At 38.1% G+C, this 127,248-nt stretch overlaps 4 protein-coding genes, 1 long non-coding RNA gene and 5 other non-coding genes across 11 annotated transcripts; 3 read left to right on the forward strand and 7 right to left on the reverse strand.

The window, feature by feature from the left end:
• The first annotated feature begins 12,689 nt into the window (after nt 1–12,689).
• On the forward strand, nt 12,690–32,349 carry KLHL20 (kelch like family member 20). Of its 2 annotated transcripts, none has more exons than XM_070940917.1 (13): nt 12,690–12,837; nt 13,765–13,867; nt 14,249–14,307; nt 16,297–16,870; nt 19,641–19,799; nt 20,091–20,185; nt 20,478–20,593; nt 22,113–22,296; nt 25,180–25,323; nt 25,391–25,551; nt 27,223–27,431; nt 28,838–28,944; nt 30,581–32,349. In XM_070940917.1, exons 3-13 carry the CDS (start codon nt 14,285–14,287, stop codon nt 30,663–30,665), a joined length of 1,857 nt encoding a protein of 618 aa, XP_070797018.1. In that variant the 5' UTR covers nt 12,690–12,837; nt 13,765–13,867; nt 14,249–14,284; the 3' UTR covers nt 30,666–32,349. The 2 variants fall into 2 exon arrangements, with proteins under 2 accessions (XP_070797018.1, XP_070797019.1); XM_070940918.1 differs by having other exon boundaries at nt 25,418–25,551.
• Nucleotides 32,350–38,267: 5,918 nt separating this feature from the next.
• Nucleotides 38,268–46,581, reverse strand: CENPL (centromere protein L). The gene is made up of 5 exons (XM_070939219.1): nt 46,503–46,581; nt 44,716–44,892; nt 42,493–42,741; nt 39,852–40,400; nt 38,268–38,339 (listed from the first exon to the last, which is right to left on the reverse strand). Exons 1-5 carry the CDS (start codon nt 46,542–46,544, stop codon nt 38,268–38,270), a joined length of 1,089 nt encoding a protein of 362 aa, XP_070795320.1. The 5' UTR covers nt 46,545–46,581.
• Nucleotides 46,582–46,805: 224 nt separating this feature from the next.
• Nucleotides 46,806–79,364, forward strand: DARS2 (aspartyl-tRNA synthetase 2, mitochondrial). The gene is made up of 17 exons (XM_070939218.1): nt 46,806–47,047; nt 47,904–48,003; nt 48,524–48,590; nt 52,273–52,374; nt 53,415–53,510; nt 62,769–62,892; nt 62,981–63,027; nt 65,162–65,268; nt 66,812–66,881; nt 67,997–68,176; nt 70,564–70,671; nt 72,683–72,745; nt 73,738–73,890; nt 74,583–74,801; nt 75,157–75,267; nt 76,077–76,152; nt 77,337–79,364. Exons 1-17 carry the CDS (start codon nt 46,924–46,926, stop codon nt 77,522–77,524), a joined length of 1,935 nt encoding a protein of 644 aa, XP_070795319.1. The 5' UTR covers nt 46,806–46,923; the 3' UTR covers nt 77,525–79,364.
• A 4,524-nt stretch (nt 79,365–83,888) lies between these two features.
• LOC139314920 (uncharacterized) lies at nt 83,889–95,008 on the reverse strand. Its single transcript, XR_011600229.1, has 11 exons — nt 94,939–95,008; nt 93,066–93,098; nt 92,798–92,836; nt 92,319–92,407; nt 91,337–91,379; nt 89,579–89,625; nt 88,646–88,670; nt 88,144–88,176; nt 87,430–87,488; nt 86,456–86,486; nt 83,889–86,265 (listed from the first exon to the last, which is right to left on the reverse strand). It is a non-coding gene; the product is annotated as an uncharacterized lncRNA (long non-coding RNA).
• Nucleotides 87,249–87,327, reverse strand: LOC139316069 (small nucleolar RNA SNORD79). Its single transcript, XR_011600322.1, has one exon. It is a non-coding gene; the product is annotated as a small nucleolar RNA SNORD79 (small nucleolar RNA).
• Nucleotides 88,505–88,582, reverse strand: LOC139316077 (small nucleolar RNA SNORD47). Its single transcript, XR_011600329.1, has one exon. It is a non-coding gene; the product is annotated as a small nucleolar RNA SNORD47 (small nucleolar RNA).
• LOC139316080 (small nucleolar RNA SNORD44) lies at nt 89,699–89,763 on the reverse strand. The gene has a single exon (XR_011600331.1). It is a non-coding gene; the product is annotated as a small nucleolar RNA SNORD44 (small nucleolar RNA).
• On the reverse strand, nt 92,671–92,750 carry LOC139316081 (small nucleolar RNA snR60/Z15/Z230/Z193/J17). Its single transcript, XR_011600332.1, has one exon. It is a non-coding gene; the product is annotated as a small nucleolar RNA snR60/Z15/Z230/Z193/J17 (small nucleolar RNA).
• LOC139316078 (small nucleolar RNA SNORD74) lies at nt 94,238–94,318 on the reverse strand. The gene has a single exon (XR_011600330.1). It is a non-coding gene; the product is annotated as a small nucleolar RNA SNORD74 (small nucleolar RNA).
• A 4,096-nt stretch (nt 95,009–99,104) lies between the features above and the next one.
• Nucleotides 99,105–108,037, forward strand: ZBTB37 (zinc finger and BTB domain containing 37). Its single transcript, XM_070939220.1, has 3 exons — nt 99,105–100,043; nt 102,071–102,170; nt 107,415–108,037. The coding sequence occupies exons 1-3, from the start codon at nt 99,121–99,123 to the stop codon at nt 107,901–107,903; spliced, it is 1,512 nt and encodes a 503-aa protein (XP_070795321.1). The 5' UTR covers nt 99,105–99,120; the 3' UTR covers nt 107,904–108,037.
• The last annotated feature ends 19,211 nt before the right edge of the window (nt 108,038–127,248 follow it).

Genomic DNA, 127,248 nt, shown 5'->3' on the forward strand with positions numbered 1-127,248 from the left:
TCACTTTTTTCAGTGCCGTTGTAACTTTGAATGGTCACTAAACAAAGGGTTGTAAGTCCAGGACTACCTGTAGTGAAAGATAGCATAGGGATTCTTTTTGCTAAGAGGTTTTACTTTATTTCTTTGACTTTATTTTGCATGTATTGTAAAGGATGTTTCAGTTCCTGCTTTTTTCTTTCTATCTCCTGTGAAATTTGAATAGCTATACTCAGCTCTATGTGGTCTAGCAAACTACCGGCATATGGGTCTTCCTTTGTAGAATACAGCTAGGTGAGGTATTTAGCCTTTCTACCTAAATGCAATATCCTAAAACACTTTTTCTGTTTTTTAAAACAGCCTCATGTGAATTGACCTATCATTAATATCTTGCAGCACAAATTAACTATTTTGGGAAATTGTCTTTTTAAAAACAATATACTAGCTAAAAAATAGCTTCTCCATAAAGTGCTCCATGAAAATAACTTTTTGTTATTATATACCGGTATATGGGCCAAAGGGGGGGGGGTTTCCCCTCGTAGAGATGTGCCCGCCAGATTTCCGCGCATTTCATCAACCAAGGGCCCAGGGTAGGGGTGGGGGAGTGGCGGTCGTTATAAAGGAAAGTCTTGATCCAAGGGAGGCCACTGTACCTCAGATAGCCGGATGTGAGTCTCTTCTGGTGAAGTGGAGCCATGGGATGCAGGTGGGCCTGCTGATCACATACCTGGCTCCCTGCCATGTGACAGCGGCCCTGCCTGAGCTCCTCGTTATTGCCAGGGTGGCGGTTGATACCCCCAGGCTTTTGGTCATGGGGGATTTTAACCTGCCGTCTGCCGGTGAGGCGTCTGGGTTGGCTCGGGAGTTTATGGCTTCCATGACAGCCATGGACCTGACACAACTAATTCTTGGCCCTACTCACGCGGGAGGACACACTCTAGACTTGGTTTTTGTCTCTGGTCAGTGGTTGAATGGCCTGGATGTTGGGGATATAGTTATCGAACCCCTATCATGGTCGGACCATTCTCTCCTGAGACTAGACTTTCTGACCGCCGAACCCCACTGCAGGGAGACGGAACCGATGAGGTAGTTCCGCCCCAGGCGCCTGATGGATCCTGATAACTCTGGCTCACGACTCGGCTGAAGACCTGGTGGCCGCCTGGGATAGGACGGCCGCCGGTGCTCTGGATCGAGTCGTGCCTTTGCGGCCTCTGACCCGGCGCCAAACCTGCCCAGCTCCTTGGTTCTCTGAGGAGCTGAGGGAGATGAAGCGCCGGAAAAGACGCCTAGAGAGTGGTTGGAGGGCTAGTCAATCTGAATCCGACCGACACTAGTTAGGTCTCATGTTAGGACCTATTTAATGGCGATAAAAGCGGCAAAGTGTAATTACTTTTCTGCTCTTATTGCATCGGCAGATAACCGCCCAGCCGCCTTGTGTAGAGTGACCTGCTTCCTCCTACATCAGGGAGCACGGGAGGACCCCTTGCAAGGGCAGGCTGAGGATTTTGCACAGCATCTGCATGATAAAATCGCTCAGATTCAGGAAGGCTTGGACTCTGATTGGGTAGATTCCGGCGAGGTGACTGAGAATGTTATCTGGGATGAGTTTGATCTTGTGACTTCTGAGGATGTGGACAGGATTCTGGGGAGGTTAAATGCAACCACGTGTTTATTGGACCCGTGTCCTTCCTGGCTGGTACTGGCCACCCGAGAGGTGACGCGAGGCTGCCTCCAGAGGATTATAAATGCTTCTCTGACTGAGGGTTTCTTGCCTGCCACCTTGAAAGAGGCGGTGGTGAGGCCCCTCCTTAAGAAGCCTTCTCTGGACCCGGCTGTTTTGGCAAATTACCGTCCGGTCTCCAACCTTCGCTTCACTGCGAAGGTTGTTGAGAGTGTGGTTGCGCGACAGCTCCCGCAGTACCTGGATGAAACCGTCTATCTAGATCCGTGCCAGTCCGGCTTCAGACCTGGGTACAGCACGGAGACGGCATTGGTCACATTGGTGGATGATCTCTGGAGGGCTCGAGACAGGGGTTGCTCCTCTGTCCTGGTCCTGTTAGATCTCTCAGCGGCTTTTGATACCATCAACCATGGTATCATGCTGCGTCGGCTGGAGGACTTGGGGGTGGGAGGCACCGTCCTGCGGTGGTTCTCCTCCTATCTCTCCGACCGGTCGCAGTCTGTGTTGGCAGGGGGGCAGAGGTCAACCTCGAGGTGCCTCGTTTGCGGGGTGCTGCAAGGGTCGGTCCTCTCGCCGCTCTTGTTCAACATTTATGTGAAGCCGCAGGGTGAGATCATCCATGGTTTTGGGGTGCGTTGCCAACTGTACGCTGATGATACTCAGCTGTACATCTCCACCCCTGACCACCCCAATGATGCCCTCGAAATGATGTCCCAGTGTCTTGAAGCTGTGCGGGTCTGGATGGGGAGGAACAGGCTTCGACTCAACCCCTCCAAGACCGAGTGGCTGTGGATGCCGGCATCCCGGTATAGCCAGCTGGTGCCATCGCTGGCTATTGGGGGTGAGTTACTGACCCCCACAGAGGGGACGCCCAACTTGGGTGTTCTCCTGGACTCACGGCTGTCTTTGGAAGGGCATATGACGGCCGTGGCCAGGGGGGCCTTCTATCAGGTTTGCCTGAAACGCCAGTTGCGCCCCTTTCTGGATCAGGACTCCTTATGCACAGTCACCCATGTCCTCGTCACGTCTCGCCTGGACTACTGTAACGCTCTCTATATGGGGCTCCCCTTGAGGTGCACCCGGAGGCTCCAACTGGTCCAGAATGCAGCTGCGCGGGTGATTATGGGAGCAACAGGGCGCTCCCACGTAACACCTCTCCTGCGCGAGTTGCACTGGCTCCCAGTGGTCTTCCGAGTGCGCTTCAAGGTGTTGGTTCTCACCTTTAAAGCACTCCATGGCATAGTGCCAGGATACTTGCTAGACTGCCTGCTGCTACCGATAACCTCCCACCGGCCAATACGCTCGCACAGAGAGGGCCTCCTCAGGGTGCCGTCGGCCAAGCAATGTCGGCTGGCGACCCCCAGGGGGAGAGCCTTCTCTGTGGGGGCACCCGCCCCGTGGAATGAGCTAACTCCTGAAATACGACTGATCCTGGACCTCCGCACTTTCCACAAGGCCCTGAAGACTTATTTATTCTAACAAGCCGGCCTAGTTTAAAAGGTTTTAATGGGGATTTTTAATCTTTTAATTTTATTGGTTTTTTGGGTTTTAAATTGGGAATTTTTTGATTTTGTAGATTTGGGGAGAAGGGTGGTATATAAGTTAAATAAATAAATAAATAAATAAATAAATAAATAAATAAATAAATAAATAAATACAACTATTTGCCATTTGTACTTGTACAGAATTCAGATGATTTGAGTACTGTAAAGCTAAATCCACATCTCAAAGAAGCTTAACAATTATTAATATTACCTGCCCAATCCAAGAATTCAGCACACTCTGTTTGCTTATATCGATTTGCAATTTCTCTAGCATTTTCACCCCGGAATGTAGTTGCATAAATATCAGCTTCCAACTCTATCAGACTTTTCAGTGTGTTTAGCTGACCCCAGGCTGCAGCACAATGAAGAAGTGTATAACCTGAGAGAACAAACCAAATCAATGTACATAACTCTGCGCATAATATCTGTATGAAATACTTTTTACATAATGTATTCCTTTATGTACAAGAAAACTCAACTGCCCGTTAGCAAACCATCAGATTAATGCTGGATGGTCAATCAAACAATTTTCAGAATGCCATTCTGACTCAATGCTTAAATACATGTAGAACATACATGCAAAGCACAGAAAAGGAATAAGAAATAATAAGCTAAATGAGGTACAAAGGTACCTTCATATGTATAGTATCAAACAAACATATATTGAGTATCTTCACAAACATTCCTTTTACATTTACTATTAACACATAAACAAAAAAGCTGCCTTCATACATCTTACTCTCTGTTCCCTGTTAAACCATTTAATAAGCATTCCTTTTATTCTCATGCATGCTTAACTGTCATATTACTGAATTTTACAATGAACCTTCAACTCAGTATTTCTGTAAAATATTCTCTAATCAAGATTATCATAAGCTTTTACCTAATATGTATCTCAACAAGAATTGCCAACTATTTTCTGTAAAAACTCCTATATCTATTAATTCAGACTTTTCCCCCCAAGTTTTTTATTTTAAAAAAACATATCAATGTGTGAACAGTGTGGCACCTGAGTGTCATATATTTTGGTACAACTAGAACAATTTTGATCGCATTTATCACATTTAGCAAGCTTATATAATTCTGATAATAATACACATTTTTATGTTAAATTATAGTCTTTCATTATTTAGTTATTCAAAATTTCAATATGTTATTTTTATGCCAATCACCATATTCTGAATGTCATACCTTTTAATACAAATAAAGCAGTGGTGGGATTCAATTTTTTTTACTACCGGTTCTGTGGGCGTGGCTTGGTGGGCATGGTAGGGGAAGGATACTGTAAAATCTCCATTCCCACCCCACTCCAGGGGAAGGATACTGTAAAATCTCCATTCCCTCCCCACTCCAGCAGGTTACTGCAAAATCCCCATTTCCTCCTGATCATCTGGGACTTGGGAGGCAGAGAATAGATGGGGCGGGGCCAGTCAGAGATGATATTTACCGGTTCTCCAAACTACTCAAAATTTCCGCTACTGGTTCTCCAGAACTGGTCAGAACCTGCTGAATACCACCTCTGAAATAAAGTATTGATCATATTTATTACAATTAGCAAGCTTATATAATTCTAATAATAGTACACATATTTAAGTTACATTATAGTCTTCCATTATTTAGTTATTCAAATTATAATCCTTCATTATTTAGTTATTCAATATTGCAATGTTACTTTTATGCCAATCACCATATCCTCCATGTCCTACATTTTAATGCTGATAATATATTAGCAGATAAAATAGTATTAATCATATTTGTTTAATAGTTAACACTCTTATATAATTCTAATAATAATACACATATTTATGTTATAGTCTTTCATTTCAATGTATTATTTTTATGCCACTCAATTCTAATAATAAAATTAATACTAATAAATAATAACAAAGAATGTTCTTTCTGCGCCAACTCAGAAAGCTCAAACTGGCCAAAGAGCTGCTGATCCAGTTCTACAGAGGGATTATTGAGTCTGTCATCTGCACCTCCATAACTGTCTGGTTTGGCTCTGCCAAATTAGAACTGCAGAAAAAACAATTGCTACCAACCTGCCTTCCATTGAGGATCTGTATACTGCACGAGTCAAAAAGAGGGCTGTGAAAATATCTACAGGCCCCTCACATCCTGGACATAAATTGTTTCAACTTCTACCCTCAAAACAACACTTTAGAGCACTGCATACCAGAACACAAGGACAGTTTTTCCCCGAATGCCATCACTCTGCTTAACAACTAATTCCCACAACACTGTCAAATAATTTACTAAAACTGTATTACTATTCTTCTTCTCTTCCTTACTAGTATCTATCTCTTCCCACTTATTACTATAACCATGTTGCTTGTATCTTTCAATTTATATTGTTTTTATTTGTTTCCTAGTATGATTTGATAGCTTATTAGTAACCTTGACTGACTAAGTGTTGTATCTTTTTATTCTTGATGAATGTATTTTATTCTCCTTACGTACACCGAAAGCATGTAGGCCAAAGAAATTCCTTGTGTGTCCAATCACACTTGGCCAATAAAGAATTCTATTCTATTCTATTCTATTCTATTCTATTCTATTCTATTCTATTCTATTCTATTCTATTCTATTCAGCATTTATGTTAAATTATAATCTTCCATTATTTGCTTATTCAATTTATAATCCTTCCATTATTTGCTTATTCAATATTTCAATATGTTATTTTCAATAATTCAATGTTCAATATGTCACTCACCATATTCTACGTGTCATACATTTTAATACAAATAAAATATTATAATCATATTTGTTACATTTGGCAAGCATGCACATATTCATGTTGGATTATAATCTTTCATTATTTGGTTATTCAATAGTTCAATATATTATTTTTATGTCAGTCACCATATTATTTTAACATACTTGATAAAACCATCATTCAAATTCTATAAAAATGTCTATTTTATTAATCCCCTTCCCTCTAGTTTCCATCCCTATTCTAACTTTTGGTTATGCCACTACTATATTTAAACATATTCCTTTTCTAGCCATCGTCTCTTATCCGCTTCAAAGCTTTAATTGTTCTTTTCTTAGCTTGCCTCCCATATTCCTCTCTTGGATCTTTATTTATATGTACTTCCACAACTTGACTACTCATTTTAAACATTTCTCCCTTCTATGCCCTTTTCCATAGTCTCGCTTTCAAAATATCTCCTCTTGCCCCTCTCTCTCTTCCAGAAAAATCTTCTTGGTTCTCCGATTCCTTTTTTAATTCCCTTAGAAAACTCTTCCCTTGGCTTATTTCATCAATCTTTATTATTTTTGTTATCTCCTTTGTATCATCTTGTTTCATTTATTTTGTCTGTTCCATTTTTTCATCTACTCTTTCATTTGGCTCCTCCTCTTCCTGGACATCTTGATCACTCATTGTCCTTTGTATTATATACTGCTCAAAAAATAAAGGGAACACAAGCAGAAGACATCCGAGATCTGAATGAATGAAATAGCCTTATTAAATACTTTGTTCTTTACATACAGTAGTTTATACACTGCTCAAACAACTAAAGGGAACACAAAACTACTGTATGTAACGAACAAAGTATTTAATAAGGCTATTTCATTCATTCAGATCTCGGATGTCTTCTGCTTGTGTTCCCTTTATTTTCTGAGCAGTGTATTTCCCAGTGTTTCATCTATACTCTCGATTCTGTTCATCAGTATCTCCCTCGTACTTTGAATAAACGAGTAATCTCTTCCCAAATTCCACTCATTTCTTCTTGATGAAGCATCTTGTTAAATTTTATTGCGTTTCTCTTTTGTCCAATAATCCAAAAATCATATATTCAAACCTAAAGTTACTTCTCAAAAAGTTCAATATTCATGAATCTTTATATCCCAAAGCTGATCAACCTGTTCCTCTGGATAGTCCCATAGGTTTTCCAGAACCTCCTTAAATCCCTCTATAGATTCCGTTTTGTGTTGTAATCTTCAGGGGTCATTTTAATGATAGTGTCTTTCTTATTCTCACATTTAAGTCTCCAGTAATAAAATATTTCCAAGATTTTGGGAATGTGTTATATACTTCCTTTCGTCAGCAGGTGGCACTCTTAGATTAGATTTCAATGTTAACCAATTTTTTCCAGTTTTCCATAATGTGAAAAATAATGTTAATTTTTTAAATAGCTAATTCCAGCATTTCAAGATGCCTATCCAAAACAACGCCAGTCCAATTTTCTGTATTTTTAACAATTTTTTCCCCTTTTTCCTTTTAATTCTTTTTTCTTCAGTTTTGAAATTTTCCTCGCTGCTTCTTTTAAAAATAGTTATGAGCCTCTCTTTTCCTGGAAATTTCTTTTGGGGTTAAAATTTGAATAAAAAGATTCTTCTCACCCAGTTCCAGAAACTGTTCACCAACTCCGCTCCAGCACAATTCTTAGATATTCCTTGGCTGCCCCAGCTTCTCTTCTCCTCGCCATGGCATAGAGGGAAAAAAGCTCTGGGGTTCAGCAGGAGAGTTGTGATCTCTTCTGCGACCTCTCACAGAGCCCCTCCTTAGCTGCTGCCCCTTCAAGGTGGCTTTGGCTCCTTTCGGAGCCCACAAACAGGGAGAAGCCAGCACAGGAACAGAGAACTCCATTTCTTGTGACTGGTAGTACTGCTACCTCAGCTGGAAGTCTCTAATTCAGTCTTGAGAATCAAAAGATTAATACATTACCTCTTTAAGCTAATGTTTCTCAACCTTGATATTGTCCATCAAGCTGGCTGGGGAATTCTGGGAATTAAAATTCAGGCATATTAAAGTTGTCAAGATGGAGAAACATTGCTTTAAGCAATGTAAAAAAAAATTTTATACAGTAAATTTTTTCAGAATAGTACATATACTTTAATAAAGTGAAGAAACAAGTATTTAAGACCAAAAAATTGGGTTTAAAAAGTTGCTCAGTGGAAACATTATAGGGGAGCTAATGACATTAATGGACTGCGGAGGTAAAGAAGCCAAGCAAATGCTGGCTGGGAATTCTGGAACTTTCTATCTAGGAGGATCATGAAGCTATAGAAACAGTATAGTCAGACTTCCAGTGAAGATGGTTGACTGACCAGTCTGGAATGCTCTTTCTGGACTAAAGCTTTTTCAATTTACAAACAAGGGAACTGAGTTGTAAACAAGTTCCCTAAGTTTATATGATTCTTCTGAGTTAGAGAAAATCCAAGAATCACCCCATACATCCTCCATACAGCAGCAGTTTGAAAAGAAACTGGAGCAGCACTCCAAGGTAGCCAAGTGAGAAAACCATAAGCTAAAAGATGGGTCAAAATCACTTCGTTGATGAAAAAACAGCTGCTTTGGTATTTGGTTTTAAACAGACAAGGAATCATGCCTTTCATTTCTTAAATTATTATTAAGATGATCTTTATTATTACTAAAATAAAAGAGGATCTTTTCAGAAACAGTCTGTTACTCCTTTTTGAAGATCTAGCCATTTTGGGGGACATAATTATTGTTGAATGACAAGGAGGAGGGTTGCCAGAGATGAACTAAAATAAGGACGTACTTTTTTTTTGGAGAAACATAAGGCTTTAAAAATGTGTGATCTTATTTCATCATTTTCATGAATTTTCCACCTTTATTTGACATTGGGAGTTATAATTTGCATTTCTGGACTGCTTGTTGGAGAGGCTGAAATCTTCCAATCTTAATTAGTTGGCCGAGAGATACCAGTTAATCAACAAAAAGTTTCTTTTTTAAAAAATATTCTTTGATCACAAAAGGAAGGTAAAGAACAGAATATGATGAAGCAACATAGGAGGCAATTATGCCAGACAGAGACTACAAGCCGTCTCGCTCATATCCACTCCACAAAAGCACAGGTGAAATCCAGCTGGTTCTCATCGGTTCGCCCGAACCATTAGAAAATTGCTTAGGCAGTTCGGAGAACCAGTTAAAAATAAAGTGCAAGAGAGGTTATTTCTCTCTCTCTCTCCCTTCAGTTAATAGCTCCAGTTGCAGCTGGAATGCAGCCGATACTGTCTGAATCAACTCAATAAACAACAGAACAACAGAAACTGACAAGATTAGGGCAGGGAAACCCATCTATCACCCCTCTAGGGATGGGATTAATCTCTTCCCTTCAGGAAGAAGGACAAGATTACAAACATTTTCATTATAAATGTTATAAAGAGTATTAAGTAACACTTCTGTGATCAGCTGATGCTCCCTGGAGTTTCCCAAGACCTTTTATACCTGCCGCAGTGTTGGCTACTTCTTGTTTCTTCCTGGGGAAAAAGATACAGGAGGGGACAATGATGCAGCTTGATCATACAGGCCGTGAATTTAATGCAGGTGTGGTCCAGCCAGCTGTATTGCTTCTGCTGTGAAGCAATTTAGAACATAGAGAACATAGTATAATAGAGTCGAAAGGGTTAATGGCTTTTGGCAGCATGCCCAGGCTTTCAATTAGCCAAAGCAGCTGCTCTTAGTTTCCCTCTCAGCTGCTGGGTTTGTTTTGGGTTGACTTTTTTTAAAAAGGGGAATGGCTGTTTTAAGTTTTCTGCATTGTTTTAGTGGTTCCTGATACTGTCCTTTTGGGGTGTACTTCCCTCACTCTTTTTAAAAGCCTCTAGTGATGGAGCACGCACAACTTCTGAAGGCAAGCTATTCCATTGGTTAATTGGTCTCACCCTTAGGAAATTTCTCCTTAGTCCTAGGTTGCTTCTCTCTTTGATTAGTTCCCATCCATTGTTTCTTGTTGTGCCTTTTGGTGCTTTGGAAAATAGACTCCCTCATTTTTGTAGGAACCCCTCAAATTTCCTGAAAGAAAAATTAATCAGTGGAACAACTTGCCTCCAGAAGTTGTAAATGCTCCAACACTGGAAGTTTTTAAGAAGAGATTGGATAATCATTTGTCTGAAGTGGTGTAGGGTTTCCTGCCTAAGCAGGGGGTTGGACTAGAAGACCTCCAAGGTCCTTTCCAACTCTGTTATTCTATTCTATTCTAAATATTGGTACAGTGCTATTTTATTGTGAGTTAGACTAAGGAGAAATTTCCTAAGGGTGAGACCAATCAAGTTGGCCACGTCCACTCAGTCACATGACCCACTTCCCATAGAAAATACTGGGAGCCACAAAACCTGGGTACATGTGGTGGTGGGGGGGTCATGTGACTGGGTGGGAGTGACATTGAGTTGGCCACGCCCAGCCACTCACATGACAACCCAGCCACACCCACAGAACCGGTTGTAAAAAAAAATTAATTTCACCATTGCACAAAAGTACATAAAAATTGTTTTTAGTTATGAATATGAATATATCTAATAATATAACTAAATATTTATAACTAAATAGAAATATAAGATATTTAAAGAAATATTTATAGTCTTAAATGAATAAAAAGGATTTTCTCTTTAAGGTTAAAGACTTTGAAGGATTTATAAATATTTAAAGAATATTTTAGACACACACACACACTTTCCACAAGAGAGGGAAAAAGAAAAAAAATGGATTTGGTTAAGATGGCAAGATAAAGTCTTTCTAACAAGGATTTTATTTAGTCTTGTTTCTATTGGGATATGGCTTCTGGTTTTAAGGCTTGAAACAGAAAAAAAATGAAATATAGAAATTATTTGAAGATTTAATAAATGTGTAGTTATAGAACTGGCTTGTATAGATAAAATGTTGATGTCATAATTGTATTAGTATTTTACTGTGTTGGAAAAAATCAAAAGTCAACTACTTCTTTACTCTTTTCCATCCTGCACTCCCCATCTTTAATCTTTATTTCCATTGTATTTTATGCTATAATAAACCTTAATAAAACTTTATATATACAAAAAAAGAGAATTGGTAGATTCACAGCGAAGGAAAGAATAAGAGAGTTAGCATTTTCCAAACCAGGACTTAAAGGAGACTATATGCAAATTCTGTGGTGAAGGTATGAGAATCTATGTGGGGGGGAAAAAGGTACAACACAAGTGAAAATTGTGGTTAGGCTGGAATTAGATAAAAATAGAGAACGAAAGAGAGCCAATCTGGTTTAATGGTTAAAGTATAAGGTTAGAAACTGGGAAACTGTAAGTTCTAGTCCCACTTTAGGCACAAAGCCAGTTGGGTGAATTGTGCTATAGGTAGTCCTTGACTTACAACCATAATTGGAACTAGAATGTACAAAATCATAAATATGTGCCAGCTGTCAAGGACCTGAATTTTGAACACATGACCATGGGGATAGTCATAAGTCACTTTTGCCAGCACCATCCTAATTTTGAAGAGTTGCCAAGAATTATGTGTAGTCAGTTTCTCTCAGTCCCAGGAAGAAGGCAATAGCAAAACAATTTCTAAAAAAAAGTTGCCAACAAAACTGCAGGGACTGCTCCAGGCAGTCCCCTAGAATTAGACATGATTGAATGAAAGAAAAAAAAAAGAGGAAAGAAAAATGAGTTGAAGGACTAATAAAGGCTTACTTCAGAAAGCTCTAACTTCTGTTAGTTGAAAAGATAACTATGAGCACCAATCAATTATAGCATTCTTGTGTCAGTTTTCAAATTCAAAATATAAACTGACATAATTCTTAAAGGGACCTTTTTCTAGACTCTTAAGTGATGCTTAATTCAAAATATCTAGACCATTATGTACCTCTGACTGTCTTATCCTTCAGGTCAACTCCATATTTTGCCAGGGATTGGATAACGTCATTCTGACCAACCATACAAGTTGTAAATAGTAGGTTTCTCCCTAGAATATCCTTTTCCATTAAAAACTTATTGGCTTTTTCATGATCAGGATCCTCGGAGTCCTCAAAAATCTGTTGTACTTCTTCCATATCACCCCTTAAAGCAGCCCTCAGGAGAGGATTAAAATGTTCTGGTTCCTCTTGAGGTCCCAAATCCTCATGCTCATTTGTTGTTGAAGCCGCTGTTTCTTCAAAGGGTTCCATTTTCACAAGATTAGCTTAATTTAAAAAAATAAAATATTTTAAAGAACAGATTGGGATATGGTTTGTGCAGATTCAAAGCATCATCATTTCTATCTACAAAACTTCATCTTTTTATCCAAAACGTATTCTTTTTCCAGAAAAAGAAAAATTCGTTAGATCACGATACTCTTCAACAGATTATTTCTATTTTTTCTAGTCAACATTGTTTTCAACCGTGTTTTTGAAATTACAGAGTGCAGAATCATTATATTATACAGTACACTAATCAGTAAAAAAAAACTTGATCAAAACGATGGCATGAATGGGCATGATCTTTACCAGCATTAGAATCCTGACCCCACTCAAAAGCAACCTCGCTGTGGGTCCCGAGTCCCCCGATATTTCCTGGCTGCTGGGAGGGAAAAAAAACCCAGTAACCCCGTCGCCATAGAAACCCCTCAGCTTGGTTGTGGCCGGAACGCTTGAAACGACACCTGAAGTTCTTGCACGGAAAACTAAGGCCGAAGGATTACTTCCGGCGGGTGAAATCTGGTGGGGTGGAGTGCTGCCTACTGGCAGTTTCCGGCACCAGTGGGAACTGTGGGAATGATTGCGGCTGTGGCAGTCGGGAAGGTCCTGCGTTCCTCCCACCCTCTACAAGATACTGTGCAGAGCCCATGCCGATAGATGGCATTTCCTTGCAACGGCTTCTGGGCTCGCCGCCGCTGAAATTCAGAATAAGCTCCATTATCTTCCACCCGGGAGGTCAGTTTCCAGGGTTGGCAATGCTTGTGGTCGCGGACAGTTGGGTCAGGGGAGGCTGTAAAAGAATCCGTGGGGAGAAAAGGGCATGGAAAAGGTCTTTTGGGGGCGAGACCTTGGGCTGAAGGGCATGCTGAAGTGTACCACTAGAAACACCCAGGAAAAATAAATCAGATCCACCTAATCTGCAGTTCCTCCCCCCTCGCCCCCAATACGTACCGGGCAGCTGCCTTGTTTTCAAGGTACCTCAAGCAGGATCGGGAGATCTCCGAAATGAAGTGGTGTTTAAATTTCCTAAATAAATCGTGTCGTTGGTCATCTTCCGGGGAAACAGCATTGGTTACATACCACTTTGAAAAGAAAATCTCTGCTTAGTTCCTGTAACCTATTAGCTATCATCAGTAGAGCTCCATGTTTATGCCTTCACCAACCATGTGAAGATAATGGCCACACCCCATATCTTGTTAAAGGTCTTTTTGAGGGGATGGAAAAAGTAAAAGTGAATGAACTTCTAATGAAGTTTAGAGGGTTCATACAAGGAGGAATACTGGACAGGTGCCTAAATTGCTGGTGAGGGATTGTGGGGGAGGGAATGAATGTTATTGCATGATCAATATCTGGCAGAGAGACTCCAACTGTCATCACAGATCTTTTGGATCAAAAGCAGGCTTTGAGACTCATTCATTTTGAGTTGGTAAATACATCTACCTTCTTTATCAACTGTCCAGTCTGTTATGTTCATTGATTTAGATAGCCCTTGTATGTGCTTTACTCTCTGAAACTAAGGAGAATATTCAGTGTCATCTTTTGAAAGTGTTCTGTGGTATCAAACTATTCTAGGTTAACAAAGATTTATTTCAATGCAGACAACAAGAACAATGATGGGGTTTTTAGAGGAACCATTTCACTTTCTTTGCATTTTATTTTTAGGCATCTGGATGTCATCAACCTTGCTGTTCTCAGTGGATAAAATGAGTTGAAGGCAAGGATTATCGATTATTAAGCTTCTATTGTACCTCTATTTTATCACAGGGTGAGTGACTAATCTTGCTTTTTTAATTTCAAATGTATTCATATAATGACAACTGAACAAATGTTTGTTTTGTATGCAGGAATAAGCATACATTTTTATTTTAGAAGACAGTGCTGAAGTCTGGCCAGTTGTTTATACGCAGTCCAGTGTATGTTCATCAGATTTATCTTATATAAAATAAAGCTAGAATTAAACATAGATTTAGTATGGTTATAGTAATGGCAGAATCAGTTTGGAAAAGGATATGAATAGGTAGAAATTGTTAATAATCCTTATCTTAGAATTTATTTTGTGGCGCATAATCTGATCATTTCTTAAATACGTAACAAACTATTTTAGTTGCCTTTTTGTTAAATAGTTTTGTTTTTATTCTTTGTCCAGGATCAGCAATAATTTAAAGACTTCTCTTTGCAGTGCATGGACACAAAACCAATGCGCAGGTAATTAAAATACTTAAGTAAGTAGATTGAATTGTGACATGATCATACTAAATTATGATTTATAATCAATGTATAGAATCTAGATAAGGGTTGGACTAGATGACCTACAAGGTCCCTTCCAACTTTGTTAATCTGTATCTATCTATTGGACAACAGTTCTTTAAAACTTTCCATTTGTCCTCTTTTATTATTATTATTATTATTTTCCTCTGAGAACAGTGGTCTACTACAGTTGCCACTGTATTTTGGAAAGACAGATTGATGCAGAAGTGAGTGATCCACAACCTCTCATGACTTTTGAATCACAACTGTCAGTATCTCTCACAGTTGGTCATGCCTTTTGAGACTGCTGAAGCATTATTAAGTTGCCTATCCCCATTTAAATGCTTCAGTGCATCTCTATAAATTTAAATTTTGTGTCTGTGTTATTTTAAGAGTTGGCAGCATTTGGTCAATCTTGTTTGATTTTAGAACCTAATAAATTAAGCCTGGTTAGTACTCGGAAAGGAGATCATCTGGGAATTCCTGGACCATAAACTAGACTGGGAACTAAAATGCTGGAATAATACAATGGTAAATTATTCTTATACTGGGAAATATCCATGAAGGTTTGCTTTAAGGGTTGGTCTGTACTAATTCCTACCTATCTATCTGCATCATAATAATATTAATTAGTTTAACTTACAGCTATTTACTTGCCTTTCATGTACAATAATAATCACCATCATTTAATTAGTAATCTGATCTAAGTAGTTACTGAGATTAAAACTTGCAACAGCTATCTAAAATAGGATAATGGATAAGATATAGAAAACATATTTAAATAAAGCTTTCCTGCTTTACCTTCTGGATGGCTGATTCAACAAGATTTACTTTGACTTCTGGTATCAGAAAAACCAAGTGTCAGGGTCACACATTGAAAAAAGCTGCAATATATTTAGCTTTGGGATGCATGTAAACATTGCCACTGTATACTGTTCAATAAACCATGGATACATCTTGACTTTTATCCCCTTATCCATATCTTTTTGTACTATGATATACATAGGATGTTCAGGAAAAAATTACTTCGCTTTTTACAGAAAATTTAGAGAGAGCACTAAAACTGTGGCATCTTTAGTTTCTTTTTTTTGACCATTTTACTTTGGATTTATATTTTTTCTTACTTTTTTTCTAAGTTTAGATGTCATAAATAGATTTTTTAAAATCAAATTCTACTTTTTCAAATTATAAACATACAAATCGGAAAACAAATATTTTAACTGAAATCTAAGCAGCGTCCCCAAACAGCAGTTTATCATCTGCTCAATTTAATGATGACAACTCAAGCACTTTCTGACATGTTATTAGATATAGTACATAATGTTGAACAAATTGTCTATATGTCCTGTAGATAAGGTATCAATGTATCTTATTTTCAAGTAATTCTACAAGTATTGAAAATAATGTGAAATAATTATAAAACAGTCCCCTGATTCTCTCCCATTGTGTTGGATTCTATGTTAAAAAAGGAAATTGAATAATTAAAATATACATCTCATCCCTAATTATAAATATATTTCGGGGATTTTGAATATCTTGAAAAAAACTAGCAGTTTTTAAAAAAGAATTCTTATAACCCAAATTGTTCATAGTTTCTGTTTGGCTTTTTAATGTTTTCACATAGCTTTTGCTATTTGGATTCTGCAAGAAAATCTGATATTACATCCATTTTATTTTGAATATTTTCTTAGAAATTTGTTCAGTCCAAATCTTATATTTCCTTATTAAAGTATTTCCAGCTATAATAGGTACACTTTCCCTTTTAATAAAGAGCTACATTACTGTTTTTTCCATTGTTGAATGACTTCTATCAAAAACCTGTCAAGATGAAGTTTCTTATGACGCTTTTATTTCCTTCCCTTTATAGTTTAATAAATGCTTGTCCACTTCATGTTTTTGGTGTAATGTTTTCCATCCAATGGTCTCACTGCTTTGTTACTTTATTAGGTGTACTAGTAATCGAGCAGCTGAAACCGGAATGGATGTAACAAGCCGTTGCACTCTTGGAGATCCCAACAAACTACCAGAAGGAGTGCCACAACCTGCTCGCATGCCTTACATCTCAGACAAGCACCCTCGCCAAACATTGGAGGTTATCAATTTGTTGCGTAAGCACCGGGAGCTGTGTGATGTGGTCCTGGTTGTGGGGGCCAAAAAGATCTATGCCCATCGAGTCATCTTATCAGCCTGCAGTCCCTACTTCCGAGCTATGTTCACAGGAGAACTTGCAGAGAGCCGGCAGACTGAGGTGGTGATCAGAGACATTGATGAAAGGGCCATGGAACTGCTTATTGACTTTGCATATACTTCCCAAATTACGGTAGAAGAGGGCAATGTTCAGACCTTACTGCCAGCTGCTTGCCTTCTCCAACTAGCTGAGATCCAAGAAGCCTGCTGTGAGTTTCTGAAAAGACAGTTGGATCCTTCCAACTGCCTTGGCATTCGAGCGTTTGCTGATACTCATTCTTGCCGTGAACTTCTTAGAATTGCTGATAAATTCACTCAGCATAACTTTCAAGAGGTGAGTAACCCTATAATTAAAATCTGGTCAATATAAGCAAGTAGCAACATGAACTGTACCAAAGTAGATGAAGATTCATTGTTTTTGAACAGTCCTCAGCATTAAACAAAACAAAACAAAACCAACTTCCGTTCAATTACAAGTTTCATCCAGCAAAAATAGATATGAGCTAAAATCCTTATTCCACATACTGTTAGCAAGAGTTTTTCATGTAGAGATTCTATGGGTTCCTTTATTTTTCCTTATTTTCTTTATTTTTAGCTACTTAATCTGTAATACAATTATATTACTTTATTATGGGTGAATACTGAAATTTGCTTCATATATTTTAAAACATTCGGCTGTATCTTATTTGTTGAATCTGATTAATGTTTGAACTTTTTTACTTTAATTGAAAGGAAATGTGATAATTGCTCAAAATGAGTATGACATAATAGTACTGGATGTCTTTGCATCACAATTTTTTTTTATCTAAGTTGTACTGTATTCTGCCTAAACCAAACCTTAAAACTACATGCATCTTGCAAGTCTAAATTTTTAAACATTCTCATATTATGATAAACCTGTTTTTCTTTTTGATATTCCTCACTATAAATGTCATAAATGTTTTGGAGCAGAACAAATGTATTTTGACTGAGAACAATTATAGATTTTTAGTTTGGGGGAGTTCCTCAATTTTTATTAACTTGAGAATGAGAGTTATGTAGAATTACAGTTAATAGAGTACTACACTGAGAATACAGAAGAGAATACTTGCTAAAATACTATATTTTGATAGAATCTAATAGTACTGTACTACCAAGTGAAAGTATTATTCTTAGAATGATAATTTTACAATCATAAGGAAACATTGCTCTGGGCCATATGTAGCTGAATTTCAGCATTGGTAGTTGTTATCTTATGACTTTTTGTATTATTTCATAATCCTAACAGTATTATTTCTGTTAATTAATTATTAATAATCATTTGTTATTATTAATAAATTGAAATGGATTACTTTTCACAGTGCGTTTCTTATACATAGTTAATGCAGCATGCTGTGTGGTGATCTATGAAGTGAATAATGGAAATAATGGAAATATTCATAATCTTTATAAAATAATTTATCTTCATGTTTAGATTAGCTCATTGGGAAAAGATTATATCCATGTATAAAATACAGGTATAACTGGGACCCAGTCAGCCAAATGAAATTGTGATCCTGCAAATTCTGAATTGGCAGGGACACTACTTTTACAAGTCATATGGTGTTCACATGAAAAATTATTTTTGTTTCAACTCTTCGATGTATTATATGAGAAAAAGAGATACTTGAATAAAATGTTAACAGAATTCTTAGAATAAACTGATTTGAAATCTATAATTTGCTCAGTAAACAATAGAACTTTATAAAAGGAATTGAATCACGGAATGTAAAGGAAGGGATCTTGGAGATAATCTTGTCCAGTACAGGAATTTGCGATCCTGGCATTCCCAACAAATGATCATCCAGCCTGTATTGAAACAACTCAGATGAAAGATACTTTGCTGCCACAGCTGCAGAAAAAGCTATCTACTTGAATGTTTTATTATTTATTTAAGATGTTTACATATACCCTTCACCAAGAAATCCTAAAATGTTCACAATTACTAATTAGAATACAATGTTTTATTTTTTAAAAATTTAATCCCATGGAATTTCTGTGTTACAAGATCAGCTGGATCTTTAAAAAGATAAAAGTAAGGATTTCCCCATTTGCTAAATGCATTCGGCTTTTGGAAGAGGAGCAAGGCAATCTCAATCCTCTCAGTAAAACTCCAAATATGGTTTTATTATTAAAACTATTATATGTCTTATGTTAAGTGATTTTATCCTACTTGCCTGGGAACCTAGGGTTTAGAGTGTGTGAAGGTCTGTACAATTGTTATATTTTGTACTGTTGCTTCTCAAAAGCAGTCCAAAAAAGAGATTTCAGAAAGTTCCTTCAATTGACCTGATTCCAATGGGGCAAGATAATATCTTTTTTCTTAGTTATGTATGTTATAGCAATGTTATGGATTCTCTTCTATCTTTGGAAAAAGTTGTTTTCCACTGAGGGCCTAGAGGGAATGCATATGTACGTGTTTGCAACTTGTCAGGAGCTTGTATTTCGCACTTTAGTGCTTGGCAGCTTTTGCAGTCTGAGTCCCTCTGAGGTGCACAGCCCCTGTGTGTATATTTAGAGAAAGCAAATGAAAAGGAGGTGGGATAAAGTGAGTCCATCTTGTAACCCTGGGGCACTCTGTCTTTGACAGAAACTAAGATCAAAAGGTTTTTAATATTTGCCTACAATGCATTGAGTAATTTTGCTTGAGGCTCTCTGTACTTTTTTTTGTCCATATTACAAATGTAATTTCTTTATTGAAATGATTTATTCTCTCAATAGCATTTTGGGTTGTCATTATTTCCTGATTACAAATGGAGAAACAGAGACCTATGGGGACAACTCTATAAAGGCCACTTTTAAGCCATAAATGGCAAACATCTTAATTAATGCTTCTGGAATCAAAGCAAATGATTCTGTTTAATGACCCATACTGATTTTGAACTTAGATAATTTATATTGATGGCTTAATGTAAATAACATATTTCTTATATAAAATTTATTGTATGTAAAAATGGTGCTTTAGATATATTATAAAATGCCTAAGCTGAAATATGCAAAAGCTAAAGTTGCCGAAATACTTTCTTCAACAGAACTTCTGAATTTCCAAATGGCTCTGCTTACTTTAAAATCTTATCTTATTATAGGTGATGGAAAGTGAAGAATTCATGCTGCTTCCAGCCAATCAGCTTATTGACATCATTTCCAGTGATGAACTCAATGTCCGGAGTGAAGAACAAGTGTTTAATGCAGTAATGGCTTGGGTCAAATACAGCATTCAAGAAAGGCGCCCGCAGCTTCCTCAGGTACACTCCAAATATATTTCTTACATGATTGCACATATCCAAATATGCTATTTTGCAGGATATTCATTTCTTTGTTACTTATTTGCAGTGCTGTTGTTTGTTAAGATGAACAAAACAAGAGTTGGTTGTTTGAAAATGTATCAGAATGTGAAATAGCAGTTCATTCAGCCCTACTCTCTATGAGGTGATACTCAAAGCTCTGAGGCCACATTTAATTTGATCATTGGAACTTGCTAGATCTCCCGGAATAGTAGAACATCTGATTTTTGATCCTTTGTTCTTGATTGACAGGTTTTGCAACATGTCCGCTTGCCACTGCTTAGTCCAAAGTTCTTGGTGGGCACAGTTGGCTCTGATCCCCTCATTAAAAGTGATGAAGAATGTAGGTAAGTCTTTACTAATGAGAAATATCCTACAGTTATTAATATAAAATTGTGAAGTTGCTCAGTTAAAAATTACTATGCCAGTCTATAGCACTTTTTAATATGTTTCTTTCTTAAGACTTGCTTATTAGAAAAATGTTTATCTTTGACATCTTTTCTATCAACAAATACATATGTAGACCAAAATATGCATTTCATGATTCATCTTTCAATATAAATACCATCAATATTAAAAATTATATTTCAGATTAGCAGTACTTATTTTTCCTTGGGCTGTATTTTAATTTATTTGTAGGGATTTAGTAGATGAAGCTAAGAACTACTTGCTGTTGCCCCAAGAACGACCATTGATGCAGGGTCCTAGAACCCGACCACGCAAACCCATCCGTTGTGGAGAGGTGCTCTTTGCAGGTATGCATGCATGTCCATAAGTCTTACCATTTTTGTCAGTTGTGAAGAGCCTTTGCTTTTTTCTTAGATCCCAAGAAATCTTTGTGTTTTTTTTACTTGGGAAAAAATATAAAACTATGGTGAGATGAAAAATTCACAATGTGTCTTACAAAATGCAGGTTCCTCAGACAGAAATTTGAAAGTAGGATAAAAAAGAGGAAAAGCATAGCCAAAGAAGTTGTAGCAACAAAAGTAAAGGTGATCTGGCTGTGTTACCTTGAAATCCTACGATAAGAAAACATAAAAGGCAGAACAGTAGATAGAACTGATACATTTTGGAGTACACATTATTTGCTGCATATGGTTTCCTGCACTGTGGTTGATGTACCTTTTTAATTTTCTCACTTATACTCATGCACATAACTTGTTACAGCCCTACAGAGAGACGAGAATCTTCTTCTTGTCTTTCATAATGCAGAGGTCACAGGGGAATTCCCCTACTTCTACAAGTGAGGGTGGCTGGGAGGGACAGCCACCTGGTCCTGGTATACAGGCGGGAATTTATTAGTGGACAGAAACATACCAGTCAACGAGGTTGAGACATACAGTAGGTAAAAATTACCACCCTTTTGTCCCCCTGGTCACTTTTGCACTTTAAGTATGTTGGCTCCCAAGTCCTCACTGCCCTTTACTTGTTCCTGTATAGTCAGATGGAGAAAATCCACAACCACCATTCAGAATTATAACTTACTTAGATTTGTACCCACGGAATCCTGGACTTGCTCCTGCTGAGTCTTCAAGAGGTTTGTCCTATTGAAACTCCAAAGAAATATGTCCAAACAGGTTTAGAATTGGTGAAGATAAAGGGCAAAGGCAGACACCATAAGTCTATAAAAATGTCAGGGGTATGCCAAATGCAGGCTTCTCTACCTTCCTGACCTTCCGATCCTGTCAACTATGCCAGGCTGTTGTGGGAAAAATGCTCACTTAAGTAAGGAATCAAAGCATTTGCAGATAGATGCAACCAAATATTTCTTTATCTATATCCATCTTTATTTTTACAAATAACATAAAGGTAGTGAACATATCTGACACATCTTCCCCCTCCTTTCCCTACAACTCTGAGGTGAATTGGATTGAGAGAGTGACTGACCCAAAGTCACCTATGCGGCTTTCATGGCTAAGGCAGGATTTGAACTCGTGGTCTCTTACTTTCTCTATATTTTGTTTTTCTAAAGAGCCTTCATGCCTGCCTTTTCATCTGATACTTTACTAGCACCTTCAAATTGTACCCATATATTGCACATCAAGGGAAAGATAACAATCTTGTTTCTGTTACCTGTTTTTCTCTCCTCCAGGGTCATCAGACAGCTGCAGTTTGTCTGCTGGGTGTAATATGCACTTTAGAGGCATGTGCGTGTGCATTTGTGTGTGTTTATGTGTATGTATATGTATATATATAAAATATTATCTGACCCCCACACTCCATATGTCTAATTATATCCTTCTATTCTACTGTCTCCCAATTTGATTTTCTCAGTGGGTGGCTGGTGTAGTGGAGATGCAATTTCCAGTGTTGAGCGCTATGATCCTCAAACAAATGAGTGGCGGATGGTAGCTTCCATGAGCAAAAGACGTTGTGGTGTTGGAGTTAGTGTCTTGGATGATCTTCTTTATGCAGTAGGAGGACATGATGGTTCTTCCTACCTAAATAGTGTAGAAAGGTAAGTTCTTATCAAACAAAACATAAGCTCTTCAATGTGTGCTTGCTAACATTATAGCAATGATTTATTTATTTAAGGGATAAATAAATTATTTATTTAATGGAAAAGCAAGATATATATAGGAAAACCTGGCTAGAAGAAAAACATATATATATATATATATATATATATATATATATATATATATATATATATATATATATATATATATATATATATATATATATATATCTCATAGTATGAGACTTGGGAAAAACAAGCTGCACTGGTTTTCCTAGATGCCCCAAAAGCATTTGATAATTTAAATTGGAAATTCATTATCACACAATTAAAAAATATGAAATTTGGAAGAAAATTTGTAAAGATGGTGGAAAAAATTTATTCAATACAAAGAGCAAAAGTGATAATGAACAGTGACACCACAGAAAAATTTGACATAACAAAAGGGGTAAAACAAGGATGCTCGCTTTCTCCACTTCTTTTTATTCTAACTTTAGAGACACTTTTAATAAAAATTAGAAAGGATCAAGATATAAGAGGCTTAAAAATTTAAAAAGAAGAATATAAAGTCCAAGCATTTGCGGATGATTTAGTATTTATTTTAGAAGAACCATTAGAAGTGGGACCCAAATTAATTCAAAAAGTAGAAGAATTTGGCGAGGTAGCAGGGCTTAAAATTAATAAAAGTAAAACAAAAATAATAACAAAAAATCTTACAAAAAACAAGATAGGGAATTGGAAGAAAAAACAGGTATGCAAAGAGCTAAGAAAGTAAAATATTTAGGGATTTGGCTAACGGCTAAATGTTCCTCAATTAAGGAAGATAATTATGATAAGCTACTACAACAAATAAAAAAAGACTTAGAAAATTGGAAAAATCTTCCACTGGAAGGATTGCATCTATTAAAATGAACATACTACCAAGAGTACTATTTCTATTCCAAGTGACACCAATAAAACCAGGGAAAACTTGAAGATTTAAACAAATTAACATTTGGCAAGGAAAAAAAATCAAGGATTAAGTTGAAAACTATTACAGGATAGCGAAGAGAAAGGAGGCTTCACACTTCCAGATTGGGAATTGTATTATCAGGCAAGAGCGTTAACATGAGTCAAAGATTGGATTGAACTAAAAAATAAGAGGATCTTAACACTAGAATGGCATGACCTACAACTAGGGTGGCATGCATTTTTATGGGATGGGAAGAAAAGCTATTTTCAAAGACACCTCATTAGGAATGCCTTATTACAGGTCTGGCAAAAAATAAAAAAAACCCACTATACCAAAATACAAACTGGTTATCCACAATGGAAGTGCTGAAATGCCCAAAACTAACAGATATAGACAAATTAATAAGGTACAAGGATCTAATAAATGAACAAGGGTATTTGAAAACTAGACAAGAATTAAAAGATCAGGGTATAGATACAAATTGGTGGACATATACGCAAATCCAGTCCAAGCTCCTGTTTTGTGCGGGTCCTCAGGACTCGAATCTCTCATCTTTTCTATTTAACCTCTTTATGAGGCTATTGGGTGAATTTATCTAGTGGCATGGGATTGGCTGTCACCATTATGTGGATAATACCAGTTGTGTATCACAACTCCAGGCCAAACAAGTGATGTCTATGTCCTGGCATCTGGACTGTTAAAGTCTGGATAAAAGTTTCAGTTTCAGCCATAGGAAGACTTTTTAAGATCATTATGCTAATTACTAATTATATTCCAATACATTACTTAATAGATGCAGTGTAGACATTATCTTCATGTGGCTTTTGTATTATTATTAAAATGGCTCAGAATTTTTCTTCCCTTTCAAAAAAATTATATAGTCAACATATGACCAAAATTGAGCCCAAAATTTCTTTTGCTAAGTAAGACAGTTGTTAAGTGAATTTTGCTCCATTTTAGGACATTTTTGCCACAATTGTTAAGTGAATCATTGCAGTTAAGTTATTAACATGGTTGTTAAGTGAATCTGGCTTCCCCATTGATTTGGCTTGTCAGAAGGTCGCAAAAGATGATCACATCTGCAACCATCATAAATAAGAAACAATTGCTAAGCATCTGAATTTCGATCATGTGACCATGGGGATGCTGCAATGGTCAGAAGTATGAAAAATGGTCATAAATCACCTTTTTCAGTGCCATTGTAAATGAACTGTTGTAAATTAAGAACTATCTGTATAGGGATTTTTGATTTCTTTGAAGGTAGTAATAGGCAGTCTTTGCACCGTAGAATACCTTCAGGCTGTGCAGTTTCATCTTATGTTGACAAAGGGAACTGTACAAAACCCTTCATGTAATCCCAAAATTTTGCTTTGTAAAACAGTAGAGAACAAGCCAAAAAAACAAATTCAGATCTCACCATGAAAAAGTAAAATCAGAAAATTGTAACTTGGATCATCATATACACATATAAATACAGCTTGGTTAACAGATTTCTCCACCTCTGTGGTTGCATTGATACAATATTCAGTTAAAAAATATAAGCAACCTTAGGATCAACTACAAATTAGCATTAAAAGTAGCAGTTTAAATTCAACACATAAGGCGGACCATATCTTAAAAATCATGAGCAATCCAGCGAGAATTAAGCATGTATCAGGTAATGAAGGTTTTCAAAAGAAACGAAAACAAGAATTTCACCTCCTTCCTCTCTTCTCCCTCTTCTGGAGTGAATCAGTTATTTATTCTGAACAGAAATGCTACTCTGAACATAGTTTTGTTTTTACTCCAGTATTTAATCTCAATCCAGGTGAACTCTGTTAACAATATAGATGGAAAATAGAAGTTTCAAAAGAAGAAAATTCAGAACTCATAAGAAAAAGAGCGAGAACTTACAAGATGATTACCATGAAGAATATATCTTTCTTTTCCAGATATGATCCAAAAACCAATCAGTGGAGCAGCGATGTGGCACCTACCAGCACTTGCAGAACCAGTGTTGGAGTGGCTGTACTTGGTGGATATCTGTATGCTGTAGGTGGTCAGGATGGTGTTTCCTGTCTCAACATCGTTGAAAGGTATTTTAAAAATCATCTTGGAAAAAGAGTTGCTTCAGGAAGATAGCAGAATTATTTTTACTGGCAGTGAGATGTTTCCTTCTTTTTGTTTCAGATACGATCCAAAAGAAAACAAATGGACTCGTGTCGCTTCCATGAGTACTAGGCGACTTGGAGTGGCTGTGGCTGTGTTAGGGGGTTTCCTGTATGCTGTTGGAGGTTCTGATGGGACATCACCTCTGAACACAGGTATTTCCCATAGACGCTTCATTTACTTTCATACCTTCGTTGCTCAGGGACATTGAACAATGAAAAAATTGTTATTGGTGTTATTGAGAAAAAAATGAGCATGTAACACAGCAGAAAATATTTTTTTTTTACCAAGTAGTTATACCTCATTAATTCTTCATTAAGTAGATCAGTTGTCTCTGATAGACGGATTTCCCAGATAAATCAATTGAGAGTTTTGATTAAAAGTGATTAACAGTTCCTCAGGATTAAAAAGTTTATGTAGGATACAATTAAATAGAACCAGTATTTTAGTTAGTATATCTCCAGATTTGAGAAATAATATGTACAAACTGCTACTTTTTAAATACACTTCTGTGTTGCTTGAAACATCTGATGGGCTACCAATATACAGTAAACTGAATACTGAATTAGATTACCGTATTTATCAGCGTATAACGCGCACTGGCGTATAACACGCACCTTAATTTTAAGAGGGAAGTTTCAGGAAAAAAAGTAAATTTTAAATAAAGAACTTTGAAGCATAACAAATGTAAAAGCAGCTGTGCTAGACCCAAAATGGCCCCTGCAACAAGCAGGAACCTCACAGCCACAAAAAGCCCCAAAAACCAACTTTCACACTTTACACACACAAAATTCCACATACAGCTTTGTGAGATTTTGTGTGTTTGTGTAGTTAGAGTGAAACACTACAGAAACACTCTAAATCTCAGAAAGCTGCACAAATATTATTTTATTTTATTTTTATTTTTATATAAAAGCAGCTAAATTTAAAACTTCCTAAACTTTAAATGGCTGTCTAAAAAAAGAATAACTAAAAAAACCCCCAATTAACTATTTTTTTTAAAGCTCCCAAAGGGGAAAAAAACTTACCCAACAGAACAGGGGTCTCCAATCTTGGCAACTTTAAGACTTGTGGACTTCAACTCCCAGAATTCCTAAGTCAAGGCAGGCAGGCAGAAAGAGCTGCTCACCGATGAGCTTGATTGCAGGCAGGGATATTCAGTTGATTGCTGATGCATGGATTGCTATCGTCATGCAATCAGCAACTAAGATAAGGAAGCCAAAGGCTGGGCGAGGGGGGGGGGGGAGAAAAAAAGAAACTTTTTTCCTTTTACATGGCTCTGGCGATCCTGATCCTGAGTTGCCTGATTAGCAGGCAATTCAGCTGGGATGTCAGAGCTTGGCTGCTCAGAGCCATTTAAAAGGGAAAAAAGCCTCTGATGATCGCGGGGCTCAGCTGGGCATGGGGGGCGGGGGCAGGGATTTTTGCTACCGGTTTTCCAAACTGCCCGCCGCCATCACTACCTACTCGCCCGAGCCGGTCCGAACTGGGAGCATTTCACCCCTGCCCAAGACCCCAACATACCCCAGGCTATCTCCGACAGTGTCTCAGGTGCTGTAAACTCGCCATTCGTTCTTTTTACAGTATTTTTTAATACATATCGGCGTATAACGCGCACATGCGATTTCCACATTATTTTCAAGATGAAAAAGTGCGCGTTATACGCCGATAAATATGGTAGTTTATAGTTTGATAATTACCAATATCTCATGTTCTGATTATTCTTTTGTTACAGCTGTTGATACGGGGGAGGGGGGATTTAGACTGTGTTTTGCTATTGTTAGATGCCTTTATTGTTTGACCAGTATCATAAAAACCATCCACAGTGGAACGCTACAATCCCCAGGAGAATCGCTGGCATACAATTGCACCTATGGGCACTCGACGTAAGCACCTAGGCTGTGCCGTGTATCAAGATATGATCTACGCTGTGGGAGGCAGAGATGATACTACTGAACTTAGCAGTGCTGAGCGATATAATCCCAGAACTAACCAGTGGTCTCCTGTAGTAGCTATGACATCACGCCGTAGTGGGGTAAGGTCTTTGATTGGTTGACTACTATTTCTCCATATGTTCCATGATTAGACTGCTGAGTATTAAGAGACCAATTTAATAGGAGTACAAAAGTTGCAATTAAAAACTTAGAATTTGGAAAAGGAAAAGGTAGCACGGTATTGGTAGTCTTCTTTGTGGAAATGTGTTTGTTTTGTGCATAGACATTACAGCTGAATGAACTTAGAACCCTGGCTCCATGTTGATACATACTATAATGATTATTTATAAAGTATCAGATTACACAATATAAGATCATTTTTAATGGAAGATCTTTAGATACTGTATGTATTTAAATGAAACTTAGGCACATAAAATGATCTGTGCAAAGTTACTATTCCAAGTGTTTTACGTGTGCATAAAAATAATTACAGGTGGTCCTTGACCTATGACCATTGGTTCAGTGACCATTCAAAGTTACAATATTACTGAATGAATGGTGGTTATAACCACTTCATGGAAATCCGACCATCCTAGCACCTCTGCAATCATGTGAATGGAGTCTAGATACTTGACAACTTTTGTACTTTTGAGTGGTTGTCAGGTACCCTGCAATCAGGCATTACTGTTTGCAATCTTCCCTGCCATCTTCTCTAAAAAGTCAATTAGAAAGCCAGCAGGAAAGGTTGCAAGTCACTGGGCTAAGTCTCCCCCACCTGTCTCTCTGCATTTGTGCCATGCCAACCATTTGGGCACCCTTGTGGACCCTCCCCAATGCTTGCTGGACCTCCTCACACTATTGCACACCCAACCTGCACCTCCTATTTTCTGACTTCCTTGCACACCTCCCCAATCCATGCTGTCTCATGTACTCTTTCACCTTTTCCAACCATGACTCTCACACATACCTTTGCACCCTCCCCAATCAGTGCCTACTGTGCTCAAGTGCGCACCTCTTGCACATCCCCTTATGCAGCCTGCTTGACCTGCACCATGTCCTTCATGCATCCTAATACCCTGTCAGTTCCTCTCCCACACAGGAGCAACCACTTATCTCCTAGTCTGCCAACCTGGAACTTGCAACTTCCTGCCTCCTTTTCCATTGACTTTGGTTGTGGGAAGCCAGCAAGTTTGCCTTATCTAATGACCGTAGGATTCAGTTAATATTGGCAATGGGACTGCAGGAATTGCCGTCACTACAGTTGCAGTTTAGAACACTGAACATCAAAAAATTGTACTGCAGCATTCTTGCTTATGTAATTAACAGAAATATTTTATTTACCTACATCCTACTTTTATTATTTTAATAACTCAAGGTAGCAAACATTATTAATATTTCTTCTTCCTCCCATTTCCCCCATAACTCCATGAAGTGAGTTAGACTGAGAGTGACTGACCTAACCATTAGACCAGACTTAACCACTAGACTAGACTTAATTATCTCATAGGTTGGACTTGCTGTAGTGAACGGACAACTAATGGCCGTGGGAGGCTTTGATGGCACAACATACTTGAAGACTATTGAGGTATTTGATCCTGATGCCAACACATGGAGGTAAACTACAAAAGTTATAAGTGATAAAGGCATAAATCACACTGTATTTATTTCAACATGTTATCCCTCTGATTATATAATCAGCCCTTGAAAATAATGGGTTAGTTCACAAACAAGTTATAATCTATGGCAGGGATCTCCAACTGTTCTTTGCGGATCAGTGGGGGAGAGGAGATGGTTCCGCACAAGCACTGGGCGTGTGTAGCTCCATTTACCTGAGCAGCAGGTACACGCACCCACTGCTCGCACAAAAGGAGTTTCGCACGTGAGTGCCTGCCACTCATGCAAATGGAGCTTCCTATACAAGCACACTTGCCCAACACTTGTGTAGCCCAGTTCTGAACAGGCTGCAGCCCAATACCTGGCCGTGGCCCATGGGTTGAGGACTCCTGATCTACCATATGAAGTACAAGATATAATAAGTGATTTCACACATTATACTAAACCATAGTATAATTCAATTCTAAACATGATGGTGTGGCATAATGTCTGTACAAAGCACCCACTGTGGGTATAAGGGCAGGAGCAATACACATACACTCTCAGAATTCATGATCTGTGATTTCTGAAATGGAAGTGAGTTTGATTAAAGTAGTGTAAATGTGCACAGTTAATACCAGAGGAACTCCACAAAGGTATCTATTATCTTCCAAAATTATTTATTCTTACGTGGAATAAATTATAGAATTATATCAGTTGTGAAATTCAGCTTTACTTAATGCCCAAACTGAGCTATTCTGGGAATTCTAATTTCTTTAAAGGTTTAGTCATTTGTCTTATTGCAGATAGGACATTTGCAGATATTGAAGATTTTACCTTAAATAAAATGTGTAGAAAGATCTGACACAGATTACCTTTAACTTGGTATATGCAAGGTACATTCATTCTAAGTTTAAAAATATTCTGCTAATCAAATTATATGAGGAAAAACTGAGAACATGCAAGAGATGTTAGTAGCTTACTAATTGCATTTTAGCACATATGAGCATGAATGTTACTTTTTTCTTAGCTTATTCCCAATTTGTTTTTACCTTTTCCCAAGCTTAACTAATTCAGAGGTGCAAGAAAATAACTTCTTAAAAAAGGAATGCAAACCTTCAATTTATCAAACATATTGACAATTTAGTTTGTTCAACAAACCTTGATTAGTCATGGCTTAACATGTGTTGCAATCACAATGTATAGAAAAAAAATCATGTATGTTTTGATGAATTAATAAGGTTTAATCAATAATGGATCTTCTAAAATAATAGTTTAAAAATTGGAAAAATGAAAGCTTATGCTAAAAATTTTCTTATTCACCATTGCATTTCATATTTTATGGTTTTAATACATTTTTATTATTGCAGTGTTTCATTCAGATTTTAATCATTTAATTCATCATAGTGAATAATTCATAAGTGAATAAAATTAGAATTAAAAGCATAACGTTTGTGACAATATGATGAAAAACCTTCTCATGAACTTCTTACACAAGCTTGTTGACTTATAAGCATTATGTAAATTTGCATGCATTGAATATAAATGACTGAGTGTCTCATTTTCTAAATCAATTGTATCAGTTTTAGACTTTTCAGCAGTCTTATCTCTGATTCTTATACGTTTTGTTATAAGAAGCATACCATTTCTTCTGCAGGCTGTATGGAGGAATGAACTATCGTCGACTTGGAGGAGGTGTGGGGGTTATCAAAATGACACACTGTGAATCCCATATATGGTAAAAAGCCAAAGGGAAAAATTTGCTTGTTTCCTCATTCCAACTGAAACATTAGTGTTAGGTAACTTAAGAGACTTTCAAGACTCTAGTAAAATGAGATCACTTATGTTCTTGCTGTGCCTCTTCCTTTGGAACTGTAGTGGATATTCAAACGTTTGCTCTCTTCTCTGCTACAATTAAGGAAGAACATGCTACCCAACTGCAGAAAACTCTCTGGAACAGTAATTTCCTTGTCTTTATCTTCCTACCCTAATATAATCTTTCTGCTGGAACTGGAATTCACTGTTACTCCAAGCATTGTCTAAGATCCCAGATATATGTGAGTTCTTTCAGAGAGGTGAACCTGTGTGAAGAAGTGATAAGCTGTAAGAGAGCAATGTTTCTATAAACATCATTTTCCTTATTTAGAAAGTATAATAAAGCCAGATGCTTCTCTGCATCTGCCTTGTTGTAAAGAAAATGGCATTCAACCTACTCATTTCAGCAGGATGAGTGATACATTTTGCTTAAAACATATTGTACTGAGAGTATTGGACAGTTTTCTTAAAACTGAGACTTACTCCATTTTATTCATTACACACACACACACACAAAGCACAGAGCTATTAAATAAGGACATCAGTGTTACTCAGTAACAAGAACAAAGTATTGCAAATTGATGATCTAGTAATTTGAACAAGAAATAGAAATACGGAAGTTTTAGCACAATTTATTAGATGGTTTCCACGAAACTAAACAGAAGCAATTCAGAAACCCAGATCTACTTTTATTTAGTGCTGTTAATTTTATTGAAATGAGTGCGAACCTTAGATGCATTTCACTGTTGGCATAGTGGGAACATTTCTCTAATACACAATCACAAATCTGGACAGTAATCTTGCAGTATAGGTTAAAGAAAGGGGAAAAAGTACCCACAATAATTTATAGGAAATAAAATAAATTTCCACTTTAGCCTCAGGTACTATCCTTACTCTGCTTTAAATGTCTGGATTCCAAAGTATAAGAAGGCCAGGCTTACTATGCTTCTGAAAGAAGTTATTAGAGCATTAGGACTTTCAGTTTAGCTTTTCATATTTATCCTTAAGATGTAGTTTTATTCTGTTGGGGGTGGGGGGGGGGGTTAGACCAGTTTATGAAAATTGGATTGTAAAAATACATTTATTATAACCATGTCAGCATTGCAGCTGAATCAGGTGCAGGATATCTATGTACAGCTTATATCTGAATTGAGTGATAACAATTCTTAATTTGATACATCCTGCGACACCTTACAATTTCTTACAATTCCAAAACCTTACAAGTTCTTATAATTCCAAAAGCTGCAAAAGAATGGATAAACTGCCTTGATCTTTGTGGATTATAACCATTGGGAAAAAAACAAGAGACTCTAAAGTGTCCTGTTTCACATTTATAAGAAACAATTTTGTTTATAAATTACAGCATCTTCAATGTCTATTATATCTATTCATTGATTCGGATGGGGTGAAGAATCACAAATCAAATTTGGGGAGACATTACTTGAGATGATAAAACCTTTTACCCTAAAGGTTGGCATTCTTGTGTTTACATATTGAACATTTGCACCTTTATGAAGAAAAAGTATTCTGTAAACAATTGTTTACATATAATTTATGCTTTTTCTAGCATGTTAACTTGTATAGTGTTATTAAATAAAATCTGTGTGAGTATTCTATTCTCTCATGATTCCTGTATTTGCCAATTGATATTGTAATACTCAAAAAAAATTGTTTATTCTAGTTATGAATGCTTTTTTACATAGGTCAGTTGATATATGTACTCTCAATAAGCTTTTTGTTTATTTTCTTTTTTCATCATCTGTAGTTTATTGTAATAGACAAAAACTGCAGGAACCCTAAAAAGGATTGAAAGTTGTAAATTGTGCCCAGTTATTTAACAAAATTTATATGGTTGCCCAACTTACTCTGTTACTCCGGGCAATTTACAACAATAAAAAACATATAAAATCAATCACAACAGTACCCCTCCAGCCTCTCCCCCCCCCATGACAACAATCAAACAAGCCATTTGATGGGCTGTGGGGCCCATTGGCAAAACCAGGTCTTCAGAGCATTGCGAAAGAGTAATCAAAGCAGAGTTGAATCTTATATCTGTAGGGATGATGTTCTATAGGGAGTCAGTCACATGGAAAAATCCCTTGTTCTTGGTCCCACTAGATGGACCTCCTTAGGAAAAAAGACCTGTAGCATTCCCTGCCTCCCTGCTCTAGTGGGTCAGGTAGAAGTGATCAGGAAAAGATAGCCTTTGAAATAACCGGATCCAAAGGCTTGTAGAGCTCTGAAGGTAGACACCAGCACCTTGAATTGGATCAAGAAACAAAATGGCAGCCAATGCAGCTCCCACAGGAGCGATGATGTGCACATTTAAGCCTGCCCAAAATCATGTGGACCACTGCATTTTGAATCATTTGAACCTTTTGGATACTTTTCAAGGGCAGCCCCATATAGAGCATGTTGCAATAGTCAAAAGACTATGCTTTACAGTATTGGGAAAAAGTTATAGCAAGATTAATTATTAAAATTTGTAATCTCCTATATTCTTTTATTCAGTTTTTATGTCATCAGTCTAAAGACACTCAATAATTACAATGTAACAGTAAAAAGAATAGAATTAAACGTACAATAGAAATCAGGAACAAAAATCAAGAACAAGTGATGCAAATTGTGTAAATGAAAAGTATTTGAAAAAGCTATGAATGTTTTTCAGTTTGATCTCAGTAGAGAGCTCATTCCATAGCATTAGTGCCACAACAAAGAAGCAACACTTTTTACCTTCACCAGGAATGTGGAACAAGACAGGTGTACTTTTCTATATGATGTAACAGGTTGGGCCGAATCTGGTTGGAGGAAAGCAATCTTCTATATGCTCAAATGTCAAGCCACGAAAGACTACAGTACTTTAAATTGTAGTTAGACCTGAACTGGTAACAAAATGTTAATATGCCCCCAATGTAAGAAGCCAGTTAAGACTTAGCCACAAAGGGACTCCCGTGTAAAGCATACTGCATTCGTATATACAGTTCGTAATGAGAGCATGTAGGCTTGTCACCATTATATAACTGCAGTCGGTGCACCAGACAAAGTTGGGCAAAAGCCCACTAGCCACAACATTCACCTGTTGTTCAAGCAGGACACATGAATCTCAAAAGATTCCAAAACCACAAATCTGCTCCAGAAATATGTAACATCTGTTTATCCAAGGATAACAGCAACTCCACCTCAATTGGGTTCAGTCAATGTGTAACCTAGTTGGGCAACAATATTTACAGCAACTTGACTAGCCTTGTTGGGCATAGTAACCTGAATAGCCTTGTTGGACATAGCTTATTGTAGTAAGATAACTTTAGACAAGTATATGTACAAATATAAAGGAACTAATTACGTTAGTTGCATACTTGCTTTGCTTTTCATCCTAATAACACAAGAATAAAACAACTATTGAAAAATTCTTATTTTAAGTGGCTTGAATTCCATTTTATAACAAGATATTATTTCTGCTTGGATAATTTTAATTATGGTTCGTTGCAGTCAGCCAGATATTTAGACTGTATTTGGCATTTTATCCACTCATCAAATCCTTCCCAAGGACTTGTGGTTGCTGTAGTAAGCCGCTCCTTTTGCAATTTGACCAGAGTGATTTTGTCAATGACAATGATGTTCAAGTGATACTCCAGATGTTCTGGAATTGCACCCAAGACACTTATCAGTATTGGTACTATCTTTTCTTTCTTTTGCCACAGTTATTCTATTTTCAGGTCTTTATATTTTGTCATTTTCTCCATTTCTTTCTCTCCTATCCTGCTGTCTTCAGGTACAACTATGTTCACTATTCAGACTTTTTTGTCTTTCTTATTCACAATTGTTAAGTCTGGGGTGTTATATGGCAGATTCCTGTCTGTTTGAATACTTAATGTCTCAGAGTACTTTAGCTTCATTTTCTATTACTTCGTCTATTTTGTGATCTGACCAGTTCTTGCTTGGAGGTAAATGCTATTTGTTGCGGATCTGCCAATGTACTATTGTTGCTACTTTGTCATGCCATTGTTTATGCAGTCTTCTTGCAGCAGCTAAGTCCAGTTTCTTCAGCTTCTTTGAAGAGGTGGTATTTTGTGTCTGTTACTGTCTTCTCAATTCTGATTTTGTATGTATTTGTTTTTAAGGCTTGGTCTTATGCAGCCAGAATCAGCCCTTCTCTCATTTTCTTTAACTTTCCTGTCTTTAGCCATTGCCAGGTCTTTTATTGCATTATTATTATTTGAAGGACTTTTCTTCAAAAAAACAACAATAATATTCTTAGCTAGCTTTGCTATATGATATGTTGTATATAAGTGAACCATTCCTGCTTCAAATTATATATATATTTCTGCTGTCAATACTTACTAGTCATTCCATTTTTCTATTACTGCCCATTCTTCAGTTTAGTCTCCCAATTAGTCTCCCAATTGTGTATTAATTGCAAAATTTCTCTTTTCCAATGTTGTGCCAAATTGACTCTTTCTGCTATCACCGAGTCTTAATATTATGCTTTTCTTTATATTCTCTGGGATCATCTATATACTACTAAAACACTCATATCTGTTTGTATACTTCAATTGGCTAAAATGCTATATCTTAAGGCAACAATTATTGCATCAAAAGAGCTAACTTAAAGAATGCATCCAAAATTCAGAACTCATGACTCTTGTGGGACTGAAATGGGCAAAGCTGAGATCGCTTCAGTGTGGCTGTGCCACTGCATTGCCAGTTAGCTGCAGTCACATGATCATAATTTCCAATGCTCCCTGTCAGGATCCTACAAGGAAAGTCACTGGGGAAGCTTGCAGGAAGTGTAAACTCAATTAGGATTGCAATAACCCCTGCAAGCTTCCCAGAAGTAAAGTCTTTGCTGTGGGAAAGTGGCAGGGAGCGTCAGCAATGGGGAAGCCAGCAGGGAAGGTTGCAAGTTATTCAGATAAATCTCCCATTGGCTCAAACTCCCCAGTCCCTCTGTGCTCACATTGGCCCCTTGCACATTCCCATGCGTGCTTCCTTTCCCGTACAACACCCCTTGTATGCCTTTCTCAACTCATACCACCACCTCCCAAATTGCACAGCACTTCCTGTGCCACTCTGCACATCCTTCCCAATCTGTGCCATACTCACAATTTCCCCAATTCATGCAACACCTCTTACACCCATTCATAAGACCCAGAACTTGTTTGGCTGGGGTTGGGAAATGTCTGCGAGGAATTTACCTAAAAGATGACCTAATGGCCCAGATTTTCTAGTACCAAATAGCAATGTGTGGTCTTAATTCAACATTTTTTTCAAGGATTTTCTTTTTTTTTTTTTTAGTTTTCATGTATTTCATGTATTTCCTTCCAGTACTTTGAGAGTTTTTTAGATAACTACTGCAGATAATAAAAATCTTCTTTGTTAAAGATGTATGGGAAATGCCATAAGTATTCAAAATCCCAATATTTCTAGAAGTTTTTCCAAGAATGCTAAGAAAAACAAAAGAATTTGTATTTCTCACAAATGCACTGAAACTCATGCAAAGCAAATACAGGTAGAAAATTCCATTTACTCAGGAAGTCTTCTTAGAAATGAAAAAATGGCCATATTTCTTTCAACCCAATACTACTGGGATACAACTTGCACTGTCCCATTCGATTAGGTGTTTCATTCCTAAACAGCCAAAAGGTAACTTCCATGTCCAACTAGAGAATCAAGCAGCCATGTTGGCTAGCCATTCAACTGGGATATAAACATTCACTTTTACTTACAATAACTAAAAATCTTTAAAATCAAAATATCCAAACCCTCCCCTATCCAAGCAACCTCTCACGAATGACTGGGTGGCAATGCCATCCTTCTCATTTTGTGATATCATGTGTTGCGCTCCATCTCTGACAATTGTCCAGACAAGACCAATAAAAACAATACAGATGCTCTGAGCAATCGAGCTCCCAAATCTCTTGTCATTCATTCCACTGCTCAAGGAACATATCACCAAAAGCAAATGCTATAATTCAACAAACCAACATAGGCAGGGAATGTATCAAAGACCTTATCTGATGCCACCTTTTAAAAAAACATCCTTTTTTATTTCTTTCCACTCTTTGTATCTGTCCGTAAACTCTATTTATCTGACTTTTCACAGAAATGTTATTAACTAAATCTGAGCCAACCAATCAGTAATTTCCAATGCAGCTAGCTATAAAGGTATCTCAAAATTAAAAGTGTGTTTTTACCATACTATTCTGAATCCTTCCACATAATACTGTTTCAAATGAATCCACAAATTTCTGTCCCACTGTGATTGGTTAGGATAACTACAGCAATGCCTTTACTTAAGTGTCTATTTCAGATTCTGGACAGGCTTTGCTTTAAAAAAGCACACCAGGCATTTTCCACTTTGTAAAATTCCGTTAATTACTTAACGATTCACTTAAAAAGTTTCGAAAATTATCCTCTTAGATTCTTCCAATGTCTTTCCTCCTAAAAAAAAAAAATAGTTCAACTCCATGGCTAATGACTGCCCAGATTCTACTTAATATTTTCCACCCAAAGGAGATCCCATTTGAGGCAATCTACAGTATTGCATTGCCAAGCAGTTGTCCCTGTCAGGAAGTTTTTTCAAAGTTGCAAATGGTGTGCTCTACTTTGAAGCAATTCCCACCCCTTGCGTACATAGTAAAATAAAGATGGAGCTCATCATAGATCATTTCTCTTGCACACACCCCACCCCACCTGATCCTGCTCAGATGATTCATGGAGCTATGTCAAAAGTAAGTAATCTATTATGGATTCAGGTTTTGTATAAAACATGCCATCATAATCCCAATTTAATCCCTTATCTAGGGGCACATGTCATGCCAAGTTGAATGATGTAGTGCCACAGGATGTTACACAGGAAAATTAAAAGTTATTTTAAAGCTTTTAAATTGTATAATCTTCCCAAAACCTCAGTGAGGACTAAACAACACAGAATGCTGATCATTAAATAAAATGGAGAGAATGGGAATGGGAGTGAAATTATTTTGCACAAAGACCAAATGCCCAGAATCGTTAAGAATAAGAAGGTCCTGGTCTTTATGATTCATAATTATAGGCTTCACATACTGTAGATGAAATATGTCCCAGTTACACTTTCACTATTTTTCCTTGCTTTACTATATTAATTAGTATAGCAGTTCCATTGTCATTTAAATTTAGGGAAGAGCCAATGATATAGGTAAATTGGATACCATCTCCATGTTTTTTTTTCTGAAAAGCTCACCTGAAGTTAAAATCTAAAAATTCTAAAGTTTTCCCACTTTGTCGGTTAGATTTTTTGAGCAAAAGTTCAATATGTAGACAGTTGCAAACATTATACTGTACTTTTGAATAATATATTTCTTTTAATAATCCAATTAGATATATGAAAAGATGGAACTATATAGCTCTTAATACTATATACAACACATTTAACCTATCTTCTACTTAAATACAACAAGAGAAGAGTGGACAAAAACAATTCTACAATCTTCTATCCTAAATAATTTTCTGTAGTTAACTTTATGAGATATAACCCAGTAAATAATTTGTCACATTATCTTTGAAAGTGCCAGTTCTGTGAGCAGTGACAGAACTCCCATCAGATATTGGGCATGGTGAATCTGATAAAAAAAAAAGGGAGAGAGAAATACCATTAGATCCATGGAAACAACAAGCAAACAGAAAATTAACAAAAGTTCTCATTTTAGCCTTACTTTTAATCTAGCCTTCAATATCTCAAACTTTAAAGAAAGCTAACTTTATTTATTAAGCCAGTATGCCGCCCATCTCACCAAAGACAATTCTAGGTGGCTTACAGACATTGAATAAAATGCAGTTTTAAAACATTAAAACAATAAAGATCTTAAATTTAAAAATTCAATTAAAATAAAACTAAGCAGGATGGAGAGGAAGAGAGCAAAGTGCACATGAAGAAATAGGGGGTTCCCTATTCCATTTAGCCACCTCCAATGTGGCCCTGGATGAATTAGCACAGCGAAGGCCTTTCAAAAGGCCAAAAGGGTGGAAGCAGATCTGACTGTGGAACAAGGTATTCCAGAGGGCAGGAGCCATGACAGAAAAGGCTTCCTGGACCCAGCAGCCAAAATTCCTTGACTGATGGGGTCTGTAGCTTGCCTCTTCTGCCAGCCCTTTAAAAGCTTAAAACAAAATATTATGTACTTAATATCATGTTTTATTTTGTGTACTTTAATACCATGTTTTACTTTTACAGGTAGTCCTCAATTTATAACCATAAGTGAGCCCAAAATGTTGCTAAGTGAAACATTTGTTAAGTGAGTTTTTGCCCCATTTTCTTGCAGCAGTTGTTAAGTGAATCATTGCAATTGTTAAATTAGTGACATTGTTGTTAAATGAATCTGGCTTCCCCATTGACTTTGTCAGAAAATCACAAAAGGGAATCACATGACCCCAGGACACTGCAATGTCATAAATATGAGTCAATTGCCAAGCATTTGAATTTTGATCACGTGACCAAGGGGATGCTGCAATGGTTGTGTGAAAAACGATAATTAAGTCACTTTTTTCAGTGAGTAATGTAACTTTGAACGGTCACTAAACGAACTGGGGTAAGTCGAGAACTATCTGTATAAGACTAAGACAGCTGTAGCAGAAAGAAAAGTGCTCCACATTCTGGAGTAAGGTTAAAAAAATACAAAAATTTGAAGACATTTTTAAAAGCTTCAACTTTCTCTTTTTAGATACTGAGTGGGTGTTTTATTTTCAAAGACTACTATTGCAACCAACATATTTTGGTTTGTAAGTGAGATAAACCCTCCATGAGTCTTTCAGCCCAATCAAGGTTGCCACAGTTGCTTCCTAGCAGTTCATTCTGCAGGAACAAAGCAGCAGCAGAGGTCTTGCAGCTGCAGCAATCTTGGCTTGATTCTGAAGATAGAGCAAAAAGGAATAGTGCTTTTTAATAGCTCCATTTTTAGGTCATTCAAACATATATATCCATACTCTTCCTTAAAATATTTGCAGAGGATATTGCTGGGGGGAAAACTTTTGCATATGATCAGTGGTGCCTAATGCCATTACAGTATGCTTTCCAAATATTTCCTTTTAAAGCAAATTCACATCATTATTATTGATCAAAAAAGCAAGTTGCTTACCTTTATTTTTCCCAATGAATGAACAGAGGCTACAGATGTAGAAACTTTCACTAATTGTGCAGATGATAAATATATCTTGAAGTGCCTGTGAAAGTGCTTGTAAAGGGAGTTCATGAATAATTCCACTTCTTCCTGTTTAACTTCTCCCTGGATACTGTGTATTGAATCCCAGAGAGCTTTTGCATCTTCAGAATGGATAGCATAGGAAATATCCAAAGGATAAGGTAGACCTGGCACAGAGAAAGTCAGTTCCGTTGTGTGCGTGTGGTGGTCCATACTGCATCCAGACCATATTGCAGCCATCCATGCAAGATGGATAGGACTGATATGCAATGGGCTGAAATAACAATCAAAAGTTTGCTGAAGCCAGGTTTCAACAATATTTGAGAAACCCTGTGCACCATGTACAAGGAATAAAGGCAAACAAGTAAAATCCTCTGGGAGAGTCTCAACAAAATCACTTGTACAAGCGTAACAGAAACAACCAATCCATACCACCTTGTTTTCTTCTTCATCATCATCAACTACCATTCGAGGTCTTTGCATAATCTAAAGACAATTATAAACACATATATTCATGAATACATTTATTACAATTCTATAAAATTGAGATAATTTCTCAATTTATGATAAACACATTAATAAAAGTTATTCTTACTGAATTCCATATTGTACTGTATCATATGCTACAGATTCACAATCATCATCATCATCTTTCAACGACCCCATAATCCCTTGCAGTGTGGAGTCTGGCCAATTGAATGGAGCTAGCAAAGTGTTTACTGGCCAGATGCCCTTTCCTGTCATCAATGTGGAGTTTTGTTCAGCAGATATATTCTCATTGTGCCCAGAGAGAGAAATATGTGCCTAGGATTAAACTCACAGCCTCTTGATTGTGAGGCAAGAGCTCTACCTCTAGGCCACCGCACCACTCATGCTACAGATTCACAATGATCAGATTAATTTCTGAATATATGGATATTTTGCAGGAATTCTATCGGATTTATGTGAAAGTACAACCTTCAAAGCTACTCAGTATTACAGTCCTAAAGAACTATTTTTTCTTTCTTTTTTTCATGTTTTATTTATTTTATTTATATATAAAAATTCAATTTCCATCAACAGTGTGTGATCTGGATACAATTGTTTTTAATCAGTCATAATCCAAATGTTTGCAATAGTATTCATCACAATAATACTGTGTTTCCCCGAAAATAAGACCCTGTCTTATATTTTTTTGAACCCTGAAATAAGCGCTTGGCCTTATTCCCATGCGCTCAAAAGCCCGATTGGGCTTATCATCAGGGGATGTCTTATTTTGGGGAAAACAGGGTAATTAGCAATATAATAATAATATTTAACATTATACTTTAACAACTCTCCATTTCCGCATTTCCTCTTTTTATGTCTCTCCATTTCTGACTTCTGTTTCTATTGTCTAACCATTGATAAAATAAGTCCCATATCAAAAAATATTCAGTTTCTTCTTTATCCTTAATAGTAAGTGTTAGTCTATTCATTTCTGCACATTCTAATATTTTCTTAATTATACTTTCATCTGTCGGGATCTCATCATTCTTCCATTGTTGTGCAAATACAATTCTGGCTGCAGTTAATACATGTAAAACCAAATATATAGTCCTTTTATCATATTTTTCCGGTAAAATGCCCAATAAAAATATCTCTGGTTTCAAGTCTATGTGCTGTTTTATCATTTTTTCCAACCAAGTATGTATTTTCATCCAGTATTTTTTTAGCTTTGGGGCATGCCCACCACATATTTTACCAAGACTATTATATCTATTTCAAACAATCCCAATAAAACGGGGGCTAAATAACGATTTTCAAAACAAATAATTCGAAGATTTTTTTCCTCCTTTCAATAGTGTCCAATTGTGGGATACTGTCTGAATGAATTCCTGCAGTTCTCTTGGCAAAAATTTTTAGAAGTAGTTTGCCATTGCCTCCTTCCTAGGACTGAGAGAAAGTCACTAGCCCAAGGTCATCCAGCTGTCTTCTGCCTAAGGCAGAATTAGAATTCATAGTCTCTCAGGTTGTAGCCTGCTGCTTTAACCACACAATCAAGCTGGCTCTTTGCTAACTATAGCAACCTACAGATTCAAAAGCAGCACATTGCAAAATACATGGCAGGGCCAAATTGTTCCCCTTATGACTGTTCAGAGCTGCATAAGTATGGAGTAGAGTTTTTGGTCTGATTCTATTGGATTTGTTTCATGCTACCTTACCAACAGAAACCTGAATTTTGTAACCTTCCAACCCATAAAGCTTCATCAAAGGAGTTTTGCTGCTCTGTGTGTGTGTGTGTGTGTGTGTGTGTGTGTGTGTGTGTGTGTGTATGCAAATATATATTCTTTCTTTCATCTTCCTTAATGGATGCAGTAAACTTTCAAGAAAAAAATATTTGAGATTACCTGGGTTTGAATCATCTGGTGAAGAAACACCAGGAGTTAATTATAAAACTTTAGTACAGATAGTTATAGCTGCAGTGGATGGATAAACAAAATTATCTAGAACAAAGTTCTTTTATAGCCTGCCCACTGTAATATCTTTCAAAAGTATCAAGACAAAGCCATTGTTAGTAAAATATTGGATTAGTTACCTATTAGATAAGCCTACTTACCTCAATAAGAACTGCTGTTTGTTTTTTTCCTTTAGTTTTCAAAACAGAAAATGAAGAAAACTTCGCTTGAAACATTAAATCAGTTTCACCATCCAGTATGAATCTCTTTTCCTTTTGTGCAGTAATAACATTACTTAGTTGTTTAGAATATTCCCGCAATTGTCCATAAGAGAATTTATGCAGAGGAGTGACACTGTTTAAGGTCCACTGCTTAGTTACAATGAATCGTATCTGATAACCAGCTTCCTCCTGCAACAAAAAGAAATTTTATAAATGCAAAGAAAATGATGATTAAAATCTATATTTTCCTGTCATAGTTTACAAAGCAGAGAAAACATTATTACAAAGAATTTACATAATACTTCGTGTTATTTTTTGTACCTTTCTATCTTATTATGTTATCTAAAACCAGTATTTATCACTCAGAAGATAGCAAAAACTGATAAGAGAAAAATACAAAGCAAAAAAATACACCACTTTCCCTTTATTAACAGAATCAATAAAGGATTCTGTTTTATACAATATAATTGATTTAAAATAATATGAAAAGAAGGTAGTATATTTAATAAATAGTTTTTACATATATAGACCGGATTTACATAGCATTCTAAGTCATCATTTTTAAAATTTGTGCACTGTAAATTATGATTCACCATTCCTTTTCTAGAAAGCACTGTTAAAGAAAGCACTAAAAGAGCAAGAATTATTTAAACCAAAGAAGCTAAAGACCTGAGGAAAAAAAAAAAGGAGCAGTTAAAACTAGTTTATATCAATACTATATTTTTGCAGGCCTTTTTAGTCTTATAAACCATCCTTGCTTCCATGTCGTTCCATCACCTCATACATTGCCTGTTGTACTTCAAACTTCCAATATATTTTGAGGATTCATCAACTTAATCTAAGCACAATTTCCTCAAGCATTCTCTTCCTCCTCAGCCTATTCTCCCACTTTCTTCAGTTGTTCTTCATTTCCTCTATATAATCTAAGTAACATCAGTCCTTTTACCTGGGCCCTCACATCTATATTCAAGTCACATTCAGTTGATTGACTACTTGTGTTCAAGTCAGTTTTGACTGTGGGCGACTGCCTAGACAAGTCGCTGTAGTTTTCTTGGCAAGGCTTTTCTGATGTGGTCCCCATTTGTGCCTAAACAGGATCAGAATTCAGTGTCCCACTTTCTATACTGATGCCTTAACCACTACACCAAACTGGCTTACAATTAGCATCTTTTTATTATTGATCCTGTGTCTTTTTGTTTAAATACACAGGTAATTCTTAAGTACTTCAGTCCCACTGCCTGTTTTTTCCCCAAAATATCCAATTCTCATTTCCAAATAACAAAATGGGCAGAAGCACAATTATAAAATCAGTTTATCCACTTTTGATTGACATTTTAACTCACTACCCATTAGTAAAAATGCTACTAGTGGGTAGTGAGTTAAAATGTCAATCAAAAGTACATCTTAAAATTTCTCTGTCCTTTTCCCCACCTTTAATAAAATTTGTTAACTTTAATTTTTCACCATTTATGTACAGAGGTGCTTAAAAGTTTGTGAACCCAGCTTTTCAATATTTGAAGATCATGTTCCATAATAAATAAATGAACAAGTATAATGTTTGTAATTTGTTTGTATAATTGGGTTCTTTATCTAGATTTTAGAACTTGAGTGGAGAATGGTTGATATGACCACTTTTAGGTAATATTTATGCACAAATATTTAAAGTTCAAAAGGATTCAAAAACTTTAAATGAATATCTTGCTCACTTCATCTTTCTACACAACTATCCTCATGTTTGATGTATTAATTTTAATTTATATTCATTGCATCATCAATAACATTTGCTGCAAATCATTCACAATTTTTCACAAGTTGGCTCTTGGCCAACTGCATATCATCTGCACATATTGTCATATCACTAGAATCCTTTCCTACATATTTATATTTATATAAATCAACCAACCAGACATTATATTTTTGTTATATTCTCTGCTGTGTCAAATTATTTACTACACATTTTTATTTATTCATGTTTTTATTTCCATATTTGTTTAACTTTTAGCATATCACATTCAGCAGCCAACCCTTCAACTCCAGAGAATACTTGTCCTGTTGAGTAAATTTGTGGATGCCTGCCCTTAGAGAGTAATTTAAATTGCTTCATTTTTAAAAGCTGCTTCCTGTTTAAACATGTTGCCAGTTACACTCTTCATTGTTCCTTACCTGTAGATCTGGATTTTGTGAAATCCTTATCTTAGCTGGAGTTTGACCAAATAACTTTCTTTCTTTGAGGGATAGCACACCTCTTGAAAGATAGGCAGTGTTTGTAAGGTTTGCTCCATAGTCTGTAGTTGCTCTTCCAACAGTCTTCATTCTCCTGTGATTAGAAATGCTAGCATCCTGTAAACAGATTATCATTAGACAAACATATTACACAAAATAAGAAAATCTCATCTCATAGTTTGATATGTTATACTGACATAATACATGAATCAGAAAGTAGCAAACTATCTTTCAGCATATGAATCTGCTCAGTTGCTTGTATACCTTCATAACCACTATACATAACTTCAGTTCATTATGATCATAAGGCTTCTTTATCTGTTAAAGGGAATGAGAATGAAGTTCTTCAAAATAATATGGAGCACATAAGCAACAGAGGAAAGATATGCAATGTCATATCATTACAAAAGAGTGGAACATCATCACACCTCTTAAAACAGCAGTCACCAACTGGTGGTCCATGGACCACTGGTGGGCTGCAGAAAAATTATTTGCATTTTTTGAATTGAACTAAATCAGGGGTCCTCAAACTACGGCCCCTGGGCTGGATACGTGCAATGAACATTTGTGTTGCTGCAGAGTCTCCTCCTTCAGGGTCTTTTTGTGTGGGTTGGGGGGGGGGCAGAAATTCCGACTGCTTTGGCCTCCTGGTGGAGAGCTTTGGGCGAAGGCTGGAGGGAAGTGCTGCTGGTGGCAAAGAGCTGGAGGGTCTTGTTCAATGGGAATGCATCATGGCCTGGAACTGGTTGACCATCTCAGCCCACTGACCCTCCAGGGGCCGGTACCTGGCCTTGCACTCCTGCAGGTCTTCCCTCTGCTTGGAAAGCCTATGCTCATAGTCCTCAGTAAGGTGCTTCTACTGAGCCTCCTTCTTGGTCAGATCCAATTTGAACCGAGCTGTTTTGCCAACCCTTTCTCGTGGTGGCTGCTTAGCTTCAACAACTGCGGGGAGGCGAAAAATGGCTGGGAGGGGAGGAGCGAGTAGAGGCTGGCAAGGCACCCCTCGACGTGAGTGACATTGAGTTGGCCATGCCCACGCAGTCACATGACCACCTAGCTACGCCCACCCAGCCGGTCATTAGGCAGTCATATTAGTAGTCCTCAGGATTTAAAATTATGAATTTAGTGGTCCCTGAGGTCTGAAAGGTTTGTGACCCCTATCTTAAAAGATAGGCAGTGGTCAGAATGCAGTACTGCAGGGCTAACTCACAGCTCACTCCAGCAGTTCAAATCTCACTGGCTCAAGGTTGACTCAACCGTCGGCAAAATGAGGACCCAGATTATTGGATGCTAACTCTGTAAATTGCTTAGAAGGGTGTAGAGCACTGTGAAGCGGTATATAAGTCTAAGTGTTATTGCTATCATGTGAAGGATAAATTCATCTGAATCATCTAATTAAGGGAATTTTGTTGAATCATCCATTAAAAAAATGCTGAAAATAAAAGAATAATGTCCGGCTCTGGAGAACCACGTTTGTTGGACTGGAGAAATGAGTTGTCAGACAGGCAGCAACTTTATTATGGCCAAAGACCAGCATAAATATAAAAAACACAAGGCACACTCCTGTTTCACCGCGTCGTGGGAACCCAGAAAATTGGTGGCGTAACCATTCTTACGACGGTCACATGGAGAACCCAAGTTTGGGTAAGGACTTCCCGCAGTTACCCCTCAAAAGATTCCTATCGGCGGCGCCTAGAAAACCGTAACACCCGCAGGCCTTGTCTTACCCTTCGGCGATCGCGGGCCGCCGACAACCGCCGGGAAGACATCGCTCCCTAATCTTTGAGTGAAAAAGAAGCCAGCAACACTTAAAACCGAGGCGGGCGATTTCTTTTTGAAAAGAAAAAAAAACCGTCTCCCGACAGCCAGTTCGGCGATGGGGATGGTTGTGCGCATGCTTTGAAATGCGGACAGCGGTTGACGGCGCGAGATCAGGGTTCAGTCCTCTGATTTGCTGCTGCCATATTTGATTCGGGCGTGGAACCGAGGAAGTGCCCCGTGCCCAAAGTAATGCTTGCCGCTGGAGTGGCCGCGGGAGCTCTGCTCGTATGACGGAGGAACTGCCCCTCTGAAGTGGAGCTCGGAGGCTGACGCTTCGTTGTTTCCTATCTTGTCTTATATATTGACCGGTATCTCGATTTACTGGCCATGCGTTGGCTACATGTCCTTTATCGTCCCCTGAAGCTATTATTTCCCGGAGGAAGAGCAAAGCCGTGGAGCAGGCTTACTTCTTGCAGATGGGCGTCGTTCAGAACGGATGCGACCCTCCCAGGTCTGTGACACGCTGGAGTAGCAGTGAGGGGGAAGAGCGGGCGGCAGGTCGGATGTTTGGGCAAAGTTTTCCTCGCCAGTGGCAAGCTGCTTGTTAATGTCAGACTGGCCTTAACGAAAGCAAGGGACTCGCTCGCTCCCTAAATAGAACATAATGACTCCTCTGCTGGAATTACGTTGCTGGTTTGGATGTGTTTCCAATCCCCAACCGATCCTAATACACAGGTGCCAACACCTGCCAGGCTTTGGCCGATATTGGAAAGTTTATGTAGGGCCAGCACTGGGAAATAATTTTGTGGCTTTGAGGCTAGATTGGGAAGTAACACACAAATCTCAGGAGAGGGCGGTAGCCGACCACTTCTCTCTAGTGACTGTGAAAACTGTATTGATATTTTAATGAAGTTGTTCATATTCTGAAACTTTCTAATTGTTGCTTCCTGGTCAGTATACAAATTACTCCATAGCCAGATGAAGTAGCCCATTACAGGGCTAGCTGCAAAGTGTTTTGAACTACATAGTCAAAAACCTTATTGTAATCAAGAATGCAAACATGTACTACTTTTTGGAACTTCTTTGTTTTTTCCATTATGTATTGGATATTAGCATATCATTTCCAGTAGGGGTGAGCTTTCAACCTCTGCCACACCTCTCATCCCCTCACACCTGTCTCCCTGACTTACACTGCACTTCTCATGCACCATCCCTAATTATGATATAAATCTGTTGAATGAAGTTTTGATATCATGTTTATTGATAACTGATAACCGTTATACTTGTCCTAGTAATTTTTGTTGGACTGAAGAAAAAATTGCTTGTACTTTCACACATTTTATGAATTAACCAAATTTTATCCCAAGATGTCAATAGTTTTGTTACCCGGTCCAAAACTTGTGGGGAGTTGCGATCAGCTCATATAGGTCAGGAGGTCACTCTGTGTGGATGGATTCAATATAAGAGGTAAATTGAAAATAAAATGACTTGGAATGATTAAATTGCTAATGCTAAAGAAAAGATTAAAACAATAGTCTGCCTTACTACATCAGGCTTTGGGATGTACAAATATAGTCTGGTATCTTGTTTCTGTTTTCTTCTCTATGCTAATTCTTATGCCTATAGAAAAATCTGTAAGGGAGGTTGATGGTTAAGAAATTTGAAATACAGAGTGGGGGGGGGAGGGAAAGAATGAGAGCTTAAGTGAATTAAGGACCAGGGTCAAATTCTTAAATTAAAAGTAATGTTCAGATACTACATCTTTGAATGTTCCGTACTACCAAAGTCTTCTTGCATGTGAAACACTTATATGTCACGTAAAAGTGTCTAGCCGAGCTGTCTCCAGGCTCACAGCTGTTCTGTGACTAGGCATTGTTTACAGTAGATGTCATTGGAGAGTTCTGCACTGCATATTCATGAGCTCCATGCAGGGGTTGAATCTGAAGTGTTACTAACATGTCTACATATGTCTGTCTCCCATTATTAGACATGAACAGTTTGTGGTTTTGAGAGATTTCCAAGGACTAACACAGATACTCATACCTCAGGATGAGGTAAGTGCTATTGAAAACTGCTTTTGTAGCTTTTTACTTAGAAACCAACAAGCATTGCATTAAAACAAATTTATAGGTAGTCCTTGGCTTACAACCATTTAATTAGTAACTATTCAAAGTTAGACAACTCTGGTACAAATGATAGTTACAACTAGTCCTCAGAATTCCAGCAATCTGGGCACTTGCCAACCAGCTCACATGTACAATCTATTGCAGCGTCCTGAATTCATGTGAATCAGAAAGTCAGTGGGGAAGTTGGCAGGGAAAGTCACAAGTTGCTGGAGTTAGTCTCCCCAACCTGTGCACCCTCTCCAAGCCTCAAACGTGCCTCCCTCAGGCATCCTCCCAGAGCTTCATTGCACCTCTAATACACCTTTCTGAGCCTCGCTCTGCTTCCCCTTGCTGTGCTTCTCACACAGCCTCCCCAACTCTTGCTGTGCCTCCTTCATGTACTCTCCCAACCCTCCCTGTGCCTCTGCACACCCCTGACTTACACCACCCCTTCACTCTCCTGGACCCTTCTCAACCCTTCCCCCTAACCTTGTCTCTCAGGTAACTCCTGACTTGGTTATGGAAAATCAACAGGAAGTTGCTCGCCTAATGACTGTGGGATTCAGCTAACACCACAATTGGGATTGCAGGGATTGCTGTTGCTAAGTGTTGCAGTTGCGCTTTACAACTGCGTCACTGAGCAGTGGAAATTTTGGTTTTGGTTTCTGTTGTAAGTTGAGGATCACTTGTAATGTTCTAGCCACACTGATTTGGAGTACTACTGAGCAGTCTTCCTGGATTAGTGGTAAATTTTTAATTTTCATAGCTGCTCTCTCAGATTATCCCTAGCTCATAAAATAGTCAGTTTTATAATCTCTAATTTGCTGATTCAAAACATATAATATTTTAATAATTTTAATTCAGTGAATATCTTTTCCTTTGTAAAGATATGTAAATTTTAGTAGATAAAGAATTCAGTATCTCCAGCACACTCTGCAATAGACAGACTTTCAATACACATGAGAAATTCTTTAATTTTACAGTCATGGCCGTAAATGTTGGCACCCCTGAAATTTTTCCAGAAAATGAAGTATTTCTCACAGAAAAGTATTGCAGTAACACATGTTTTGCTATACACATGTTTATTCCCTTTGTGTGTATTGGAACAAAACCAAAAAAGGGAGGAAAAAAAAGCAAATTGGATCTAATGTCACACAAAACTCCAAAAATGGGCTGGACAAAATCATTAGCACCCTTTCAAAATTGTGGATAAATAAGATTGTTTCAAGCATGTGATGCTCCTTTAAACTCACCTGGGGCAAGTAACAGGTGTGGGCAATATAAAACTCACATCTGAAAGCAGATAAAAAGGAGAGAAGTTCACCTAGTCTTTGCATTGTGTGTCTCTGTGTGCCACACTAAGCATGGACAACAGAAAGAGGAGAAGAGAACTGTCTGAGGACTTGAGAACCAAAATTGTGGAAAAATATCACCAATCTCAAGGTTACAAGTCCATCTCCAGAAATCTAGATTTGCCTTTGTCCACAGTGCGCAACATTATCAAGAAGTTTGCAACCCATGGCACTGTAGCTAATCTCCCTGGATGTGGACGGAAGAGAAAAATTGATGAAAGGTGCCAACGCAGGATAGTCCGGATGGTGGATAAGCAGCCCCAAACAAGTTCCAAAGCAATTCAAGGTGTCCTGCAGGCTCAGGAAGCATCAGTGTCAGCGTGAACTATCCGTCGACATTTAAATGAAATGAAACGCTTTGGCAGGAGACCCAGGAGGATCCCACTGCTGACACAGAGACATAAAAAAGCAAGACTATAGTTTGCCAACATGTACTTAAGTAAGCCAAAATTCTTCTGGGCAAATGTCTTGTGGACAGATGAGACCAAGATAGAGTTTTTTGATAAAGCACATCATTCTACTGTTTACTGCAAACAGAATGAGGCCTACAAAGAAAAGAACACAGTACCTACAGTGAAATATGGTGGAGGTTCACTGATGTTTTGGGGTTGTTTTGCTGCCTCTGGCACTGGGTGCCTTGAATGTGTGCAAGGCATCATGAAATCTGAGGATTACCAATAGATTTTGGGTTGCACTGTAGAACCCAGTTTCAGAAAGCTGGGTTTGCGTCGGAGATCTTGGGTCTTCCAGCAGGACAATGACTCCAAACATACATCAAAAAGCACCCAGAAATGGATGGCAACAAAGTGCTGGAGAGTTCTGAAGTGGCCAACAATAAATCCAGATCTCAATCCCATTGAACACCTGTGGAGAGATCTTAAAATTGCTGTTGGGAAGAGGCGCCCTTCCAATAAGAGAGACCTGGAGCAGTTTGCAAAGGAAGAGTGGTCCAAAATTCCGGGTGAGAGGTGTAAGAAGCTTATTGATGGTTATCGGAAGCGATTGATTTCAGTTATTTATTCTAAAGGGTGTGCAACCAAATATTAAGTAAAGGATGCCAATGATTTTGTCCAGCCCATTTTTGGAGTTTTGTGTGACATTATGTCCAATTTGCTTTTTTTCCTCCCTTTTTTGGTTCTGTTCCAATACACACAAAGGGAATAAACATGTGTATAGCAAAACATGTGTTACTGCAGTACTTTTCTGTGAGAAATATTCATTTTCTGGAAAAATTTCAGGGGTACCAACATTTACGGCCAAGGCTGTATATTTAGGCAAATATCAAAATGGGGAGCAGGATGTTGTTTGATCAGATATTGAAAAAAATGGAAAATTGCTTGGTATACAATATAAATTACTGGAATTTTTATTTTGCTCTTTTTTAAGTTACAGTTCATATGTAATTCATTTAGGTAAGCATACTTTTAAACAGGCTCTGAAATTAAATTAAGACAGGATCTTGAATGAAATTTTATCATTTAGAAAAGAGTTATAACTTTTCAGTGCACACTCCTTGTAACAGACAATATTATAAATATCCATACCTGTACACACAGCTTATAGTCCATATCATTTTTTTGAAGTTCAGTCCTATAATCTATGAGGAAATAAAGAATATTCCAAAGCATATCTGAAGTGTCTTTCTCCATCTAAACATGCATCGAGAATGAAAGAACTTAATTTCCACATTAGCATTTTGATTTTATTCTTACCAACTGCTACATGATGTAATCTTTTTGTAAAGGATTTTGGATAAGATAGAATTCGTTCTGATCCAGAAAAGTTCATTGGAATTAATGCTTCAAACAAAAAAGATTTTTATCTCACCTTTTATTTAGAGCTTGTGATATCATACATAACACTTTTTTTCCTCACTAACTACCCGGTGAGATAGATTGAGCTGAAAGAGAATTGGCTTCTACGGCTAAGCTTAGACTTGAACCTAGTTCTCTCTGCTCCTAGTCTGCAACACTTTAGTTATCTCAATAAACACTTTAATAGATAGCATTTATTATTCACTTATCACATTTTGGAACCACACATTTCCCTCACAGAGAAACTCTGGGTAATGTACAATAAAATATGAAAATATAAAAACAGTACATAAAAGTTAAAATTTAAAAAGAGGCAAGTGTAAAAGCTGAAGGGAGGGCTTTCAGGTTCCATTTAATTGCCAGACTGAAGTTAGCTGATAACTACCAGACATAATGTATTGTAATGCATATTGCTGGCATTCTTGAATTATGCATATTTTGATTTGTCTATTTCTTGCACTGCAGGCTGCTTCCCATTTGAGGAAGCTCTTTTCTGATGCTCCAGTTGAGTCTGTTGTGCGAGTGACTGGGATTGTTATTCCGCGGCCTCCTGGACAGGCAAACCCTGTAAGTATTTTAAGGAGAAACCCTCTGCTTTTAAGTAAGTACAGTTTATTGCTTTGGGCTACCAAAATGATTTCCTAAAAGCTATACCTGCTGAGAATAAATGGGCACATTTTCATTTGCCATGCAAGTGTCTTGAAAGTAGCCAGGGAGCACAATTTGGTGAACAACTCCTATCTGCTTCTGTACCTTATAGCTGTTAATTATAATGGTAGCTACAGAATGATCCTTGTCTTCCTGGCAGCTATTTGGTTTGGAAGTATCTTTCTTCAATTTAGCACTATAAAAGTCCTCTGCCCTCTCAAAAGACTGCACAGTTTCTGCCTTAATGTCATTTCTGCTTGGAATTTCCAGGCAATATACCTGCACAATACATAACTTTTTATGTTTTCTTCACATCTCTCCTCAGATCCCACTCTTTCCATGCACCCTCATTTCCCAGATAGGTTGATTTCTATGCTTTGCAGCAGGCAGATCTTCTGTGTAAATACGGATTCTTTCTGTAGTCTGCAGTAAAGCAACGTGTTTGACAGTAGTAAGCCCTTGAAGTTTCTGTTCTTGTCTGTAGAATTGAAATTTTCAAAAAAAAATAATAATGAAGATTTATACTGTACCTGGCTGGTAATCCAACAAATTTATCTTCAGGGCAGAGATCTTTTTTTGTCATTTTCTGCAAAGTTCTGATAATACTGCAAAAATAGTTATGATATTTAGCTATTTAGACGAGCCAGGAAGACCCATGCTTTTTTTCCTTTCCCCAAGCCTGCTCTTGCCTGGCCCATTAAGTTGTGAGTTGAAATGGGTAAACAGAGATGTTGACTTGAGATTCAAGAGCTCCTGGTCTGTGAAGCTCAAAGAAACTCCTGGTCTCTCAAGCTCAAAGTTTGTGAAGGGGAAGTGGAAATAAGGTTCTGGATTTTGCCAAGTTAAATTATCCTACCACCACACCATCTGGTTAAAAAAACACAATGAATCTTTTTTCTGGGCACAATAAATAGAGATGTTATTTTGTTAATTAAAGTGATATTTTTCAATTTATTTAGAGGATGCAAACTGGAGATATTGAAATAAAAGCAGAAACTGCAGAGGTTCTGAACTACTGTAAGAAACTACCATTTGAAATAAAAGATTTCATCAAGGTAGATATACCTTTCTTATTTCTGTTTAGTGTGCTATTTATTTCTGCCTAATAGAATATTTGGGGCAGCATACCTTGGCAATTCTTGCATATCTGTTCTTTTTAGCCCTTCTATTTCCTCTCTATAGAAAAGAATAGGGATGCACACAAAATGGAAAATGTATTTTGCTTCAAATCCAAAACAAACCATTGTATTCTGGAAATTCTGCAGAACTAGCTGCTGTTCAGCATAAACAAAATCCAGAATGTTTGGATTGTTCAGGGTTTCAAATAAAATAAAATCCAGAGAGATTCCAGAGCGATTTGGATCTAGGAGGGTTGACATTTGCCACATTTGATAGAATATGGTGCAAGAGTTTAAATTGCTATCCTTAAAAACTGACACTTCAATAAAAGTGCCCATGTATTTTTATTATGAATCAGAATGGGATGAACTTTGTAGTAATACAAAACAACAGTACAATGCAATAAATACAATATAATACAAATACAGTACAGAAGTGTAGTGGGGATCTTTAACTATTCTGACATCAACTGGGAGACAAACTGCGTCTAGTGGGAGATCAAGTGGGAGATTTCCTGATGAAACTAGCAAACAACTTTGACTCCCAAAAGATAGAAAAAGGAACTGCCAAAAAGTAGGGGGAGAAAGGAAAAGTCAGCTATACTTGACTTAATTCTCACTAACAGAGATTAAATGATAGAGGTTGTTGAAGTTATGGAAACGTTGGGGAAGAGTGAGTATGTGATAATTGGAAGCCAACATAATGCCAGCACAAGTAATAGAACAAAATCAGACTAATGTCTTAGACTATAAGAGAGCTGATTTCAACTTTAGAGTTTGGGAAGGATTCCATGAATGGAAATCTTTAAGGGGAAAACAACTCAAGAATCTTAGGAAACTCAAAAATGAGATTATCAAAGTCTAGTCTCACACAATACCACTGAAAAAGAAAAAGAAAAGATCACAGAAGAATCCGAGCATGGTTGCAAAAAGAACTCTGATAAACTGAAAGACAAAAAGGACAGGTATAAAAAGTGAAAAGGGGGGCACACAACTAAAACAAAATAGCAAAATATTCCAGAATCTACAAAGTCAAGAAAGCTAAGACTCAGAATAAACTAAGACTTGCAACAAATGTCAAAAATAATTTTTAAAAAAGCTTTCAACATGTAAAAAAACAAGAAAAAAGTCAAGGAACTGATTGATACACTAATAGGAGAAGATGGCAAGGAGATCACAGGCAACAGGGAGAAAGTAGAGCTGCTTAATTCTCTCATTGCATTTGTCTTTATGTAATAGAAAAAAATAATCCAACCTATCAAAAACAGTACCATAAAAGACAGATTAGGAATACAAGTGAAGAATTGGTAAAATTCTTGGCAAGAAAATGGTAAGACAATACCTATCCACTCTAGACAAGTTTAAATCACCGAACCAAATGTATTACATCCCAGAGTTCTGAAATTACTAGCAGATGTGATCTTGGAATCACTGGACCATATCTTTCAAAAATCCTGGAGCACAATAGGGAAATAGGGAAAAAATGGATCCAGGAAACAACAGACCAATCAATCTGACATCAATACCTGTGAACATGGGTTTGTCAAAAACAGGTTATGTCGGACAAAACTTATTGGATTCTTTGACAAAATGACTAAATTAGCAAATCAGCGAAATGCTATGGACATAGTTTATTTGGACTTCAGCAAGGCATTTGACGAAGTAGACCACAACCTATTTCTGTTAAGAGAGAAAAATGTGGGATAGACTGCATCACCACCAGATGGATTCGTAACTGGCTGAACATATGCACTCAATGTGTAGTCTTGAATGGAACTACATCTACGTAGAGGGAAACGTAGTTAGCTATCCCAAGGTTCTGTTTTAGGCCCCGTACTCTTCAAGTCTTCATGAATGATTTAGATGAAGGGGTAGAAGGGGAACTCATCAGATTTGCAGACCACACCAAGCTGGGGGGAATAGCCAAGACTTTAGATGATAGGCTCAGGATCCTAAAGGATCCTAAAGGATCTTGACAGACTTAAAATCTGAGCCCTATCCAACAAAATGCAACTCAATGGTGGGAAAGTAAGGTTTTACACTTAGGCAAGAAAAACCAAATGCACGGGTATAGAATAGGTGGTACCTGACTCAACAGCAGAAACTGTGAAAGGATCTAGGTAGGGGTCCTAGTGGACAACAACTTAAGTATGAACCAGCACTGTGCTGAAGCTACCAACGCAATTGTAGGCGGCATCAAGAGGGGGATATTATTATCGACTTCCGGTTTCTTTGTCTTCGGCGGCGGCGGTGCCTTTTGAAGCTCCGCCAGCCCCGCCGCTTGTAGAGCCGCTTCGCGACGAAGAAGCGGCTCGAAAACTTCAAAAATCTTTAGGATTTTTGAAGAGAGATCGCAGGGTCCAGGTTGAGCCCCTGCAACCCCCCCAGGGAATAGTTTCTGGGGAGGGAACAGGAGCGGCTCCCATTCGACCTGCTGGAACTCCGGGCGGCGTGGGACAAGTCTGCATCTGCAGAACAAGCCGGCTACAGGAAACTTCAAATTGAAAGAAAAGGAACCAGCCTTAATAAGCAGCATACTGTTACTTGAACCCTGAAACTCGGAATCGCAAGTATTAGAGTTTTCCTGGCTTTCTAATCTGAGTGAAAAAATGCGGATGAGTGAAAGTGAACTGTAAAAACATGGCGCTTAGCCTCAGAGTTAACGAGCGGGCGAGTGTGGATTGCTGAACTCATCTTGCTTTGTTACAAAGTTTCTAAACTGATACGAAGTTGCTTCGCTTGCAACAAGAGAAATAAGAGAGAAATTTCTCCTTTTTCAATACTGGACTTTGCTTTACTTTGGTTCTTATTTGATTAAATCTGGGGGACTTTTTTAGAAGTCTTTGTGGAGGTGGGAGAGGAAGAAGAACTTCCCTTTTTAGTAAAACTAGCCTACGTGACAGGATGGCCTCAAAGAAGCAGGAAGTGAAGGCAACAGGAGGTGGATCTCCCACACATAAAACGCAACCTCCCCCTGCACAACAGACACAGACTCAGAAAAAAGATTTTGATATGGGAGATTTAAAAGAATTTATTTCTAAAACTTTGGATGATAAATTTCAAAAATCTCAACAGGAGATAGATGATAAACTTCAAAAATCACATCAGGAATTTATGCAGGAAATTAATGAAGTTAAAGACATGGTGAAACAGAATCAAAATAAGGTGACCAAAAAAATATCAGAAGTGGCGTCTGGCTTGGCAGAATTTATTGGGAAAGTTGATTTTAAAGTTGAAGAACTTAAATCAGAAGTTAATGTTAAGATGAAAGACAATGATTATAAAACTGATGAAGTTGATAATAAAATGCAGAGAATTGAAGATGAGATTGTTATGATACAATTCCGGGCGATGGAATTTGCCATACGGCTTCGGGGAATTCGAGAGGAGGAGAGACAGGATTTGAGACAAGTTTGCTCTGAAGCCTTGGCTAAGATTTTACAAGCTAATCCTGATTTGGTATTTCATAAAATAGATAAAATTTACAGAGTGAACTCTTGGGTGGCCAGACAAAGACAACTGCCCAGAGATGTGGTCATATACTTTACTGACAGAGAAATTAGAAATGATATCCTGCAAAAATCTTTTCATACTTCTGTACAAGTGGGGGGTTCACGACTTGAAATTTTTAAAGAATTACCTCCTAAAATGTTGAAAGCTAGAAAAGAATTTGGTTTTCTTGTCAAGGAATTGAAAAACTTACAGATACCTTTCCGGTGGGACGCACCAGCTGGGATAATTTTTAGATATAAGGGAGAAGAACGTATAACTAGAGCTCAATCCAAGCTACTTAAACAAAAGCAACAACAACAACAGGAAAGACAAGACAAGAAGGCAGTTAAGAGTACCGTACAAGAGAGTGGCGCTATGGGAGGAGCGAGATCGAAGCTCTCGGATGAACTTCAAATATTTTGCTCTGCGCTACAGAAAGAGGCTGATGACCTTTAAATGTCTATCTTGGAATGTTAATGGGTTGAATTCAGCACAGAAAAGGAAGAAATTATTTACATATTTGAAACAATTTAATAATGATATAATATGTTTACAAGAAACGCATATCACAACTCAAGATCAAAAATATTTGATAAATCCAAAACTAGGAGCACATTATATATCTTCAACTTCGCAGAAAAAGAATGGTGTGGTTATTTATGTAAATAAAAAATTAACAGCGAAAGTTATAGAAGCAGATCAAGATGGTAGGTTTGTAGCAATTGAATTGCTTACAGCAAATGGACAAATTCTTTTGATTGGAATTTATGCTCCCAACCAACAACAGGACTATTTTTATAAGATGTTACATACTAAAATATTGCAATGGGACTATAGATCTATTTTAATTATGGGAGACTGGAATGGAGTAATTGATTCTAAACTAGATAAAAAGAGCTTGGCAAAGTCTAGAATTAGACTACCACAGACTTTTTTTGATATGAGAGAAGATATGGAATTAAAAGATGTTTGGAGAATACATAATCCAAATGAATTGGATTACACTTTCTTTTCTGATAGACATAGATCCTTTTCTAGGATTGATTTTATTCTGTTGTCAAATGATCTACTTGTTAAGACAAAAAGAACAAAGATTTTTCCAAGAACTTTGACTGACCATAGCCCTGTATGGATAGAAATTGAGATGGATAAGGTTGAGAGACGTTCTTGGAGATTAAATGAGAACTTGTTTAGATATGAAAAAAATATAATAGAACTTAAAAAGCATTTGAAAGAATTTTTTGAAATAAATTTGAATAAAGGTACCCCAATTGAAATTGTTTGGGACGCAAGTAAAGCTTATATGAGAGGGGTACTTATCTATATGAATTCTAAACATAGACTGCTCCGACAAAAGAAAAGATCTGAGTTGGAAATGGAAATAAAGAATAAAGAACAGTTACTTATTAAAAACCCATCAGATGAAAGAATACGAAGTGCTATAAAACTTTTGAAAGATCAATTTCAAATGCTTATGGCGGAACAAGTCGCAACAAGCCTACAATACGCGAAGCATAACACATTTTGCAACGCTAATAAACCGGGCAGATGGTTGGCTTACACATTGAGGAAAAAACAAAGTGCACGGATTATCGATCGTATTGATATTGGAGGGAAAGAAATCTTTCAACAAAAATTAATTAAAGAAGCTTTTGTGGACTATTATACTAAATTATATGCCAAAGAGGAGGTGCAGAATGGACTTATAGAAAAATATTTAAATGATAAGAGAGTTACAAAAATTACCGATCAACAAAAGGAAAGAATGAATTATCCTATAACAGAGGAGGAGATAACAGCAGCAATTAAACAGCTAAAAACAGCCAAAGCTCCTGGCACGGATGGTTTGACTGCAGTGTATTATAAAACTTTACAAGCTGAAATGGTGGGACAACTTAGAGATTTATTTTGCAATATTCAACGAGGGGGTAAAATACCCCCATCTTGGACAACTGCTTATATATCTTTGATACCAAAAGAACAAGTTGGTCCTAAAAAACCAGAGAATTATAGACCAATATCTCTTTTGAATACAGACTATAAAATTTATGCGAAGGTATTAGCCAACAGGTTGATGCCAGTAATCCAAAAGGTGATTCATGAGGACCAAGCGGGATTTATTGAGGGTAGATATATGAAGGACAATGTAAGGCAAGTAATAGACTTATTGGAATATCTTGATAAGAATAAACAGATTTCTGCAGTGCTGGTTTTTTTGGATGCAGAGAAGGCCTTTGATAGAGTGGATTGGAATTTTCTACTAAAGACTTTAAAAAAGATGGGCTTTGGGGACCAATTTATACAAGCGATCTCAGCAATTTATCAAGAGCAAAAAGCACAGATTATTATTAATGGAAGTTTGACGACAGAGTTTAAAATTGAAAAAGGAACAAGACAGGGATGTCCGTTGTCCCCACTTTTATTTATTTTAACATTGGAAGTCTTGCTAAATACAATACGGGACTCTAAAATTTTGAAAGGCATAATGATAAGGCAAGAGGATTATAGAATAAAGGCATTTGCAGATGATCTGGTTGTTACCCTATCACAACCAATGGAATCAACAATCCTGATGAATGACATTATACAAGACTATGGTAGAGTTTCAGGTTTTAGACTGAATTCAAAAAAGACTAAAATGATAGTTAAAAATATGACACAAGATCGTAAACATGAGCTTGAAAGGAGGGCAGGTTTTGAAATTGTACCTAAGGTAAAATATCTTGGAGTTCAGGTTGCAGAATCAAACATGAAATTGTTTCAAAATAATTATGAGGTGTTGTGGCGAGAGGTTCAGAAGGATATGGAGACTTGGAAAAAGCTGCAACTGTCTCTACTTGGAAGAATAGCAGCAGTTAAGATGAACATTTTGCCAAGATTTCTGTTTTTGTTTCAAATGATTCCGGTGCTTAAAAGTGATAAACAACTGAAAGTTTGGCAGTCTGGTGTGAATAAGTTTGTCTGGAACGATAAGAAGCCGAGAGTGAAATTGAAAATTATGCAAGATGTTCCAGAAAGAGGAGGTCTTAAACTCCCAAACCTACAGTTATATTATGATGCAGCAGCTTTAACTTTAACAAGTGATTGGTTTGGAAGTAAAAAGACTGGAATATTGAAAGCAGAAAGTTTTGACCTTGAACTTGGATGGCATGCCTACTTATTCTACGATGACAAAGTTGATAAAGTATTTAAAAGTCATATACTTAGAGACTCTTTGATGAGAGTTTGGAAGAAGCACCGACTCAAATGGGATTACAAAATACCGCTATGGCTGGATCTTGGTCATACTTTGTGGAATACAAATATAATGTCACTCGGGGGGTTTTTATACAAAGAGGTTCTTTTTACAGATGCGGGCAGATGGCAGCTGAAGACATTACAGACACTGTTGGATGAAGGGCTTAATCTAACTTGGTTACAATATAATCAATTACAACTGAGATGGAAAGAGGACCAAAAAACTGGTATTATGTTGCATGAGGAAGAATTGGTTAGACATATAAGAGAGAAAGGTCCAATGCATATCAAAAGGCTTTATAATGTTTTGCTAGAAAGAGATTCAGAAACTGAATTAGTTAAAGACTGTATGATTAAGTGGGCACAGAATTTTGAGGAACCAGTGATGCTGGAAACATGGGAAAAAATTTGGGTTCAGAATGTTAAATTTACACAGTCGCAAAACCTGAGAGAAAATTTTTATAAAATGTTTTATAGATGGCATTTAGATCCCAAAAAGTTGTCATGTATGTACCCTAATGTTCAGCCAAAATGTTGGAGATGTGAATGTTTAGATGCCACGTATTATCATGTTTGGTGGACCTGTAGGAAAGTGAAGGCTTTTTGGATAAAAATTTGGTGGGTCATGCAGAATGTTTTGAGGAAAAAAATTCAATTTTCTCCACAGTTGTTTTTATTGGGTATAGTTAAGGGTTTTACACGGGGTGAGATAAAACTGATATTGTATATGATAACAGCAGCAAGATTGTTGATAGGTAAATATTGGAAGAATGAAGCTTTACCCACTATCGAGGAATGGACTTTGAAGATGGCTAGTTTTGCTGAGATGGCGAAGATTTCAGCATATTTAAAAGACTGTTCACAAGAGACTTATGAATGGGAATGGAAAAGGTGGATAGAATATGTTCAGAACAAATACCAAACTAGAAAGTATCAAATAGCTTTTATTTGAAAATAATGTATTAGAAATATTTTAATGTATTAGAAATATTTTAATGCAAAGAGATAAAGAGGAAAAATTATACAGGGGGAGGGATGGGTTTAAGCTTGTTTACTAGTGTTACTAGTTATGAGTATATAATAGGGAAGTCTGGGGGGGGAGGGTTAGGGAGGGTTAGGGAGGGTTTGGGGAGGGAGGTGGGGGGGGTGAAAAAAGGGGTGAAAATCCAATTGTAAAACTTTTGCAATAAAAAAAAAAAAAAAAAAAGAGGGGGATATTATCAAGGTCACATATAATGTTAGTACTGCTTTATATTGCTTTGATAAGACCACACATGGAATATTTAATCGATTTCTGGTCACCATGATGTAAAAAAGACGTTGGGATTCTAATGAGAGTGCAGAGAAGAGCAAAAAAGATTGGGGCTGAAGGCTGACACATAAAATGAATGTTTGGGTATTTCTGGTTTAAGAAAGAGAAGGACTAGGGTAGTGATGGCTAACCTTTTTGTCATCGCATGCCAGGAGGTGGGGCAAGGAGCATGCGCGTGCCCACACCCATAATTCTATGCGCCCCGTGCATGCGTGCGCGATCCCCTGCTCCTGGCACGTGATGGCCCGGTAATCCTGTTTTTCTCTCTCACCTGGCTCCAGAGCCTCTTTAGGAGTCTGGGGAGGGCAAAAACGGCCTCTCCCCCCTCCCCTCGGAGATCCTCTGGAGGCCGAAAACGGCCCGTTTCTGGCCCCTGGAGGTCCTCCGGGGGGGGGGGGACAATTTTCGCCCTCCCTAGACTCCTAGAAAGGCTCTGGAGCCAGGTGAGAGAGAAAAACGGGCCTTCCCCATCATCCCCCGAGGCCCTCCGGAGGCAGGAAACAACCTGTTTTCCTGCTTCTGGCGGGCCCAGAAGGCCTGAAAATCAGCGCGCCAGAGCTGAGCTCATGTGCCCACTGATATGGCTACGCATGCCACAGGTTCGCCATCACGGACTAGTTTGACATGATAGCAGTCTTCCAATATTTGAGTGGTTGCCACAAAAAAGCAGGAGTCAACTTCTTCTCCAAAGCACCTGAGGTCAGGACAAGTAACAGATAGAAACTTATCAAGGAGAGATCCAACCTAGAAATAAGGACACATTTCCTGTCAGTGAAAACAATTAATCAGTGGAATTGCTTGCCTCCAGAAGTTGTGGGTGCTCCATCACTGGAGGTTTCCAAAAACAGATCATATAACTATTTGCCTAGAATGGTATGGAGTCTCTGGCTTCAGCAAGACTTGAACTAGAAGATCTCCAAGGTCCCTTCTGACTCTGTTATTATTCTATTATTCTGTAAAATTATTCCAGCAATGAGAAATATATTTAGTAATAGACAAGATATGAATTGGAAGAAGTGAGTGAAGAGTAATGGTTTGGCATAAAAACTTTCTTATATTTTTAATTTAGGTAACAATATTTTGTGCTTCGTGTTGGTTTTAGGAGGTATAATTGCTGGTTTTTCTTTATAAAATAACATTCTTTTCCTCCTCAGAAAACTGAAGCACTGCGAATGCAGTATCGTTATTTGGACTTAAGAAGTATTCAGATGCAGTATAACCTCCGGCTGAGATCCCAGGTGGTGATGAGAATGCGAGAGTATCTCTGTAATCATCATGGTTAGAGAAACAGAATTGTTAACAGTTAACTTTTTTTTCTCCTTTCACTTACTGTGGTTCTGACAAAATTTATCAAATCTTATTTTAGATTTTGTGGATGTAGAAACACCAACACTATTTAAGAAAACACCAGGAGTAAGTATGCAAAGGCATCTTTTCTGTACATATATTGTTTTATAAAATTATCAAATATCAGAAAGTAATTACATCATGTAGCCCAAACATCTAAAAGAATAGTGACTAATTCAATTGTTAAGATTACCCATAATTCTTCTTTTCTAAGGCAGCAGAATTGTCTTAGATGTGGGGTAGATATTTCGTGTTCCTGGGATGATTCTGCATTTATATTGAACTCACCAGCTCAGAACTTTATAGCTGCCATAGTTACTTCAAGGATTTTTCTGGCCCAATGCATTACGAATAGGAAGCTTATGACCTAAAATTGGATGGCGGTTGTCTCAGTCAGCCTTTGTTTAACAGGGGTCCCCAAACTATGGCCCGTGGGCAGGATACAGCCCGCCAAAGCCATTAATCCAGCCCATGCGAGACCATGAGGCTGCCCTGCCCACATCGCCCCACCTACCCTCTGGTCCCCACCCAAGGAAGCCAAAAACGGGACGCGCGGAGTCCTCGGGAGGCCAAAAACAGGCCCGTTTTTGGATGGCAGTGGTAATGGAGGCCAAAAACAGGCCCGTTTTTGGCCTCTCCAGCCTCCAGAGGGAGAAAGAGAGAGAGAAAGAAAAGGACACACACATACACACACACATATACACATACACACACACAAAGTCCTTCACACACCCCAAGGCAGCCACATCCCTTCACTAACCTGCTTTCCACCCCCAAGAGCATAACAAATTAAAGTTTAATTTGGGTGTATTGTTTAATGGCCTGTTAAATTGGCCACGCCCACCCAGCCACATGACCACCTACCCATGCCCACCCAGCTGGTCCAGCCCCTCCAACAATCTGAGGGACCGTGAATTGGTCCCCTGTTTAAAAAGTTTTGAGGATCCCTGGTTTAGACTGTCTCTGGTATTTCCCTTTGCAAGGTTACTTAGAGAACAATAGAATCTAGACAACTTTGGAGATTTTGCTTGGCATAGTAAGAATTTTAGTTTTGTTATGAAATTATGTGATGGAGAATATTCGTTACATAAATAATTCTTATTAAAATTTTAAAAGGTAGATAAAAACTAATACAAATTAATATAAAGAAAGCAAGAAAAAGCTAAAGGTGCAAGGGAAGAGAAAAAAATAGAAAAGAAACAAAAAAGATACAAAGAAGTTTCTTTACAGCTTGTTTGACAAAGAGTTGTTAACTAATGGTTGCTAAGCATCATTTTCTGAAACCAAAACCTTCATTAATACACTAGTTACTGAAAAGCTGCAAGGAATGCAACCTGCTAAATAACAGCTGGAACACAAGAAAGTGCTATCATCTCTTTTTGTTCATGGATAGGTTTACGTTTTTTAAAAAGAGTGAAGAAGTCTTTTTAAAAAATCCTTCCTAACTTCATGAGATTCATAGGGGAGAGACGTAAATTGTGTGTGTGTTTATTTGTGTATTTGTATATTTGTTATGTATAAATCAATTTATATATTTGATATATACAGTATAAATCAAGTATCAGAAACGTGTGTGTATACAGTATATGTACTGTGTATGTGTACTGTATGTGTGTATGTATATGGGGAGAAGGCACTGGAATTTCATTTTAATGTGTGCCATTGTGCACACAGAAATGATGATAAAGGTTATCTTGAAAAGCAGTAACCTAGGTCTTCTTACTATTTCTTAATATGCTTAATATGCTTCAAGAACTTTTGTTAATTTCTAACATGAGAAGCATGCATGATCATGTAAATCAGGGTCCCCAACCCCCGGTCCATCGACCAGTACTGGCCTTCCACCTGCTGGCCCAGAAGCTGTGGGCATGAAGCTTCATTTGTGCATGTGTGGGAGTTAGGTTGCTCGTGCAAAACCATTTCCTCTCCCCCTGCCACTGCTGCTGCTAATCCATGGAGCCGGAAATGTTGGGAACCACAGATGTTAATGAAATACAGTGCAGGAGATGTATTTTGGGAAATGGTGCATTATTGCACTTCCATTTCCTGATTAAATATAATGGAGAGTGGATTAAATTTTTCAAGTGAGGTTTGGCTAAAATAAATATTTTGTACTCAAACTAGAAGTTTCCTCATTTTTTTTTTCCATCTAAAGGCAATGTAATTCCAGCTTTAAATTTCATCATCCCTTTAATACCAGGGTGCAAAAGAATTTGTGGTGCCTTCCCGGGAGGCTGGAAAGTTCTACTCACTTCCTCAGAGTCCTCAGCAGTTTAAACAGCTCCTAATGGTAGGAGGTCTGGACAGGTGAGCTTCTTGGGGCCCCACCAGCACAATAGCGTTTTCAAGGTAGCACTAAAACTCTGGTCTGCAGTTTGTGATGAGAGGATAATGGATAGACTGAGTTAGTTTCTGACACAAACTGATTATTTGCCAATTAATCAAGTTCCATGCTAAGAACAATCTGCCTAACAGTACTGTAACTCTCTATGTCTGCCTACAAGATTCACATGCTTGAAATCTTCTTGCAAATATTTTCTGTACTGTACAGTCTATGACCACAATCTAATCATCTATGAGATGGAGAACCAGGTTGCTGAATCATGGCATATATAAAACATGTAAGGATTGGGAATTGGCACCATTTTATGGTGATTCTGCTTCTACTTTAGTGGGTGGCTCCAGTCAGTAGTTGGGGGTATGTGTGTGAGAGAGACAGCACTCACTCCCTTGGTTGCTCCAGTATCAGTTTCCCCTCATATTATTTAATAACTATGAAACCACTAGGAGAGAGCATCCAATTTGGAGTGAGGTGTCATCAGCATACTGATGAAAGTCACTTACACATTTCCACCTTGGACTGAACTGGAGATGCAGTAGAAAGTCTGAACCAGGGTGTCAAGGTTTGGGTGAGGCAAAACAAGACTAAATCCTACTAAGATGGAGTTACTATTTATAAAGAAACATCTAATAATTACTGTAGATGAGGTTATGCTTTCCCTAAAGGAATTGGTTTGTGATTTAGGGGTGCTCATAGCTCTTGCTTACATGGCACATGGAAATTTGGTCAGGGGCCAGATCATTAGTGGTCTTTTAAGCCTAATTTATAATGCTGGTTACCATCTTTATAATCTTACATGGGGTGGTCCCAGATTTTATATCAAGGAACTGGCATGTGCACATTTCTTCTCATCACCTTGAACATTCCACCACAGAAAATATATAGATTTATATATGAGTACAGGCTGGAGAGCAGGGCTTTTTTGTAGTGCCCCCTAGTCTAGAACACATTTCCTCTGGAGATGAATTTATCCCCAGTCATACTAGCATTTTGTATTGGTGATAAAAATACTTACGCCTTTGCCCCAAGCTGATTATGAGTGCTCATCTTGTGATTCATTCATTCATTATAAATTACATTTTCTTTTTATTTTGTTGGCCACTATCCAGATTCTTACCAGCTTGGATGGTTTGCAGTTGTAGTGAGTAAAAGAAATGTAAATGAAAAAAAATCAGATTTAGCAGTGGGAGTAAAGTATCTTCTGACTGCCCCTTTTCTGGCAGTGCAGAGAATGTCTTGTCCACTCATAAGCAACTCAAAGTATGCAGATGATCTCAGTATGTCAAGCACATAAACCACTTCTTTTTCTTTGCAGTTCCCAATGCAGGAGAACTTTCCTGTGCCTATGGATTAATCAATTTCTAAATATGGAACAAATGTTTATTCTGTTTTAAATTCAGATTATAGCAATTTTTTTCAGATGTATATTCTTTCCAAACCCCCTGTTTTGAGAGATCATGCTACTTGAGAAAGATACTCTGCAACCAGAATGTAATTTTCTAATGGCAGATATTTCCAAGTTGCCCGCTGTTACCGAGATGAAGGTTCAAAGCCAGACAGACAGCCTGAATTCACTCAGGTAATTTATTTTTGTTTGGAATAAGATTAAAAAGCATTAAATTATGCATTGTTTTTACCTCTAACTACAAGGATTACTATCCGTTTAGAAGTTGGGAGTTTAGTGGCTTTGGAAGAGGAAAATCTGAATATGTAATTACAATGCAAAGTAATTGGGAACTGAATACTTGTCATCTCACTGTTGTTACTTGCAGCACTGACCAAAATACTGTTCTGTGATTCAGCTTTATCATTCAGTATACAGAGCAAATAATATTGAGTAGTGATGGAAAATGGAAAAGTGTCATTTGTTCCACTGTTGAGAGATATTTCTGTTTTGGCATTACAGTTAACACATTACTTCATTTCTATGATCTAGTACTGCCAACCATTTTTGCAAATGGAATCCCAAATTCACCAAAATGGCATGCACTATGCTTGTTTATTAGATTTATATCCTGCCCTTGTGACTTATGTACCGATTTACAATGAAGTCTGACTTTATGGAGTGTGTTGTGTGTATTAGTAAATTACTAACAATCAAAAAATTAAAAAATAAAGTGCATCAAAATTTCCAAGAGCACTCAAAATATAATTTTAAAAAATATGGATATTAGTAATTATTTTATAAATGGGGTTGATGTAAGTATATGGCAAAGGGTTGCTCAAAGATACTTTGTGTGTTTTAAAACTAATCTACATTTGCAAAAATGCTAGGACCAGTTTGTGTGCAATAGAATTTGCTTCATCTAATAACATCATCTGCAGTATATCTTCTATAATAAATATGCTAGCATCTAAGGTAACATGGCTTTTTTCCAGCAGCAAGTTAGCATAGATAATTCCCAGAAAATTGTATAGAAGGGACAGAGAAGAGAGAATTAATGGGCAAAGAAATCGGCCTAAAAACCATGAAAACCATACAGCTCCAAAATCTGAGCATGTACAAGTATTTCATTGAAATGGGTGCTGTAAGCCTAGACTCTGAAAGACTGTTCTCTAGAATTATAGCCCTTCTAGTAAAATGCATTTTCAAAAAAAATATATATTTTGCAAAAACGTTCAATAGAATAATAGTGATATTTATATGCCTTATTTTTTTAAAAAAAAATCTCTTCTTTATTTCACCCCCCAAAGATAGATATTGAAATGTCATTTGTGAAGCAAGATGGAATTCTGGCTTTAATCGAGGGCATGCTGCAATATTCCTGGCCTAAGGAAAAGGGGCTTATCAAAATACCCTTCCCTTCAATCACCTATGATGAGGCACTATCTACTTATGGGACTGATAAACCTGATACTCGTTTTGGAATGAAGGCATGTTCATTTACCAAAATTACCTATTTGTTTGACTCCCACATCCCCGCTGCTATATTGAAAGCCTATTAACTGCAATGGGATTTGTTGAATACTCTAGGGATTTCTTCCTAGCGTATTCCCACAGGTGCAGGGTCCGCTTTTTGGATCATTGAGCGCCACTTTGCACGTCTCCAGGACTCAGCCTCACGGCTTGCATATCTTTGTTGATGGTGTCTTACCATCTCTATTTTGGGAATTGTTGATATTTTGATAAATTCGGTTTTTTCAAGCGTGAGTGTTGTGAGCAATATATTGAGTGAGTCAAATATTGTGTAATTTGCATATTGAATTTATGCTAATTTGTTGGATTCATATTTCTCAGCCCTTTGATATCCCAGTTCTAAATGCTGCCCCTTACAAAATACATAAGGACCTTGGGGCTTTCACTAGCTTTATTGCTAGACAGTGATTGAAGAAAGTTGCGTTGAATTCTTGCCTAAACTACCAGTTGTCCATATGGATGCTTAATAAAATCAATCCTATATTGCTTAAGGGGGAGTGTCAATTGGTGACTACTGAAAAGACTCTGGGTCCCAATCCAGGAATATTTCCAAGTTTCATGCATGATTTAATGATTTAGTGAAGAGGAATTTGTTTAAATTAGATGTATGTCAATTTACATCATTTTTAGAGAGCAAGTTTGATGTAGTAGTTAAGGCATCATGCTAGAAATTAGAGACTGTGAGTTATAATCCCTTGGCAAGGTGGGCAACCTTGGATCAGTCACTTTTTCTTAGCCCTAGGTAGGAAGTAGTAGCAAATCACTTCTAATAAAATTTGCCAAGAAAACTGCAGAATTGTCCAGATAGTTTCCAAGAACCAGGCATGATTGAATGGAAGAAGAAAAAAAGATAGCCTGTGTACAATTAGGTAACTGGTCCAAATGGCATAATTTACAGACTTTCTTACCCACGACACCTTTAGCTTCTGGGAATCAAATTTATTTACCTCTCCCCATCTTTTAACCAGTTTCTTCAAAAATGCCACAGTCTCACTGGGAGGTATAGATGGGCAAAAAAGAACAGAATAGCAATTACCTACTTTTAATACTGTCTCAGTATCACTTGTTGGCTTTTCCTAGCAATCTTATGTAGATCTATGTAGATCTTTCGTGATGAGGCAGAACTAAGTGTGGTGACATACTCTATTATAGGAAATCACATATTCCATTCTAATTGTGAGACTAGTGGGATTAGATGATCCAGCTTAATAATGCTGGATTACTTGTTTATTTATTCCTTAATCTCAAGAATATAAAGGATTTTTTTAAAATTAAGGATAATTTATTATGTAAGTTGAATTTAACTTCTGCAAGGTAGAAAGATTCGCATCAAACCTCCGTTCCAACTTAATCAAAAACTATTTCCAGACATTATGCTTTTAACCCTTCTTGTAATAGAACAACAAGGTAAAGTGAAGTGAGGCAATGATTAGATATAGTCATGTAAGGGTTGGCCAGATTCCATGATTATCTCATTTGCCTCGAATTTGTTGTTCAAATAACAGGAAATCTGTTGCAGAAAATCTATTCTGGAATATACATTAAAATGACTAATAAATAATAAAATTTGATATTTTATCAAATTATTATGCATTTTGGCTTTTAATTTGTGTGAAAGAGAAATATGGAACTCTCTGCTGTGTTTTAAAGCAGTAATTTTTGATAGTTCTTATTGTACTACACACTTGCCACATTTGATAATAGTGGTATCTTGGTACTCATTGTTAATTGGTTCTGGAAGGCATGTTGAGTATCAAAAAACAATGAGTACCAAACAGATTTTTCCCATAAGGAATAATGTAGTGAGTCACAAGGCAGCCGACACCAAGGCATTCTAGCTTGTGGATTGAGTAACAAATAATGATGAGTACCAGGACAAAATTTTCATATCAAAATGCACTGAGTACCAAACTCAAATGAGTTTCAAAGCAGTTGAGTACCAAGGTACTAATGTATTGAGTTACAGAAGCCTGTGTCAATCACAACTGTTCTTTTAAGATACCCCAAACGTTTCTTGCACTGCAGACTGTGATTTTGTTAAATTGGAAGCGAAGGGGGGGGGGAGTCCATCTTTCCTGAAACTAAAGCACTGTTTTATTGGCTACCATAAATTAATACAGCCTTGCTATGAGAATTCAGCCCAAAGCCTCTGTTCCCATTCACAAGGAGTTGTAGTGGCAGCTGTCCGAATGTCTTGAACAAAATTCAGCAGCTGATGAGTATAGGATGCAAAGCTAAGCCCTTTTTCAGTTGTGTTTGAAACTGCTTTCCCTTCCCTTGTTCTTTTCCAGTCATATTCTTGTTGTCACAATTATGGTATTTATATCTTTTCTTCCAATGCCAGATCATTGATGTAAGTCACATTCTCAGGAATGCAGATGTTGACTTTTTGGAGAACTCTCTCAGTGAGCCCTACGCTACAATGAAAGCCATTTGCATTCCTCAGGGAGCGGTGAGTGAGGCTGTTTGTGGTAAGGGGAAATGTCCTTTATCTTGGAGGCTGTCATTTATTAAGCTGTTATTTCTATGATGAGCCCTACAAATATGTTCTCTCTCTCTCTCTGGCTTGCATACAAGTAGATGATTGAAAAAGCAAAATTTATCTTTTCAGGAGAAGTCAAACTGGTTTCAGTAAGATCTATACCTTAAAAATAAGAATACATTAAATTAATGTATTGTTTTGTATCTTGAAATTAAAATAATACTGAATAAAATAAAGCAAGCTTATGGAGATTTGTCAAACTCAGTACAGTTAGTGAATAGAAAAAATGGTGATGTGTGAGATAGATGTCCTTGTAGAAAGAAGTAAAAGGTAAAAGTCTCCCTGTCAGTTGTGCCCTACTGTAGGGTATGGTTTCTTTCCAAGGGAGCCAGCATTGTCCAAAGACAATTTTTATGCTCATGTGGCCAGCATGGCTATACCCCAAAGGTGCACAGAACGCTGTTACATTCCCACCGAAGTGGTACCTATTAATTTATTCTCTTTTGCATGCTTTCAAACTGCTAAGTGGGCAGGAGCTGGGGCAAGTAATGGGAGCTGACCATGTTGTGTGGAAGTTCCAAGTCTCAAATCTGGGCTGTCACCTCTCCAGCTGACAAGCTCAGTATCCTTAACCACTGAGCCATAGCACCCCAGTACTAAAAAGATGTACTAAAAGAAAAAAATCTTTAATCTATAGGTTGAAATAAGACAGTTGTGCATTATATAGAAGCCAGCCCAGATTTCTAATGTGAAAAAAGGATTTGGGAAGAAGGCCAGGAAAGGCTGCATCTTATATTATGAATGCAGGTTTTTTTCCTACTTCTTCCACACAACCCCATTCTGAAGTACAAACTAGAAATCATAGAGTTATAGATAGTTATGTCCATCAGTCAGTGGAATGAATATTATAGGTAGTCAGATCAGATTCTCTCTTCTCTGAAAACTGGGAATGTGCAGGGTTATCTCTGAGAATACCTAAAAGAATATACACAAAAATGAGTGCTGGTGTAATTTCAAATTTTGTTCTAAAGTCAAATACTAAAAAGTAAAAGGGATACATTTATTGAAGGTGTATCCCAGTTATGATCTGTCAGCCACATTTGGATGAGTCTTTTAAATTTAGCCTTTCATCTGTAATTTACTAAGAATGCTTACATTTTATGCACTTGTCATTATTTACATTGTTTACATTGTTACATTGTTCTTCCAATATGAAATCATTTACAACAACCGTGAAGTAGATTAAAAGTGAGAAATAATGATTAATCATTCATTTGAGTTCAGGTATTCAACATTGGGTCGAGTTTAGATCTCCATAATTCAAATCCACCTCAATTCACTGTTGCCCTACTAGTTCACAATTTGACTTGCAGCCAAATGCCAAATGTGGAGGCGTTGCAGGCAAACAGATACTTGTGAATGGACGCTTGCCAGTTGATGCTACAGTTAGGAAACAGGAAAACGGTGTTTTTCCTTACTGCAGTATTTAATGTCAATCCTGTTTTTGTAATTATAGAGGCACTAAAATAGTGAGTAAAAGTTTACAAGATTACAGTGCATTACAATTGTTTCCTTTATCTCATGATGATAGTTAGCAAAAATCGAATCTGAACATCACTATTTTATCTATATTTAATAGAATTTTAGTACCTGTTTAGAAATTATTTTAATTGCATTGTTGAGAATGATAGAAAATAAAGAAATCAATTTTTTTATTTTGTTTTAAGATTGTTTTCCTTGGATTTTTATATCTTTTTGAAGAAAGTTCTTCTCTATATATCATTGTTGTAATGAATTAATCACATTTTTGTTGTACATGATTCCTTTCTAGAACTGAAAATATAATCTGAAAGCATTTTCAATTTAAGCTTGATTCTGAAAAAAGTTTTAATGTAAAAATAATGGGTAAATGTATAGCAGTCTCAGTTAAAATATAACAAACTTAATCCATTAATTAGTGTTTATATATCTTTGTCTCTAGAAATATCTACAGTTTAAAGATTTGGAATCGTTAAATGAATTGTCAAAATCCCAATTTAACCAGGTATGGGAAAAATAATTACAACCAAGAAGTATTTTCTTTTGGGAATTTATGTTGGGCTATGTAAAATTTAAACCTGCATATTACATATCAGTTTGGGCAGGCTGGGACAGGGAGAATTTTTAGTTCTTTTAAATTAGTTTAATTTGGATTAAAATGAAAGGAGAAAGCTGGCCCACTCTGTGAAGATGATTTTGGTCAAGATAAACTTTTGATTGGCTCCAATAAGTTTTGTTTTATAGTCCCTCTTACATTGCACAAACCAATTTTATTCATATTAAAGAATGAAAGAGCTTAAATCTTTCTGAAAGTGTACTCCTTAGCCACAAAAGTAAGCAGCAATTTGCATACAGGAAGCAGTCTGCCAGAGCCACTATGAATATTTGCATGGGGTGGGGGAAGGCTGTATATGATACAGAGCTCTTTCTTATCTATTTTAAAAAAAGGGGGGGGGGACAACTGAAATCTATGGCTCATGGGAGGGATTCTTAAGGTGCTAAAATCAGCAGAGACTCTTTGCTGGCCTGTCTCTTCTGCAGCATTACTGTATTTTGAGAAATCTTAAAGTGCTTGATTCCATGCTTATATCATTGCTTTTTCTCATTATTCTTTCTCACAGAAGGATAGGAAGTGGTCTTGTACTCAGACTATTGATCTATCTTAGTATCTTCAATACTAACAACTTTCTAGGTTCAGGTTGAGTTTTTCCAGCTTTTTCTGTGTGGAAAAGTTGGTACCTAACACTAGACAAGGATCCCTTATACTCAAGCTATTGTCAGTGGATATAATGGTGTTCTTTTCCCTCTCAGAAAGTTCTTGGTATAAACTAGACTGTTTTGGGTTCAATTAGTTTTATTGGTTAACTATTTCATGGGATCTGAAAATCATTGCCATATATTGAAGAAGAGCAATTAAAGCAGTTAAACACCTTCAGTTTCGTTTGCATTCTTTTCAAGAAGTGCTGAGCTGTTTATCCACTTTTCTGTCCTGTATAGTTTATATCATGTTTGATTTTGAAACCTGATGGCAATATGAAATCACCACTTGGAAAGTTCCTTAATGAAGAGCAAAAAACAGAGCTTATCAGAACAGTTAAGGCCAATATGGAGGATGTGGTGTTGCTTGCTGCTGGCCAACACAAACAAGTGGTAAGTAGAATATTGATGCCCTTAGTCTTTGTTTGGGCACCAGCAAAAATAAATCTATATTTATTTGTTTAAATTTAAATTAAATCTGGTTCCTCTTGACCAGCAAGAGCCTTGGTGGCGCAGCAGATTAAAGCACTGTTAAGTAACACCAGCTGCCTGCAATTACTGCGAGTTCGAATCTCACCAGGCTCAAGGTTGACTCAGCCTTCCATCCTTCCGAGGTAGGTAAAATGAGGACCCGGTTTGTGGGGGCAGTAAGCTAACTTTGTATACTTTTTTTATACCACTTGGGGGGGGGGGAAAGCCCTACTAAGCAGGTATATACAAAAGTATGAAGGCTATTGCTTAACGCATTGTAAGCCTCCCTGAGTCTCTGGAAAAGGGCGGCATATAAATCGAACCAATAAACAATAAATCACCTGTACCTCTACTTGATGTTTGCACTGATGAGCTGTTCCTTCTTTATTAAACTGAACATTAATTCATCCTTGAATAAATTACCTTCTAGCAAATGACCAATAACCACTGCATTTTCAATCAGTATTTTTTAAAAAAATATCAACTGGTCCTGACAATTACAAGTTGATAATAATACACTGCTTGGAGTTAGAGATGCAAGTATTGGGTCTTTCTATGAAGCCTCAGCACCTTGTCCGCCCTTTTCTCTCTTCTATTCTCTCATTTGTTTTCAGTGCTCTGCATTAGGAAAGCTACGCTTGAAGAGTGCTGAACTTCTGGAAGCAAAAGGTCTGTTACTTCGTGACCCTTCTGCCTTTCACTTCCTCTGGGTGGTAGAATTCCCACTTTTCCTCCCAAAAGAAGAAAATCCTGAAGAATTAGAAGCTGCTCATCATCCTTTTACTGCTCCCCATCCTTTGGACGAGCATCTTCTCTACTCAGATCCCAGACAGGTGCCTTTATGTTTTTTAATATAAAAGCAGGATATTGCAGACAAAGAATTGGATAAAATGATAAAAACAAAATATTTTTTTATAATTAGCAATTTAATCTTAGGACAAGAAGTCTACCTTATCTGAAAAAGATGTACAAAATCAGAGCCGGAGAAAAAAAGGATTATACATATTATGGTTTTCTTGGCCTCTAATTATCTTGTTCAAAAACGTTCATTCTATTTCTGTCAACTTCAGATATGTAGTTCCCATTAGTTGCAAAAGCACTATTGGGTGGGATTTGCTGTTTCACAAGGGTTTTTGCAGCTATACATAACAATACAAATTACATTGTTTCCTTCTTTTTGCTCACAAGGTTAGAGGTCAGCATTACGATCTGGTATTGAATGGTAATGAGATTGGAGGTGGCTCTATTCGAATCCATAATGCAAAGCAGCAGCGTTTCATACTTGAGACAATTTTGAAGGTAATTATTTGTACTAAAATAGTCTTGTATATTTCATTTGAAATCAGCAAATTTCACAACACATAGCAATAGCAATTAGATATATACTGTCACATACTATTTTGTACTACTCTCTGGATGGTTTACAAATGTCAGCTTTCAACAATCTGGGGCCTCATTTTTACTGACCTCGGAAGGATGGAAGGCTGAGTCAACCTTGAGCTGGTCGGAATCAACTCCATACAGTGGGCAGAGTTTGCCTGCAATATGCATTCTAACTACTGGGCCACCAGGGGTCCCTAACCATAGTTTCAACTGGAAAACTGTGAGCATCCTAGACTAAGCCAAGTCCAAAAACACTAGAGAATTGCTGAACACCTGACACCCAGACAAATCAGCCATCATCAAGCACATAGAGATAAACATTATTTACTTGTTGTTCAGAAGAGACCATCAAAAAGCAAAACAAAATGTGCAAAACACCTCCTCAACAGCAATTGACACTGAGATGAGCAGAGTTTAACATCAGGATTAACACTAGACCAAAGATCAAGAAGCAAACAATATCCAAGTTAGTTTTCCATGAATTCAATGGCTATCGATTGTAATACCTGTAGCTATTTTATTCTTGTGTCAGAAGGAATATGCAGTGTCTCGGTGCAATTTTATTTTGTATTAGCTTTCACTATTAAAATTTTTAATATTTTTTAAAAAAGGAATATACAGGAAAGCTACATTTGCACTCTAGCCCTGCCTATGAATTTCCCTATGTAACTGTTTGGTCACTCTGTGAACAGAAAGCCTGTTTGATCTACTTCTTACATTCTTAGGAGAATACTGAGCTGCTTTATCACCTCCTTGAAGCTCTGGAGTGTGGTGCACCCCCACATGGAGGAATTGCACTAGGTCAGTATATTTTTCTTTCTTTTTCTTTTTTGCTACATACAGGAAGTTAGACTACCTTACTTTTATGGTCCCTAGCTCTATGAGTCTATGAATAAATAGTAAGCACACTGATATCAGTGTGAGAAAGATCACAAAGTCAATTTATTTTTTCCTGAATGAAATTATTCCTACATAGAAAACCACACATTTTTCTAAGTAAAAAGCTGTTTCAGAGGTTTTTTTCTGTTATAGTCTGAGATGTTCTCATAAGCAATCTGTGCCCTCACAAATAAAATACTTTCCAGTTGTTTCTCCAAACTAATTGTGCATATTACGAAAACTGGTGCCTTGGTGAAAAAGCAAAGTTAATTCATGCTTATCTCTAGGGGATGAAAGTGCAAAATTTCCCAATATAAATATATATATATTTTTGAAATATTATAGCTAAGCCAGAGAAAACTTGCTTTGCAAATTCTTTGGCTCATTACACAAAACTAGTATGTAAGAATATATTTTTCATTTATCAGTCAGGTTTGTCAAACTTTTATTTTTTATTTGGACTTATTTTTATCTCGGTGTAGCTAGGAACAAAACAATAATGGTTTGTAAATTGGTTATTTTTGAAAGAAGAAATAGAAGCTTTTCTCTCTTATTTGTGAACCTTTGTCCCCAGTCATAAAAAAGCAACATACTCAGTAAAACATTTATATAGCTTTATTGATTCAGCACTTGAATACTTATCCCTCTGATTTTTTTTCAATTGCAGCACAGTTAGTTAAAGGCATGTTGCTCACCAACATAGTTTTCCCAACTAACATAAAGCAGAGAGATTATCTAAATTAATGAAAGATATGTTATAATTCCTTCATTCCAGAAAAATTCCCAGCATTGAAAAGATAGCAAGAGAAACAGGTAAAAAGCAGTGAGTGAATTAGCAAGCACATAGAATAAGAAGCTCTTACATTCTACTGTACATGCATGTTGTTTCACCCTTCACAGACTCTTTGTCCATTTTATAATCTAAAAGAGTTAGACAAAGTACCCACAGCTTTTTCCTGAAATGAACCTTATACTTATTTTACCTGTACAATATATTTTATTAATGAAGAGATACTGATATAGTTTCATTGACAGTTGTAGGATCCTTTTTGTAAAACTTGTTTAAACTTATAGCAGTATTAATATTTAGTGCATTTCTTTTTCAGGGCTTGACAGACTGATTTGCCTTCTAGTTGGAGGTTCGAGTATTCGAGATGTCATTGCTTTCCCCAAGTCTTTCAAGGGAACAGATTTGATGAGCAATGCTCCAGATTATGTTGACCCACAAGAACTTGAGCCATATCATGTGCAGGTTACATGGCCCTTGACAGAAGTTAAAGCAAGAACTAACTGAAAATTATCTATTCAGAAATCTTAGCAAAGATTCTAAATTTGTCATTAGTGAACAGATTATCCATACTATTTGTGGGAAAAGTGAACTGTTGAAAGAATCAAGGGCATCCTTCATTATACCATGGAGCCTTTGTTCTAATGGTAAGTATGGAATCATCACAAATATGAGGCTTTACTATATTTGTATATCTGAAGTACAATAATGTTACGTTCAAAAGACAGCATGTCCTATTACTATTGTTATATAGCGATATAGTCAGATGCAGTCTTGACATTTTGTTGTGTTGCCTTTATGTATAGAGGGTCTTCGAAGTATATGTAGATTTTGCAGGAGGTCATCCAGGTAATGGTGTGTGGGGGGGTCACATGGCCCACCACGCCCCATTTTCACTAGCAGAGGCACCGCAGGCTGGTCCTTTGCTATTTCCAGGCTGGCACCGCGGGCCAGATCTAAGCACTCTGTGGGCCAGATCCAGCCTTCAGGCCTTGAGTTTGACACCCCTGATGTACTGCAAACATGGAAACGTAAAATAGAATGAGCTGAATAAAAACAAGAATTCCAAATTAATTTTGGAACAAAAATCCCCAAAATATAGTAGAAATATAAATTAATTGTACTATTATCCTACAGTAATTATTCAAAGCTAAGTACTAAAGTTGGCTCCAGTAACAAAAACTATTGATGGTTCTGGGAGAGCATTCAGTTTTATTTTAAAAACAGTGGTTATTTGAAACCTAACTGGGGGAGGAATTCATCAGGGTTTTAAGGTAGAAATATAGTATAGCCGGGATGGCGAACCAGAGGTGGCACACAGAGCCCTCTCAGCTGGCACGTGCCATCGCTGCTGGCATGTGCTGTTGCCCCAGGTCAGCTCTCCGTGGCATTTCTTTCGTGAGTTTCTGTTTCCCGGCAAACAACGAAACAGAAGCTCACAAAAGTAAGATCTTACCTCTTGCTATTCTGCTGGTGTTGGAATGCCCTGCCTCCCACTGGCCAGCTGGTCTTCAGGTCTCTTCTGCACATGCCCGTGCATGCGTGTGTCTGCGCATGCACATGTTCGTGTGTGTGCACTTTTCAGTTTGCGTATGCACACAGTTTGGGCACTTGGTGTCTAAAAGGTTCTGCAGTATAGCCAATTAGGAAGCATTTTCCCCAGTTCACTAAACTTGATCAGATAGCAAAAATGGCAAATTTCTCTAATACAAGTCAGTATAAAAAAATAAAGGTAGGGAAAAAAAGAATCATTTCAACTTACATAATTTGTCTTTTGATATTTTTTACTTGAATAAAACTCCCAATTATTATAGAGGCTGTTATTTCAAATTGTTAGGTTTGCTTGTTTGTTACATATTTTTCAAAAATTCACAACTGGACAGTTATCACTTAGTTTTGTTGAACTTCTGCAATAAACATTTGTGTTTTCCACTGTTGTATATTACTCCATCTCTTCCTAGTTGCCAAACAAAGCTATTGCTTTTCTGTTCCTGCAAGGCCCTTAGTTCCTACAGGCCTCACTGAAAAAACTGCTTGGAGGACCTCTAGAAAATGTGAAAGCAGCTGCAACTTTTGAAAATCAAGAGGGACAATGGGATTTAACCTCCCTAATGATGTTGGCTACATTCCCCCCACAACAGAACAGTGTGTCTATGTGTTTGTGTATACCTCTCTTTGGGAACAGTAGCATCTCTATTTTTATAACTATGTCCTGTGTGTGTATCTCTGGAAGAGATTACTCAACTCTGTCTTCCTGTATAAAACAAAAAACTTGCAGCTACAACTTATTTCATTATACAGTAAAAATTAATAAGGTACCAATTAAATTGGACAATTTTTTTAAAAAGTTGTGCTTCCTGAAAAACTTTTACCAATTACATAAGACGCTTTCAAACTGAACACAAATGTATTTTCTGACTGATTTTATCACGTAGGAACCTTGATAAATATGAAATTAATTTTTAATGACTATAATATATTTAATCACATTTCCTATATTCTTCATGAGGGCTGCAATTTCATTTGTACTCAGTGTCCAATGCATTTTGCTGCAGTGTCCAGCAAGTCAGCCAGCATTCATGGATCTCAATTGCCCTGAGTTTTTCCATTGTGACAATGTCCTGGTGAAATCTTGTTTGACATGTTTGTCATTGACAGCACTCTAGATTTTGGGGAAAGAAGCCCAAGTGTGAATGCAGAAAATGAAACTTCAGTGACATGTTGCACTCCATGGTTTTGTAGAGGATGGAGATGATATAGAGGTAGCTCCCTCTGAAGCCTTTTAAAAAACTAAATTAACCTTTTTTCTATTACTTCATCCCATCTTTTACCTTTCTTGCTGGAAACAGAAATATTTTTACTGTTTTTATTGGAGACTGGTATTTTTATCATCTCTCCTAGGGAAAAAGGAATTTTTAAAATGTATTTAGCACATGGTGGCGGTTCCCAACTTTTGTGGCTTGGCAGCCCAGCAGAGGGAGGGGGGAAGAGGGGAACAGGGCTGGCACACACACAGCTTAACTTGCACAAATTGAGCTGTGCACACATACATGCATGCCAGCCCACCATTCACACGGTCTGGTAGTGGGTCACGGCCCAGGAGTTGTGATCCCCTGGCGTATGGCATACAATATCGGGGAAATCTGCAAATGCTAGGCACACTCTGCAGTCATGACAGCCTAAATTGCTAGTTTATTTTGTTCAGTGCCTGCACACATAACCTTGGAACTAGTTTACATCAGCTGACTAGCAGCACTCACGTTGCTGGCTCTTCCAGCCAGTCTCGCCTCACCTTGCCTTGTGTGGCAATGCCTTGCGTCTGGCCAGGTCCACACATGAACACAGCTAGGATTTTTCCACCAAAATGGTACCCATTTATCTACTTGCAATATTGCATGCTTTCAAACTGCTGGATGGGCGGGATGGGGAAAGGAAGAGGCAGCACTCATGTTCTCCTTTACTCAGACTTCGCTTGAGCCTACTAAACAGCTTAAAGTCAACATACTTAAAAAGTAAAGTATCTTGCCATAATTAACCAAAGCTCTCCTACATTTCATGTGATCTGTTGTGCTGTAGCCATTTCTGAACCCTGCCTGCTCCTTTGATAGTGCATCATGTAATGTTCTCAATATTCTTTTTGCTATTATCTTGGTGAAAACCTTGTAGATGACTTAAAGGCTTATTGGGCAATATTTCTTTAAAATCATCTCGGGCGCCCAGATGATAAGAATCACTTCAGCATTTTTCCATGCATTAGGTATTTTTTTCTTCTGAGGCATTTAGTATACTTTTGCCAGTATCTTTATTAAGCTTCGTCATCCAAGTACTGCTGCCAAGTCAGCTAAAACAAGCTCATGCAGAGGCAACTGTGAATCAAAAGCAGGCAATAGTGGTGCAAAGGTGGATCCTAAATTGTATGGAATAAGCAGAGATCTAAACCTATATCCAGAGGTGTGGAAAGCAAGCACTGCTCTCCCAGGAAGCATTGGTGAAAGATAAGTAAATCATATCAGTTACAACCAAACCATATCATTCTACATATTCAAAATAATAGTGGAGATCCAGAAGTGTGGCCACTTTCTCCTTCAGTCAGCTTCTATACTTTGAAAAGCAATTAATTGATTTGAGAGAAGTCAAATGGTTCCTATGGAGATGCTAAATGAATTATTTCATTCAAAAATCCTGCTATTGCCAACATGTTCAAAATGAAGCCTTTTTTTGAGCAAGCAAGGTCTTCCCATTATGTTAAGTTTCAGAGGGAGGTAGCTCATCTTGGTAATGAGAATGCTTCCACTTTATGTATGAAATGTAGAACTCCGAAGGCCTTCTATCATTGTCCCTGAATGTGCCCAAATAAACAACTTGTACCTCTCACAGCAAACCATTTCTCAAGAACAATTAGACAAACCTGAGTATAAAAAGGCTTGACAACAACCTGTATAGGTGTCCTTGGGAGTAGTTGCCACCTTACTCTTAACTCCCTGATAAAACATCACCATACATGAAATGTACTGGTAACAAGATCATATAATGGAGCCCAAATCTTGAGTTACTAACCAAGGATGGTCTTGAAATAGCACTGAGTTACAAGTCATCCTTAGTTCAATGCTTTTAAAAATAGATACAAGTCCAAAATTACCAGTTGGGACTACAGCTCATGAAGTAGTAGAAAATGAGCTAAGGTGAAAATCTGAGGCAAGAAAATAATCTCAAAATAAGCTCTCCTGGATTTTGATATGGATGCCAACCTGCACCCCAATTGCTGTGTACCTCAAAGCCCACCACAGCGTTTACAACAGCAAGGCAGTGAAGCAATACACATTTCAAAGCAGTGTTTTTTTCCCGACACTGAAGGAATTTTGAATTAACATCACTTTTGTTGAATGAAAAATCCACGTTTCAACCCAAAATTCCAATGCCTTCCCAATCATGCCTGCCAATATTAAGTACAAGGATTGGACGCATAACAACTCGCCCACAATTACCTCTTCTTGTTCCTCTACAGGAGGGCTGTCGATCTCCCAGTCCATGGGCCGGATGCATCATGTACTGGCTACGCCCCCGCCCAGTTTAGTGAAGGGGAAAAAAGTCCTGATACATCATGTGACGTTGCCATGCCAAAGTGAGTTTGACACCCCTACCCTACAGCATTTGTTGATCAGTTTCCAGATATTTTAATGTGATTGTTACAAAGCATAACATTGTGTTCATGTAATTTGCATAACAAGCCAATAGAAAACGAGTAACAGTCACACATGCTACTCGGGGCAAAAAAAGTATTTAGTCAGCCACCAATTGTGCAAGTTCTCCCACTTAAAACGATGAGAGGCCTGCAATTGTCATCATAGGTAGACCTCAACTATGAGAGACAAAATGAGAAAACAAATCCAGACAATCACATTGTCTGATTTGGAAAGAATTTATTTGCAATCCTCTGACCCCCACTCATTACCTGTATTAATGGCACCTGTTTGAACTTGTTATCAGTATAAAAGACACCTGTCCACAACCTCAAACAGTCACACTCCAAACTCCACTATGGTGAAGACCAAAGAGCTGTCGAAGGACACCAGAAACAAAATTGTAGACCTGCACCAGGCTGGGAAGACTGAATCTGCAATAGGCAAGCAGCTTGGTGTGAAGAAATCAACTGAGCAATAATTAGAAAATGGAAGACATACAAGACCACTGATAATCTCCCTCAATCTGGGGCTCCACTTAAGATCTCACCCCGTGGGGTCAAAATGATCACAAGAACGGTGAGCAAAAAATCCCAGAACCACACAGGGGGACCTAGTGAATGACCTGCAGAAAGCTGTGACCAACGTAACAAAGGCTACCATCAGTAACACACTACGCTGCCAGGGACTCGGATCCTGCAGTGCCAGACGTGTCCCCCTGCTTAAGCCAGTACATGTCCGGGCCTGTCTGAAGTTTGCTAGAGAGCATTGGATGATCCAGAAGAGGATTGGGAGAATGTCATATGGTCAGATGAAACCAAAGTAGAACTGTTTGGCAGAAACACAACTCATCGTGTTTGGAGGAGAGAGAATGCTGAGTTGCATCCAAAGAACACCATACCTACTGTGAAGCATGGGGGTGGCAACATCATGCTTTGGGGCTGTTTCTCTGCAAAGGGACCAGGACAACTGATCCATGTACAGCAAAGAATGAATGGGGCCATGTATCGTGAGCTTTTGAGTGCAAACCTCCTTCCATCAGCAAGGGCATTGAAGATGAAAAGTGGCTGGGTCTTTCAGTATGACAAACACACCGCCCGGGAGGAATGGACCAACATACCAGCAACAGTGTGCGCCAACCTTGTTTAGACTTACAGAAAACATTTGACCTCTTGTCATTGCCAACAAAGGATATATAACGAAGTATTGAGATGAACTTTTGATATTGACCAAATACTTATTTTCCACCATAATTTGCAAATAAATTCTTTCCAAATCAGACAATGGGATTGTCTGGGTTTGTTTTCTCATTTTGTCTCTCATAGTTGAGGTCTACCTATGATGTCAATTACAGGCCTCTTTCATCTTTTTAAGTGGGAGAACTTGCACAATTGGTGGCTGATTAAATACTTTTTTGACCCACTGTACTTGAGCTGCTTTTATCTTTCCAGGCAGCATCCATTCAGCCTGAGCATGCCAAAGCATGTCCAAGTTCCATAAATGTTATGTTAAGTGCATACCTGGATATGCATAAATTACACAAAGCATCTTATAACACAAGTGAAAATTAGTAAACTTAAAAATTAGTTTCATTAGTAAATGAAATTGCAAAAAGATTTATATTAAATAGTATGCCATAGATTAGTTTATTTTCATAATTAGTAGCCAAAAATATAAGATACATTCAAGTGTTCAGGAAGTAAAATATTTATTGTCCAGTGTTTTATCTTTTTAATCTAATGACATCTAGTTTAGATTTAATTATGTAATTTATATGCCACCCTTCTCCCAAAAGACTCAGGGTGGCTTACAAAGAAAACATTCAACAATTCGAAAATTACATAAAAAATTAAAATCCAATTAAAATTTATTAAAATTATTTCAATGTAAAAATCCCCCAACGGATCAGCCCATTTGATAAAAGAGCCATGTCTTTAGTTTGCGGCGGGAGGTTGGGGGCTGCCCTAAGCCTGATGGGCAAATCCAGAGGGTCGGCGCTCCCAGAGAATGCTCTCCCCCTAGGGGCCGCCAGCTGAGTCTGGCTGACGGCACCCTGAGGCGGCCCACTTGGGAGCACATGGGATGATGGGAGGATGGCAGATGATCCTGCAAGTATCCCGGGCCTAAGCCATGTAGGGCTTTATAGGTGAGCACCAGCACCTTGAAATGGACCAGAAGGACCACCGGCAGCCAGTGCAGCTCGCACAGGAGAGGTGTCACACGGGAGTAACAAGAAGCCCCCATAACAACTCATGCGGCCACATTTTGGGCTAGCTGTAGCCTCCGGGTGCATCCCAAGGGCAGCCCCATGTAGAGGGTGTTACGGTAGTCCAACTGAGAAGTAACAAGGGCAAGTGACCATGGCGAGGGCATCCTGGTTTAGGAAAAGGGCGCAACTAGCGCACCAGGCGTACTTGTGTGAAGGCCCCCCTGGTCATGGCCGTTGGATGATCTTCTAAGGATAGCCGTGAATCCAGGAGGACACCCAGATTGCGAACCCTTTCTGAGGGAGTACCTCCCCTCCTATCACAAGTGACGGGACCACTAGATCATGAGATGCCGGAATCCACAGCCACTCAGTCTTAGATGGGTTGAGTCTGAGTCTGTTTCTTCCCATCCAGGCCCACCTGGGACATCACAGAAAGGGTGGAGATATAAAGCTAAGTATCATCAGCATATTGATGGTACTTCACCCCAAAACCACAAATGATCTCATCCAGCGGCTTCATATAGATGTTAAAGAGCAGCGGGGAGAGAACCGACCCCCGAGGCACCCCACATGTGAGGGGCCTCAGGGAGGATCTCTGTCCCCCCGTCCATACGAACTGCGAGTGGCCCGAGAGGTAGGAGAACCACTGTAAAACGGTGCCTCCTATCCCCAACCCCCCAAGTTGCTGCAGTAGGATACCATGGTCGATGGTATCAAAAGCCGCTGAGAGGTCAAGAAGGACCAGGATGGAGGAGCAACCCCCATCCCAGACCTGCCAGAGATCATTCACTAGGGCAACCAATGCCATTTCCGTGCTGTAACCGTGCCTGAAACCCAACTGGTACGAGTCCAGGTAGTCAGTTTCCTCCAGGAACTGAGGGAGCTGCTGTGCCACAACGGACTCCACAACATTCGCTATAAAGCATAAGGGACATAAGTCGGATAGAGGGACATCGCCCTCCGGCCCTAACCAGGTCTCCATTATGCAGGCCAGGTCCACGTCGTCAATTAAATCTCGCACAAGGGCCTTGTTCATCACGGACCTGGCATTTAGGTACACCAGCCAGAGTCCAAGGCTCCGCACTCCTATATCCACGGGGGAGCAGGGGGAGCCTGGGGGAGAAGAGCGCACCAGTTTGGACACAATGGCGGCTATCTCCATAACCCCTCCTCTCACATTGCCTGCCTCTCCCAACCATCACAGGGATTGAAAGACCCTCTCTCCACCTAGCTGCTTCTTCCCCTCCCGCTCCCCTCCCCCAACCATCGGACGGGCCAGGTTGCTGAACCGTAAGAGCCACCCCCAGCTCATTCCTCCCCACCCGCCTCCCAGGTCCCCTTAAAATTTAGTTAAAAACTAATTAAAAAGCCCCTCAGGCCCCGCTTTGGAGCATGCCACCACTCGGGTTTCCAAAACCCGTCATTGAGGTAGGCCTTCGATAAATAGGAAGGCCATGACCGCGAGAGGGGAGCATCTCGCAGCGAGAGGAGGTCCGCCGAAGTATAAGCCAGTTGAAGAAATATAGGGGGTAGATGAAAGGCAACTGTGGGCGCCGGAGATGGTAAGCAGGAGAAGGCCGATGCAGTACCACTGCAGCTGGCTGTGGGAAAGCCGGAAAAAGATTCACCGCTCTCTCACAGTGATGAAAAGTCAAGACAATTTTTTTTTTAATCCGGGGGAATTACCCGCAGCTGCCCTCTCATGGCGACTAGGCGGCAGAAAGCCACCAGCGGAGTCATGAATCATCCCCCCAGTAATGAAGCAGCAATAGTTATCCAGGACTCTCGGCACCCACACCCGATTCCAAAATATCTTCCAATGTATTTGAAAATAGTAATTTCTGGACAGGTTCTCAGATCTGGAAAGAGAAAAAGGAAAAGGAATCAAGCCAATCTATTTCCCGTTTAGAGATACAAAACAATATTAAATGTGAATGGGTCAGATCTTGGATATTCCATCACATATTCAGAGAGAGAGTTCAAGATTGGAGTATCATCATTTCACCATTCTCAAGAAATAAGCATGCTAGTGTAGTAGGGTATACATACCTTGAAAGCCAAATGTCAGTTCATCAACTACCTAGAAATCAGACACAGACATTAACTTTTTACTTCTAACTATTGCACAAAATTGACTTTTTACCTGCATTGTTTCTTCCATGTGTGGTTGAACTGTGGCCACAAGCAAATTTATAATACCTCTACAAAACTTCATTATTTTGCTAAAAACAAGGAGAAATCCTGTTTGAAAAGCTAAAGAAAGCTAACAGGCTTTAGTAGCCTCTACTCTTAATTAGAAAGATGGCAAGATATGTTTATTTTCATCCAGATGTCACATATTTTAAATTCCCATGAAATTGAAGCGGTTTCAATTAACAGATCAGCTTCCAGCTCAAAGCATTGTAGATTCCAATTCAAACTTTCAGAATACTTGAAAATCTCATTTTGCACTCGCGATAGGCCATTCTGCAAATGTTCATTTAACATCAAAATTATTTTGCATGTCCCCACAATTCCATTCTCTTAAGTTATGTTATGGCAGAAGATACGAAATGGAATTCAGCTACCTTGAGCCACATAGGAACAAACTATGGCATTTGCTGTAATTCTTATATTTTCTGCCTCTTAAGTACTTTTTTTTTGCTAGACAGCTCAGTTTCTAATAATTAAAATACAACATTTATACATCTTGCAAAGCCAGGATCACACATGGCAATTCTTGGTGCTTTTTAAAAAGACTTTCAAACTGGAATACACAGGTTTTTTTCAAGAACCAGCCAACTTTTTAATGCTAATTTTATATATTATAATGTAACACAACATATTTAGTTCACATCATTTGTACTGTCTCAGTAAAATTGTATCTTCACTACTTTTCAGAGAGATTCCCATTGTTCTTTCCAATTTCATCATTAACAGTACAAAGGAAACATTTATTTTAACACAAAACAAGGCCAGAGAACACAAACTGCTTCATTTGGAAATCTAATGCCCCCTTACAACCCTTTAAAATATGAGCTTACCATTATAGTGTGAAGTCAAAACTAATCTATCCATCAGGTGCCACTGTCTTTAAACTAATCTGAAATGAAAAATATTCTAAGCCAACAGTTTATGTAATTGTGCAAAGCAGATACTATTTGACTAGCAATTCATTTGATCTCAGGTTTTTAACTAAATTATGGTATCATGACATATAACTAAATATCAGCAACATAAAGCCTCAGTGTTTTCAGTTCTCAGAAAAGTTTCTGTCCACTACTCTTAAAACATCATAGGCTTTTCCAGCAAAATCAAACTAATTTTCGTTGGTATGTTTTCTTTCAGAAGTCAGGGAACAAAACAGGCAGCAAATGTGCTACCCCACATTTTGGAAACATTATCCTTTTTGCCTGTGTTGAGGTGGTCCCTACTCTTTTTACAAGATTGCTTTTTATAGAACTGAGTGGAGGCCCAATGGGGCATTGATACCATTCACACAGGCAGGATTGCTATTTCTGGTGCAGGAATATTTCAGTGAGGTTTTTGGGAGGAGCGGATTATGCAAAAATGAAAACATCACATCTAGTTTTAGTCAATTTTCATTCCACCTTTAATACTTTTGTCATGCAATCTGACATGGTAAAATTCACAGAGAAGATATTAGAGGTATAATAGGAGCATTCATCCTGCAAGTCATTCACCCATAATTTTATCAACTTTCAAGACTGAATAATTAATAATAAAAATATACTGACCTTGTTCAAGAGCTTCCGTAAAACAGTAAACATCTATTCAGTTTTTGAGAAATGAAAAAATATTTATTATAAAACTGCAGAAAAAGACTCAGAAATATTTTCAGTTAATTCCTTTCTAATTTTTGCTCCAACATTGGGTAAGGAAACCTATTTCCTGGTGGAAAATAACCAAACTTAAAATATGCTGACTAGAATTATACATTGCTATAGCTGCAGAATTAACACAAAATAACCCATTTACAATCTTATGTTCTTGAGGAGTAGGAAGAAGGTACTTTTAAATATACATCAGTAAGTTAAAGTGAGAACTTGGGAAAGCAATTATTTTCTCTGAATGCCTAATCATAAGACTGAACAATGTAACCTCAGTGAAAAGTGGAACGGATTGATGCTAATATCATGAGTATTCATCTGGCAGAATCTAATCTCATCACTGGTTACAAGTTGATAGAAAGCTTTGAACAAACCATTAATACAGAATAAATGAAAACTAAACTCTTACCTCAATCCAATTCCATCCTCAAAACCTAGTTAATATAAAAAATACCCATTTATATACGCAAACACAAAACATTGGAAGTTTTGTATTACAAAAACAAAGTAATATTTTTTTCACCCACATCCCAATTTCAGTTCAGGTATTTCATAATCTTTTTCAGCTTTGCTAAGGTTAACCTTTATTCTAAGGTTTAACAGATCAATCTTGAAGATAGAAGTACTCCACAGAATTTCATGGACCTGTTTCTAGGTCTTCAATAAAACTTTGACTGGACTACATAGGCAAACTCAGAAAAGTTAAACAGTAACCAAAAAGAGTAAGGATATTGTCATCCGTCCCATTCAGTAAAGGAAGACCCCCTGGACTATTCTTTTGACCAAGATTATACTTTCCTGAAGCAAAAGTGGTTACAGAAGTAGCAAAGCGGAATTTGCTGAATTAGTGCAAAAACAATACACATAACTTTCTTTTTCCCTGGGACTTCTCCCCCCCACCATCAGTCTTTGACCCATTGAAGTTTCAGGTTGTTTAGGTAGCAGACTGTGCATCTGCTTCATCTCCACATTCTTTTAAAGCTGGATTGGCACTTCTTCCTTGTTGGGCTGGCACTGCTTGGCGCCCCTCCCTCCCCCGACCCACTTGTTCTCCTGCATTCCATTCTCCCTCCCCCACTGCAAAAATGTCAGGGAGCAGAATGCAAAGTGATGCTAGCAGAATGGTGACCATGACAGATATGCTGTTGGGAGGTTTTCAGAGCTCTATGCAGAATAATCTTCTGAACTCATCTTTAGGATATCATATCAAACAGGCATTTTCACATTTATTAATATAGAATTATTAAAAATTATATTATTTTAAGGACATCCTGTTTGCAAAATATTATGCAATTTCTTGCAGTAAATCCACATGGTTAAGCTGATATCAGTAGTAGCTTACCGCTGTCAGCAGTTTTGCTTAAACAACTCCTTGTGTTACTCCAAGTCCTAAAGAGAAAGAAAGGTTGATGATAGCTAAGAAAATGATTTTTTTAATCATGGAAGATCCAGGTACGTGCCCAGTCAGGTAGAGCTAATCAGACCTCCATCTTTAAAGTCAGTTTTATTAGCTTCTCATCATGCAGGCTAACAGCATTAAATGCTTAAAAAATAACAAGTATATTTTAATTAACACATAAGAACTATCTGCTACATATATGCAAGAAATACTGTTCAAATTTTTCCCAGGAGACTTTGGAAATTCCTTATGGATTTCCAGCAATTTGCAATATTCAATTTGCCACAGAAATAGACAGGATCAAACGGAAAAATGCTTCAGTAGAATTTTATTATTGTTCTACTCATCACAATTTATGTTAGCATCCACCATTTTTATGGTTACTAATAAAAGATTATAAAAACAGCAATTAAAATTAAAATCTACAGATGATTAAGACTTTTATTAGAGCTAGTCCAAATGGCTTAGGTAGGACCTATCAAAGGACCAATTTCTCCTGTGACAAACCTTCATATGGCAGATGAAGCTCTTTGGAAGGCCTCTTTCTGACAGGTGGGAGAAGACATTCTAAATTGCTTTCAGACAATGGAATGTTTGATTCCACCCGATGTTCTGTAAAAAAGCACTTTTTTGCCAGGCTTTTGATTCTTAGATGATTTTTGTATTTACTTTATACTGAAATTTAAGCTTTATATGTACCTTACCCTACACTACTGACATACGTATTAATCTCGGTGCTTTGTTGCCCACCTCCCTTAGCCACTGCCCTTGAATTTGCATATCTAGCAGTCTGCTTAAATTCACAGGATATCCCCAACATGCCCCTCTTCAGTCTTCCCTAAAAGTCCTTAGAAGAAATGCTGGCTGCAACTTCCTGCTTTATTTATTTATTTATTTAATTTTATTTCTATACCGCCCTTCTCCTGCGGGACTCAGGGCGGTGTACAGCCAAGATAAAATATAGCAATATAAAATTTAAAAAACATTTTAAAAAACGATTAAATAATTTTGGCCCGAGTTTAAAACAACCCAATTAAAATCGAATTCAATTAAAAACTGAGAGGATGGGATCAAGCCAGCCCGGCTAGATGTAATAAGTGTGTTTTCAGGGCCCGACTAAAAGTCTGGATCTCAGGGGGCAGGTCATTCCAGAGGGCAGGTGCTGCCACAGAGAAGGCTCTCCCCCTGGGCGGCAGAAGGCGGTCTCGCAAACACCCCAGCCCTAAGCCATGGAGCGCTTTAAAGGTGGTCACCAACACCTTGAAGCGACCCGGAAGACCACAGGAAGCCAGTGCAGCTCACGCAGGAGAGGTGTTATATGTGAGCGCCCCGTCGCTCCCATAATCCCCTGCGCTGCCGCATTCTGGACCAACTGCAGCCTCCAGGTACACCCCAAGGGGAGCCCCATGTAGAGAGCATTGCAGTAGTCCAGGCGGCAAGTGATGAGTGCTTGAGTGACCGTGTGTAGGAAGTCCCGCTCCAGAAAGGGACGCAACTGGTTTAGCTTTAATTTTATGCAGTACAGTAGAATTCCTTCCTTACAGGCATATAGGGAATTAATTGGAGGAATTTTTGACAGAAATTTGGAGAAAAAGTTTCTCAGCATTGAACTAAAATACCAAATATTAATCCTAAAAAAAGGAATATCTTTAATGTTTTATAATATTGCTCAGTAAATCAACTTTCTGTATTTCAACTTGCCTTTTCTTGAGGTTCTTCAGAGACAGCTCAATCCCATTAAGACCTATAAAGAGAATTATTTTCTTAGCCTCTAGCCTAATTTTTCTTCACAAAACATTTTTTCTTCCAAACCGTGCTGTGATCTACTGTATCAGTGTATATTCAATTTATCCTCATATGTATCAGCGACCTGATTCAGCATCATATACAGTAGTATACATTTGTCCTTTTAGCTCCCAATCTAATTGTTTGAACATTAGCTGTTGCAGATAAATTAAAGATGGATGCAATTAAAATGCTTTGCACCAGCAAATTTGCTTTACATTTCTAAGCAACACAGCTGATGTGTCGTAATTGCAGATCAGCAAAACAAATTAGCAAAAAGAATCCAATACAACTTTTAAAAGGTGGAAGATGCAAGTCAGAGAAAATGAACAGATCCCAAGCATGAAAGATCATTCTTCAATTTAGAACCATGGCTCAATTTGTTTTTCCTTTTGTTTGGCAAATTGAATGAATTCCAAACTCAATATGTAATAACTACAGAAAAACCAGTGGCCCCCACCTTGATAACATTTTAGAAGCCCTTAAAGACATGGCTCTTCATGGCTCTTTGATTAAGATGGGGTACAGCCTTGTTATAAGAATGGGCATTTTTTGTTGCTGTCTGGTTTTATTTGTTCCTTGTTTTTACTATTGTTTTCTTGTTTTTCATTTATAAATCACCTAGAATCACTGGGAGTCTGGCAGTGTGCAAATTTATTAAATAATGCTTAACAAAGACTAACGAAACTAGGATGCTTGCCAGTTTAACTATAGACAAATGCAACTATGATCTTGTTGTAAATAAAGAACCATTAAATAAGAACTCATAATAAAGGACTGTGACAATTTAACAATACCCAAGAATCTTCCTGGTAACATTGAAACTGTTCATAAAGTACTGCCCGGTAATGCAGAAAAAGCCTGTAATAGATCATATATTTTTTTCTTTACAACTTACATGTTTCATCATCTAAAGCTGATCCATATTAGAGAACCCGAAGGCCAGCACATCAGTGGGTAGTGTTCCCATATTTGCAAACACAGAATCTGTAAGAGATATTCAGTTCAGTTGCTAGGACATACAACATGAATACAATATTGTGGAAGGAACATATAATTTATTTTAAATTCAGATATAGTTAAGTGAATACAGTGGAACGATACAATTTTCATGTTTACCAGCAGAAATCTAAAAAATGTTAATCAGCTACCAAGTTACTGTTGAGGTCAGAGGGATTTTTAATGAGCAATTACTCGAAGTAGGCCTATCTGTAAGAGGAACAATCTAGGATCAGACCATCTTTAAATAGAGGATGCATCAGATAGGAGCGAAAGACAAAGAGTTCATCATAGATTATCTGCTGAACTATGTTTTCATCACACGCATCCTTCCTTGGACAAAATAACCTAACAGACTATTTATATCTTACAACTTACCAATCCTTGTTCCATGATCATAGAATCATTTGTGAAACCCTGTAAAGAAAACAGCAAATATTTTAAAGTCTGTTTCAAATCACAAAAGAGATGAAGATTCTTTTTAAGAGCATAGATTGTGCCTCAGTTTGAAACAAAGGTGGGTTAAGTGTTCTCATCATTATTTTTTCAAGAGTAGCAAATAAGCATCATCATTATGGCACAAAGGCACAACTAAAGGTACTTTTTATTTACTTAGCTTTCTGTATGTACAAGAACAGAAACATACCTTTACAGACAGCATTGGCTTGAGATTTTGTATCTACAGAGGAAATAGGCATTTATCAGACAAGAATTATTTTAAAAACAAAATAGACCTAATAAATGTTGGCAGTATTTTGATTGGGAATATTTAGAAATCCAAACTCCCTTTTGATCTGCAGCCTTAAAACTAATTATACTGCCAACAATGAGGACTCTTTGCTTCCTCTTTGAGGAAGGGAATAAGGACTACTGTATAAAACTTTCTCAGTTTAGCCTACAACTTTCAAGCAAAAGCAGCAAGTTCCTCACACTTTCAGTTAAATTGGATGTAGATGTGGGATGGATGCCTCAAATATTACTGCAACTTGTTCCTTGCCACAAGCATGATTTTTTTACTTGCACTATCAGTGCAAATTGCTTAACGCATTGTAAGCCGCCCTGAGTCTCTGGAGAAGTGCGGCATATAAATCAAATTAAAAAAAAAAAATTACATCAGGACAAAGATGAGTCATCTCATGGTCGCTTCCAAAAGACAAAGATGAAATGATTCAAAATTTGTAGTTTTGAAATGTCATTATTATAGATTATCATTATCAAGTGTTTCACACTAATAGCCTTTCAATAAACAGGTTTCTCAATGTGCAGTTATTGGGTGAGTCATAATTCAGATCAGATATAGATGTTGCTTGTTATGAATTATAAAATTGGAATGAGTTTTCTCTCATGTATTTTTTTATCCATGCTTTCCCTCTGCCAACTGATCAACATTTTGATGCCTAAGCAACCTCAGTCATACATCCTCATTATTGCAGTAGCCATTGCTAAAACGGCCATGTGACACAAGTCATTAGAATTAGATGAAGACAATCATTAGGGAAGATTCCATCTGAATAAAGCTGAATCTAACTGAAAAATTATTCCCCTCCCTAAAATTTCTTAAGTAATGTTTAAGTAAGGTTGGGATCAGATTATATTCATCAATATCTTATCAAAATTAAATATTAGTGCCATCAGATCTGTTAGGCATAAAATGCAGGGTAGCTGAGGTTGGAGGAGCTTATTTATAGAAAAATAGCTGGAGTTTTGATGCTTTCCCTTACTTAAAAAAATTCGATTTATTAATGTTTTGGGGAATCAGAACATAAATTTTCAGGCAGTTGGAAATGAGTAATCCTTGCCACACCTAAATTAAGATCCTAATCCTGCTCAGAAATTGTTGGCATTCATCACAGTCTCAGATGTCCCTACCAACGTAATTTATCATCATTTGCAGGTACGAAAAAACCGTGTTTTTGGGGTATTACTCCGAAGGTCCCTAAGTTGTTTTCCAATGTAATTAAATCCATGTTTTGCAGTAAATACCCGCAAATCATTTAAGTTTTTTTTTTTTAAAAAAAACAGCTTTAAATAGTTTATCAGAGATCGATCTCTGCATCACGTACTTCGGATCCATCCGAAGATCAACGCGAAGAGAGGCTGGAGCTCACCGTCTCAGTACATCAAGTTCGTTTTTTGAGTTTTACTCTCTGGCCTACCGAGGAAACTCAACGCAAAACTTGCACGCCGATTTAATAAGGGGAGCTAGCATTATTTATTCCGTGAGGGATTCGTTTTCAACATTTTCAACTTTTTAGATCATCAGTTTTATGCTTTCCCCAACCACGAGGCCCATCTGGAAAGGCTGTTCCTTTGAGCCGTTATTGCAGCGCCATCTATGCTCAACGGCCAGCAGAACTAAACATGGGGGGGGAGACGGGGACGGAATGCGTGCTATAATCCAACGCCATCCGTGCCTCCCTAAGGTCATCCACAATCAACATTACATTTTAAAGGCCCAGCTCCTCTATAGAAATTAGCAAAGCAACACTTATTGGGGGGGGGGGTATTACAATACTTACATAACACTGCAGCCAAAGGCAGATTCCAAAAGAGAAAGCGCAGGCCGCAGCCACCCTTTTTATACACGCTGTGTAGCTCACGGGGGTCACGTGACGGGCACGCTTCTTTGCATAGCTCCTCCTCCCGTTACCCCTCCCTAGAAAACATGGTTCCTACGCACAACAGTCCCCCACTTCCCCCCACCCCACCCGCTTCAGCGCCACAAGTACCCAGGCAGTCCGCCAGGCGCAGGTTCCACCCTCTCCGTGGTGGGCTCATTCCTGTGGGTGTGGCTACCTGACGCGAAGATTGTTTCAGTGGGGCTGGGGGGAAAGCAAGTCAATCAACAAAGACGAAGGGGGGATATGTACTTCCGGGGCGTTTCTCTTCTGGGGGGTTCGCTTCCGGAAGGGTGTTCGGGCTCGTCCCACCCCCCCCTTGGAGGTACGTAGGCGATGTATTTCGGTCCCCTCGGGAAAGGGAAGGAGCTCGGGAGAGTTGTTCTCTCTCCTTTCTTCCCACCCTCGGGCGCACTCGAGGACAGTCATTGTGGGGTACTTCCCAAAAGGACGGTGTGGATTCTGCATGCCCCCCCCCGAATTTCTAGTCTCACTTTTCCCCTTCTGTATCTTAGCAACGGAGTTTGCTCCTCCTAAAAGATATTTCTCTGTACAAGGTTGCCTGTCCTCCTCTTCCTTGATCTTTTGCACCTTCCCCCCAAATCCGCTGAAATCTGTCAGTTTGCAGTCACTGTACTTGCCTTTTGATTCACCCATACATTCCTCCCTCAGTTTGGTTATTTTACTTAACTGTCCTCTTCAGGTACTTTTTGTTAAGAGCAAAGTGTTTTTGTTTCGTTGCAATTTGCTCAGGTTTTTGGAGTATTTGGATCTAAGAAAGGGGTTCTGTGGAGAGAAAGGTTTAGAAAGTTGGAAGGAGGATTAAATGCTGCCTTGTAGTCTGCTCTTGCCTGCATGCCTCTTTGGAAATACTCCAAAATGAATTCAGCAGTTTACTCTTTAGTCTGCATGTATTGCTGTTTGTGCGAAGAGATGTTATAGAACTTCATTAAAATTAAGTGTAGTGTGGAGAAATTGTCTGATTTCTTTTGAAAAAACTGAAAAAAAGTTTATTTCTCTAATCGTTTGTAATGTTGGGAATTTTTTTTTCCTGTTTAATTAACAGAGCCAACCAAAGTTCCAGATCAGCAGTAGGGTTAGGACAAACCAGAATAACAATTCTGCAGGAGATTAAAATAAATATATGCAATTAATTGCTTACAATAGCTTACATGGATTTATAAGAAAAATGTTCATAAAGAAACAATTTTAACAAATGTAGAAATAGTGTAAATGCTATTGAATAATGAAGCATCAGCCTTATTGCCTTCATGAAAATATTTGATTAGCCACAGTTGAAGCTCGACTGCATGGAATTCTGTTGTTTCACTTTGGCTTTTCTTATTGTTGGACATCTGAACATAGATCTGGTCTGGAATCAGGATATGGGAGCAGGTGTATATGAGGGAAAGGAAAATTTGATAAAAAGATTTTAAATTTCCTTTTTTAAAAAAAAATGAACTTTGAATTGTAATATATTTAAACTATATTTCCTAAAATTAGAAAGTCACATAATTAATATGCTTTATCACTTCACTTCATGGTAAAAATATTCTATTTTTTAAAGTCTATGGCTTCATAAATTATATACATAGACTAGAGCAGGGGTGTCAAACTAATGTTGTCACGGCATCACGTGACGTATCGGGACTTTTTCCCCCCCCCTTCGCTAAACCGGGTGTCTGCGTGGCCAGCACATGACAGATCTGGCCCACAGGCCGGGAGTTTGACAGTCCCGGACTAGAGCAACATGGAAAAGCTATTCTGTACATTTTAAGAAACTTTGCTCAGAAGAATCTGTACAACTACAGTATTCCTACAATGGATTCATGAGGTCTTTACGCATCTTGTTAATTTTCATTGTGTTTCTATAATTTGTGCATAACAGTCTGCATATAATTATTGCTGATATCTATCTGCTTTTAGACTGAAGTTTACTTGTTTTACTACTTTATTATTAGCAATTCTAAAAGTGTTCACTATTGTGTCCCTGCAATACCGTAGTAGACTAATGCAATAAAATACAGTTAATGGATGTTCCTTTTTGTAATACAATAGAAATAAAGAATTATAAAGCATCTATCAGGCTCTGTTAATTCTGTGTAAGTATAAAAGTCCATGTTCAAAGCTCATAAAACTAATTTCAAATTACGGAATATTTTACCATAATTTTTACCTTACCATAAGGAAACATAATTAAGAGTGAATACTGAGTATCCTGTGTCACTCCAATAAGAGATTTGTGTTTAGAACTGGATATCAATCCAAGATTAATGTTGCCATACACTAAATAAATAAACAAGGTTAATAATACCGCAATCTTTTTTTTTCTTTCATAAAAAATGGAAAAGAACTATTGAAAAAATAGAAGCAGATGGAGAATACTAAATAAAAGAAGGATATAATGTATTTTGTTCCTAATAATTGAAATAATTATTAATAATTGCTAATTATTGCTAATTGCTAATGAAAAAAGGAATGTAATAGCTGATATTTTCTATCCTTTTTTCACGCATTGAGCATACCAAAACCCTTCTTGCCATGGGTGAAAGTAGAATTCCAACTGTGTCTGTTCATTGCAAAAGAAATATTGGAAGGACAGGCTGCATACATTAATTAAATAAGAGTGAATCTACGGAAACTTGTCTGAAAAATATAACATAGATATAGATCAGGGGTGTCAAACTCGTGTCATCATGGTAGTGTCATTTGATGTATCAGGACTTCTTTCCCCTTCGTTAAACTGGACGGGGGCGGGGCCAGCACATGACGCATCCAGCCTGTGGGCCACGAGTTGGACACCCCTGATAAAGATGAACTGATCAACCTTACAATACCCAAAATAAATAAGGTACAACATGCTGCTTTTTATGCTGAAGTGGCAAATAACTTTCCTAGCCCCTCAATTTGCAAGATTTATTCTTGTATGGTATTTGTTGCTACATTCATAATGTTTTGTCAGCATAAGCTGTTTTCATATCCATATATCCTTGCAGTATTCTTAAAAGAAATCCATTCTGATGTCTTCTGATTTTTTCCCCCCCAAATTAGTATAACTACCAGGAATATCATTACCTGGCTAGATAGTAAAGAGTTTATTTGCATATGGAAGATACAGTTTTTATAGGTAATGTTACTATGTGACTTTGAAAAACATATTGAGTACATGCACACATGCAGTATACCTTTCTTGCATTAACTATCACCTTGACTAATATATAAGCTGACTACAGAGTTTACTATAATGGAAATTTTTATTGTTCGTCAATATAAAATAAATATAGTTTTATTTTCAATGAATTTTTATTTATCAGTATCAATTCTATGTGTATTAGTGAGTGAAAGGTATATTACCATGATTGGTCACAATGAAATAATGACATGCGAGTTAGTAGTCTGCTGTATCCTTACATAGATGCCTCACAGTACTGCACAGGTTGGAGAGGCCCCTTTATCAACATTATAAACCAAATTGTTTACATTTGCCCTAAACCTTTGATGGAATTTCCATCTTAATTTGAGATTTTGATTATCAAGAGGGATGGCAGAAGTCAGATCCTATGTATAAAGTGTTGGAAATAATGTATATACATTGTACTGTTTTCGTTAAACGTTACAAGTTAGGCCAGAGGATAATTTTATTGTTTTGCCCTTCAGAAAGCTATTAAAACATTTATTCATATCTTCCCACTAATTACTGAAAAACTAGATGAAAATCCCAGTTCAGTTCATGAAATAAGTAACATTATCTTATAATGTATCTCCTTTATTGGTAACATTGTTAATTAGCTAGCATAATTGCAGTTGGAATGTTGAGCAATGGCAATATTGTTAAGAGAAACAGTTGAGAAAGAAGAACATTTACTACTCAATTGCCAACATTCTGTGTTTTTTCCTGCATAGCTGTTTAACAAGAAAATGTGTCATTCACAAAAATCACATGCAAATTGATATGAAAAAGTTGTGTTTTTTTTTTTTTTAAATGTCATGCATTATAAAACATGTAGAAATGGAGAAGCTCTTTCTAATTCAGCGGTGTATTTTTCCATCATTAGGGTTGCTCCACCTGCAACTGGAGCCATCATGGAGAAAAGTGGGAACATTCAGTTGGAGATTCCTGATTTCAGCAATTCTGTTTTGAGCCATCTTAACCAGCTTCGCATGCAGGGCCGGCTGTGTGACATTGTGGTTAATGTGCAAGGCCAAGCCTTTAGGGCGCACAAGGTAGTGCTGGCTGCTAGCTCACCTTATTTTCGAGATCATATGTCACTCAACGAAATGAGCACAGTCTCCATCTCTGTTATCAAGAATCCCACTGTGTTTGAGCAGCTCCTTTCTTTTTGCTACACAGGGAGAATATGCCTCCAGCTTGCTGATATAATAAGTTACCTGACAGCAGCTAGTTTTCTACAAATGCAACATATAATAGACAAATGTACACAAATCCTGGAGGGAATTCATTTCAAAATTAATGTGGCTGAAGTTGAAATGGAATTGAGCCAAACAAGAGCAAAGCATCAAGAAAGGCCCCCAGAATCTCATCGAGCTTCCCCGTCTCTAAATCGTTCTCTGAGTCCTCATCATAGCACTCCAAAAGGCAGCCGTATGGGCCAAGTTAGTACAGTTCTGGATATTCGGGAACTGAGTCCTCCTGAGGAGTCTACAAGTCCTCAAATAATTGAACAGAGTTCAGATGTGGAAAGCCGGGAACCCATACTGAGGATTAATAGGGCAGGTCAATGGTATGTAGAGACAGGAGTGGCAGACCATGGTGGGCAGGGGGATGATGATGTTAAAGTCCTTGGAGCAGTGCGAATCAAAACAGAAAACTTGGAGGAGTGGCTGGGGGCAGAGAATCAGCCATCTGGAGAAGATGGGAGCAGTGCTGAGGAGGTCACTGCCATGGTGATTGATACAACAGGACATGGATCAATGGGACAAGAAAGTTACGGTTTGGGCTCATCAGGAACAAAACTGGCCAGGCCAACCAGCACTGAAACAGACAGGTAAGAGTGAATGTTGTTATTGCTTTTTAATACTAATACTGTGTTTTTGTCTACCTTTGCCATATCAAAGGTACTGTAAAAACGTTAGAATACTTCAGGCTTAATTCCTGCTGTGTAAAACTCATAATCTAAAAACATTGAAGTGGAACAAAACATATAAAAAAGGCTATCTTTCCCCCCCTAATAGGGGGTGAAAATTTAGGTGCGTCTTATACACTAAATGTAGCCCACCCACCCACTGGCCCCCTTTGGTCTCTGCCTCGCAGCAGTTACCTCCTTGCAAACAGCAAGAAAAAACAGCTCCTTTCAGCTTCAGCACAGCCTAATTAGCACAAGTTGATTGGATCGGCCTCCCAACTCTCAGCTGTTTTTCACAGGGCTCTGCTGCTTGCTGCAAAGAGGTAAATTGCTAAAGCAGATTTTTTTTTCCTTGTGCTAATCAAGCTATGCTGAAAATGAAAGTAAAACAGGCTGTTTGCTGTTACGAGGCAAAATTGTGCAGAGGCAGAGGGAGATTTCTTTTCCTTCTTTACCTCACCAAAAAAGATAGGTGCGTCTTATACTCTGGTACATCTTATACTCCGAAAAATACAGTAATTGGATGTAGTCTATAACTTCAGAAAGTGAAGAAGTAGTGAACTGGAGAAAGAGCCAATTAAGAGTATGATAGTGAGAGTTCAACTTCTAAAAAGAAAATGTACAGAGCTTTTTAAGTAGGACTTAATTTGCCTCTGGCCAAACTTTATTTAAAGTATTCTCTGGATATTGAAATAAATGAGATATGTTGATTAGTTGGCATTTACCAGAGACAGTGAATAGTGAACTTTGAAAAAAATGTGAGGTCCTAATATTCAGTGAAAAATCATGTGATAATCTTTTAAAAACTAGAATTTTAGTAATAGCCAAAAAATTGCAAGATACTTTTGTAAGATGGACAGAATTTTTCTCTATTTAAAAACAGAGAATTGCATGCTTGCAGGTCATGAGGAAAATTTCAAATCTCTAACTTGGTCTGACTAAATTGTAACCTTTTCTTTCAGTTGATTCCTCAAATATCAATTTTTTCTGCTTTTGTTTTGTTTGAATAAGTTTATTTTTTTCTCAGCATTCCCATATCTAAGTATGTTGGTTTTAAAGTTTGATACTGATTTTTAATTGAAATGTTTTAAATTATGGGCCAAATTTCATTTAATTATTTTTAAAATTATTTTAACTTTTGTGTACAAATGTTTTTATTTTGGCTGTTCACCGCCCTGAGTCCGAAAGGAGAAGGGCAGTATATAAATCGAATAAAAGATAAAAATAAAGGAGCCTCTGGAGCAATGGCTGTAACTAATTTGCCAGTTCAGATATTATATTTATTTATTTATTAAATTTCAACCAATAGTTACTACAAACCATGATTTGGAAAACTAAACTTGATTTACTAAAACATAATTTTATAGTCATCTTAGTGATTAAGGATAGTTTAATCTGAATTAAGCTGTTTTGTTTGGAGAATGTTCTTTCTTAACTATAATAGGAAATATTGAAGAAATACCCCTGCCTGATCTTGTGTAGGAGATGGCCTCTGTGGTTTGATTATGAGATATAATCTGCTTTTGTTACATTTTGATATGCTAATTTTTTGTTTAACATTTTATGCAACAGTTTTTGGAAATTAAGAGTGCACCAGTAGATTTAGTAGTCTGTAAAAACTCTAAAAAGTATTTTTTTTCTTGGTACTTCATATGCAGGCAATGTACAAATAATCTCATATTTCTGTTTTGACAAATTTGTTTCAGGCAAAGCCATCTTTTCTTATACTAAGATATTTCTTGAGTTGAGAAATTAAATTGCTTCATAAAACTTTAAACTACTATTTATAATTTTATAGTTTTCTTAATTTATTTCTGTTTGCTTTATATTTTATCCAATCTCTGTTCTCCCTATTATCAGTTAGTGATGAAGTAGAATCTCCATTGTTTCTTTTTTTAGAGCATTTGTATATTACACAAACAGCTCTTAATCTCATTTTCCTTCTGCAGATTTAGCCCTTCTGGTAGTGTGGTTACTGTAAATGATCGGTACAGGTCAAAAAGTGAATCTCCATGGCGGATGGATGAACCTAAGCAACCCAGTTCCCAGGTAGGTGTCTCTTGGTGAGCTCTGTGATGATAATCATGATGCTGATGTTTTATAACAGTAGTTATAGAGAAGCACTTTGCAGTTGGTGTGTGTGTTTATGTGTTATTAATGTGTGTGTGTGTGTGTGTGTGTGAGAGAGAGAGAGAGAGAGAGAGAGAGAGAGAGATGAAGAGAGATAGAGCAAGTATTAAGGTGCTGTGCTAAGAATGGAAAGGTTCTAGTCTTACATATGGAAGCCCAATTGATTGAATTTGGTCAGTCATTTTCTCAGTCCTAGGCTGGGAAGTCAAAAGTCACTATCTATTAACCTGTAGATTACTGCAATGTGTGCATAATCCACACAAACACACACAGACACACTCTGCTACTGTGTTATATGGTGGGTTAGTGGTGAATTAGACATGCTCTATTATTAATTACAATAATATAATATTATAATATAATAGGGTATAAGTACTTCATAAAATAGGTCAAATGAATTTTGGGAAGGAATGTGAAGAAACTGGTTTTTATATGTATCTAAACACTATTAATCAGTGAATTAATAAGCAAACTTTTACTAATGTATCTTGAAGGAATGCAGTAGCTCAGTGGCTAAGATGCTGAGCTGGTCGATCAGAAGGTTAATAGTTCAGCGGTTCAAATCCCTAGCGCCAAGTAACAGAGTGAGCTCCTGTTACATGTCCCAGCTTCTGCCAACCTAGCAGTTCGAAAGCACGTAAAAAATGCAAGTAGAAAAATAAGGACCACTTTGGTGGGAAGGTTACAGCACTCCATGCACCTTTGGCATTTAGTCATGCCAGCCACATGACCACGGAGACTTCTTCGGACAGTGCTGGCTCTTTGGCTTAGAAACAGAGATGAACACCTCCCCTAGAGCCAGAAATGACTAGCATGCATGTGTGGGGGAACCTTTACCTTTACCTTACTAATGTATCTGGAAGCAATAAACCCTGTTTACGTTTCAGAATTTTATCTTGTTTCCTAACCCTATCTGCTCAGTATGCACATTTATTTATTTATTTATTATTGAATTTCTATACCGCCCTACTCCCGAAGGACTCAGGGCGGTGCACAGCCATGAAATAAAACACATAGATATACAAAATTTAAAATCGAATAAAATGAATTAAATAAATTTGGCTGAATTAATACCCATAATTTAAAATACCCATATTTTAAAATCCATTAAAATTTAGAATTTACACTTAAAAGGGAGAAGATTTAGGCGAGGCCAGCTTGATGAAATAAAAGCGTCTTCAACTCGCGGCGGAAGGTGCGCAGATCCGGAATCCTCCGTATCTCTGGGGGGAGCTCATTCCAGATCGTCGGTGCCCCCACAGAGAAGGCTCTCCCCCTAGGGGCCAACAGCCGACATTGTTTGGCCGACGGCACCTGGAGGAGCCCCTCTCTGTGGGAGCGTACTGGTCGGTGGGAGGCTGTTGATGGTAGTAGGCGGTCCCGTAAGTAACCAGGTCCCAAGCCATGGAGCGCTTTAAAGGTGGTAACCAGAACCTTGAAGCGCACCCGGAAGACCACCGGGAGCCAGTGCAGCTCGCACAGGAGAGGTGTTACATGGGAGCTCCATGTTGCTCCCATAACCACCCGCGCAGCCGCACTCTGCGCCATTTGGAGCCTCCGGATGCACCTCAAGGGGAGCCCCATGTAGAGAGCATTACAATAGTCCAGACAAGAGGTGACGAGGGCATGAGTGACTGTGCATAACGAGTCCCGATCTAGAAAGGGACGCAACTGGCGAATCAGGCGAACCTGATGAAAAATCCTCCCGGTCACGGCTGTCAAGTGCTCTTCTAAAGACAGCCGTGAGTCCAGGAGGACGCCCAAGTTACGAGCCCTTTCCGTGGGGGCCAATGATTCGCCCCCAATAGCCAGCGATGGCGCCAGCTGACTATATCGGGATGTCGGAAACCACAGCCACTCAGTCTTGGATGGGTTGAGCCTGAGCCCGTTTCTCCCCATCCAGATCCGTACGGCCTCCAGGCACTGGGACATCACTTCAAGGGCATCGTTGGGGTGGTCCGGGGTGGAGATGTACAGCTGGGTGTCATCAGCGTACAGATGGTACTTCACCCCGAAACCACGGATGATCTCGCCCAGCGGCTTTACATAAATGTTGAACAGAAGGGGCGAGAGAACCGATCCCTGCGGCACCCCACATATAAGGGGCCTCGGGGTCGATCTTTGCCCCCCTGTCAACACAGATTGCGACCGGTCAGAGAGAAAGGAGGAGAACCACCGTAAAACGGTGCCTCCCACCCCCAACCCTTCCAGCCGGTGCAGCATGATACCATGGTCGATGGTATCAAAAGCCGCTGAGAGGTCTAACAGGACCAGGACAGAGGAACAACCCCTGTCCTGAGCCCTCCAGAGATCATCAACCAACGCGACCAATGCCGTTTCCGTGCTGTATCCAGGCCTGAAGCCCGACTGGAACGGATCTAGATACGACGCTTCATCCAGGTACTGGGGTAGCTGTCGCGCAACCACACTCTCAACAACCTTCACAACGAAGCAAAGGTTGGAGACTGGACGATAATTAGCCAATACTGCCGGGTCCAGGGAAGGCTTCTTGAGGAGAGGCCTTACCACCGCCTCTTTCAAGGCGGCGGGAAAGACACCCTCACCCAACGAAGCATTTATAATCCCCTGGAGCCAGCCTCGCGTCACCTCCCGGGAAGCCAGCACTAACCAGGAGGGACACGGGTCCAACAAACATGTGGTCGCGTTCAATCCACCCAGAATCCTGTCCACGTCATCTGGGGTCACAGGATCAAACTCATCCCAGATAACAGTCTCAAGACCTGTCTCCGTCACCCTCGCTGGATCTATCCCGTCAGAGTCCAGACCTGCCCGAATCTGAGTGATTTTGTCATACAGATACTGAACAAAATCCTCGGCTCTTCCCTCCAAGGGGTCCTCCCGCGCTTCCTGGTGGAGCACGGAGCGGGTCACCCTAAACAGGGTGGCCGGGCGATTATCTGATGACGCAATAAGAGCAGTAAAATGAGTACATTTTGCTGCTTTTATCGCCACTAGGTAACTCCTAATATGAGATCTTACCAGTGTTCGGTCAGATTCAGAAAGACTGGCCCTCCAACAGCTCTCTAGGCGTCTTTTCCGGCGCTTCATCTCCCTCAGCTCCTCGGTGAACCAAGGAGCCAGGCGAGATCGGCGCCGGGTCAGAGGCTGCAAAGGCACGACTCGATCCAGGGCTCCAGCCGCCGCCCTATCCCAGGCGGCCACTAGGTCCCCAGATGAGGCGTGAGCCAGAACCTCCGGGATTGGCCCAAGCTCCATCTGGAACCTATCAGGTTCCATCAGGCGCCTGGGGCGGTACCATCTTACCGGTTCCGCCTCCCTGCAGCGGGGTGCTGCGGTTCGAAGGTCAAGGCGAAGGAGCGAGTGATCTGACCATGACAAGGGCTCGATGACTATATCCCCTATCTCGAGATCACTCAACCACTGTCCAGAGACAAAAACCAAGTCCAGTGTGTTTCCCCCAGTGTGCGTAGGGCCATGAATTAGTTGGGTCAAGTCCATGGCCGTCATGGAAGCCATGAACTCCCGAGCCACCTCAGACGCCTCACCCACGGATGGCAGGTTGAAATCCCCCATGACCATAAGTCTGGGGGTATCAACCGCCACCACGGCAATAACGTTGAGTAGCTCGGGCAGGGCTGCCGCCACGTGGCAGGGAGCCAGGTACGTGATCAGCAAACCCATCTGAACCCCGTGGCCCCACTTCACAAGGAGGGACTCACAACCAGCTGTCTGAGGTACAGTGGTCTCCCTCGGCCTAAGGCCTTCTCTAATAATAACCACTACTCCCCCGCCCCTCCCCTGTGACCTTGGCTGATGGAATGCGTGGAAACCTGGTGGGCACATTTCTACCAGAGGGACCCCTCCCTCTGGGCCCAACCAGGTCTCCGTAATACCCGCCAGGTCCGCTCCCCCCTTGTAAACAAGATCACAGATGAGGGGGGCTTTATTTACTACAGACCTGGCGTTGCACAACATCAGACGAAGGCCCGGGCCCTGAAGGTCTGTACTACCTGGAGAACGGGTGGAGCCTTGGGGGCCGGAGCACTCTACCACTTGAAGACAGCGGGTGCGTGCTCCCTTAACATGATATGGCCCCCTGCTCCCGCCATATCTACCCCTCCCACACACAGTACCGATGGTGAAAGCATAGTCTGGACCAGCTCGACCCCCTCCGGATCCCCCACCACCCCCGCCGAACGTCCTGGCCAAGCCCGACTCTCCCCCTAGTGGGTTATCCCCCAAACCCACAATCCTAATTCCAATTCCACCCCCCTCCCCCCTCCCAGAACCCCTTAAAAGTTTAAACAAGGACAATTTTAAAAAACCCCGCAATCCCCTCTTTGCGGCATGCCACCTCTCGGGACTCCAGAGCCCGTCATCGAGGTAGGCCCTCGATAGAATGGAGGGCCAAGCCTGCGAGAGGGGGGAGTCTCGCAGACCAAGAAGCTCCGCTGCTGAGTACATTAATCATAATGGGTAACACGACCATATCCTGAGGGTGTATAACATAGAAAAATGTTAAAAGCAAAACTATAACATGCGTATTGCATTTTAGAAATTTAACCTTAGTCATCCCATCATCATAAGAAAACCCTCTGCATTTGGATATGGAAAATGTTTTATTTCATCTTAGGGATTTGGATGATAAGCACAGGACAGTTTAGTGAAACAGGGCAGTCCCACATTATTGTGAATCAAACTAAACATTTTTAATTTTGTCCAACTGATGAATATGTAAGATTCTTATAGACCTTCTTCCTCTGTGCTAAAAAAAATTGCTGGGGTTGTTTAATTTGCTTAAGTGGAAGACTTCAAGGACAATCCCACACAAAGCATGGTTAATTTTTTTAAAAAATATTCTAGTATATGTATTTTTAAATTACATGTAGAGTATTAAAATTAAAACTTTCCATGGTACATTGACATTCATGCCAGTCAAATCATTAAGTCCTACAGTATATCTTGTTTTTTGCAGTGATCACCATATGATTCCAGGAAGTTTCAGGCAAGGCATAAACATAACAGTCTTTGTTGTTTTGTCTTAGTCTTTAATACTCTGAGAAATAATGCTTCTAAATCTGGATTTCACTGATCAACCATAAAGATGTCTAAGCCTTCTTGTTAATGTCCATCATCATATTTAGCCAACATTTATTTTTCTTCATAATGTTTCTGTTCTAGGTGGAGGAGTCAGCTATTGTTGGAGTAAGTGGCTATGTGGAATATCTCCGTGAACAGGAAGTTTCTGAACGGTGGTTTCGTTACAACCCACGTCTGACTTGCATCTACTGTGCCAAATCCTTCAACCAGAAGGGTAGCTTGGACCGGCACATGCGGCTTCATATGGGCATCACACCTTTTGTTTGCCGGATGTGTGGCAAAAAGTATACCCGCAAGGATCAGTTGGAGTATCACATCCGGAAACATACAGGCAACAAGCCCTTTCACTGCCATGTCTGTGGGAAGAGCTTCCCCTTCCAGGCTATCCTCAACCAGCACTTTCGTAAGAATCACCCCGGCTGTATGCCACTGGAGGGATCGCACAGCATCTCTCCAGAGACCACTGTCACCTCCAGAGGGCAAGCCGAGGAAGAGTCTCCTCTTCGGGAAGAAACTGGTCTGGCTGGGGAAACGGCACAGGGATCTGTATCAACTACTGGGCCAGATTGAGACCAGATGCCCAGTGGATCAGGGGATCTTCTGTAGGATAAGCAAACCCCACTGGGATGGTGAGCTCCTATAGTTGGTTGTGCAATGTTGCCACTGGACGAAGACACTCCCGAGAGGTTGCCAAAACAGAAAAGATTCAGTACTGTAACTAAAGTGCTTATGGTTTCCCTTATTTTTCTCCATCTCCTTGGAAAGGAGAAAACAAAAACTGGGTCAACTAACCTCTGATTCAGGGATTAACAACTTCGGAGGGGTGGGCTGTTTTGTTTTGTTTTTAAGTATTCAGTAGTGAACAAGGAGAAATAGATTTTTCTCATTTCTTGGCAACAGATCCTGTGGGCCTATGGGCTGCAGAGATCTAGCTATGTGTATGCAGAGCATAAGCATCTGTATTTATCAAAATCATTATACCTCCATAAGATACATGGGGTCAGGAATTGGTTTTTGTTGTTTTGTGCCCCACTCTTATTTCCCAGGTAATTCTTTTTTGAGAACAATGGCTGTTGTACTATAACCAACCATGCCTAAGTGTATTTTATCTCATTTTCATTTGATGTATCGTTTAAAAAATTGACCCATTACCTAAGGGCTTTTATTAGGGGGAGGGGGCTTGCCATTTCAACATGTGTGGCCTTGCCTGTTTGTTATAAGGCTAGCAATTTTTGAGCAGTATTTTAAAGATTACACAATATTTAAGTAATTAAGCTACTGAAAAAGAAGGCAGTAACTGCAATATGAGGTTCTGCCATCTTTGAATGATATTTTTAGTTGTGAAATATGGGTAGTGCAGAACACGTCACAATTCTTACTTATTCTATGTGTGCTGCAAAAACTGAAAAGTAGATTTCTAGTTATGATGAATTTTTAAAACAGTGGCTTTTTCCAAAGGTCATCCTTTGCCTCTCATGCACTTGATCTAATGAAACAGCAATATTTATATATCAAAATAGATGGATCTCGGTGGGAGAAGAAATCCTGTTTGTCTTTGTTTCCCTGTTTGATATTTTTATATGAAAAACATGCAAAAAACATGCTCCTACAATTCAGTGGGGTAAAAGCTCCCATTTCCTGTAAGCAATGAAAACTTTTCCTTTACACTTCTATAATATTTCACATATGAAGTTGGGGAGATCTCACTTTCTCTCTCGCCTCTCTCTCTGCCAAATCCAGCAAATATGCATCTCATGTTTCTTAATATTCTGTTTATAACTAAAAGGTTACATGTGCAGGAGAGCAAATATTTCAAATAAGTGTCTTACATTTGCAAAATAAATTCTAGTGGTATTTAGTAGCAATGCTGTAGAATAAAGGTGAAGAGTTGGCATAATGCTAATATTATAGATTATATGGAGTTAAAATGGCTGAAGCAAAACTTATAGGAGAAAGCTTGAGATGTGGTGGAGCCACGAAATGAATGGAGAGAGGAATTATAATGTTATGGTAAAGAAAGAAACAGCTTTTTCGTGAACATGCTTAGATTTGTATAATATTAGTATTTCGCCAATCTTGCCTTCTTACTCCATACATTTCTTGCTTCTAAAAATGAAACTTTTGATTATGCTCGCAGGAAGAATGAAAATTGTTTGAAACTCTCCCCTTTCCTCCCGATGTGTGCATTTCTTTTTTATGTTAACTGAGGAATTTGTTCCATTCCCCAATTCATGATAAAGCAAGCAGTGATTTTTCTTTGTGATCACAAAGATACACAGATTCAAAACTCATTGAAAAGATTAACTCATACTTGTTTAAGAGTTTGACAAGATTCTCCCAAAGCCACACACACACGTTTCTTCTGGATGAAGTAGGGAGGATAATAGATGTGAATATATCTATCTATATGCTGCTTTAATCATAACTTTCAAATCTACCAAAAAGAAACAATTTACACTAAAAAGAATTGGAAAATATTTCTAGTTAGTTTATAACAAAGTTTTTAAGCATTTAAGAATAGAATTTTAAAAATGTTACCAAACTTGTAAGGCATACATTTATTTATCTACAAGTATGATATAAATATATATATAAATATATATAAATATATAATTATAATGGGAATATTTCTTTGCTGAATTGATGACGGTGTAGCATTTCTATATAAGAGTTTCCTCCAAAGCAGAATGCAGCAAAAGTCTATACATATTAAGGGGGCAAAGAGTTGTAATGGATTGTTGAATGTGGCATTTACAGAGCTGTGAGTTCCTTTTGGACTGATACTGTGAACAGAGGAGTGACCAAGTAATCCAGGATTGTGTCATCAGTCATTACCTGCTTGCTGGTAAACTCCTCTTTATTTAGCCTGGCCAGAATCACTGAGAATTTCTTGCCTCTTAGCCCAGGCTTCGTTTTAAAAGAAAAATAAAGCTTGTGAAATGTGCTTTTAGTTGCAGCCATTGAAAAATGTCATTTTTACTTGCATGCAAATGAGCCAATATTCTTGCCTGTCTTCTTTTGAACTGGGTTTATAGCTTTAGTTATCCAGTCAGCTTATTCATACAAAAGGCTGTATTATGAGAAAAAGCCTGTAAGAGGCTTGTGCCAGCAATCTTCCCAGTCCTTTCTTTCAATATGCCCAGAGGAGTTGGGAAACGTTTATTTCCTTTTATAAGCAAAACAGTTTATTTTGAAAGCTGGACCCAGACAAATGTGAACTTTAGTATGATTCATTCATTGAAGCAGACAAATTCAAATCACAGCTTGTGAAGGTTGATTTATTTCAACAAACCATAATTACAGTTAACTATGGGTTTATGTTCAGATAATATTACCTCTGGATGCAATCATGATGTCCAATGAGATCAGGATTCAATATTTTGTTTGTGTGACTATGTGAAGGTGCATGTGTGTGTACATGCAGAAAATGATCTTGATCTGTGACTTTACAAAATATAAGAGCTGCCAAAATATCCTGAGCTTTGTGGCTTTATTCAAAAAGTACATTTGTAGTGTAATCAAAAAATCCTCATAAATGTGTATTACTGGAGAAGCTAGAAAGAAGAGTGGGCTTTCTTGTGTTCTTAAAGAGCCTGACACTCTTTGAAGATTTAGAAGTCTTGCAGGAGTACATGCAGGTTGTTATGATTTGTATAATCCAAATCGTGCCAAATATTAAGGCATTCCATCTGTTGACAACTGTTCTTCTGCCTTGCCAGGTGGCAGAATATAATTGCTAGAATAGGCAGTGGGCCACTTAGGAAAGAATCTAACTTCATTTGACCATTTATGTGGAAACCCATGGTGTTGATGTGGCTGGAGCTGAAAGAAAACTGCTGAACTGCTTGATTCTGTCTTGAGATCTTACTTTTCCCTCAGATTCTACCTTGAGTGTTCTTTTTTAGTTATTCTAAACAATGCTATTTATACAAATAAGTTATGAGCTGATGGCGCATAAATTCGCAAAGCCTGTTTCAATACTTAAACTTGTTTCAGACCATTATGCTTTGTGTAACAAAATAGAAAGTATTCATTTTCATAAATGCTAGTATGGTAGTGTTTGAATGAAAGTGGCAAATAAAAGTGTTTGCATTAGACAGAATTGAACCAAACCTGTGGTGAGGGTTCCTTTTTTGTTCTGCAATGAAATATTTATTTGTGCTGGAATTTTTGTATTCAACCTTAACGACAAATCTGGAAATGAGCTTCAAGACATAATTGTTGGAGACATGAGGCATTGGCTATATTGCCACCCAAGCTCAAAGGATTATTCTCTAGATTCTGTAGTGTAAATGTGTTGGTACCCTATTTTTTTATTCAGTGCATCTGGACATTTTTCATCTGTGCTAAATTGATTCCTAATGTGACTCAAAAGGGAAGTGAAGTAAAATTCTTTAATATTATACCTCATTACTTAATGTCTAACGTCAAAAAAATTATCTGTAGTGAGTAATTTATCTCATTTTTTAATGAGACTTGGTAGGTTGAACTTACATTACCTCTTCTCTTTCAAAGAACAACAGAGCATTAGAAGGAAAGAATAATTTCATTGCCCTGCACTTGCAGAATGAAATTTTGCCATTATCTTCCTGTGTCTGCTGCTATGCATTAATCTTATCAAAAGCAATAGAGTAAAATTAATATAATTCTTAACACACATCATTGCACTGCAAATTGCTTGATTTGCTTTAAAATAGCTAGTGTAAACAAACATAGAACAAAAAAAGAGGAAAAAGAATCTAAACAATTGTATTGCTTTTTTCCTTGAGCATGAGAGATGCTTTTTCCAAATATTTGTGAGACTCCAACTTATATTTAGAGATCCACATGAACTCAGGATACAACTTTGTCATGTTTTCGGTGTCTGAAAAGGTTGATCGGTAAGCTGTATTTTTTTTTTAAGAATAGAGAATTTTTTGTGAGAAGAGAGCTTAATCTCTGAATTTGAAAACATTTATTGCCAATAATTTTACATTTTATGAGTTTTACTTCTGATGTATTCAATTTCTAATGTCCAGTTCTTCTAAACTGAAGTGAGTTTTATATTCCATAAGCTTTACGTATTCTTTAATTTTGTTTAAAAAAACCTTCTCCATGATTTGACACAGAATTGCTCTAGAAAATCCTCTTTTGATGAGTGTGTGTGTATATATATACAGTGGGGCAAAAAAGTATTTAGTCAGCCACCAATTGTGCAAGTTCTCCCACTTAAAATGATGAGAGAGGCCTGTAATTGTCATCATAGGTAGACCTCAACTATGAGAGACAAAATGAGAAAACAAATCCAGACAATCACATTGTCTGATTTGGAAATAATTTATTTGCAAATTATGGCGGAAAATAAGTATTTGGTCACCTACAAACAAGCAAGATTCTGGCTCTCACAGACCTGTAACTTCATCTTTAAGAGGTTCCTCTGTCCTCCACTCATTACCTGTATTAATGGCACCTTTTATCAGTATAAAAGACACCTGTCCACAACCTCAAACAGTCACACTCCAAACTCTACTATGGTGAAGACCAAAGAGCTGTTGAAGGACACCAGAAACAAAATTGTAGACCTGCACCAGGTTGGGAAGACTGAATCTGCAATAGGCAAGCAGCTTAGTGTGAAGAAATCAACTGTGGGAGCAATAATTAGAAAATGGAAGACATACAAGACCACTGATAATCTCCCTTGATCTGGGGCTCCACGCAAGATTTCACCCCATGGGGTCAAAATGATCACAAGAACGGTGAGCAAAAATCCCAGAACCACACGGGGGGACCTAGTAAATGACCTGCAGAGAGCTGCGACCAACGTAACAAAGGCTACCATCAGTAACACACTACGCCGCCAGGGACTCGGATCCTGCAGTGCCAGACGTGTCCCCCTGCTTAAGCCAGTACATGTCCGGGCCCGTCTGAAGTTTGCTAGAGAGCATTTGGATGATCCAGAAGAGGATTGGGAGAATGTCATATGGTCAGATGAAACCAAAGTAGAACTGTTTGGTAGAAACACAACTCGTCATGTTTGGAGGAGAGAGAATGCTGAGTTGCATCCAAAGAACACCATACCTACTGTGAAGCATGGGGGTGCAACATCATGCTTTGGGGCTGTTTCTCTGCAAAGGGACCAGGACGACTGATCCGTGTACAGCAAAGAATGAATGGGGCTATGTATCGTGAGCTTTTGAGTGCAAACCTCCTTCCATCAACAAAGGCATTGAAAATGAAACGTGGCTGGGTCTTTCAGCATGATAATGATCCCAAACACATTGCCCGGGCAACAAAGGAGTGGCTTCGTAAGAAGCATTTCAAGGTCCTGGAGTGGCCTAGCCAGTCTCCAGATCTCAACCCCATAGAAAACCTTTGGAGGAGTTGAAAGTCCGTGTTGCCCAGCGACAGCCCCAAACATCACTGCTCTAGAGGAGATCTGCATGGAGGAATGGGCCAACATACCAGCAACAGTGTGTGCCAACCTTGTGAAGACTTACAGAAAACGTTTAACCTCTGTCATTGCCAACAAAGGATATATAACCAAGTATTGAGATGAACTTTTGATATTGACCAAATACTTATTTTCCACCATAAATTGCAAATAAATTCTTTCCAAATCAGACAATGTGATTGTCTGGATTTGTTTTCTCATTTTGTCTCTCATAGTTGAGGTCTACCTATGATGTCAATTACAGGCCTCTCTCATCTTTTTAAGTGGGAGAACTTGCACAATTGGTGGCTGACTAAATACTTTTTTGACCCACTGTATATACATATGTATATATATATACATATATATGTGTGTGTGTGTGTATATATATATATATATATATATATATATATGTATGTATGTATGTATGTATGTAGGTAGGTAGGTAGGTAGGTAGGTAGGTAGGTAGGTAGGTAGGTCTTTGGTTATTCGGGTCTTCTCCCACGTAAAATTGGAAGTGTCTTGCTCCTGGAAGCACGAAGCCGAGAACACCAGCCTGAAGATGACGAATGAGACTTCGTCGAAACGTCACCAAGACACTTCCAATTTTACGTGGGAGAAAACCCGAATAACCAAAGACCTACACACACACACACACACACACACACACACACACACACACACATATATATGATCTGTAAATATATCAGAATTTTATATGCTAGCAGGAAATATCTGAAATAAATTGAATACAAATGAATTAATTTCTAATCGTATTGGAAATTGCTGCTTATGCCACATTTTTTGAATGAATCTTATAAATTGTTTTCTGGAGTTTTGCAGTCCTGAACTATTAAAGGATCAGATGCTGTATATTGAACTATAGTTGATGTCTGTTGGAGGAAACCCAGGATTCAGACCTAAAGGATTCTGTTCTGGTTGAATGGATGAGATCTTGCATAGTTTTGTCAATAGGTTATATGCAGATTAGGTAAATCTATTTTCTAAGTTAATGTTTATAACATTATTAGCTCTTTTAAAAACGTTAGATTATTTGTCAATTGCTTGCAATATATTGGCCTTTGAGAGGAGGAGTTAAAATTAAATATAGCATTTTACAAAATTTCTTAGTAGACAATAAACTATCTCTACCATTCTGATTGTGATTTCTGTGCTCCAGAATTTTTTCTTTGATATAAATATTTTGAATGTTTATACTTCTGTTTCCTTGGGCAATGGATTTTTTATTTTTTATTTTTTGGGAGCAAGTTCACCAAAGATGGCTAAGGATGCTTAGTTGGAGGTGGACAGGTAGACATGTGTCTGGAAGTCAAGTTTGGAATTGCAAATTGAGTACTGAAGGTCAACTTTTACAGGTATATAAATTGAACCATTGTTTAAGGCAAAAGGTTTTGAGAATTCAGCCTTGCAATAGCAGGCTGATGTTTTGGGGAATGTCCTTTTTAACACTTCTGAGGGATGTGAAGGTATGCTGCTTCTATATATGCAGGGTCATGTTTCATTGAGACGTATTGGCAAATTGGTTCTGTATTGGCAGTTATATTCCTTTTAATTTGCCCAATTCTTTTAAATAAGTCTGTTAATGTCTGTCTCTGCATCTTGTGATATGGAATTCTTTATATCAATTATAGGAAAAGTTACTACATAAAACATATTGCTGGATTAGATTTAGAACTTTTAGAATGTCACAACCAGGGAACAAAAATATGCTCAATATTGTAAGATTATATGTCGTGTTATATTCTGTAGGCATGTCTTTATGGAAAACCTGTTTACTTATGCCATTACTTGTCATTTAAGTCATGTTTTCCATATACAGGTAGTCTCATACATTTAGTGATCATTCAAAGTTATAATGGCATTGATTGAATGATGGCTATGACCAGTCCTCGGAGTTCCTGCCATTCCAACACCCTCTTCAGTCATGTGATCCTAATCTGGACACTTGCAGCTGGCTTATACTTACGACTGGTTGCAGTGCTCCACAATCACATGATCACCATTTGCTATTTTCCCTGCTGGTTTCCCCAGAAAGTCAATGGGAAAGCTAGCAGGGAAGATTGCAAGTCATTGCCCACCCATGCACCCTTCCACAGCCCCTCTGTGCTTGTGGCATGCTAGCCACATCCCACCCTCCTCAATTCTTGCATACCTTCACTGAATCTCACCATATTTCACATCACTCCTGTGTGCCCTTGCGCTCCCTCCCCAAACCTCAGTGCACAATGCACATCCCTCATGCCCTCTCCCATCCAGCAGCAGCCACTTATTTACCTGCTGACTTGCTTGAGAGCTATCTGGGGCTTACAACTTCCTGCCAGTTTCCTCACTGACTTGATGGTGGGAAGCCAGCAGGAAGTTTCCTTCCCTAAGGACTGTGAAATTTGATTTATAGTGGCAACTAGAATTGCAGGGATTATTGTCACTAAGGGATGTGGGTGGTATTTTATGACCTTGTGGCTTAGTGACAGAAATTCCAAACCCAATTGCTGTCATAAATCAAGGGCTACCTGTATATCTTTACACAAATTGTTAGAAAGCAACTGGAATTGTAAGAAGTAATACAAAACAATTCCTGACAGAAAATTCATTAAAATTTTACTTTGCTTGAAGTCTGAATTTTCATTTAATTTTGTCAAGCAAGATACATTCCAGCATAAAGCACTAAGAAAATTCTCATGATCAAACCAGGGATTCATTTTGCTGGCAAAGAGCTTAAGGAGATGGACATTACATGTGCAGGGAAAGAGGGTGTGCTGTCAGAATTTGCCCCTGCTTGTCCTGGGGGAGCCAGCAGCCATATTACCCAGATAAAGGAGAAAGCAAAGCCTCGTCTTGAGTTTTGATAGTGCACTATTTTGCCTGACAAGTTTGATCAGTTGTTTTTTTTAAAAGGGCCATCTGGATTTTTGTAGTTCAATTCTGCATTTAAGATATATTTCTGAACATTTGTTGGTCTTTATAAAGGTAATTCCCCATTTGTAAATCTCAAGATTGTTTAAAACTTTTAACCAGTGCCTTCCACTTTCTCCTTCTCCTGTGAAGCCATTTCTTCAGCACTTGCCAATTATGATGGGTATGTTTTTATCTCTTCTGAAGGTGCTTTTCTTTATAAAATCAAAATCTGTATGGGCCCATAATATCTGATGTCTATGTCTCAATCTGACGTGCTGATTGATTGACCCCGTTCTTGCCTCACATGGCATTGGTTTCCTTAATTGTTCATTACTTTTTTCATTTGTTCAGATTTTTTGTTCTGAGAATGAAAACTACTACTAGACCTCCAAGCTTTATGGCCTAGATTACCTTTCTATGACTTAAACCACTAGCAGGGTTTGAAAATACCTTTTGCCTTACTCTATGAACTAATCTTGACTGGAATGAATTTGGGGTTCTGCTGAAAAGAAAGCAAGCTCAGATTTGCAAGTGAATGTGAACCAGAGCCTATGGAATTACAGTAGTTTATTCTCAATATTCAGCTTTTTAAAAATTTGTCAGAGATTAGTATGTTCCCCATTTGATACCACTGGTCATCAAATGCCATAAAATCTAAAGCCAGTTAGAATGATTCTGGAATCAGACTTTGACTTCCAGTGTTCTTTGTCAAATACTGTAAATCCGGTAGCATATTTATTGCCAAATATCCAGTAATTGCCAAGTCACATCAGTACTGCTATCTAAAAACAGGTTCAGATGTTTTAATACTACTTCCATATAATCTGTATGCAGAGTTTTGTATAGTTTTAAAATGTTGCCATTGATGTCTAAGATTAGGTATTTTTCACACAAAAACTGCCTCCAGTTGCAAAAATTGAGTTTAATTTTCTCTTAAACATTAACGAGCCTTACTCTTCAAGGGCCCCTGCAAGTCACTAGGTCAACTGTCTCTACAAAAAGGAGTTCTTCAAGACCAATTCCTGCACAGCTTCCCAAATCCTGATTCTGTATATATTCTATATATATATATATATCTTTTTTTTATTATACCAACCAGATAGAACTGAGATTCCATTTGGTAACTCCTTCTTGTATTTATTTATTTTTATTTATTTATTTACTATTTAACTCCCCATCCTCCTTTGTAAAGAGGCTGAGAAAGTAAATAATTATGGGTTCTTTCAGTGAGAGTCACTCAGTTCTGCTCTGGGTAGCATTGGAAGAATTAAAAGAAATTGCTTCTTTTTGCCTCTACCACTGCAAATAATTCCATATTGAAATTGGTACAAAAAAATTGTTTCAACATTAGCAGAATGTTGCAGCTAGATATGAAAAAAGCTACTGCTTGCATAAAATGAGTTGCTTAATGCATATTTAACTTACTTGGGTTTTCTCCATTTATTTCTCATTTTAACTGAATCTTCAATTCCAGTGATATAAGCTATGTTTGCTACATACCCCTGAGAGATGCATCCATTTTTCATTTCATTGTAGAACAGTTTGCGCCAATATAAGCATGTAGGCATACAACTAACTGTGCTATTTAGAAATCTGCAGTGAATTTTTAGATCCATCATTCCTTCATTTATGCTGGTTGGACAGTGCTAAATGTTTCTGTTTAAAGGGAAACAGAAGCTGTAATCCTTCACTTACCACGTGTTTTAATTCAGTGAGTGCTAACCCCATTTGGTTGGTAGGCATACGCTTTTTGCAGAAATCAGAGTTCAGGTAATACCAATACAGTTTTAATCTACAAGAACCCCTGGAAGGCAGATGTAATCTAAGAGTTTTTGGTCTGACTGCTAGTAAATTATTGCTGTAAATGGTTGTTTAAATAAGAGAATTAACACTGATTACAGAGTCTTTAGGGACCTTGTCTCTTCCCAAGAATTAATGTAATGTAATGCTGTCAAATGATTGCTGGGCAGAAATTTACTATTTTCTAACTATTGATGAAGAGCTGAGACATTTGAATGAAGTATTTAAAATTGTAGTGTACATTTTATAAAACATTTTTCTTCCATTTCTGCTTCCTTAAGTAATCTACCCTTGATTCCAGTTTAATACTTTAAGGTAGAAGGAGCTGTATAATTTGGAAACTGGACACAATGGGCCTGATTCAACAGCATGTGTATTGATGAATTTGCAATACTCCCATGTTTTTCAGTATGAAAAATAAATAAATTTCTGACAATAACAATAATTTCTCTTTGCAGAAAACAAATATATGAAATAAGATTCTTTGAGCTGAAATGTAGATACTTTTCTTGAAAAACTTCAATCTTTTTTTAAAAAAATAAATAGACAATTGCTTCCAGAATATTAAAAGCACACTTTCCCTTTCGTAGATGCTGCAATTTTTTTTTATGCAGAAGGGAACTGGTTCATTTTGTCACAATTATGCCTACTTTTCCTGTAAGAATCTTTTATTTTAAGATGTCAAGTTCATATTTCAGAAATGCTTTGCTTGCAGCCAGTCTCCAGAAGAAAAACTTACTAAATGACCTGTATTTAAGAACATGGAGAGTCGCTCTATTAGGCAAGGTGGACCAACTGACTTAGCATAGGGTTGGTTCTTATGTTCACAGTTACTCTGGGCATTTGAACATCGGTACCTGATCTCCATGCATTCTTATATTCACATTCATTGGAAGCAAAAGCAAAGTTGTCAAGACAAATACATGCGGAATAGAGGTGTACCTTTTGTTCCCTTTGCTGTGGCATCGATAGAGAGGGACTTTTCTAATATTGAAATACAGATGGCAATACATATTCTTTAATCACACTCTTTATATGCACTTACAGATTTACTCTCAAACAGACATTACTCGTGTTTTAATTAGTTGCCAAATTCTATAAAGGCAAAAGACTCTGGAGACCAGGGAGAAATATAGTCTGAATCCTGGTTGTGGGAAGAAACCTTTCTCCTGTTGTGCTCCCAGTCCAGATCGCTGTACTATAGTTTTCACGAGGGAAGCTCCAATGTCTGTGGTAAGCAAGTTGGCATCAAAAGGGATCCTTGAGGGGAAAATTTTTCAAAACCACCATGTTAAGGGTCTTTACAATAGGATATTATGCTTCTTGCACTTGTGCATCAGTTGTATGAGCCACATTGGCTATAATGTCAAATACAGTAGCTGCCTTGCCCTTTATTCATTGCATTAACATTCAGTAGAGAAAAGTGGGGAAACTAAATGTGAACCATCATGTTTGTTGAAAGCCCCCAGCCTTTTGGATTAATGAGATATCTGAAATTGAGGCTAGGAAAACATGCTTTAATTGCTGAGTAAGCTCTATAGAGTTCCTTTTCTTACGCTGTACTTGAATGTAATTGTGTGATTGGAGAGTCAAAATACCCTGTTTCTCCCAAAATAAGACATCCCCTGATAATAAGCCCAATCGCTTTTGAGCGCATGGCAATAAGGCCAAGCACTTATTTCAGGGTTCAAAAAAAATATAAGACAGAGTCTTATTTTCGGGGAAACACGGTAATATGACAGATCTGTTTAAATAGAAAATAGAAAGTATGTGTTATCTTATTGTGCTAGGAAATTAGGCTGAGAAAGGATTGTCCCTTTTTATTTTGCTCCTGCTGGCTTCCTCTCATCAAATTAAACATGACAGAAATTGCATTCCTTTTGTATGAACTGAGTTTGGGAATGAGTTTACTGGCAACAACGTTGTTTCTTTATTGAAATACATCAAATGCAGTTCTTTTTATTATCAGCTTCCTCTCAGTCTGTGGCAGCACTTGGTCACTTAGCAGATATTGAAAAAGCCAAGCAGGATCAGTTTTGAAAGAGATCCAATTAGTGTTTGGATGGGAGATTATCAGGATTCCTAAAGCTGTGGACCAGACTGGGAAGAAGGCAATGGCAAACTACTTCTATATTGATGTCAAGGAAATTATAGAGACATGCTTGTAGGGAAATAAAACTCAAAGGAGATTGTGTATTTTTTACTTTGTTATTAGAAAAATATTAGTTAAGTATCTCACGAATGACAATTGAAACCTACATGTATTAGAACAAACTACAGCACGTTGTGATGATGTTTTCTGTGCGATAACGGAAACAAATAATTATTTTGTACATTAATAGAACTACATTTTAGAGTGAAACTTAGAGATGGCATTATGTTTGCTAAATCAATAATAATCAGAACTGACAATCAAGATAAAACAATGGGAAGGTCCTCAAAGGAAATAGAGAAGCACAGGGTAGTTGAGTGGAAAGTTCTCCTATAGAAGCCCCAAAGAAATAGATAAATGAGAACTACTTATGACTACTTAGACTATATGGGGATCATAAAAAAGGTATTTTCTGTATGTTTAAAACTGATACATTGTGTGTGTGTGTGTGTGTGTGTGTGTGTGTGTGTATGTGTGTATTGATGATTTATAACTCATTCTGTTGCCATCAGACCAGTAACTTCTAATTATTCTTGTCCTATAATCCCTAATAATGAAATATACTTTCTTTTTCTCTACATCAGGGGTGTCAAACTCAATTTCATTGAGGGCCGCATCAGGGATGTGTTTAACCTTGAAGGGCTGGGGTGGACATGGCCATGGTGGGTATGGCCAGCTCAACATCACTTGTCTCAGGGGCGCCTGTGGTGGCCCGAGCACTCTGCCAATGAAAGCAGGTTCCTGAGCTCCGTTTCCGGCTGTGCTGGCCTTCTGCAACCCTCTTCCAGCAAAAACAGAGTCTGGGAGTGCCTCATGCAGCTCTCCCACGCTCTCTTTTCACTGGCAGAGGCACCACAAGCCGGTCCTTCGCTGTTTCCAGGGCGGCCCCACGGGCCAGATCTAAGCACCCCTTGAGTTTGATACCCCTGCTCTACATTATACATGAAGTCACCTTTTAATAGCAGTGACACATGGAGAGACTGTTATAGAGGAAGGTGAAATTGATAGAGGAAGGCGAAATTGAACTGGGGAGCAGTGGTAGTACTGGCTTGTGTGTCAGTGGTCTATTTTGAATAACACCTCCTACCCTCAGGAAATGTTACTTGAAAGAACATTGAAATTAGTATTGTTCCTCTTGCAGCCACTGGGTATTGGAATTGTAGTCTGCTCAGGAAGAGCATGCTGTGCAATTTCAGCAAAAATTTCTGTGCCTCTTTCTCTGGTGCTATTTATTTTACCACTTGGTTTTTATATAACTAACTACATTCTTGTTTATAGCTCTTGACCACGCATATCTAATATAGATTTTCAAGGACTATGCTTTTTTTACTACCTTGACTACAAATCACTGTATGTTGAAATAAGTATCTACAAGTATCTTGCCATTTTATGAGTTTTATATGCAGTATAAAATGCACCATGAGAGATTGTCAGTGCTTTGGGGAGAGGGCATGTTTTACAATATTTGAGAATGAATTTTTGTCTCCCCCTCTCTTGTGGCTCTTGACAAACACCAATTCTTCTTCCCACGCTCAACAGTATTTGAGCCAAGTTTTCCAGGATGAAAACCTCATATGAGACTTCAGACTGTAAACTATGTACCATAATTAATCTGAAATTTTTGAGAAAAATCACTGCAGCGAGCCATGAGAAGCATGCTCAGTGAGCAATGCCAGATGCTACATGGGTGTAACTTGCAATCTCTGATCTCACTGTGAACCCAAACTCCCAAGATGTTTGGGGAGCCTGCTAGCAGCTTAGCACATGCATAATATATAAAGAGAAAGAAAGCACTGTACACTTGACAGCAGCAGGCATTGTCTGCATTATTTCAAGATCCATTTCATTATTACACTTTTTTTGGTATTATTTCTTGCAAGCCAGCTTTTAAATGTAGTATGGCACTTTAAGTATGTTATTTTAACTTCTCCTTGTCCCATCTTTTTCCCACAAGCACTTTAAATTCTATGGATATTGTTAGCTATTATATACAGGAGAATTGTCTTAGGTGGAAAATAGATAGCACTGATTATCATGGTGCAGAGTGAGTAGAAGAGGTTTTTTGCAGCCCTGACTAGCACAAACAAGACACCTCTCCTCTCGTTGTATGTTTGAACAGCTCTGCCTCTCTTGTAAGACTGTCCCCAGCTGTTTCTCTGTTTGTGAGCATGCGCAACCACTTCACTGGGAGTCCCAGCAAAGTGTTGCTTGTTGTGCATATTTCTGCATAGGCAGATAAGTGGGAACAGCTTTCAAAAAAGGTGTTTAATTTGCACAAGCGTGCATGTTGAAAACATTTCTTAACACTTTGGACTGCCCTAGTACCTTCTGCATCCCAGGAAGTGAAAATATTATATATGTTCACTTTTCTTTATCAGTACTTCTGCACTCCTCAAGACTATGAAAGCAAAATGCTATGTTTGCATCCCACATTTTAATTCAGATATATTGTCATGGGTGCATTACTTGGAACCTGACATATATAATATTTGGAAGGTTGGCATGCATGGTAGCTTATGAAATAGGGTAGTTTTTGCTTATTGAAATGGGCTGTGTTTCTGCATCAAATCAAGTTTTGATTTGAAAGCTACAGAGCCATAAGAAAATGCAACTGACGCTACTAAGGTTTGTAACATATACAGAACTGCAGCAATAAAATGGGCTGAACTTTCATCAGATCAAATTGTATTGAAATAATGTCGGTTTTAGATTTTCTTGTAAATATCTCTGCCTCAAATAAGCTCACCTTGTACTGTATTGGGAGTGGAAGAGCGGGGCTTTCATGGTGGCAGAGTGAAAGCTGGGCCTCTACTGGGTAGAATGAGTTCAGTTGCTCTGACTGACTGCGTTGTCGAGATATTCTATCTTTTGGCCACATCAAATGGAAACGAAAGTGGAACCGTTGGATTGCACAGATACCAGGTAATTTTCATAAAGGGAGCAATAGGGTTGTGGTCCTGGTTTTAATGGGGATTTGTAAGAATTTGAGAGAAGAGTGGTTTGGGGGTTGGGAGCTATTGTCACCCATCCATACTTGTTCACTCTTAGCATTAAAATATATTTTCCCCTCTCTCTGCTAGGTGGGTTTTTAAAACAAAATCATTCCCCATATGATACCTTCTATGAACCTGAAATAGATGGATATTTACTTTTCTTTGGAGTATTGAGATTTCTTGCTGTATATTCTTTTGGGTTGATTTTCATTGCTTTGAATTACCAAGATCAATGTATTATTTTGCAGCAGGCTGAAAAGGGATCCAGCTGTTTGTAAATGATTGACAGCAGAACTGCCCAATTTATTTTTAATCCTCATTTTCTAAGCCTATGTGCATCCTCTTATTGTCCCACTGATCCTTAAGCACATGGAGGGAGAATAAAAGGGAAGCTAGATGGTAAAGATTATGTAGGTGTTCCTTTTGATGTAGGTAGAAGAAGATAAAATATAATAGTGAAGATAAAGGCTTGCATAAAACTCCTTTTAAAGCAGTTTAGCAACAAAAAAAGCTCTTATCAAACAGCTTTAAAATGTGAATGAGAAGTTAGCAACTTGGTTAGAATTCTGAAATTTTCTATAAGTGTATACTTGAACTTCTGTTTGTATTTTAAAACAAATGCATTTTTCCTCTTTAACACTTGTATAAAAGAAATGTTATGCATGTGAGTGGTTTGAGAATTAAATGGTTTAATACTCAAAGGTGGAGTATTTTTTTTTTATTTGCCTGCAGTTTTACATGCTGTCTTTTAACAGAGAAAAGTCACCTTGAAAATACTGCCAAATATTTATTTTTCATTCATAGAAGTTCCCTACTGGTTTTTTTTTTCCAGGCAATAAACCTTCTGGCATGTTTCTATCCATTTTTATAGTCAGAAGATGATAATGCCTCATACTCAATCTATTGTAACTCATCAGGATGAGCTACATGTAATAGAAACTATTCAAAAGAAACAAACCTAACAAAAGAGGAGGTGGAGTTGCATTATATAAAAAAGATCACTACATCTCTACAGAAATGCAGTACATAAAACCAAGGATGAAAACCACCTAGAATCCATATGGTTCAACATAAAAGGAAAAAAAATGGCATTGCTAAAGGCATATACTACAGGCCACCCAACCAAGCAGAAGAAATAGATGAACTCTTTGCTAATCAATTAACAAATGTATATAGGAAGCACACCACAGCAGTAATGGGAGATTTTAACTACCCTGATATCAACTGGGAGACAAACTCTGCAGCAAGTGGGAGATCGAACAGATTGCTAACCAACTTAGCTGACAACTTGGTCATCCAAAAGGTAGAGGAGGGAACTAGAGGAAAAACTAAATTGGACCTAATTCTTACTAATAGAGAAGAAGTGATAAAGGGAGTTGAAGTTGCCAGAACCTTGGGCGAGAGTAATCACGTCATACTGGAATTCAATATCATGCAAACACAAGCAATAGAATATTGTCTTAAGACACAACTAGTGTTTTAAACTTTAAAAGAGCTGATTTTAACAAACTTGGAGACAGCCTAAGCAAAATTTCATGGATAAAAATCCTAAAGGGGAAAACAACTCAAGAAGTGTGGGAAACACTGAAAAATATAATCATAATAGCCCAGTCCAACACATTACCACTAGAAAAGAAAATCAAGAAATCCAAGAAGAAACCAGCATGGGTGCACAAAAATCTCTGATAAACTAAAAGACAAAAAGGATAAGTACAAAAAATGGAAAGAGGGACACATAACTAAGGCAGAATATCAGCAGATGGCCTGAATCTGCAAAGGTGAAGTCAGGAAAGCAAAGTCAACAGGAAAGCAAACAGTCAGTCCATAGAGAGACAAAATGGCAAGGAAGTAACAGGCAGTAGAGAGAAAGCAAAGCTGTTTAACTCATTCTTTGCATTAGTCTTCATACAAAAAGAAACTATAGCCCAACCTACCAAAAACATAACTGTAAAAGACAGATTAGAAATAAAAATTAAAATAAGCAAGAAAATGGTAAGAGAACAGCCAAAAAAGTTAATACAATCCTTGGTTGTATAAATAGAGGCATAGAATCAAAATCACGTGAAGTATTAGTACCACTTTATATATCCTTAGTAAGACCGCAGCTGGACTACTGTATCCAGTTTTGGTCACCGCATTACAAAAAAGATGTTGAGACTTTGGAAAAAGTGCAAAGGGCAACTAAGATGATTAAAGGGCTTCATAAACATATGAAGAACGGTTGCAGGATTTGGGTTTGGCTAGTCTAGAGAAAAGAAGGACTTGGGGGACATGATAGCAGGATTCCAGTATTTGAGAGGCTGCCACAAAGACGAGGGGGTCAATTCATTTTCCAAAGCACCAGAGGGCAGGACAAGAAACGATGGATGGAAACTAATCAAGGAAAGAAGCAATCTGGAATTAAGGAGAAAATTCCTAACACTGAGGACAATATTAGTGGAACAGCTTGCCTTCAGATGTGGTGGGTGCTTCCATCACTGGAGGTTTTTAAGAAGAGACTGGACAGTCACTTGTCTTCATCCTGTTTCACTTTGTAATACAGATAGTAGGTACTCTAGTATAGATAATAGAGTACTATCTCCTGGGAAATCTTCCAATATATTAGTACACTTCTGTCAGTTCTCTAATCAGCTGACTGGCAAAGTGCTCAGAAGTTATCACTACACTTATGGCAGACTATGCAGTTGGCAACACAGATTTCTGTGTTTATACATGGGTGTATGAGGTTCTTCCATTCTGTTGGAAAATAAAAGCCCCTAGGACACCTCCCCCTGCCCCAAGTGAGGTCACACATAAACCACAACCACTTCTGATCTATTGATAAATAGAGCTCAAAATAAAGATACAAAGAAACTGCTTAATCTTTTTACCCCTGCATTGGACATTTGGGCTGCAATTGATTAAACATTTCTCTCCGGGAAATGGAAACCCTTCAAGATATGGGAAATTTTTTATGCTGGAACCTACATAAAATTGGGAAGAGGTTTACACATTTTAAGATCAAAATGGGGCATTCCATAGGGTAAGAAATTACCCTCCTTACTAGACTTTACATGTCCCCAAGGTAGGAACACCTCAATTGACACATCTGACACACTTCACATCAAAGTCCATTATTACCATAAGTACTATCACTCTCAAAGTTCTAGCTTTGTAGCCTACCTTCATCTGCTGAATTGTACGTTTGATTTGCTGTCAAATAAGCTCTACCTACACTTCAAGCAGGTGCCCTCTGCTCATTTACCCGGCCATGAAACAGACCAAATTTGTATAATACAATCCCTGTGTCAGGGTTCCAAGGAATCATAAGCAATGGTTTCTTCCTTTTAAGTCTACAGCTCTACACTGAAAATAAGGGGACATATTAATTGCAAAACATTTTACAATAAGATTATAAATAGCACCTACAGGTAGTCTTTGACTTATATTTGAGCCCAAAATGTCAGTTGTTAAGTGAGTTTTGCCCCATTTTATGACATTTCTTGTCATAAAGTTAAGTATCACTACAGTTGTGAAGTAAGTAACACAGTTGTTAAGTGAATCTGGCTTCCCCTTTGATTTTGCTTGTCCGAAGGTCGCAAGAGGAGAACACATGATCAAGGGACACTACAACCATCATAAATATGAGTCAGTTGCCAAGTGTCT

The sequence above is a fragment of the Pituophis catenifer genome, unplaced genomic scaffold (genome assembly GCF_029215685.1).
Source record: "Pituophis catenifer annectens isolate HBS135680 unplaced genomic scaffold, rPitCat1.0.hap2 SCAF_3, whole genome shotgun sequence".
NCBI classification, from domain to species: Eukaryota; Metazoa; Chordata; class Lepidosauria; order Squamata; family Colubridae; genus Pituophis; species Pituophis catenifer.

What these genes read in the sequence shown, in the direction of transcription:
- KLHL20 (XM_070940917.1), top strand. Translation starts at nt 14,285, where the DNA reads ATGGACACAAAACCAATGCGCAG. An exon ending in GGCGCCCGCAGCTTCCTCAG is followed by an intron (nt 19,800 to 20,090) that starts GTACACTCCAAA and finishes CTTGATTGACAG; the next exon opens with GTTTTGCAACATGTCCGCTT. An exon ending in TGTCTCAACATCGTTGAAAG is followed by an intron (nt 25,324 to 25,390) that starts GTATTTTAAAAA and finishes TTTTACTGGCAG; the next exon opens with TGAGATGTTTCCTTCTTTTT.
- CENPL (XM_070939219.1), bottom strand. Translation starts at nt 46,544, where the DNA reads ATGTCTTCCCGGCGGTTGTCGGCGGCCCGCGATCGCCGAAGG. An exon ending in AAACAGCAGTTCTTATTGAG is followed by an intron (nt 40,401 to 42,492) that starts GTAAGTAGGCTT and finishes AATTGTCTTTAG; the next exon opens with ATTATGCAAAGACCTCGAAT. An exon ending in ATTCATTGGGAAAAATAAAG is followed by an intron (nt 38,340 to 39,851) that starts GTAAGCAACTTG and finishes TTTTTTTATCAG; the next exon opens with ATTCACCATGCCCAATATCT.
- DARS2 (XM_070939218.1), top strand. Translation starts at nt 46,924, where the DNA reads ATGCGTTGGCTACATGTCCTTTATCGTCCCCTGAAGCTATTATTTCCC. An exon ending in ATGGTAGGAGGTCTGGACAG is followed by an intron (nt 65,269 to 66,811) that starts GTGAGCTTCTTG and finishes TTCTAATGGCAG; the next exon opens with ATATTTCCAAGTTGCCCGCT. An exon ending in TTTGCATTCCTCAGGGAGCG is followed by an intron (nt 70,672 to 72,682) that starts GTGAGTGAGGCT and finishes CTTTGTCTCTAG; the next exon opens with AAATATCTACAGTTTAAAGA.
- ZBTB37 (XM_070939220.1), top strand. Translation starts at nt 99,121, where the DNA reads ATGGAGAAAAGTGGGAACATTCAGTTGGAGATTCCTGATTTCAGCAAT. An exon ending in ACCAGCACTGAAACAGACAG is followed by an intron (nt 100,044 to 102,070) that starts GTAAGAGTGAAT and finishes TTCCTTCTGCAG; the next exon opens with ATTTAGCCCTTCTGGTAGTG. An exon ending in CTAAGCAACCCAGTTCCCAG is followed by an intron (nt 102,171 to 107,414) that starts GTAGGTGTCTCT and finishes TTTCTGTTCTAG; the next exon opens with GTGGAGGAGTCAGCTATTGT.